This window comes from Haliotis asinina, chromosome 2 (assembly GCF_037392515.1).
Source record: "Haliotis asinina isolate JCU_RB_2024 chromosome 2, JCU_Hal_asi_v2, whole genome shotgun sequence".
In the NCBI taxonomy this organism is placed as follows: domain Eukaryota; kingdom Metazoa; phylum Mollusca; class Gastropoda; order Lepetellida; family Haliotidae; genus Haliotis; species Haliotis asinina.
Window position 1 is genome coordinate 26,607,218 of NC_090281.1, and position 144,179 is coordinate 26,751,396.

Sequence of the window (144,179 nt, forward strand, 5' to 3'; positions counted from 1 at the left end):
GCGGCAAGAACAAACTGGTTCTGTGTGAAGTGTACAAATACAACAAAAAACCAGCAGGTAAGGGAATATAATATTACTCCCATCATATGAAGCCAAATTTTGAGATACACTATCAAAGTCACTGATATTTTAGTGTGTATCAGTAAAGAAGATGCCTCACTGTTCTGTCGTCATTCATTTTGGATGAGAGAAATAAATTATAGGCGATGACATGGTAGTCTCATCGATCAGTGCTTATTTTAATTAAGCACAATATCAGAGATGTATGACCACATCTTGCATAGTATCCATTGGAGTAAAGCAGAGCAAATACAAAGTACTGAGTTGCCTCCCCTTGATGTTAGACGCAATTGTTTCAGAGACCTTTCTTTTCGTGTTTCACAACCGCAATATAGCTGGAATAGTGCTGAATGCGGCGTAAAATGAAACTCACTCAACCATTCAGTGTTGATTCAAGTACATGTATCGCCTTGTTTGTTTCAGAAACCAACCGCCGCATGACGTGCAATCAGGCCATGGAGAGGGCGCACCAGGAGCACCCCTGGTTCGGCATTGAGCAGGAGTACACTTTGCTGGACTATGATGGCCATCCATACGGTTGGCCTAAGAACGGTTTCCCTGGACCCCAAGGTCAGTCACTAGGCACTCATTATTTAAAATGTTTTATTCGTTATATTCATAGTACAAACTTTTAAGCATTCACAATATATCAATATTGTGTCTGCATTTTTGTATCAATGCATCAGTATGTGGGAGATACGTAGATACTATCCAAGAATGCCTCCCTTCCTGTACACCAGTAAACCGCAGTCTTGATTCCTCTACTAGGCTTATATTTGTTACCGCGCTTATGACAGCAGTTTCTTGCAAAAAACATACCGCAGTGTTATAAAGCGCATTTATTACACTCAAGCATGCATAACATGATGTACCAATGTCCCTGCATTTTATATCTTGGGCCTTTGACCTACAACTACAGAAATAAATCTGTCATGTCTACCTGTCCCGAGGGGAACAATTCCCCAGTGCTCCACGTCCGTCACGTTTGAAGAACAGTTACCCATGAGCCCATGCCTCCCTAAATTAGTACCCTACCCTTGTCTCCAAAATGAACAACAGGTCTTGAGGGGCATAGCTACCATCATGAAAAGGCCGGAGCTTACACACGATTGTTGCGAAAACGGTTGGAGAAACCCTCAATACTATATAAATGGAAAAAAATAACTTTGCAGCCTATCGGGCTTACACGAAAAACATTGACTTGCTGCGCGCCTGGCAACGAGTACCGAACTTTGGACACTCCTTCGGGAATACATATAAGCTTGTCCGTCTTTGGGCAACAGTTCCCCAGCGCCTGATGTTTGTCATCCTAAGGACATTCCTTGTATACCCAGGGGACAACGTTTCCCATTGTCACAAGTTTGCCATGAAGGTAATCAGCGTCGCAGTGAAAGAGGTGATTGCTTTTCCTGGTCCCGTCCCCACCCTCCCCACCTTAAAATAATTTCGGGAACGTAGGTCAAGTGTAGACTGCAGTTAGTCCAGTCTTTGTGAAAAGGGACCAGTTTCACAACCTGCATCATTGACTTACATAGTCGTAACTACGAGAGCTTTGTGAAACAAGGTACTTTTGTTACACGTTGTAGCCCTTGCCTCCAGCCCCCGGGGTGTACAATGTGTGAAACGTATTTACATGTATGTTGCTAAACGCGGAATAAGACATCGTTGACTCGCTCACTCTTGTTTCCAGGTCCCTACTACTGCGGTGTCGGAGCCAACAAGGTGTACGGCCGTGACGTAGTTGAGGCTCACTACCGGGCGTGTCTGTATGCAGGAGTTAAGATTGCTGGATGTAACGCGGAGGTTATGCCTGGACAGGTCAGTAAATATATAACATTCAACCCACCTCTTTCTACCCTCATGATTCCCAGAACGTTTCCCTAATGTATCACCTGTTTCGAAAAACCGACACGTTCACACATCTTGTTTTGCCTGTAACATTTGATATCAAAATCAAACAGAAGGACCCTGTAAGGCTGTCCAGTTCTTAAGTTTTACATTAGATTCTAATCACGGTGTTTTTTCGTTAGCATTGCCATGAGGTTATACAATTACGATCGCGTCTTACCTCTATACTTCACTTTCCAGTGGGAGTTCCAAGTTGGGCCCTGTGAGGGTATCTCCATGGGAGACCATCTCTGGGTAGGCAGATACCTCCTTCACAGAGTCGCAGAAGAGTTTGGGGTCGTTGTTACCCTTGACCCGAAACCCATGGAAGGCGACTGGAATGGCGCCGGCGCTCACACCAACTACAGCACCCTGTCCATGAGAAACGAAGGTGGCCTCAAGTATGTATGGCATATATTGGTATATGGTCTCTTACCATTGAAAGGATGATATTGTGGAAAAGAGACCCTTTTTGTATGTATGAGTGATTTTATGTTTCCTTGCATTGGCAATCAATGTGTGCAAATGCATATTTCAGTTTAGATTTCAATCGGAAATTTGACACCTCAGTTTAATTTCCTCATTTGAACCAGTCAGAGTCAAAAAGTATTTCCTTGTAGAATTCAGCGTGGTCTTTATGACACAAGGGCAATGAAGGTCACATTCGTCATGACTTTGCAAGATAAAATAAATTATAATTTGCTATCACAAAATCTGAAATTTCATTTCCTTGATTGAAACGGATTTGCTTACACCACATTATATTTTTGAGTTAAATGTATAACAATGACAGCTCTTTATACTTCACGTATAAAGGGATGGCTAGATACTTCCCATTTATTTCGGTTTTAAACTGTTCAACATAAAGGTTTTCATCTCTCTGCCGCAACTGCTATGTTTATGGCCTGTAGCTGTAGTTTTCCTTGAAAGCGCACGTCTCAGCTGCACGAATATCGTAAGAGATATTTTTTGTCGAATGTTTAGAGTTCTATTCCGCACAAGGGCACATTGCGTGAAACGTATCTTGCGTCCACCGCATTATTATTGCTGAAATATTGCTAAAACGATGTAAAAACCATACTGACACGTGCTTGGGATTTCCGTTAGAAAAAAATATCAAACTTTTTTGTATCCATGGAAACAGAAAGTACCAGTGAAAACAGATTTCATGCATTTACGTCATACGTTTAGGAATAGCACATAAAGCCACGTAGGATAGCCTATTGGTTAAGGTGTTCGCTCGTCACGCCCAAGACCCTGTTTCGACTTTGGGACGTAGTTGAAAAGTGTGTAGCCCATTTCTGGAGATCACCATCATGATTGGGTTGGTATATTGCTAAAAGCGGCTTAAAATCCTCATCACTAAATTCATGTAGGATTTCGCATGTTACTGGAAGGCTTTACAACCTAGGTCATAATTACCATGGTCTCTTTACAGGGTTATTGAAGAAGCCATCGAGAAACTATCCAAACACCACGTACGGCACATCAAAGCCTACGATCCACGTGAAGGCAAGGACAACGAGAGACGTCTCACGGGACACCACGAGACTTCATCCATTCACGATTTCTCGGCAGGTGTCGCTAACCGCGGAGCTAGTATCCGAATTCCCCGCCAGGTGGCTGAAGATGGCTACGGTTACCTCGAAGACAGACGCCCATCATCCAACTGTGACCCCTACTCCGTCACTGAGGTCATTGTGAGAACGACAATACTCAATGAATAAATACCGTAGGATATATTGGGCGGAAATCTCAACATGTGACGACCCATTGCTGGACATTATTTCTTCATTAACACCTTACATCACTGCATGGACTCATTTCGGCCTGGTTCCCCAACCCGGAAGTGAATGGACAGGGGAAACCTACATCGACTCCTCAACCAATGACCTTATTTAATGTTTCAACTGTGATATTACATTTGTAAAATAAGATGCTATGCATCTGTGAATGTGAAAGGAAAATGATTTTCTAATTTTGAAAGACATTCCTGACTTGTCGAAACGCAGCAATGTACAACTTGGATTTTTTTTTTTATTTAAGAAATGTTTTTTATTAACTCAAACGAATCTGCAATAAGGTTACTAACGTTCGCAGATAATCAGATACGACGGTAACATGTTACTTTGTATATAGTTCACAAAATATCTGCATTCGTTTCGACTGACTTTTGCCTCAGTTCTGAAACTTGTAGGTTTTGGCTTTCAAGAGCTCTCGAGGACGTAGTAGACAAGTCGGTAGTACGTGTATGTTGAACCGTGTATTGTACGATGTTTTGTTACAAAGCATCAATATTGTCAAATAAATGTATATATGTTACAGGTTTCATTCTCTAGTTCTTTATGGGTCAGGTAGCCAAGTGGTTTAACTTTGGCTCGTCCTGCCAAAGACCTGGGTTCGATTCTTCTCATGGGTATAATCTATGAAGACCGTTTCTTGTGTCTCATTGATGTTTCGGGAATAAATGCGTCGTGAGACCAAACTCACTCACTCTAGTTCTTTAAAAATCACATATATAGATTAGTAGACAAGGTCTGCCCTTAACAATGTTAAAGATGGAACTTGTTGTGTCTCTGCCTGACAGCACGGGGATTAGACAAGGATTGGTCATCTAGGAGTCTCTGTATCGTTCTTACACGATGTTAATGTTAAACTGAGGCATTATATCTGGCGGGGCTGAAAATATTAGCCGACGCTAATCAGGACAAGAAGGGGAAAAGAACACATGCGGCTACTCAGCGACGGAGTCGTAATTAGCAAAGCCATTGACAGGGGCGGTTGGGTTGTCCAGTGGTAAAAGTGTTCGATTGCACACACCGATGCGAGTGGAGCCCATTGTATTTATAGTGCTGTAATATTGCTTCAAGCGACTTAGACCCAACTCAATTAGTCATGAACGAACATTATTCAAGCTTTGGAATTGCCACTTCGCTCGTATTAATTCTACTAAAATAACGCCGTGCAAACTAATTCCAGATCTCGATCCAGTTTAGTGCACAATTGATTGTTGAACGTACAGTGCACGTTATTCAAGGTCAAGGGCGACTACATTACTCGAAGGTACAGTGGATGTCATAAAACGTAGGCTACATTAATGTATGGTACACAGTACACGTCACGCAAGGTCGACTACATTACTGCATGGTACAATACACGTCATGATACAAGGTAGGGTACATTACTGGAAGGTACAATACACACCATACAAGGTAGGGTACATTACCGGAAGGTACAATACACGTCATACAAGGTAGGGTACATTACCGGAAGGTACAATACACGTCATACAAGTTAGGGTACATTACTGGAAGGTTCAATACACGTCATACAAGGTAGGGTACATTACCGGCAGGTACAATACACGTCATACAAGGTAGGGTACATTACCGGCAGGTACAATACACGTCATACAAGGTCGGTTGCATTAATCGAAGATACAGAACACTCCAAACAAGGCCGGGTACATTGCTGGAAGGTACGGTACACGTACGATGACAAACCATTGGTGTCTTTATTGTATTCATCTTGTGATGTAAGATCGTTAGTCTTTTAAACACGAATTACCATATGCAATTTCAAAAGTGTAGTGGTTAGAGCGTCTGCGCGGGAGCGGAAGGTCGCGGGTTCAATCCCCGGCCGCGTCATGGTATCGTGATGGTACTTGTTGGTACCTGCTTGGCGCTCGGCATTTATGGGCAACAACAAGTATTCTATTTTATGGTGATAACACGCGAACCATCGACCAGTACACCACGGTTCGGATCAGTTGACAACGTGAAAAAAGAGAAAGACCCAAATAGGAGTAACATTGACTGAGTCAACTCAAGTCAAAACTAAAATCAAAAACGTAATATTATGTTGGTGAATTGCAGTGATTATGAATTCGTGCCTGTACTACGACTAGGTGTGTTTTGTTCTCCAGCAGTGTTGACAGCCACGTGCCGCTGTCAGGGTGATGACAAGTTATTCATATAACAATACCTCATGGCATCCGCGAGTACAGGTTGAGTACGTACAGGGACATAAGTGTAACACGCTTGGTTTGTGTGTGTGTGTACGTGCGTGTGTTCGGCGAACACTTTAAACACTAACCTACCCCACAGCCCTCTGAATCTGGCGCTGAAGGTCCGGATTCGATTTAGTCTGATAGCCTGATCCATTATCATAAGAAAGGCCAGTTTATCACCTGATGAGGGAACGGTTTAGTCTCCAATCGCCAACAACAACAAAGTTAACTAATAAAGATGAAAAAAATGCACCCCACGCTTATAATGAAACCGCCTGACCAGGTCTGCAGTGATCCTGATTGACTGTTGTTTGGTGGAGTAGGACGGTAAGTATATCCAATTTGAATTATTTTATGTATTTAGATGTAAAGCATTGGCGAATTTTTCTTTTAGCAGTGATCATTTGTATTAATAATCGGCCTAACATGTCAAAAGATAAACAATTTCTTTTTCAAACTTTTATTTCCAAGAATTATGAGTTAGGGAGTAATTTTACATGATTCGCAGTATTTTTTAATCTCACTTTTGATATGGTGAAAATTTGATTTAACTTCTTTTCTGCTCATAGTGTAAAGATTCCTCTTTACTATCAGGCAGGTGTTGTTTAGGGGGTTGTCATTTTCCCCCTTAAAACCAAATGATATACTTTCAAATGTTAATTCAATTTTTCCTTCGACCAATATTCCATGAGGACAATTCGGTCCACAGTCGCTTTTCAAAACTACACTCAAACAGTGCATATCATACAAACTTTCGAGCCTGTTTACAAAATAGGCATAATGGTGATTCTCTATTTCCAATCTTGTGTAAATACGTATTAGCTGTTAAAGAATTCTGAGTAATCTTGTATTAAAAATAATTAAAAATTACACTCTGTGTACATGTATTTGGGCATTAAATAAAATCATTTTATACCCCTGTATACCTCTTTTTCACCTTTCAGATAGAAGAGTCCAGTTTGAGATCATGGGTCGTTTATCACTGCGTAATCTGTGGTCAACAGACCATGAAATGCTGTTTTAAGAATGCAAGCGAATAGAGATGTAGACGAATAGAGAGCAAAACGAAGGAGCAAGCATATGCCCCGAAACATCGTGTTATTCACAATAGAGAAGTTGACATCCATAAATCTTAAGCTTTCCACTTCTAAATGCCCTTCCAAGATTTAAATGCCCTTCAAGGATCTTATCCATTATGATTAATATCAACTTGAGCTCAAAAACGTTAAAGCGTTTGCTCCTCATGCCAAAGCTTCGGGATTTATTCCTCAGATGGATACAGTGTGTGAAGCCCAATTTCTGGTGTCTCCCGCCGCGATACTGCTGGAACATTGCTAAAAGCAACATAAGTCCATAACCGGAGGGGCGGTGGGGTAGCCTAATGGTTAAAGCATTCGTTCCCCATGCCAAAAACGCAGGTTTGATTCCCGACATGGGTACAATGTGTGTGGTCCATTTCTGGGTCCCCTGCAGGATAATTGCTAAAAGTGGCGTGAAACTAAACTCATTCATTAGGTCATACTAGCTTCAGCGCATGCTTGGTGTTACCTACAAAATAAACATCGTTTATGTCTACACTGTTAATCCTATCTAGTTGGAATAATGTCACGGTTGCAGTTCAACACTCATGTATTTTACTATTGGCATTTCTTGCCATCGAGCCAAACAAACAGTCGTTAACCTATAAAGGTCGTGACCACGGTTGTGAATACGGGTAGGTTACCTGGCAAACAAAGGGCTATTGCCGGTTAAACTTTTCGCTGACGTAATCACGCAAGCGTTAAAAAAATGGTCACCCCCACGAAACACAAAATAGATGTTGACCAATCAGACACGAGTTTTGTGACACCCCTTATGGGCGTGATAAATTTCGACACTTCTGATTGGTTAATGCCAAGCTTGATCGATCTGACCTTTACAGCGTCGGGGGTGTCTCAGTTTAGACACAGGTACTGAAGTAGGGCTGGATTTTTTTCGAAAACATATTCTAAAGAAATTGATTTTGCTTCACGCAACACATACTATATTTATGATTACGCTTTCTCAGTAGTTAAACCACAGATTTAAGTACTTTGAATTTTACTTTGATTCGAATTTCGACCTACATTTCTGAATCTGTTTCAGATGAATCTGTTCTTTACTTGAAGACTATTTGAGGAAGTGTTACGTTACATTTGACCACTTTCTGAAAAGCATTGTGTTCAGCAATGCAACAGAGACACTTTTTACATTCGTCAGTGGGTACAGAAACTCGATGAGTCCGTGACAAAGTGGCTGAGTAAGTTCGTATTTACGCCGTCTTTAGAAATATTCAGCAAAATCACGGCTGGGGATACTAGAAGTGGGCGCCACACATTGCATTCATGTGGGGAATCGAACCCGGGTGTTCGGGGTGACGAGCGACCTTTAACCACTGAGCTACCCCTAGCTATTAGGTGCCATAGGTGTTGGTTATATCAGGTGATTGAATCAGTACATTGTTGAGAAAGTGGAATCTCAGTTAGATCGTGTGTTATATTCGGTCAGTTGCTGAAACTGAATATGTCTCCAGTAACCACTGCTTGTCCCTAGAATGAGTCAACGGATGTAGTTTTACGCCGTTTAAGTCGTCTCTAACCACAAAGAGAGTGTCTGGATGGCACTGTAGTTGCTCGTCAGGCTGAAGATCCGGGTTCGATTATCAATGCATAATGACCTCGAGCACCCTTAGCCACCCTTAGAAACGAAAATCGGTAATCGCATAGAATCTATTTCACCTCATTTCACACATTTCACATTTTGTCACAATTCTTGCCAATAATGGGGAACTATACAGGTACAAGTCTTTCATTTAGGTCACGGAAAGAGGCGAGTAGTTACGAATGAAAAAACGCCCTTGGTCATACAGTATTGTCACGTAAATGCCAAGCGTGACTCACGTTTAAGAGGTTACATTATTATCCGACGTGACCATTCATACAACAGTCATAATTTGACATGCATATCATGCACGATCCATACGGAATTTCTCTACGTTTCCAAAATACACCTGTAATGGCGGTATCCTTACAAACGAGAATCAGGACCTCCTTTCACAAAGCACTATGGCAAAGTTCTGACAACGTTAAAGCATGGGAGTTAAGGTTAACCGAAGCAAAAGTTACTTCATGGTAGGATCTGTTGACATAAATTTTAAGCATTGTTTAATTCTTTTTATCCAACAAGTTGTACTTCTCAGGAATGACAAATCGTTCGTGGCAATTTGCCATTCGTAAACCAGTGCTAGAGTATGGAGTTACGATAGATCGTAACGCTACAGACGCTCTGTTTATCAGGTATCACCTCTGAGTCACATACCCTTGTTACGGTTTCCAGCTAATTCTTGGTGTTCTTGGTGAATGCCTTTCGTCAGGTCAAGGTCGTGTGACCTTTTAAAGACCGCGAAGCGCGGTGGACTAGAAAAGCTGGATTAGCTACATAAGGTAGAAACTACATCAGTACGTCAAGACGAAGAGAAACGTTGCCAAGCAACCTGATGCTGGCTCCATTATAAATGTGAATACTATGACAGGTATCGTGTTACAAAAAGAATTCTTGGACCCAAAATCTTGCCAAAAACAATCCATTAAACGTGAACAACCTGTCTGTGGCCGACCAGCTTTAAAGAATTGGCTTTGTGCCTATGATTTATGGGAGAAGGGTTGTTTGATTGGCTTTGTGTCTATGATTTATGCGGGAAAGGTTGTTTGGTTGACTTTGTGCCTATGATTTATCTGAGAGAGGTTGTTTGATTGGCTTTGTGCCTATGATTTATCTGAGAAAGGTTGTTTGATTGGCTTTGTGCCTATGATTTACCTGAGAAAGGTTGTTTGATTGGCTTTGTGCCTATGATTTATCTGAGAAAGGTTGTTTGATGTCCAAGCAGACTTGATTTGAACTTGTAAGGCCGACTCCAAACTACGACCGAACATTTTGACGCATGCTTTGATCCATGCAATTTATATAAACACTATACGCGTGTTTCCACAGTTTATGAACTGCGTTTTCACTCACGATTTATGATGGAAGCAAACACGTTTGCTGCGGTCGTGGTACTGATAGATGAGGAAGAAGAACCAGAGGAAGAACGTCTGACAATTGTAATCTCTTTGCACCGCAATAGCGATGTTTCAGAGAAGGGATGGTGGTACATCCACTCAATGGACGAAGACACAAGGAGAGTTCTTATTATCGACTGAAAAAGAAACTGGAACTCTATCCTGGGAAATACTTTTCTTAGGAGCAGTTTCATGATGTTCTGTCTCAAACTGAAGACGTGATTAAACGAGAAAATACTGAGGACAGCAAGGGTTTTTTCTCAACCATGTCTATGGGAGGTTCAACATCTAATGTTGTCCGGCCTGATGTCATCACACTCATTATGTCTGAAAACATAGCACTATCATTTACTAGTATCTCAACAAGCGTCCAAAACAAACGCCCCCAAAATATGTTCTGGTCTAAAAGAAACAAATGCAAATTATGGTAACTTTAAATATTTTATCGTAAAAAGCCGTCATTAAGCAACAGTATTTAATGGATTACAAGAAGAGCAACGGCGTAGCTCATGATCTAATGTCACTTGAATGAGATTGCGTTCCTGGTCAGTGGCTGATTTTGGCGTTTCCGAATGACTCAGTTTGCTCCCAAGGTGCTCAGCTGGAGAAAGATCTTGAAGACCTGGACCCTGTGTTTGACACTAAAGAGCACTGTTCGTCAGTTTCCTTGTTGCAAGTGTGGCGCTAACCTGGTCCATCTCAGTCTAGCACGTCGGTTTGGCACGTCAGTGTCGTGCCTTTGAATGGTCGATAGGTACGGGGACAGTAATGGCGGAGTAGTCTGGTCATAGTCTGTCTGCAGACTTGATGTCCATGGATGTAGACGCTTGATGACGTACTAGTTCCTCAGGTTAAACAGCCGCAAATACCAGTCTTTTTGCTGGGTAGTGACCTTCCTTCCTCCATTTTTTGCCTGTCTGTAGTACTGCCAGTCTGTCGTAGACGTGTGACAAGTCTGGAGGTGGTGACTTGCAGCATCCCATGGTCCTTGCCACACGTTCTTGTGTTGCTCCCATCTGTGGCATACCGATTGGTCTCTCCCTCTGTTCTGCTGCTAAAGGTGGCGTGTTCCTGGATGTCAGTCGATTAACATAGTGAAAGAGAATAAACCTTGTCAGCTTTTATACCAGATTTGACAGGGTAAGTTTACACACAATTTTCATTTAAAATCGTTTTTCTTCCACAAAATAGGAAATGCAAGTGTTCACTTGGAAAAGACACGTTGTGTTCAAGAAATGTGTTTTTAGCTCTTTTCAAACAGACTGACAATTATTTATATTTTTTTGTGCATTTCGTTGAACGCCAAGATAGAGAATAGAGTAGTCATGAGGTGGGGAAACACCCTTGATCACATGTAAATATATCACGTCATTAAAGGAATTCTCATGCATTTTCCAATACGATGCGTCAAAAATACGTGCAGGTCCTATTTTCATCGCATCGCATCGCATCGCATCGCATTGCATCGCATTGCAAACGTATTCAGAATTCGGACGTACTGTGAATGGCATATGATAAAATAACTTAATTAAATTGACGCAACGCAAGGGAAATCAGATGTAGTGTGACGCACTATAAACAAGTGGAACTTTGGGGCTGGGATGTTAGGAATTTGTCAAAGTTTGGTAAACTTTACTCACTTTTGTATTTCGTATATCTGCTTGTTGTGTAACGACTCATTCAACAATATTACAGCTATAAGGTAGGGATCTGTAAATAAATGAACGTCCAGTGATCAACAGCATGAGTCGATCTACGCAATTACAGGGTTGTAAGAGGTAGAAAGGCATGGATAGTACAGATCAGGGTAGTGTGATGTAGAGGGGCAATGGTAGAAGATGCAGGGTTGTGAAGAGTAGAAGGGCATGGGTATTAAGTGTGGGGTAGTAAGAGGTAGAAATGAATGTGTAGTAGGATCAAGGTTGTAACAGGGAGAAATGCATTTGTAGTAGGTTCAGGGTAGTAAGAGGTAGAAAGCCATGGGTAGTAGATACAGGGTTGTAAGGGGTAGAGGGGCAATGGTAGTAGATACGGGGTAGTATGAGGTAGAAATACATTATTGTGTTATGTAGTAGGTACAGGATTGTAAGAGGTAGAAATGCATATGTACTAGGTACAGGGTAATAACATGTAGAGGGGCAATAGTAGTAAATTAAGGATTGCAAGAGGAAGGATGGATGATTAGTGCATGCAGGGTAAGTACGTAGGAGTGTAAGTGAGCGGCTAGTAAGTATTGGGTTATGAAAGTCAGTAGGTGCTGCACTGTGAGGTGTTGTAGAACGTGGATCGTATTTGTTTAATTCCTGCTCATTTAAGATAACCGGTGATATGACACGGCAACTTTAAAACAGTACAGTGACCTTCACTGTCTGCAAATAGGTCGCACCAGCTGCACACAGTGCAAGTGGCACACATATGACACAATACCAATGAAGTCTGCAGTCACACGAGTAACCACTGGCATTTGTACGGACTCGTCACGTACCCACCTGATGCAGGGCGTGATGACTGACACCGTTGCTGTATTACGTTGTATCACGTGATGAGCTCGGAAAAACCAAGTCATGCAGGTCCCAGACGCTTAGGTATGAGGATGAAAAACCAAGGAGGCTAATCAAGTAAAATCGGGATTCGAAGCTATGAATTTGGTGTTCTAGACTATATACAACACTGCATTCCCTCTCTCTGTTACCCATGTTGTTTATTTTTATTTATATTCTGTTTTGGGCTTGATTTTTGGCGTATTTTGTTTGCTCTTGTTTTGTTTTATGGGGGTGCTCGGTGGGGAGTGGGTATCAACTCACTCCGGTCCGGTATATGGGTTGGGGTGGTGGGGTGTGTGTAGCGTGGAGTTTTGGAGCACGTGATTTTCCTCTGGTATGAGAAGTAAATTGCTCTAGTTTTTCCATTGACTGCATACTGACCTTCGCCTATGTATATAGCCTTTAATACCTTGATGACGTCGCATCTCTTTATTTAAGACAGGACCTGTTTTGTCCAGAGAATCCTGTCAACAAGCATTCAGAGTTACAGGCCTTCTTCCCTTACACTCCTAAACTACCGCCTGCAGCCGTCCGAATCGGGGGTGACCTCGGCATCAGTTTGACCTTGAGAAGAGGGTCTCGTTACACCGTCACATACATACTTAAGAGCTGTGAATTACGCGTGACGCAAATACTGGCCGAGATGGCGACTGTTGACGCAATGGAGATCGGCTGATAATCTTACGTTTCCTGTTTCCCTGCTGAACAGAAGCATTCAGGATAGCTCAACCAAAATTTCATTATCACGCAACGAGCATATCACTTACAGGCATTTAGAACGCGGACAGGCAATAAAAGTCGGCCTTGCATTCGCGGCCTGTACCGCAGTCGGGATTTCACAACTAGGCTTACCTTGTGTACACTATGTTCTGCAAAGAAACAAGCAAATAACAAGCGTTTGAACAAATGCAAGCAGATGTCGAGAGGTAGCAGAATGCAAACAAATACGAAAGAAGGACAAATGGACAAAATTTATCGTGACAACCAACTGCTTTTCTTCGGGCTTGTACTGGGGGATGGGAGTTGGGGGAGGGGGGAGAAAGGAAGGTTGTAACAACAAAGAAACACAAGGTCTTCGGGTTTTTCAGAAAATTCAATTTTTGTCCGTAAATGGTCATGCCCCCACGGCATTTCACAGTCAGAATTAATCTCCTGATGAGTCTTATCCTTTCCTCTTGCAGCGCCTTGCCGAGTTCCGTATCGGATGGTCATTGACATGCATGTTCTTCAGGAGGAAGGTGGGGACTGCCATGTGGTGATTGCTGATGCAGTTGGTCGTGCACGGGGGTGGTGGGTAGGGAGTGTGGGGATTGAGGATGGTGGTGATGGTGGTGATGGTGGTGGTGCACGAGTATTATCCTCAAATGGCACAACTACTGGCGCCAATATGTTGTCTTGGTAGTGACTTCCATGAACATTATGTAGTGACGTTCTGGCAAATTCATGACTGACCAATCCACAAATCTGCCATATATCTATACGTCGATGCCAGGTGCATCTTTGCTGTTATAGCAAAAAGTCCGTTCTTCCACGTGGTTGTTGTAAAAAGATTGGGCAGTCCCTCATTACTATCTACATATACAACTTTGCAACCTATAGGACTTATACAAAAAGAATGGCTTTCTACGCTGCAGGATGCTCGCAAGCTATTACATTGTAGTTCGGGCGGTTCGAGCTCGAGGCAAGAGCACGCCTGTCCAGAAAGTCCAACACTAGTTTGCAGGTTGAAAATACGATCCGAGCATTTCAACATAGAGACAGAGATTGCTAACAATGTCAATCAGAACTCAAATACCAGACAGAAGTGCGGTTATGGTGCACATCTCCATGCAGGAAGGGGCAGCGCGGTAGCCTTGTAGTAAAAGCGTTTGCTAAGCATTGTTGCTAAGGGCGGCGTAAAATTTCACTCCCACATTTCCGGTGGACTAGTCCACCATCAGTCCTTCACCATCAGTCGAGAACTCTTCTATAATATACAATCAACATACAATTTATCGCTGTACGGTCAATTACACATGTGTTAATATTTGCCTAGTCCCACGAAGTCATAGACTGATGTTTAGTCTCTGAATATATATAATTCTGATAGTAACAATCTAACCCATATAAATTGAAAAGGATCCCAAGGGCGACCAGAGATTCAGAACTTGAGGAAATCTGGACTTAGTTGTTTCATTTAAGGCTTTAGCGCTGCAGAGAAGGCTTAATTTAGTAGTGGAGCAAATAATGTGGTTCGGAGTGAGTGAGTAATATTCTAGCTAGATGAAGCCGGTCTGTAAATAATCGAGTCTGGACCACACAATCCAGTGATCAACAGCATCGATCTGCGCGAACGGGAGCCGATGATATGAGTCAGTCAGCGAGCCTGACCACCCGATCCCGTTAGTCGCCTCTTACACGCAGAGTCGCCTTTTATGGTAAGCATGGGTTGCTTAAGGCCTATTCTACCCCGGATCTTGACGGGTCTAATGTGGTTCGGGGACTGTGAGACACTCGAAAGAGGTCAGTACACCAGGTTAAGAAGAATTTGACCGCCGAATATGCTAACCAGAAAAAGGACACCAGAAATGAGCTTCACACATTGCTCCCATGTGGGGAATCAAACCCGGGTCTTCGAGTGAACGCTAAGATCACTAGGCTACTCCATCCGCGCGCGTTATTATCAAATTCTTTTAATATTTGCATTATTATCATTACACTAACACACGTTTTTAGCTCTTCTGGACTGAGACCCGTGAAGGTACCGGGGTAGAATAGGCCTTCAGCAACCATAAAAGGCGACTATGCTTGTCGTAAGAGGCGACTAACGGGATCGGGTGGTCAGGCTAGCTGACTTGGTTGACACATGTCATCGGTTCCAAGTTGCGCAGATCGATGCTCATGTTGTTGATCACTGGATTGTCTGGTCCAGACTCGATTATTTACAGATCGCCGCCATGTAAGTGTAATATTGCTGAGTGCGACGTAAAACTAAACTCACTCACTCACTCTTCTGGATTGATACTTAATTCGACGTCGTGAAGGGTCCAATTGCAACATGCGTGGATCATTCTCTAGCCACGAGACTATTCATACAGTGAAGATGGAAAAAATGACCCAGTCAAATAAACTGAAATCTTCCATGTGACCTCATTTACACAATTGTTAACCGTTGGATTTATTTCCACACAAGGTCAGGGTGACCCAGGGACAGTGTCAAAAGCGATTCAAACGATATTTCAAACGTTGACATATACCTGGTATTACAAAACAGGACCTTTCTGGATATCATTAGGCTGTTGCCGAGAGGCATAATATATTAATGAAGGTTTATACACATCAGACGTTTTAGTTAATTTGCCCGGTATTACATTGTGTACATAAATAAGAACGAATTTGCTTTCTTCGTTAAGACTGAGTAAAATAGAGTCCATGGCACGTGACTGATCTGGATATACCGACGTTGGGAGCACATACATCCCTACAATAATATATCGATTGCTAGCCCTCACATATTCTCTCCCCTTCTTAAGTAAAACAATAACCTTCTGATTATCAATATGTAAACAATATGTAATGCTATATGTGGACGGTTGTAACTGTAGCATGTGGGTCAGTGTCCTTTCGTACAATGGACAATTGAAATAACAGTTTGTTACCCCTATACCTGGTTGTATATGGGTTCAAGGAAGTCCAAAGTCTATATCTGTATACACAGTCACAATCCACAATACGCATTGTTTCTGTGGAGATGCGTTGTCAATATTTGCTATTCAATAAACAGTCCAGTGTTCAATTTTCCCATCAAAATAGTCTCATCACTGAAATTTCACATTTATCGTTTTGAGAGAACCCTGAATTTCGACTTTAGACTGTGAACTTTGGACATAGTCCCTGTTTTAATGTTCACATCGCAGTGTTGAGCTCATTGGGGATTTGAGACCCGATGCTAACACCTTATGTTGAGTTATATCAGAGTCTTTAATACACGCCATATGTTTATGCGAACAATACATTGCGAGATTACAAGGGTGCAATGATTGCTTGGCATGAGAATGTTCAAAGTAGATTTAGAAGGATATTTGTGGGCATACGTTTTCGGAACTGCTTATAAGAGGGGCATAGGGGCGATACTCGTCTTCTACGTATTTCTGGCGACACACGCGGTGTTTATTTAGTACAAAGCATGCTTCGGGCCAATAAACACATGGAAGAACGGGTGTTGTAGGCAGACTGTTGCTTACTTAATACCTATACCCCGTTTCAGTCGAGAACCTTTGTTGGGACTAAACAAATAGTCGTATATTTGAAATTCAAGATTACGTCGAGTTCCCCTTATGTTGTTTCTAAGGTCAGAGGTGTTCTTACGTCACAGTAATGTAAGTTAACATCCGGGTATGTAAACTCTACCAAATTCATGTCGTTCGTGACTCAGAGGTGTCATATTGGACTCTATCTACCGGTTATGAGTGATTGAATATGATTTTTTCGCCGTTTAGTGTCCGGCAACGATGGGAAATTGAACTGGCTGCTCTCGTTGTTAGAGTTCGAATCCGCATGTTAAACCAGCGCTCATTCTAGTTCACCTCACCGCCCCTCATCTACATGAAGCGCTTGAGCGCCAACCATAGTTCGTGATCGTTGTGTGACCTCAAGCTTGTCCGTCCCGTACGTCCCAACATGTGAAAACAAGTTGTTGGAAGAGTTTGGGAGTAATTATGGTTTTACGCCGCTTTTAGCAATATTCAAGCTATATCACGTCTTATAGCACCAGAAATGGGATTCCCACGTTCTACTCAGGTGGGGAATCGAACCTGGTTCTTCGGCTTGACGAGCGAACGCTTTAACCACTGTGCTACCCTACCACCCTTGGCAGTGGTCACTGGTAATTCGTTGGTTGTTAACTGTGCAGGTGCGTGAGTGGGACTGGTGTTTTGTCTTGTCAGCTTGTGTAACGTCAATATTCCGGGTTCATGGTAGCAGTCTTTAAATAATCGAGTCTGGACCAGACAGTCCAGAGATTGACATCACGAGCATTGATCCACAGAACTGGGGTACAATCAGCCAAGTCAGCGCGCCTGACCAACCGACTCAGTGTGATGTGCAAAATAAACCTTCTGTCGCAAAATCTTTTATTAACATAATTATAATAAAATCAAATATTATAATCAAAATATAATCAAATATTATAATCAAAATATAATCAAATGCAAAAAGACCCATAGCTATAGCCACCAACAAGAGTTCGATTCTGACGCTCAAACCCACCTCTTGCCAAGGTTGCATCGAAACAGTAAAATGTAAGAGTAAAAGTAAAACCACATACATGCATGATATGAAACCACATCACAGAACAGAGCATGAAACCACTTGACGATGTCGAGGTTAACTTCAGCAAAGCGACAGAGGGCCAAAGGAATACTGCAGATGGGCGCTACAACGGGACACGTTGCAAGAACCTTCAATTGCTCCGTCGTGACCGTTAGGAACCTTCGTCAGCGTTACCAACAGACTGATCAGGCCTCAGACAGACTCCAGACAGGCAGGTGACAACTGCGCAGGAGGACCTCCACCTGAGGACATTACACCTTAGAAACCTCTTCCTGTCGACAACATCATCAGCGTTAACAGCACTTGGTCACCCAGTGAGACGAAGGACATTGACAAGGAGACTACGGGCCTAAGGCTGCTGAGGGATACACATCGTCGCCTGCATGTACCTCCGGTGGGCGCCAAGAGTCACACGTTGGCAGCTCCATGACTGGCGTCGAATGCTGTTTTCCAACGAAAGCAGATTCTGTATATCAACGGGCGATGGACAAGCTAGAGTTTACAAGAGGATAGGCGAAAGGACAGCTCATCCTGCGTCCAGGAATCGGAGCAGTATGGTGGAAACAGTGTCATGGTATGGTTCTGCATATGTGGTGACCAAAGGACAGTACTGGTTGTTATCAACGGTAATCTGACGGCCCAACATTATACTAACCAGGTACTTCGACCGAAAGTTATCCTACATATTCAGCAAAAGTGACAGGGGATATTGTTCCAGGAGGACAATGCACGCCCATATGTCGCTCGAATCGTCCAGAACTTCTTTCACGACAACAACTTCAACGTCCTGCCATGGCCTCGCGCTTTCCTGACATGTCGCCAGTCGAGCACTTATGGACCACCTTGACAGAGGTATTCGACGGAGACAGATCCCCCAGTTACACTACAGCAGATGACTGAAGCCGAGGAGGCGAATCCCAACTGACGCCATCAGCCGCATAGCAGTTTAAATCAGAAGACAGGTGTTTGTATGTATTCTAGCCAGGAGTGACTTCTGTTCACGCTTCGCTGTTTCCCGAATGGACCCACTCACAGCGAGTTCTCAAGTTTGACCACATATCACCTATCACATGTTAAGTAAGTTATCAGCCCTGTTAAAAATCGAACGTTTGTACATAGCACGTGTCATTCCCTAACAAATTATAACTTGCAAGCTTCGATTTCTTGTTGGTGTTTTAGTGAAATTCAACTGAACGAGGAGAAAGTTTCCTTTGACCGTCAGTATTTAAAGATTCTTTATTTCCCATGTACATAACGAGAACTGAGGTAGCCCAATCGTTACTGCGTTCGTTTGTCACGCGCGGATTCGAGTCAGCACGAGATACAACCTGATATCCAACACATCTCATATACATCTCCTGTGTTATAATTATATGGGATTAATTTGCCATGATGGCTGGGGTCCTTCGCTCTGTTTTTATCAATTCATTGTATGCAGATTGCATGAGATATCCTTGGTCTGGGGCCGGTGTAGTTGGATTTGAACTGCTTCTGTCAGATTTCTTTTGATGAAATCCTGGGCCCCTAGCCCTAGGATATCCTAAGTTTGATGCTAGGTCTAGTTTCCTACTTCTATTTTCGAAAAGTACCCAAGCCGTAGGATATCCTAAATTAGGACAAACACTAGGATGGGTTCTGAGTTGCCCCAAGTCTACTTAAGTGGAAATTGGCATGGCGTGGTACTTGTTTGTTTACCAGTTTTGACGCTGTCAAGCAAAATAACTCGGCTAAATTACATTCGAATTTACAACAGTTTGTTGATTATGTATTATCAATTTATTAGGAATGATAGACATATAACAATGCTTAGATGTCTTTAAATATTTTGAATCTGGATACAAGATATGATTCTAGATTATAACTTTAATTAATTATAACTTCTTGTAGGTTAAGCAAGTCCACCGACTGTGATTTCTTGTCTTTCCATATATTTCGTCAAGGAGGTTGCACTTGCATGTACAAGTGAAAATGAAGTGTACACCCCACCCCCTTTCTCCGACAGCTGTATCCGCCTCTGGGACTACTGTATCGCCCCTGGGACTACTGTATCCGCCTCTGGGACAGCTATATCCGCCCCTGGGACAGCTGTATCCGCCTCTGGGATAGCTGTATCCGCCTCTGGGACTACTGTATCCGCCTCTGGGACCACTGTATCCGCCCCTGGGATAGCTGTATCCGCCCCTGGGATAGCTGTATCCGCCTCTGGGACAGGGAAGGGATCGTTTCGAGAATGGGCGCTATCTTAACGGTAGGATGCCCTAAGTAGTTAGGATCTGTTTCAGCCGGGGCACTTTCCAAAATAGGCTCCTCGGAGGTTTTTAGATACATTTCTACATTGTTCTAAACAAGAACAGTTGATGACGTGGTCTGAGATGGCTGATCTTTGGTCTGATTTCGTGGCGAGATGTTAAGCATTCTTTGATTCTAATGCTATTGGGACGGGAAGTTTCACTTACATAGACCTCGCCAAAAACTGAGAACGCTGATGTCTTTGTATTCAGATTGGGGTATCAGAAATATGGGGTGATACTTTTTAAGGAGTGAGACGACCTTGACCATCTTGAAAAACACTGGTCATTGGCATTGAAATAGAGAGCAAAAACGTTGTGTCACTCGGATATTGGTGTTGATATCCAATTCGATGTACGATCACTCAAAGTTAGGTAACTCTGAATTATACATGTATATATGTAGGTGTGTGTGTGTGTGTGTGTGTGCGTGTGTGTGTGTGTGTGTGGTCATGCCTAGTTACAAATACGTATATCTACGTATGACTTGGTGAAACGTTCTTTACTTCACTTGACTTATTCTCATACTGATTCATAACACCAAGGACTATCGAGTTGTATTCTGATAAGTGATGTTATGTGTAATATAACGTAAAGTGACTTCAAGTTGTGTTATTCCGACAAATCACCTGATGCATTATGCAAAGTAAACAGACTTCAGTTGTATTAATCTGATAAATGGCTTGATATGTAATCAAACGCAAATGTATATCGTTACGATATACTGAAAACGAATACCTTTTTTTATTTAATACCGCAAGATGTGTACCAGCATCTAGGGTCCCATTTTTGCCACGGAAATATCTGGTCCTAATGTACATAAATTTAACATGTTAATGACAGATGTAAATCCAGAAACGTTAAAAAATCTAGCATTTGGTCTAAGGGCCTCTGTATAGAGCGCAGGTCACAAATCAAGCAAAGCTAAGCTAACGTTGAAGGGACAGTCCATGGATGGTTGATTGTGTTTGGCAGTTTGGCTTCTGAGAGTTTCTAGGACTTCGTTTCTGTCCTTGAACGAAGCAAATGACATATATGGTCTCATCTTAGGCAAGTGAGTTTGTTCAACACTGTCTCTGTTCACCCACCAGAAAGTGGGTACCCGGTGGGATAAGTCACCCGACGTGACTATAACCTTGTAGCGCTTCACGGGCTTCTTGAGTTATCCGGGTAATAATGCCGTAGCGCTTTGAGCTATTATATAATGCTCAGACAGGTATTTGTACATATTGTAAGATAACCGAACCTTATGTTATTGTTTATATTATATATACTCTCTCATTGTTGGTTGTAAATGTAGAATGGGCCGGTGGTCTTCACTACAAGAAATAAAAAATGACAGAATAACGTAAACGACATCAAGTTGTGTTTTTCTGTTGATTGACTTGATATGCAATTCAGGGTACACTGACTTGATAGATGATTCAAAGTACAACCAATCTCTTCGTTTTATCCGACTCTGAAATATGTCTTGAGATTTAATTCAAAGTAAAATCAAGTATTAAGGAAACACTAATGTTGAAACGGGTAACATTTTGATCAGAATGGTTAGTTGTATTTTAGCTGACACCACTTAGTATCCCATTTACCTATGAGGGTCGAGTGTGTTCTCAAACCATGATCGACTTGACAGGAGACACCTGTACACTCATGGGCAAGCGGGTTCTGACCTTCTCACTCTACTACCCCTCAACTACCCTCATCTTAACCCTAGGGGGAACGTGTCATAATCTAAAAGCAAAATAAAAACGAAAACAACCCCCCCCCAAAAAAAAAAAAATATATATATATATATATAAATAAAAAAAACCCAAGAAACAAAACAAAAAACCAAACGCATTCACTCCTGTGTGAAAATCACTGAAAGGAAAAGAATACACAAATATTAGATCGCAGTTCACTCATGGGTATGTAGATACATTAGGAGACTTCAACTTGAAGCAGCTCGCATAGTCTTCCAAGAAAAGTATATTCGCGTTCGTTATATAATGAAACGGGATAGAGTGTACTTTCTGAAAGAACGAGAAGACGCAAATTAACATTATTTTATAAAATTCAAAAAGGTGTGGCACCAGGATTTGTCCAGGCAACCATACAAGTTATGAATGAAACTCCGATGGTTTTAGCCAACTATGTACAAGACTGAGGTACTCAAAATCATCTTAAATTCCATCAACAGTTAAAGTGTGGGATATTCCCTTACCTATTAGAAATTTCGACTCTGATGCATCGTTTAAATCTTATATCAACGGGAAAGAAAAATGCGCACCTATATAATATTCATATGCAATAAGAAGGTTTAGCGTTGTGCACACTGGATTAAGATATATGGCGGGTAGACTCAATTATGACTTATATGTATTTAGAATGAAAGTGAAAAACGAGGTATCATGTTAAAGTTGCCATAGATGAAAGGATGTTTTCCATTACTTTCTTGAATGTCCATTGTTTATTATTAAAAAAACATTAACCGTTCAAATCTTTAGAAAATATTATCAAAAATGGAATACAGATTGGTATTAATTTTATCATGCATGGCAATGCATGTCCCACATTGAAAACCAGAATGTTTTAAAACTTACATATCTACATACCTTTAAACAAAACGTTTTCTCAGATAACATCTGCTGTGCATATCCTATCTCCTTTCACTTGTGTGCATTGATGTTAGGTGAATTGTGTAATTATCGGGAGAGGGTTTTCTAAGTTGAAGAACCTGTGCCCCAACCTTTTCTTGAATGAATAAAACATGTTAAAACAACACACCTCAGGAATTGGAATAGTTACTATGTAAATTGTGGGACGGTCCCTGAGTGGTGATGCGAACACATGATATACTGATCGTTTGCTGACATCGTTGGTGATGTCACTCTTTGTGTCGGTCAAGGTCAAGGGCATTCATCTCATTCGCAGATCAGTAGTTGATGACGTAGATGTCCCCGTCTTGACATTCGGCATACCGAAGCAGTATATTTCCAGTGTTAACTGCAGTTATTGACCCATATAGCTAAACAAACAAATGTGAGAGTATGCATATCATCTTGGAGTCTACAGCGGGTTGTATCGTTTACATACTACATGAGAAGGAGAAATCTTACTTCCACTGAAGACTAAAATACTTTCATTGTTAAAACGTCATCAGAGTTGTTCAGTGCACATACGTAACGATTTGATTACATTTACAGTTAGGATGGTAACTGATGTTTGATGTAGTCTGGACTACATTGTATGTGTGTAGGTCTATGATGTTCTCATAGTAATTATCATGAATCATATACAGAATAAATGATTGTGTGGTGAAAAATGTTGCCGTCAGTATGGTACAGATTCCGGCAGATGGCACATACACGACAATTCAACAGTCGTGACAGGATCTGCTAAACGTGGGCTCGCCGATACAGTAGTTTCCACATCAAGCGATATGACATACAGGGAGGTGATGACGTCGGGAACCTATACACACACTGAAGTAAGGACATCAGGTGCCAGTACATACATTGAAGTAAGGACATCAGGTGCCTTACATTGAAGTAAGGACATCAGGTGCCAGTACATGCATTGAAGTGGTGACATCAGGTGCCAGTACATGCACTGAAGTGGTGACATCAGGTGCCAGTACATGCATTGACGTAAGCACATCAGGTGCCAGTACACACATTGAAGTAGGGACATCAGGCAGTCTAAGTAAACTTATCCTCAGTACTTTTCGTTACACTCCACCACTGAGTCTAACAAAACCTTATGAGAGGTCGCGTCAGGTAACCTTTGAGATTGACCAATCAGAACACAGCTTACCAAATCGCGAAAGTGCACATTCGCACATACCTTTTGAACTTTTTATCTCGAAAAGGTTCGTACCCGAACGATTCCGAATGCTATTTAGCGTACGATCGCTTCCGGGTGATGCACACGGTGTACGTACAACCATGACAACGGTGAGTAAACAGTCGTTGAAAATAGTGTTCTTGACAATATTCAAGGAAGTTATCTTGCGGAAATATTAGCTAATGGTAACCATGTCAACAGAAACCCCAAAGTGTATATACTGCAGGTCAAATAACTGTGTTATATGCACATTTTTGTTTGTGGAGAGATCTGTGTCGGTGACCTGAATATTTTTAAAGTCCCTCCGATCCCTAAATAGTAGCCGTTGTCTGATTGGTTAAATCTATTTAGCCGTCTCACATGTGATTGGATTGTCATTGATTGCTCAAAGGTTACCTGACGCGACCTTCTAATAGGTTTTGTTAGACTCAGTGGTGGAGTGTAACGAAATGCACTGAAACGAAGTTTACTTAGACTGGGACATCAGGTGCCAGTACATACATTGAATTAAGGACATCAGGTGCCAGTACATGCATTGAAGTAAGGACATCAGGTGCCAGTACATGCATTGAAGTAAGGACATCAGGTGCCAGTACATGCACTGAAGTGGTGACATCAGGTGCCAGTACATGCATTGAAGTGGTGACATCAGGAGCCAGTACATGCATTGAAGTGGTGACATCAGATGCCAGTACATACATTGAAGTAAGGACATCAGGTGCCAGTACATGCATTGAAGTAAGGACATCAGGTGCCAGTACATACATTGAAGTAAGGACATCAGGTGCCAGTACATGCATTGAAGTGGTGACATCAGGTGCCAGTACATGCACTGGAGTGGTGACATCAGGTGCCAGTACATACATTGAAGCAAGGACATCAGGTACCAGTATATACATTGAAGTAAGGACACTCAGGTGCCAGTACATACTTTGACGTAAGGACATCAGGTGCCAGTACATGCATTGAAGTGGTGACATCAGGTGCCAGTACATACATTGAAGTAAGGACATCAGGTGCCAGTACATACATTGAAGTAAAGACATCAGGTGCCAGTACATACATTGAAGTAAAGACATCAGCTACCGGTCCATGCAGGAAAGTGATAACCTCAGGAGTCCGCACATGCATCAAATGACGATATTGCAGGGCAATACATGCAGAAAAGTGATGTGGAGCCACGGTCACAATTTACAGCTGGAGAGGTTTCTGTGAGGTAACGGGCAAAGAATCGGGGATTCTGAATGCACTGAAAGATAAGTAGAAACAATTTGCGTCGGCAATTGTCATGTTTGTTTATATGTGGCTTTGTCACGGTCCATATGAACGGGACCCCGTTCCACAAGTCGACGTGTGGCGTTACGAGCATCGAAAGCCTATGTTTCAGTAAGGGAGTTACGATCACCTTTCCACCACAGTCGCGTTATGGAACGGAGACTTGGATTTCAGATTGAACTATAATGTCCTTATCACTGTTCAGCTAGCCGCTGAAAGTCGAAAAGTCGACCCTCTGGACGAGGTCATGTGGATTTTAAACTACTGATTACTTCTTGAATATCAGTTTTATTATAGTACAGTTTGTGCGTGTAACTCGAGGCATTAGTTTGGGAAATGTGTTTGGTTTGGGTTAACGACGCTTTGAACAGCAGATTGAAGTGCCACAAGTTGTAGACAGGAACTGACAGGCACATTTATAACTGTCGAGCACGAGTATGACAACGGCTGAGCACAGGTGTGATAACTGTAGAGCACGAGTATGACTACTGTCGAGCACACTTGTAAATTCTGTCGAGCACGGGTATGACAACTGTCGAGCATAGGTACGAATACTGTCGAACGCGAGTATGCCCACTGTCGAACATAGGTGTGAATACTGTCGAGCACGGGTATGGCAGATGTCAAGCACAGTGTGAGTACTGTCAAGCACAAGTATGACAACTGTCGAGCACAGGTGTGAATATTGTCGAGCACAAGTATGACAACTGCCGACCATAGGTGTGAATACTGTCGAGTACGGGAGTGATAACCGTCGAGTCTGGGTAAGATAACTGACGACTGGTGGCGGTAGCAGCAGCAGTAGCAGCAACAACAGCAGAAGCAGTACTAGCCGTAAGGATCGGCCAGTCCTCCTTTAATCCTTTAGCGCCCAACAATAGCTAGTACAACATGTTGACATATTGTATGCGGGAATCGATCCATCTAGCTTCGTGCTGTTGATCACTGGATTGTCTGGTCCAGACCCTACAGACCGACGCCATATACATGTAGCTGGAATATTACTGAGTGCGGCGTTAAACAACAAACTAACCAATCTTTCCTCTAGATATAGAGGCGGTCAATAGTACTAGTACTAGTAACAGTAATAGCAGCATCAGTAGTTAGTGAGTTTAGTTTTACGCCGCCATTAGCAATATTTCAGCAATATCACAGTGGGAGCTCCAGAAATGGGTTACACACATTGTACCCATTTGAGTAGAGTAATGCTTAGTATCACATACATACATACATACATACATACATACATACATACATACATACATACATACATACATACATATATTGATAGTAACAAACTAACCTACATACATTGTAAATTAAAACGGAGCCCAGTGGGACCAAAGATTCAGAACTTATCTAGACTTGTTTCATTTGTGGCTTTAGAATTGCAGTGAGCGAAAATAATGTTGTTCGGGGACTGTGAGACAGACTACCATTAAGGAATAGCACCCTGGTCTTCGTTGTGACGAAAGAGCGCTTTAACTACAAGGCTACCCCACCGTCTCTGGCAGTAGTAGCAGCAGAGAAGGCGGTAGTGTGAACATACACAGGCTACATTTCTTGCTGGCAATAACGAAAGAGGTTGGACCATAGAAAACTGTTAAATAGCTTGTCTGTGTCATTCGTGACCAACTCGTGTTATTCCGTGACAAGCTAGATATCTTCTTGGAGGTTACGAAAAGGGCGAGTGGTGACGAGTTGTTACCGTCCTTCAGTCGTTGACGAGCTGAAATGATGGCCGATAGTCAAAGGGGAGTAACTCTGTGGTATCGAAATGGAAAGTCACTGTTTCTTGGAGGAGACGGTTATTTGTTATACCTGTTTGGTTGCAACGAGCTGTAGGCCACGATATCTTGCTTAGACTAACATTCAGACGCCTAGCAACAGGAGATTGGTGACAATACAAACTGTCCATGGCGATGATCCGTGTCGCAGAGTCAAGACGTGGCATAGTGATTTGGCCTTGAAACTCCTTCAAAACGAATGCCAATTTCTGAAAGTAATCTGGAATTTTATTGCCAGTCAGTGAATGCTCCTTGCTGCACAAATTCAACTTGAAGGTGATTTCTGTAGCGTTGTGGCAATGCCTTTATAATCCTTGTAAACAAATCCCGTCAAAATCAACATTTTAATTTAATTCATTTTAAAAATGCAAATCGCCCATGCGTTTCTATTTTGGGATAGTATATACATATAATGTTGGCCTGTGTCTTTCTCCGTGATACGAGGCGATGGGGCAGTCTAGTGGTTAAGGCGTTCACTCGTTCGCCGCCGACCCCGTGTTTGATTTCCTGCAATGTGTGAAGTCCATTTCTGGTGTATCAGTGAAAGCTGTCTGGGACCAAAATAGAATGCCGGTTTAGACAGGGTGCCGGATTAGACACTGACAATCATTTTCCATCGTATCTTCGATTTAACTTGTCGTGAGCTTGTCATTCGTGACCAGCTTGTGTTACTGCGGGACAACCCTGAATACCAGGGTTCGATTCACCACGTGGTTACAATATGTGAAGCCCATTTCTGGTGTATCAGTGAAAGCTGTCTAAATAGTGAAAGCTGTCTAAACCGGCAAAAATAGGGACCAAAATAGAATGCCGGTTTAGACAGGGTGCCGGATTAGCTGTTATATGTAATTCTTATATTCAGATCGGAGTCCAGGGCCTCGGTTTACCGAGACCTGAGAATCACATCAAAAGGCAGTGGGTTGATTTTATTGCTGGCACATGAGAATAAATCTATAACACGAAGGTGTTGGATTCGCTTAATACAGACTATATTCGTGAAGGAGTTTAACGTGGGCTTTTTAAAGATATAACACGGTAACATTTTGAAGTATTGGCGTAGGTATATTTGCGAAAGTTCACAACCAGATAGCTACGTTCTACATATGTCAGTTGTTATCTAACGTGCGGACGTTAGCCCTTTGACACAGTCAGAGTACACGGTTACACAGGCCAGGGTACGGCTGATTGTAGTGAGTGGTATGGTTTTATGCCGCCATAAGCGATATTCCAGCAATATAACGGCATGGAACACCAGAAATGTGTCTAATCGAACCCGACGATGAGCGGTTTAACCACTGGGCTACCCTAATCACCCAGCTCATGGAAGTCTTATGGTTCGTGGATAAGCGTTTGTCCACCATATTTGTAGATAAAAATATTTTAAAAATTTGTGCTGGGACATTATGAGAGGCGGGAGTAGGGGTGGGGGTGGGGGTGGGGGCAGGGGTCATCTTATACATGACATGCAGTGGGTTCACTTACTTTGTACATAAGTTTTAGGGGGTGAGGGCATTCATATAATATGTTTCTCAATAGAAATCAACACACACACAACAACAAAATCAGCAACAACAACACCCAATACACACACACACACACACACACACACACAAAAACAAAACAAAAAAAACACACACGCACACACACACACACAAAACACACACCACACACATCCATAGTGAAGACAGAAAGAGTCTTTATGCTATTTTCCATCAAGTTTACTTAAATCTGTTCATTATGAAAGTATGCTGATGTCATATATTAGATGTTAGTCTATATCCCTGTCAAACTGACGAATAAACGAAAGTATACATTTGAGAACTGGATCTAGCTAAATTATTGTCAAGGTTAATCAAACCGATGGAGACTTTTCCTCCAAAACGTAAGCGTGATGCCCGGATTCAATCGTCTGGATGGATTAATCATTTCCTGTTTTTCATTCCTTACAACACAATACCTGATCGATTTATATCAGGCCTGACCGTCTACAACTGTGAGTGAGTATGGTTTTAAGCCACGTTTAGCAATATTCCAGCAATATCACGGAGGGGGACACCAGACATAGGCTTCACACATATTACGAATCATGGGGAATCGAGTCAGTAATTGACGACGATACGACATCCGTCCAGATCCGGGATGGAACTGGTCTTCAGCAATCCATGCTTGTCGACTTATGGGTGGTCAAATTCGATGACATGACTCACGCATGTCATCTTACACGATACTCATGATGTCAACCATTGGATTGTCTGGTTAAGACTCAGTTATTTACAGGCAGCCATCCTACATTGTAATGTTGCAGAGTGTGTGGGGAAACAAACAAACAGACTTGGACTTCAGTGGGATATAGCTACGTGATAAGTTCGTATTCGTTTTCTATTGTCCCCGGACATTCAAGGTTAATCAAATCGAGGAATGACATATTTAACTGTTGTGAAGAAAACCTGAGCAAAACACATGGTAGGAAAGTTTAACATGACTTCAGTCGAGTAAACCATAATTTACACTGTTCGATAATTAGTTTTCTGGTTCTGGAGATTCGTATAAACAGCACGGAGAACGACTCTAGAGTATTACATAACCGACACTATTGATAATCTCCAGTTTGAAGCAGGTCATTCAAATAGCTCGGTGTATGACCCCAAAGTATTATATGACATTTACTATCCCTAATAAGGTTTGTCTGGTATGGCTCGGTTTCAAAAACACTGTGTCATAAGTTCACAGACTTATGCCAGTTTTGTCTGAGAACCGAGCAATTGGGCGGACAGCCGAGGCGTCTCTCAAACACGCGGAAAGCCCTGCTCCGATTCCCAGGAACTGAAAGATTGCCCGTTGCCAGTCAGTCTAAAATTCGAAGTACTAATTACAGGTGGTTAGTAACATGCAATAGGTCCTGGAATACTGTTGTTTTTAATTACCTAGATAAGCCGACCTCATAGATAAGTCGAGGTTCGAACTTTACCTGTAAAATTTGTTTCAAAATGATATGTTCCGTACATAATATTGCCACTCTATGCTTACCAGTCTATGATTTGAATGCCATTCCTGATGAAGAGTATAACCTGAACGTTAACTTTAGATCATGCTAAAGTTACAACATATGTCATATTTGGGATTTCACTTTCTTCGTAAAGTACAAATTCTACTGCGTTTTGGGTTGAGGCCCATCCGGGATTCGAACCCGCACCCTCAGAGTGGTGCACCCTCATTCTGATTGGTTACACAGGCTTTGAAATGTCACAGGTCAAGAAAATTCCAATATGCCAGTAAGTTACGGGCATCAAGACTGTTAAAATGATATTCTAAATCTGTGGAACTGGAAGTTAATTGATGAACAGATGTCAGCTAGCATCAAAGTTCAGGGCGGTGTTGGTAGCCTATTTAATTACAGCGTACGCTCATCGCGCGAAAGACCCGTATTGGTGTCCTCCAATTTGCGAGAACTCACACATTATTTAATGGCTCACTCCACATAGGCGGTTCTTCCCCATCCCTACAATGAAAACCATTGGCTTCCATCCTTATCCCCAGTCATGTACATCGTCCTTACCCCCTACCTGTGTTATGTAAACATATCCCATCATCTGTAATGTATTACCATTGGCTTCTATCATTGTTATCATAACTGTCGGGTTCCAATCAGCGCTTGTTTATACTGGCTTCCAGCTTTCGTTAATTCATTCCACTTGTTAATTTGTTATTGTTTTACCTGTACATATAAATATAGCTCTGTACCCCATTCTCAATCACCTGATGAAGGAGTAAGCATTAACTCCGAAACGTTGTGTTCTCATATAAAGAAGTTGATATCCATAAAATCTTCATTCTTATGCATTTCACTTCTAAATGCCCTTCAAAGACAAGAATTATGTGAATGAATGAACGAAATAAAAAAATAAAAGAAAGAAGTACACATGTGAATGATTGAAAGAATAAATGATACACCCAAAACATGTAAAGAACGCAAAAGTATCGCGAGAACACGTGTTAACATCAGCTGTCCTTTTAAAAAATCTACTTTGAAACAGTTTTGTTTACATTAATAATTAATTCAGATATCTTATTGCATGTGGGGAATGGAATGGACACTAACAAAATGTTAACTGACACTGTCACACTGCCCTAACAAATATAGTGTAAAACTCTCACAAAGCGTTCTAAAACACCTTTCCAGTTTTGTCAAATAAAAAGATCCACAAGAAAGAAAGAAGTTATGGAACTATAACCCTCAAGCATCAATGGCGAATCAGATCAATTCGGCAATATGTCATATTTTTCAAACACCTCAACACCTCAAATACACCCTAACATTTTGTTTTAGATTATGGAACTATCACTATTACTTGCAAACACATTTCACCTGATAGTATACGCCCTTCCTAAGAATTAAAGGTGTATGTGAAAGATGTTTTTGACGTAATAACTGGAAACACTCAAACAACGGCATATAGTATTTCAATGGCGGATCAGAGCAGGTCGGCGATATGTCACATTTTTCACACTCCTCAAATACACCCTAACATTCTTTTTTAGATTATGAAACTATCACTATTACTTGCAAACACATTTCACCTGAGAGTATATTCCCCTCATATGAATTAAAGGTGTATGAGAAAGATGTTTTTGAGGAAGTAACTAGGAATACTCAAACAACGGCGTATAGCATTTCAATGGCGAAATGTCATATTTTTCACACACCTCAATTACACCCTAACAATTTTTAAGCCATACAACTGTCACTATTACTTGCAAATACCTTTCAACTAAAGGTATGTTCTCCTTCTAAAAATTAAACGAATGTGTGAAAGAAGTTTTTATCGGCACAATTTAGTCTATCTTCGCGGTGAATCGAGAATAGAAGCCAGTGAGCTATAACTTACCGACTTGAAACTTTACTACAAATCTACTGTCATAATACGGACACTAATACCAATTATTTGACTTAAACTGAAGTGACAAAATAGTTAACCTATCTTCTACATATAGGATTTCAGTTGTTACAACACTCAGGGAACTTAATCAGCTTTTGAAAATAAACCGAGCTCAATCTTAAATGCTACGCTGCCACCATATTGGCTATACTGGTTACATAACGGCCCGAGACATACGTTCACGGGGTTTTCGAGGAGTTTCTTCTCCCCCTCTATATAGGCTCCCTGTTACTATAGACTCTGGTTAACTAAATGTAGAACCACGGGTTGCTCACTGAAACGGGACGTTTCAGGGCCCATTTACACAAAACGATTTTAGCGCCTATATTGGAGAATTGGGGTTACAGTCTTTGTGGCGCTAAGATCGCTTTGTGGAAGAGGTCCCATACGTTGTTATGGAATTGAAAGATGCAACAGATATACATCATCTGTCTGTGATGCGCTCCACATTATATTGAACTGCCCCGATCGCGATACCATGAGGTCGTCATATTACTGAGGAAAGTGCTGAAAGCGGCTTGAAGCTTCAGTAGTCTAGATATCGTGATATACTATGTAGTGAGCTAAATTCTGACTGGGATTTGTTTTCGTTTTCTGTTCGCTTTGGTTTTATGTTTCGTTCTGTTTCCGTTTTGTTTTCTTGTTCTTTATCATCTGGAGGATGGTGGATTAGGAGAGGGGAGGTGGGTATCTTTTATTTATTTATTTATTTATTTATTTATTTATTTATTTATTTATTTATTTATTTATTTATTTATTTATTTATTTATTTATTTATTTAGGGTGGTTGGTATTGCTCTATTCCCTTTTATTTTTCGTTTTGGTTATTTTTATCTAGGCGATACTAATCAGATCCGTCAACAGCAGGAACCAGAATAGTCATTACTTGTTATTTATAACTGACCGTCCATTGACACGAGCATGTTCTCATTGTATTTGGCGGCGGTTTGTAAGTAATCGCGACTGGACCACACAATCCAGTGATCAACAGCATGAGCATCGATCTGCGGAACTGAGAACCGATGACATGCCAACCACCCTTTAGTCGCTTCTTACGACAATCATTGGTTACTGAAAGCCAATATTCTAAACCGAACCTTCACGGGTTTGATGACAAGGTAGGTGGAAAGGGGTTTTCGCGTCCACTAGACCGCAAAAATGGTGGCACGCTTTGTGAAATGATTGCCAAAATCGTACTTTGCGGCGATTATGAGTCATATATTAAAGTTCATGAATTACGGTTGTTAGACCTACGTCATGGTCGCGGTTCGGACATAAGTTCGTTCTTATTTTAAGTTGCGGCGTTTCTGATAACTCGGGCAAATGCTCACGTCTTGCTTTTGTAAAATGTTACCCATATCTTGCAGGGCAGACAGAGATGTCGGGGATTTAAGTACAAATTAACGGCGAAAGCAATCAAATTCTTGACTGTTTATAGATATTTTACGAACGCTGCTGTCAACACAGACGGCGTCAGCGGATCGATTCTAATCTTTGCCTTATTTGCTTGTTATTTAAAGTCGTACTCAGCAATATTCCAGCTACACAGCGGCAGTTCGTAAATAAATGAATCTGGACCAGATAGTCAGGTGATCAACATCATGAGCATCTACGCAACTGGAATATGATGACATCTGTCAATCAAGTCAGCGAGTCTGACCATCCGATCCTGTTAGACGCCTCTTACGACAAGAATGAGTTACTGAAAACCATTTCTAACCCAGATCCTTACGTGTCTGGTAACAAGAACAAGAACAAGATTCATAGCGAATTGTGTCGCACTGCAAGTGATCCATTCCATTCTTTTCAAAGAAAGAATGGGCCAGCGATAGCCTGGAAATAATAACAGTGATGAACAAAGAATAATATATACTGGGTACGATGTCGAATGCGAACCCATGAAACTGGGATCGATTTCCCACATAGCTACAATTTGTGAAGCCCATTTCTGTACCCCGCTGCAGTATTGGTAAAAGCTGGGTAAACCATACTCTCACGCACTCGCTCACTCACTCACTCACTCACTCGAGCGTGGGTTCGATACGATACCCACAAAAGATTGTTCACATAAAGCTTTGTGATGTCATAATCCCGAAGTGTTGAGAACACTATACGACATGATGTCATTAAGGGGTTCCACAACGTGACATCATCAAACTTTCAACCTCAGAAAAGTTATTCACTCAGGAAATCGCCTCCCAGAAAACCAAAGAATTCAAGCAAGAGCAGCTCAGCGGTGCATTTCGTAACCTGACTACGTGAGTATTATTACAGTAAAATGCTTACCAACAATGATTTTGAAAGACGTAGATACAACTGTTCTCTATCTGTGTGTTGTGAAGCCTCTGATTGGTCTATTAGAATCGAGTACATATTTATTTACTTCGTTATTCGTTTCCTTCTTTCCCTAATCATCATGCTTGGGCTGATGTGATATATATAACAATCGTTTTTGTTGTTTTTTCACGTGTTGTCGTTGTTGTTGTTTCATATCGTTACGCTTAAATTAACAACGATGTAAGCTTTGTATATCTCTAAACTGTAGTTGCTTGTTGTTACATATCGTTACATTTGATTTTGATATATGCGCTGTGTTTATATCATTACACTTGAATTGGGAGAAGTGTTCGCTTTCTGTCCTTGATCATTCATATTTTATTGTTTTTCAAAACAAAACCGATTTAATCAGCCTAATTATCTGCATGAGCTTAAAATTATTAAAAATGCATCAGTTTGACGTTAACTTTCAAGTACACAAATTCAGTTCATTCAATACAGTAGCAATAAGATCTATATTACCAAGAACGACTGCCTTTCCTCGCCTCGATCCCCCGACCTTCCTCTCCCAACAGGTAATCCCGCTCAACGCGCTGACGTCTGCCGCATTTGACCCAGATACAGACTCTCTGCAGACAGGCTGGGCCATGTCTGCTAAAAATAGCCTCCAATTTGCCTTCACGCAGACATTGCAGGACGCCATTTTGTGTCGGCCGATTAATCTGTAAATAACAACGTACTGTTTAATACCTTCCAAAGCAACACTGTCGTCAGTGTGGGTGGGATACATGGACAACGGCGTCTGTGTTGATAGGTATGGCAACCGCAATGGATATTGACAGAGAAGAACGCGAGACCAATATGAAGCTGATCCGTCTGATATCAGCACAGCCTGCTCTGTGGGACGCAAGGAGTCAGCACTATCGTGACAGGGCTTTCAAAAGCGAGGTGATCAGAGAAATTGGCCAGCAAATGAACTGGACAGGTGCGTGTTTTTATAACGTTTGTTCAAATGGATTAATGCTAAATGATTGAGACACTGACCAAGAATATAAAAAAACGATCCTGTACAAATATGTGGAGAAATCTTATAAATAAGTCATTTTATCTGTTTTGTTGTTGTTTATACATTCTCAAACATGCACTACTGGGGGTGGATACAGCTTTTTGAGAAATGGGGCGTGGGGTGTGTGTGCAGGCGCTTTTGACCTAAAATTTTGTCAAATGACCCATCAAACTCAGGTGAAAAAAGTGTGCACCCCCTCTTTTCTTGATAGTGACACCCCCACTCCAACCCCACTATTCTCAAAAAGCTGTATCCACCCCTGTGAATAAATGTAGAGTTCTGGATGATGATGGGGCTTATGAAACAAATGTGGTCTGTGTGCTATGGGCTGAATATCTTAAGTAGTGGGGCAGTTGGGTAGCCTTGTTGTTACAGTGTTCACCCATCACACCAAGTCCGGGTTCGATTTCCCACATGGATACAATGTGTGGAGCCCATTTCTGGTGTACCCTGCTGAGATGTTCCTGGAATATTGATGAAAGTGGCAAAAACCCAACTCACTCACTCATTGATAGTATAGTCCCCATGGAGTTGAGACTGAAAATTGAGAGCACATTGATCTGGTGATGGGAGTATCACTAGCACCTTGAGAATGGAAGTTTCCTTAGGCTGCATAAAAAAAATAAATGTTCCTTGGGCACATTTTGTATTCAAAAGCTACGAGGGTGGTAGGACTTTCTTTTTTATTTTTTGATAGCCAAAAAATGACAAGGGTTGAACACATTTTTATTTTTTTCTCTCAGATATACAGCATAGGAAGTTTAGCATGTGTTCATCAGTTGTAGATTCAGTAACACTCATTCTACAGACACTCATTCTTATAGTGGACAAACGGATGATCGGGATGTGGCCAAGTCAAAATTATTTTTTAAATGGCAATTAAAATTGTCACATGCACAAATAAAAGTGACACACCAATGCCCGAGAAACATTTCACTTTTTTTATTTAGCCTCACGTGAGTACCCTGTGATTGCTATCTATCTACAAACTAGTGCTACGAAAGTATCAGTTGCAGACCATACTGACTGACTGGTCATACTCGATGAGCTGAAATGTTACTGAGTTATATATTAAACAAACAAGACCATCGCTGTGTAACACTTGTTCTTTGATTGAACCCATATTAGCTGACTGAATTCACAGCTGTAAAAACATTTTCAACTGAAGACATGGCGCTGAATGTTCTAGTTTACATACTGTATATTAAATAATAGTATTAATACACCACATCTCATCATATGTCCTTAGCCACACAGGGGTCCATGTAAGGTTGCAGAATGTTCATCACTGCCCACCATGGAAATAATTAGGGGACTATATAGGGTTGCATAACTAGCAATGGAGGAGATGACCAAGCCAAGACAGACACAAGTGATTTTGTGCAGTTATTACTCCATATCTTTCCATGTTCTCCATACATCTCCATGTATAAGAGTTGTTTTACTGTAAGGCATCTAATCAGCTGCCATGTTATGGCAAGTCTTCACTTTATTCCATGATGGCAAATGCTTTGGTAAACATTCGGTTTGTTCCAAATGGTAGACGTTTAGTGTATCAGGCCTGATTAGTTACACTAACAAACCCACATTGAGCAGCAGGTGCAACCACTTTTTGTTTTGTGCAACCACTTTTTGTCTTGCGCAACAAAATCGTTACCTAAAGTTGCATAGGGTGCATTTTGGTTACATTTCCTTAAATCTGATGAGGACCAAAATATGTAGTTTAGTCACAGGCATTTTCCTTTGCAAATCTTCTGTAGCAATATGCTACTGAAGATTTGCGAAGGTTTGAAAATTTGGATTCATGAATTATAAAAATATTCCATAGTTTCAACATTTTATCAAGGTATAATTATGATTGTCTCCAGATCATGCAGTTGTCAAGAAGTTTGCCAACTTGCGGACGTACTACACGAAGGAACTAAACAAGGAACTTGTGAGTCAGGTCCACAACCGAATGAAGGGCGATGGGGAAGATACCTACAAGTCCAAATGGCCATACTATGACATGTTGGATAACTTTCTCCGTACACAAGTTCGCACATTAAAGAAAATTCATTCGAAAATGGTGAGGGTCAATATCAACCAATTACATGAGATAAAGCTGTTCAATAGGTCATCTGTTGGAGGGATGCATATCAGAATATCTTAGTGCTGTAATATTGTATCCCAAAATGTACTCACAAACCAGAGGCTAAAGTTCAGCATCAAGTAACTGGTGATCGAGTCACTGTTTATGGCCATTCTTAACACTACATTGAAATACTGTTATGTCAAAGTTGAAGGGCACTATGTTAACATATTTATCGGATGTTTGAGATAACCGCAAAATATGATTAAATAAGGGATACTGTGCCCAAGGTTTTACTTCCACACAAACTATATCATGATGCTGATATGCCACGAATCATACCCTGGACAGTTTTTTTTTTTATTTCTACCTGTGTACATCTGTAAGAATGGATGCCAGACCAAGATGATGAAGAACAGTATTTGTACAAATTGTTGTTATCTGCAATCTGCTTTCAGGCAAGCATCAATACTGATCATTGTTTTCAACATCTGCTTTCAGATGAGCACCAATACTGATTGTTATTTTTGACGCCAGCTTTCTGTCTGTTATTGTTTTTTACGTCTGCTTTCAGGAGAGCATCAATACTGACTCTCCCAGTGTGATGAGAGTAAACCTTGACAGTGACAGCATCGAGCATATATTTGAAGATGCAGATGACCAATCAGAGGGAAGTAAACTGGACAGCCCCGATGCTAATCAGGACAATCACCAAGGCAACCATTACTTTGTGGATTGGGATGATGAGGCAGTTCCGCGGAAACTTATCAAACGTGAACCTGACATGTACGTGTACGATGCAGAACAACCGTCAGACTCAGAACCATCAAATTCTCGTCAGGTGCTGCCATCTATACCAGCAACTCCTAATGTTCCCCATCCAGTCCCGCAGCGTCCTGTCAGTCACCACACAACACCCACTCTGTCTCATACCACACCCACTTCGTCCTTTCCTAGTCCAACTGTACTTTTTCAAACCGACATGTCTCATACTGATGCAGAAGATGACATCTTTGCGAAATTAATCTGTTATCAGTTGAGACGTCTGAAGGATGGAAAGAGAAAAGAACTTTTAAAAATTAAAATCCAACAAATGATTGTTGACACATTATTTGAAGATGATTAGAGATTCGTTCTACTTAAACTCATCTCATTTGTATTCCCTTAAAGATGTGACCTTCACAGTAGCATACTGCAACCCCAAATCCCTGGAGGGAGACAAAAATGGGTTGTACCTAATTTACCCAGGAATCCTTTTGGGAAGATATCTGAAGTCAACCTACTGCACCCGAGAATCCTCACAGGGAGACAAAACTGGATAGTAGAGACCTATTCTACAATAGAATCCCTAAGGAAGACATTTTTTTGTAGTTAGGGCCTATTGCAGCCTAGAACCCTAATGAGAAGATATAAATACATAGTAAGGACCTATTCTAAGCAGTAATCCTTATGGGGAGACAAATGTAGGCAGTAGGGACCTCTTCTACGATGGAATCTTTGTGGGAAGACAAGACATTGGTACATGTAATTGGGACCTACAGCACCGCAGAATGTTTATGACCAGTGGTAGTGGGGAGCTATTCTACCCTGAAATACCAAGGGGAGACGATCACTGGCAATAGGGACCTATTCTACCCTGAAATACCATGGTGAGACGATCACTGGCAATGGGGACCTATTCTGCCCTGAAATACCATGGTGAGACGATCACTGGCAATGGGGACCTATTCTACCCTGAAATACCATGGGAAGACAAACACTGGCAATGGGGACCAATTCTACACTGAAATACCATGGGGCGATGATCACTGTTAGTATAGATCTTATCTACCCAGAAATACCATGGGGAGACAATCACTGGTAGTGGGGATTATCTACCCAGAAATACCATGGGGAAACGATCACTGGTAGTGGGGATTATCTACCCTGAAATACCATGGGGAGATGAACACAGGTACAAGGATTACCCTGATGTGTAGAAAATCCTCAGTGACAAACACAATTATGTTCATTCCATTTATTCCTACATTGTAACAATAAACGGTTGTGAAGCAAATGTTTGTCGTTATCCACCACCTATAAACAACAACTGTGTATGTTATGACATTTATTCCCGACTGTACCCATTCAAAACACGTTACAATATGCTGGACAGTCACACACTGTGAAGTACAGTTTAACAATTCTCCCATAACACAGCACTGGGCCCCTTTTAGCAAGGTGATTGTAACTCCCATACATAAGACATACGACAGTCATATCGTTAAGATCGCTGGGTGAAACGTGCCCCTGGATGACCTTCAACTTACCTTTTTGTAGTCACACTCCAACACATTTATGTTAATATTTTTTTCCCACCATTTTTAATATTCTTCTTATTGTGGCGGATGCACATTTATAAACCTGAGTTTTATAGAGCAAATAAAGTTACTCAATTCAGGATTTCATTACCACTGGTTTGATTAAGAACTAAAAATATTGTCAAGCGTTTTCTAAATACAGAAAATAGTTTCTGAGTTATCGAAACAATTTATACAAATGCAAATACTATTACAACATGTATGACAATGCTTACTATAGGTGTTTGTAAGTCAAAGTACTGATATGAATAAAAAAAACCACAATTCGAGAAACTTTCGACTTGTCAACACAAAAATATAGAATGAGTTTTTTTTACATATATTCTTCAAACATGAACATGTTCAAAATAATGTCCTGATTCATTTATGATGTATTTTCAACAAAATGCAAGCCATTTCTTTATTTTGCAAGTAACACCTTGTAAGTATAGACTTTCAAACATTTGTAAACCTTGTAAATTGGGTAAGTAATCACTACTCTTAACACATGATCAAATTAATTAGTTTATCCTGAAAGGGGTAATGAAATTTCAACAATGGCAAAATAACTGAACAATTTTACCCTGTGATATGTACAGAAAGGACAAGACAGGTCTTTTTCATTTCAGCTCAGTTCATATTTGTTATTTACACATGACTGCACTGTGTGCCATAATACAGCAATAACAAGCCAAGCGAATCATGTTACCACGTTTCGCAACGTATAGTCCATTTGGCTCAAAAGTGGACGGATGAATTGCAATGTAACTTGAAAACTAATAAACATAACATACTCAGTGAAAGGCTGATCACAATAAAAATATCATACAAACTCTGAGAGGTTCTTGCAGAATAGTTTTCCTTAAAATAAAAAAAGTTGTTTAAGAAACAATTAAAATATTGAGAGTTACGAAGGAGGAGCGCAGACAAAGGGACAGCCAGGTCTGTGAGAAAGCATCGACACGGCACAGCACAGGTTAATGAATAAATAACTTTCTCAGCACTTGTGCATGTGCTTCTCGAACACCTGGCTGTGCGTTTCCCTGCACTTCTCCCTCGTAATAAACAGTGAACTGTGTCAACAATTTAATAATAGTTTGTTTGACAAAAATTCTGCAAAATCCTCACAGAGCTGGTATGATGTTCTCATTATGATCAGTGTGTCATTGAGTATGTTATGCTTACTAGTTTCCGAGTTACACTGCAATTCATCGGTCCGCTTTTGAGCCAAACTGACTACAGTAATAACAACATTGAGCTGTACAAAGGGAGATAACTTCAACATTCTTAGCTATAGCCACGGTCAGTCTATTGGAGTGTGGGAAGGCTTTATGCTGCTTTAAGCATAACATTAGCTGTACAAAGGGAGATATTTCAACATTCTTAACAGTCATCATTTTAGTGTATGCGAGCTTTTATGCTACTTCCATAAATGTTCCAGCAGTATCATGGGGGCGGACACCAGAAATGTGCTTCACACATTGTACCCATTCGGGGAGTCATACTCGGGTCCCTGGCGTGATAACCAAATGCTGAACTACTGGACTCCACTCTACCTGTTAGGCTGTGTATTCAGAAGTGTTGAAGGTCAGATTGTCTCAGCGACAAACAGTACTCCTTCAATAATGGAGATTTATAAGTCGGTGAATGGAGCTCACACCTGATACCTGGGTGGAAGTCGGCCCCATCTACACAGTGACAAGTTAACACTGTCCTCTACACCCTGGACACATCACTGTGTGTATAAGCTGGCAGCGAACACAATGTCTCTCTTGATCATCGCGGAAGCTTCCTCCATCTTCTGGAAGAGCACAGGGTCTCCGATGATCCTGGCTGCGTTCCGCACATCATGTAGCGTTTCGTGGAGTCTCTGGATGCAGCGGACAATGATTCCTTCCTGGACATCGGTCAGGTCAGTGATCTCGGCAAATGGCTGAAATTCCGACAAATATACACTGTAGTAATGTGTGGGTGGATTGAGTCACTTAAGGGACAATTCATAATTTTTGGCTGTTGGGGGGTGATGATAGCAACGAAATGTTGCCTATACAGTAAAGGTGCATGCACCTGTTGATGGGGTAAGGAATAGCCCACAAATGTGTATACAATAAAGAAGAAGTTACCATCTATAATATTTTTGTCCAATACTACAAACCTATTGTCCCACATTCACTACCTGAGATCACTTGGTTAGACTGGTTCACTGTATATTTGAGTAATGGCTGCAGGTTCTAGGTTCTCCATAGAGATGAACATGGGGTAATAGGGGTCTGTCACAGGTTGAGAAGAACTGGTACAGGCAGTGGAAACAGTAAAGACTACTAACCATGCCTCTTGCCCACTCGAACACAACTTCCATGATTCCGATCTTGTAGTCCTCTGCTGGGACTTGCATTCCATGATCCTTCTGCATACGATCAATGCGGTCTGCGATCTCCAAGATCCGTTCATGGCCCTAAATATACACATATCACAAAGTTTACAAAAACAGCTGAACCCCAGCAATCGATCAATACAGCCTGCAATTTCCAAGTTCTGTTCATAGCAGTAAACATACACATGTGCAAACGCTTTATTAATACAGCTGAACAGAGAGGCTGTGGAAAGTCAGGGCGTAAGTGATGACAAAACATGGATCTTAATCAGGAATTTTTGGATTAAAAGCAAAGCATGCTGGTACATCAAAGGGAGGCAACTTCAAACCCCCTCACCCAAATAATGCCCTGGCCCTACCCTTCCTGTGATTGGACCCCTAAATAGTGTTAAATTTATAAAATGTTTATCTTAAAATAGAACTGCATCATTTTCAGTCTTGGTCTCTCCCACATAGTTGTGATAACAAAATTGATGCCCCCTACCTGTTCCACTTGTCATTTTATCAAGACTTCCTCCTAATATCACAGTCTCCCTTCCTCTATAACTATAAGTGACCATTTCTTAATGATGTTAATGTTTTCATACACTGTGAAAGGTCCAATCTCACCTTCTTGAGGGTATCTGTGAGGTTAGGTTCGCTGGATTTTTTCTGTTCAAACACCATGCAGGAGAGGAGAGCGGCAATGTCAGTTGGGTGAAGGTCAGTGAGAGCATTCTCAAACACCAGTTCCGTGATCATTAGCTCATGGGTGCTGATCTCACAAGCCACGCGACCTTTCAACTGGACTGCATTGTTGGCATCGATGTAGTTCAGATCTTGCAAAACCTAAACCAAATTTCTACCATAAAATAAGATGCTGGTGCTCACCTGGGGTGGGAATGTTTGCATAAAAGGGTCAGTGATGAAGGAAAAAACTTGAACATTTCATCTATATAAAACACAGAAAAAGAACATCTCTAAGTTCACCTGAATTATCTGAATTCATTTGATCAACAATAAAAAGTATATGTGCATTAAAGTGCATTACATATCACATGATAAAATACTTGATTGATAGCTTGTCATTTAATGGAGTAATTTTTCCCAGTTATATAGCACCGTTTCGTAAATACATTTTAATCAAGCCATGACCAGACAATCCTGTGATTGACATCATGAGCATCAATTCCATGAAAAGTGTGAAAAGAATCAAGCTCCACCAAAGGCTCTCAATGCATTTAACCATTTACCCCTCACTGGAACAACAGGTGCAGGCACAGTGAGGTGTCCCTACAGGAACTACAATAATCTTCAGTTTACAATATAAATTCATTTGAGACAGAAAATAATAATTTATCATAGTGTATGAAAAGAAGGGCAGATAACTCTGACCTTTATTCTCTGCTCATATTCTGGTAGAAGCATGAGACTCTGGTCTGACAGCAGAAACTTGAGTCTCTGGTACTCCTCCTGTATAGACATGTTCCTCTGTACATGGCGGAACTGGAGGCAAAACAGAAATAGTGACTGTGGATGTTTGCTGAGCATACTGACTGACTGAATGGTGTTACACAAACGTAAGGAGGTATGCATGCAGTAATCCCACATAACCAATATTTGTGCACCTAACATGTTTCGCCATGGTATGCCGAATTAACAAGGCACATTAAATCAACAAGTATACAAACCTTCATCAAAATGAAAAGTTTATGAAAAGTTTATATTTTTTTTTAAAAAATGTAAGTTTCAGTGATATTCAACGTCACTTTGGAGATTTTTACTAAATAAACACAAGTATATTTTCGTAATTCATTAATTTATACTTTTCGATTTGATCATTATAGTTGCTTTTAAGCAGTAACAGATCATGAAAATGTGTTTTAATGTTATAAGGATTGTGTCCTTAAATGGGATTCCATCGTAATTTTTCCAGGACAATACCCACCTTCTGGGGTCATGACCCGTTATCATTACCCATTACCAATGCAGATGACTGGCAGATTGGTGCTGTCTTGAATAAAAACTACTTTTCAGGGTTCATTTTTGTATAGTTTTTGCATTAGTGCAGAGGCTACAAAATATGTTTGCTGGAAAACTTTGGATAAAATCTCCTTTGAAGCTTGTGATTTTCAAATGATCACAACAGGAAAATGAAGACAACTTATTGTTTACGAACACAAAATCTGATGTGTAAAGCCGGAAATGATAGGCATGTGAAAATAGATGTTCACAAATTTATATTACGCCAAGATACTGCAGACATGTTCTGACCGTGCATCCACAAAGGGAGACAATTATGAGTTACTCTGGAATCTCTGAAGAGAGTGAGTGAGTTTAGTTTCACACCAGCAATATTTCAGCTACAAGGCAGTGGTCTGTAAATAATCGAATCTTGACCAGGAAATCCAGTGATTAACGACATGAATGGGCATTGATCAATGCAACGGGGACAATGATGTGTCAACCATGTCAGCAAGTCCTCTAAAGAGAGCCAACCTCTGGAACTTTGACATGGACCCTTTCAATTTTATTAAAATCTAAATATTTTAGATATTTACATACTTACCTTACCATAGGACTTATGCACATTACCTCAAGCATCGCTTAGAAGAGATAAGACAGTCGTTGATATGCCATTCTAATGAATGGCTACCTCATGTATCGACGAGTGTATAGGAACAGACAAAACTTCACTTTTATTGAATACGAAATGAGTCCGAAGAAGTCCAGAGTGGGGAGGAAAAAATATCCATCGTTGGGTCGGCGTAACCTCCCTATGGTAAAGTAAGTATGTAAATATCTAAAATAGTTAGATTTTAATAAATTTTTAACTTACCTTACCATAAGGCTTATGCATGAGAATTCAACAGATGATGAATCGATCTTGTCGGAGTAAAGGCAAACCGAGGAGGCTAGCTAACAACTGGAAGAAGAGACAGATAGTAAATCCTCAGTAAAAAACAACTCCAAACACACAACCATGAAATAACATGTCACCAAAACATACGCTTCCGTAAGAAATTCACAAGTACCTAGTGGGTGGTAGGTCGGGTGAGTTGCTGCGCTACCACCACAGGACCAAAGGACTGGAACCCCTCCACGTCTTCGACCGCAACATGACGAAGGTAATGGCTTGCAAAGACTGTGGAAGATCGCCAGAAGCATCCTTCCAAAATTGCCGGAACAGAACAATTCCTGTGTAAGGCCATGGTGGACGCCAAAGCTCGAATTTTATGAGGATTGCTGGCCGACGGATGTGGTAGGTGTTGAGCATCATAAGCAGCCAGAATAGTGGTTTGTAACCAGAGCGCTATTGTGTTCCTGGAAACCTCTGCTTTTACGGACGCAGCAAACGGAATAAACAGTCTCTTCCGAGTCCGTCTTCGAGTGGCTGACTTGGAGATATAAAGCTTCAATGCCCGAACCGGGTACAAAAGTAGTTCGTCCGAGTCCTGAGAGCCTAGAATGGTCGACAACGGAGGGATGGAGAACAATCTGTCCGGTTGTCCAGGCAGCTGATTCTTTGTGATTAAGTCCAATAAAAGTCCTAAGTGAGCTCGACCATGCGGGGACTGCTCAAACTTGACACGGGTGACATCAAAAGCGTGAATTTCACTGACCCTAGCCGCAGTGGCTAGCGCCAGTAGAAAAACTGTCTTCTTTGAAAGATTTTCAAAAGAAGCCTGCTCCAAGGGTTCATAAGGAGGGCCGCGGAGATGGTCTAGAACGATGTTCAAGTCCCAGGCAGGTGGACGAAATTTCACCTTCTGATCCTCCAACTTGAACACTTTTAACATGGCGAGGAGTTCTGGCACCTTAGAAACTCGCTGGTCGCACCTGACTGCTAGGACGGAGTTCAGCGCTGAAAGATATGTCGCAATGGTGCTACCTCGCAAGTGTTTAGATCTTCTCAGGTATAGAAAAAATTCTGCCAGAAACTGAGGAGAAGCTGATAACAGATTCCGCTTCCTGAGTGTACAAAATTTCTCAAAAGACGTCCACTTGTTGTCATAAAGAGATGTCGTAGATACCCGGTGCGCACGCGCAATGACCTTTGCCACCCGAGTAAAATAGCCCTTAGCCCTTAGAGCTTTCTGTAAATGGTCCAGACGTGAGGACAAAACCTCGCTGGATCGGGATGGTGAAGACGACTGTGTGGATGGCGGAGTAACTGCGGCCAATCCGGCAGCGGTAGGGGGTCCCCGTCGGCGAGACGACGCAAGTTGGGGAACCATGTTCTGGCTGGCCACCAGGGCGCGACCAAAAGCAGATGAATCCACCGGGTCTGATTGATCTTGGCCACCACCGCTGGTAGAAGCACTGATGGAGGGAACGCATATGCATCCAGCCCCTCCCATGACAGGGACATGGCGTCTGTCGCCCAAGCCTGCGGATCTGGAATGGCAGACACGTACAATGGAAGTTGATTGTTGAGTCGTGTCGCGAACAGGTCGATGAGCTGCCGACCGTGTTGTTGACACAACAGACGAAATGCCTCCGGGTGCAGCATCCACTCTGTTGGCGATGGTCTGCCTGGTCTGGAGAGGGCGTCTGCTAGTACGTTTCTGCAACTCGGGATGTGACGAACCTGAACTCGAACATTGCCATCGTCGAGAATGTTGGCCAACTGAAACAACTGCTCCAACAAAAAACGAGATCTCGTGGTGCCCTGATTCCGTATCACCCAAACGACCGTGGAATTGTCAGAAGCTATCAGTAGGCATGTGTTCTGCAAAACAGACATCCAATGCTGAACTGCAAGAATGACCGCTTGAAACTCTAGGCTGTTGATGCGCCACCCGTGCTCAACGTCGGACCACAGCCCCGAGACGGTCTGACCGCTGAGGTGAGCGCCCCAACCTAGAAGGGAAGCGTCGACAAAAAGTTCATGGTCGGGTGTCAAGTCTGTCAAGGAGACGCCGATGCAAATGTTCGACTCTAGAGTCCACCATCGCAGATACCGGTGAAGATGATCTGGTAGAGGGAACTTGATACGAAGGTCATCTGCTTGTATGTACGGCAGGAGAAAACGCAGTAACGGCCGAAGCATTAGACAACCCCGTAGGGTCAAATCTTGAGCCGACGTGAGAAGGCCTAGCAGGGACTACCACTCCCTGAGAGACATCAGCTGAGTGAGTCCGCGATCGGCGAAGGCTGCTATCTTGACCCAACGCGCCGGTGGGATTCTGACAAGGTTGGAATGAGTCAGAAACAAACCCCCGATGAACGTCAACTCCTGGGATGGCTCCATATGGGACTTCACTCTGTTGACGATCCACCCCAGTTGTTCGAGGAGGCGCGTGGCAAACCTCAGCTGTCTGCGTAGCCACTGAGGATCGGTATGATTGAGGAGACAGTCGTCTATGTAAGGATCGAAGTCGATGTTCCGGAGATGGAGGAAACGGGTGATCGGTACAGTGATACAAGTGAAAAACCACGGGGCCGTGGAAATGCCAAACACAAACCGCAGGAACTTCCTGTGTGGCGATAAATCGGGACATGGAGATAGGCATCCTGCAGGTCGAGGCTGGCTAGCCATGACCTGGGTCTGAGTTTGGTCCGCAGTTGTCCCAGAGAGATCATGCGGAAGTGAGGTGGGTCTTGAAGATACAGCACTGTCTCTACGGCGTTCTTGTCTAGTAACGCTTGAATGCTCTCGGTTAACAAAACACATTGGGTTGGAGAATACTGGCGTGCCTGGGGCGTTGATATCAGAGGCGGCAACACGGTAAAGGGGAGTCCATGTTGCATGTTGTTTGTAGACATCCGGAATCATATCGTCGAACAAGTATTGTGACCAAAAAGGAGCTGCTTTTAGATGTGCCAGCAAATCATATAGAACTTTGCCCTGCCACTGAAATAGCATCGACAGGTGATCCACACGAGAGGCATTATCTTCCGTGAGATCCCAGGCGGCTGCCAATGTCGCAGATGCCAAGGCTGAAATAGGTTTCAGCATACTCTTTAACGCTGTGTCGATATCTAACAGCCTTGAATCTTGCACTCTATAAGAATTCTGAGGCAAACTCGTCAACTTTTTCCAGTGATTCGTCGTGAGCCGCTCCACTGTCAGCAAAGTCTAGACTGTGAATCCTGTAAGCCCCTTCTTTAGATTTAGGTGCCTTGATCGTAGATGACAGGGACAGCTTAGCAAAATCCACATCCAGAGAGGCAATCGAGTCCGCCACCATCGGATGTTGGGGAACAAGAAGCTCCGGCGAGGACCGTATCGACTTGTGATCATCTGTACCAGGAGACGGGGAAGGACACTCGGGAAGCCTGTCGGCGATCCAGTCATAGACCACAGACGGAGGTAAATAAGTACCGCCATGATCAGAGTCAGGAGCGTTGTCAATGTAGTCCGGAGAGAAAAATCTCTCTTCCATATCATCCCAGGAAACCGAATGACTGAGGCGCCGGTGACCAGGTATAGACGTGGATGACCAAGCTTCCGTATCCACACGTAGGCGAGTGTCAGGGGAACACGATTTGAGGCACCTCGGTGAACAGTGAGACAGTGGTGTCCTAGAGCGCGAATAGCGTTGGCGTCTAGAATAAGTCGGCGATCTAGAGCGTCGATCCCTATCAGGCAGACGACGAGGGGAGAGAGACCGAGAATGAGAGCGATGCCAGCGACCACGATGGATGAGGACTTCTAGAGCGACGACAGGATCTGGGAGTATTAGAACGAGAGCGTCTTTCATCTCTAGAATGTTCTGCTTCCACACGTCGAGCACGCTTCTCCATAAGCTGCTGATGGAGCAACTCTTCTCAAGAGATAGTGGCAGTAGACATGCGCTTAGGTATAGTGTAGGCTGACAAGGGCGTCGGAGCTGGCATAGACGCTGGCAGGGAAATGGCAGACGAAAACGATGGCGTCGGATTTGGCGTCGGCGTTGCTGCTGTGGACAACATATCCGTCAAAGGCGCAGCAACAGGCATCGGCGTCGGCATCGTGAGCGCCGGAGATAATGTAGAAATCAAAGTCGACAATGGTGCTGGGTCAGCGCTCGAGCATAGTAAGGTTCTCAGTAACTTCTGCACCTCTGGGTGAGTGAGGGTGTCCGGATGAGAGAGATCAACAAAGGTGTCCGGAGAGCGCTGCAATTCAGGCGTCGGATCTGAAGGAGGCAAAGGAAGCGTCGAAGGAGGCGCGACACCGCTGATGGAGATGGTTGATCCTCTGGCGTCCTTGCAAGCAAAGGTCGTGATCCCAAAGAAGAAGCTGTTTCCTTTGCGTAAAACGTGTCTTCTTAGCCGACAAGTACGCCTTGAATTCCTGTACAGTAAGAGACGAGCAATGATGACAGCGATCATCAAAACCACAAATAACAACTGCACAGTCGGGACACCAGGGGCGGGGATCTTTTGCCGACTTCTGCACCTTACAGAGTGTGCAAAATTGTCGGGTCATAATAAGGCTGCAACAAGCAGAAAAACAAGCAACATTGAGAACCACACCATAAAGAAACGGTTAACAAGAAAAACCCCTATAGTAGAAAAAATGGAGCAACACCCCTGTAGAACAAATGAGCACGCCCTAGCGACGAGACAACAGAGAGAAACCAGCGTGGCTGCCCCCATTGAAACATGCACGGCGTCAGAATAAAAAACAACGATAAAATGGATAATAACAACAATATCTACACATGGCAAAGCACATAGGCAAAGGGAACAGCTTGGGAACCAAACTTTACCCACATGTGCGAAGAAAAAGGACAAACAACATGGAAAACTAAGGATAACAATGTGAGTCGAAAACACGAGGTAGCCAGGTAAGTGAAGTAAAACTACTGCAAACTTCACCACTCATAAGGGAAAAAACGGTAGAAAACCATACCTACCATTACAAAAAGCATTTTAATATCAAACACAGTAGCACACAGTGTAACAAATGAAAAAACACGTCTGACGTGTGAGACGCTTTGAGTAAAAGTGAAGTTTTGTATTGCTCGCGCATGCGCGATTAGTGAGATCGCGTCACTTCCGTTCCTATACACTCATCAATACATCAGGTAGCCATTCGGCAGAATGGCGTATCAACAATTGTCTGATCTCTTCTAAGCGATGCTTGAGGTAATATGCATAAGCCCTATGGTAAGGTAAGTTAAAAATTTACTTTAACTACCAGGTTAATTTTTCAACACTGCTGTGTCAGCGGTTCAGGAAATGAAAACAGTACTACACAGGTACTGCTGTATAGTGAGTCAGCAACATAAACTATGCGCACAATGACTGACTGATGAAGCCATATTAATGTGTAATGACAGTACTCACATGGTCTTCAAACTTGGGACAGTTAATACACTGATAATTTCTGAGATTGTCTTCAAGAAACTGCAGGGACCGGAACTGCTCCACAAGACTGATGTCACGAATGTTAAGGTCTTTCACAGGGTCAAGGCCACTCATACCAGACAGGTTAGCTTCTGTCAGTCGCAGCAATTCCTGAGTCGTCATGGAAACGGACTGGCCAGGAGGATCATCTCTGTGAATGAGGGAGTGATAGTAAACTAGGAACAGCATTTTAGTATAGTACAAGTTCTACCAAGAGAAATGGCATATGGTGACATGTATCAACCAAGTCAGCAATCTGACCACCAGATCTCTTAAGTTGCCTCTTCCATCAAACATGAATTACTGAACACCAATACTAACCTGGATCTTCACAGGTTGATCTCTTTTGTGAATCAGTATGTAAGGATAGGATATGATATTTATATAGTGCACATATCCATGAAACTAGTGCTTGTTTATTATTTGTATATGTTACAACCCAACTGTGTTCGGTGTAGGACTTACTTAAATCTTAGTAGTTGTCGTTTCTGTACATCATTAATTATCTTGGTTGGATCAACCTTCAGTGTCTTTGTTGTAACAACACTTATTTCCTCGCCTTTCACCTTCACAACGTCATGCCAACATGGTCCCTCAGGTTGGAACAGTTGCCGAGACAGGATTGGCGATAACTCACAACTGTCTTTATCATTTTGAGCAGCATCACTGTCATTTTTTTCACAAATAACAAGCACTGTAAATAGTCTGTCGTTATTCTGTCCCATACTTGAATTTAGCACCACACCCAGGGTGTTCCTGTGACTGGACTTGTCGATGACCACCACACGACCTGCGGATAACGCCTTTATGGCTGCTGGATGGGACAGGACGACGGTCTGCAAACACAGAATGCAGCGATATGGGGTGTTGTCATAACAGTTATCCACTCTGATAAACTTGAAAAATTATTGTTGTAGAGTCAAATAGCTGACCAGCACTGCACAGTATTACTGGTATAATGCTACTCTTCAAAACATTTTTCCAGTGGTATGTATTGTAAAATTTTCTTCTAAGAACCAGTATACTGGGTAAAGAACATTTGTGATTAACCTTATGGTTTAAATTAAAATCTGCACAAACGTTTATTCACAACCAATGTTTTCCTTCAATAACAAAAAAGCAAATAGTAATACTAATACGATAAATGGCATAAAAAAGACACTAGAATCCCTGACTATACAACCTAATTTCGAGTTTAATGATATCAGAACCATGACATACATTTTTAGGGACTTAACAAGTAGAAAATAGGACTGACATGTATAATTAGTGTTACTTACTGTCAAACACTTACGTTCCCACTATATCACAATGCATATTGCAGTGCAGATTGCAACATATTGCAATACAATATATTTGTCAATACACAGCCCTATCACTGACTGTAAGAATGAGCAATGATATCTCTCTACTGATTAAGTCAAGCATGGTTCGGGGGACCCTCAACCCTAGTGTTCAAGATGGATGTTACCTGAACCCTAGTGTTCAAGATGGATGTTACTGGTCCTGATGGCTAATCCTTCTAAACCACATACCTGCAGCTGTTTCCGAAGTTCATGATATTCTGACCAAGACTTGTAGTAGTTCTCAAGATCAATAGAACACATGAAGCACTCTATCTCCTGAATGTCCTTGACCTTTTTGGCAAGCTGCTGAATGGCATCTCTGTGTTTTGTTGCATCCTTCTGAGCATGGAACTCAGAGAAACTCCTCTTCATCATGTCCTCCACTCTAAGCTGTTCGACTCGCAGCAGGTTCAGAATCATTGTGTATGTCAGGCGGAACTGAGACTCTAACTTTGTTGGTTTGCCCTGAAAGTAGAATTAAGCGTTAGAGTTCTGCCCATAACTCCTGCTTGAAATGTATTTATCAGGATTATTTCAAGGGTTTATGGTTAGGTTAAAGGTTAGGGTTTTAGATTTTGGTTTAGGTTTAGGGTTTAGGTTTAGGGTGTTTAAAAACAAAACATATATTTCTAGGCACAGAATTATTAAAAACATATAAGATGGATACAGGCGGAAATCATTCTGAATTAAGCTTGTGTACTTTATGTCCCCTGCAATGATTTTGCTTGATGTAAGAGATGAGCCATATCTGATGCTTGTTTTGAGAGACAGGCCATCTCTGTTGCTTGTTGTAAGGGACAGGCCATATCTGGGTCTTGTTGTGAGGGACAGGCCATCTCTGTTGCTTATTGTAAGAGACAGGCTATATCTGGGTCTTGTTGTAAGGGACAGGACATCTCTGTTGCTTGTTGTAAGGAATGAGACATTTCTGTTGTTTTTTGTATGGGACAAAAGTGTAGCATGAGTTGGCACTGAAGTTCAGTCTCTGGCACCTAGAATTCAGTTGATGACAGTAAACAGTCTGGTGATCCTGTTTACATGAGATTGGACCTACACATAAGCAGGGTGCCTTTGATTACCCAGTGTTTAAACTTTTAATTTGGAAACCATTGTTACATTATTTCTCATTTTGACAGGACTTGTAGATCTGCATAATTATATTTACTCGGTAGGCCTATGTCAGCTTAAGATCTAAAACCACGTATCCCTTTCCAATATGTAGACCTATGCAACCTCTTGATCTAAATTTAATGTTGACTTACATAACCAGTCTACATACTCTATGTTTATGTAACAAAAGATCTAAGTGTGATCTAGACCCACTCACCTGCATCATTTGGTGCAGATCGGACACCTCGGGGACGTCTCCCTTACAGAGTATAATGACTGTTCCTGTTGTGTCCAGACCACGTCTACCTGCCCGTCCAGCCATCTGGATGTACTCTCCTGGCAGTAAATCACGGAATTTGGTTCCATCGTGTTTACGTATGGAGTCAAACACCACAGTTCTAGCTGGCATGTTCACGCCCATGGCAAAGGTCTCGGTTGCAAATAGGATCTAAAATATCACGAAGGAAGTACAAAAGATAAATTAGCCCACTATAGTACCAGTCAGCTTTTATCACTATCCTTGTTCTCACAAATACAAGTTCAGCATACACCTACATGTAGAGCATTGTGCAATGAGCACTTGACATATTTAACGGAATCTGTACACAATTATCTACTGGGCTTTCAGCTTGAAAACATGTTTTCTTCATCGCTAAATGTTGATTATTGAGTGACTGAGTTTAATTTTACACCACACTCAGTGGTATTCCAGTTGTATGGCTGTGGTCTGTAAAAAATTGAGTCTGGATGAGACAGTCTAGTGATCAACAGCTTGATCATCATTCTACCCAGCAAGCCTGATCATCCCATCCCATTAGTCGCTTCTCATGACAAGCATGGGTTACTTAAGATCAGTGCAAACTCAGATCTTAATAAGTAAAAAGTTTGATTAGCATTTAATTGGAATGCAGTAACCAAGCCGTTTTTTCCATGTGAGCCTGATAGGTTGACAGCTTTATAATTCTATATTATAGAGGGCTTGCCCAACTACAATAGTAAACATCATGTGTAAGCCCTGACTTCTTTTGTCATGGTAGCTATGCCTCTGTCAAGTACTGCTGCGGATTATGTTGTATATTTCAATAAAGCCATTACAGTACAATTTGTGAAATTTATTTCAAGCATCATGCAAAGTGGACTTAGATGTACCATAACACAATGAAATTAGGATGAAGCTCCTTCAAGTTATCTATCATAGCACAATGAAAAATAAAAGGGGAAACAGTTTCAAGCTATCCATCATTGTAAGTTGTTGTGCCGAACAAGTTCAATTAATTTATCATAACACCACTGGGATATGACACTGGATTCATGACAATTGACCACCATGGTTTCAGATAATGTTTTCACCTTGACAAGACCTTTCTGGAATAGCATCTCCACAACCTCCTTAAGGATGGGCAGGATCCCACTGTGGTGGATGCCAAGTCCCCTCTTCAAGATATCTTCCATGTTCCTGATTTGTGGCAAGTTCCGGTCAGGGGGCTTCAACTTGTTCACACATCGGTGAAAGAAGATATGGATCTCGCTCTTCTCGCTCTGTGTTGTCAGGTCAACACTGCCCAGCTTGTCTGCGTTCTCCTCGATCTTCTTCCGAGAGAAGGTGAAGGCCACCATGGGGAGCTTATCCTTCTTCTTCACCATGTCAATCAGTGACAGCCACACATTCTTATCCTGATCATGAAGAGTGGCAGTTATTAATTTAGGTGGAACCTGTCCAGACTCTTCTGCGGCAGCAGAGTTAGCCCAGTTTAGACATCCAGCATACCTAAGTTAAATTTGGACAATATGAATTTATGAAATCCAGAATGAGGTAATTTTTAGATTACATCTAGGACTATAAATATTGTCTGGTATGCCAAGATTTTAGTGTCTTGTTTTGACAAATTCCAGTGTACATATTTCAAACATATAGCTGACAAAATATTTCCTAAATATATACTCTTAAAAAAAAGGAGGGGAACTGTACTTTCAATGTACAATTGTCAAAATACGGAGATATATGGGATTGAATCAACGTTGATACAATAACAATGGATGTCATTTTTGGATTTCGTTCAAAGCAAAGCTGTTCGTTCAGTTATCTCCCTTGTTATGTGACTGGAATATGACGTAAAAATTTATACAAACCTGTAGAGGTTATGAATTCTTTGAAGAAAGTCCTCCTTGGGGTACATATAAGCATTTTTATGTCCATCAAAAATCCCTACGACAGTTGTAACTATTTTTGATAATAAAATATTTACAAAACAAAAAACTCGTTTTTTGTCTTGTGAGACCACCCTTACAGGGCCCCCCAGGCCCCCCACAGCCAAGAGCAGGTAACTCTGGCCATCTACCTCGCACCTCACTTTTCATGCTGAACGTATCAGACAGAATGTGGGGCCGTACCCCAAGGAGGACTTTCTTCAAAGAATTCATAACCTCTACAGGTTTGTATAATTCTTTTTCAGAAGAAGTCCTCCTTGGGGTACATATAAGCATTAAACAGACTCCCAAAGATAACCAATAGGGAGTGGTATTCTGTCTGACAGCACGGTCCATTTGATCGAAGTGCGAATCTACAACCACACGGAAGTAGAAAAGTCACCGACCTGGTCACCTGACCCTTGATGTCAAGGTGACAAAGATGAGGACCCGCTTGTCAAAGCTTACATGCCCATTGGCTAGAATTTGGGAAATCCCAAATGACACAAACTCCGCCCACCCAAATCAAAGTTTGGAGACCTGGACGTACGGGACACTCGCCAAACTGAACCCTGTCCATACCGCACTAGCAAGCTAAGCGGGGAAATGGAAAGGAAAGTAAGGCACCCAGCCAAAGGGGGGGCGGGACTAACATCGCCGATTAAATGGGAATGGATAGCCACCAACCACCGTGTGCAAACAGATATAGTCACCTGACAAAGCTTAATCAGCTTGAGCGGAGCTATTCTGTTTACTGCAGAGAACTGACTGACCGAACCGAGCACGCTCTCATGAGTGTCTGTTCAGTTGGTAATGACAGATGATCGTGCTCGGACGACTCCAAATAGCCGCTGAGCAGATCCCCACAATGGGCAGAGCCTACGATTTTGACATGGCCACTGCTCTCACTGAGTGAGCTTTCAATCCCTCTTGGGTAGAGAAGCCTTTATGGAAATAGACCTTGTAGTCTGTCGATCTTACAATCCATCGGGATACCGTCTGTGTGCTAGCCGGATAGCCAGCTTTGCCACCACCATAACAGAAAATAGCTGTTTCTCCTTACGGAGTAAGGCTATTCTCTTAAAACAACCTTAAGAGGTTTCATAATGTCTAATACATGAGCCTTACGGTATGTATTATCAGACGACGCAGGCAGCATAAACACAGGTAGATCGATAGGCGCAGTAATACGAAGCTAATAATCGATCTTTGGGCGGTATGAATCCGGTAAGCGTATGCTAACCAATCCTTATGGAACACAGTTCCGGGTCTGAAAATATGACCTGTGAATCGCTAACACGTCCACCAGACGCAACCGCCACTAAAAAAGCCGTTTTCCAACTTAACAGTTGTAACAAACGACAGGTTGGCCAAGTTATGAACAAGAGGAGTGGGCACCCAACACTCTGGACAAATTTCACGACCAGACGCAGTCTGTCCACGCCTGCAAGAAACGCTATACCCAGGGGTATTGTGCCAACAAGGCACCCTCAACGGGTAGGTGGAAGGCTGAAATAGCCGTGGAGTAGCCTCGAATCGTAGAAGCGGCTAAGCCAGATTCTAAACGAGACTGTAAGAACTCCAATACTTCAACTATAGTCGAAGAAAAAGGGATCGAAAATCCCACTGTTTCCACACCAGCGCGCATAACAGGCCCATCTATCCTCATACTGTACATACGTGGAATCCCTCCACGAAGCCAGAATTGTGTCTGCTACTGATGCAGGAACTCCGCTCTTTTGGAGACGATTCTGGACAGTGGCCAGGCCACCCACTGAATCCTGGGATTGGGGTGAGGCTGGCCGTCCTGGGATAGTAGGTTCGGTAGCCGCGGTAATAGTACAGGTGGCTGCATTAGCGACCTGAGTATTACCGGAAACCAGGGTTGAGATGGCCACCTAGGTGCGAGAAACACTAGTGGCCGCGCTGGTTGGGTGGCAAGCTGAGACAGAACTTTGGAAATCAGGGGAATTGGAGGAAACGCCCCCAAAACCCTGTCCGTCCAGTCCAGCTGGAAGGCGTCGGCGGCAATCGCTCTCAGATCTGGAATCCGAGGACAGAAAACCGAAATCTGGTTCGCCAGTCCAGAGGCAAACAGATCCACCTAGAACGACCCGAACAACTGGGAGATAATCCCGAATATCTCTCAATCGAGCAACCACTCGTGGGGAGCTAGAACACGTCGTGAGAGCGCATCTGCACGCACGTTGTCGACCCCTGGGAGATAGACTGGCATAACCCGTATGCTGAACTTATCGCACCATAGTAGAAACTGCCACACCTCCTGAAGGAGCGACGGAAACACAGTGCCGCCTTGCTTCAGAATGTAGGACGTCGCCGTCTGGATGTCCATCTCTAGACGAACCACTCGGCTTCGAACGTGATCCATACGCGAAGCGTTCGAACACCAACCTTGCAGCTCTCAACTCTAGAACATTGATGTGTAAGGTCGCCTCGTGGTCGGACCATAGTCCCGACACTGTGAGGTCGTCCAGGATGCCCCACACCCTGTGAGGGAGGCATCCGTCTGAACTGTGAGCGACGGTACCGGAGTCATCAGAGGTAAACCTTTGAATAGATTCCCGGTATCTGTCCACCACCGCAAGTGAGGTATCAACAACTGGGGAATAGCCAGATTGTTCTCGTATCTCTCCGAGTGGGACCACTGTTGTGCTAACGCCTGCTGAATGGGACGCATTCTCCGACGTGCACGCCAAACTATGTCCACCGTCACCGCCATGTTGCCTAGCAACTGAAGCCACGTTCGTGCCGTGGCCATACGGGACTGTAGGAACCTTAACACTATGCCCTGTACCTTGATAATGCGCTCTTGGGACAGAGAATCCCTCGGGTTGTCTCGATCCTCGCCCCCAAGAAAACCAGATCCTGTCGGCACAAGTTCTGATTTTTTTTTTTTTTTTAAGATTGATAACCCAACCTAGCCTGGTGAGAATATCCATCACCTACTGTGTGGATTCTCGACCTAGGCGTTGGGAGAGCGCTTTGAGGATCCAGTCGTCCAGGTACGGGAAACAAAAGTTGCCCTGCGCTATGGCGACCTGAGCTGGCACTAGCACGAGTTTGGTGAACACCCTTGGTGCCGTGGAGATGCCGAAGGGGAGCACACGAAACTGATAACAAACCCCGTCGAAGGAAAACCGAAGGTATTTCCTGAACTCGGGATGCATTGGTACATGGAGGTATGCCGTCTATGAGGTCGATTGATGTAAACCAATCCCCTGCCTCTACAGACGAGATCACTAACCTCAGTGTCTCCATCTTGAAAGACTGCACCTCTATCAAGTTGTTCAAACCCTTGAGATTTAGAATGGGTCTGAACCCTCCGTTCTTTTCGGTCACCAGGAAATATGTGGAGTAAAAACCCCGTATTCTCCTGTCCTGATGGAACCATCTCTATGGCTGCCTTGTCCAGTAAAGACTGAATTTCGGCACAGAGGATTGCCACCTTTTCCAGCAACTTCGGCACCGGAGTGCAGTGAATCCCGGCAAAAGGAGGAGGCTCTCGCTTCCACTGTGGCATGTGGCCATCCCTGAGTGTGGACAGAACTCAGGGATTGGACGTGACTCTCACCCATTCCCGGAGTAATAACGGGAGGCGACCACCCACGTGAAATTTGGTAGAAGGCAAAGTGTCCTAGCCGACGGCAGAGAGATTGCCGCTTGCAACGGGACAACTCAGGGCTCCGGAGGTACCTGAGTCCCAAAGGCTGCGCGCGAGAGGTGGAGGGTTGTTCAAGCAAGGGCTTAGAGTCCTTGAATTGACTAACGGCCTCCGCGGCCTCCCTAACTACCGCAACAGCAGTGCCTGCTGTGTAGCCAGTAAATACCTGGCGACCGACAGCCCTAACCCACGAAGGCCCATCACAGCACACATCATCCGACTCGTGCAAGAGCTCATTGAGTCGCGCGAAGGGACGACCCCCTGCGGCATTTCTTTATAACAACTTCGCTAAAGAGCGAAGGTAATCTGAGCAGCTGGATCTTGACTACCCTGCACGGAGTAAACGCTTCCCAGGAAGACGAAACTCTGTGGAACCGGGTGCGTCCGATGGGATGACCACTGGCATCAGTGCTACCACGATCCATTCGCGTACATGCCCCGGGGACGATCCGAGCGAAAAGCTCCGAATCGGCCTCCGTTGGTTCGCCGAAGAAAGAGGGCGTCGAGACCCAGTGGGATCGGCTGTCGAAGCAGGGACCCCCGATGCACTGAGTGGAACCGAGGCAGGGGGCAAAACTGGTGCTCGAGAACCATCAGTTCGGTTGCCGGTAACCCCGACGCACAAGGGACACGGGAACAAGGACAACAGACCCAGAGGAGCCGAGTTGTCCAAATCGGCCAACCCCTGACTCAACGCAAAAACAGGGTGCCGAGACCCCATGGGATCGGCTGTCGAAGCAGGGACCTCTGATGCACTGAGCGGAACCGAGGCAGGTGGCAAAGCCGGTGCTCGAGAACCCCCAGTTGGGTTGCCAGTGACCAACGGTACGAGACCCGATGGACCGGCGCCAGCAAGCGGAACTGCACCCGAGCCGGTGCTCGGTGCAGAACCCTTAGGGCCAGCGGGGAAAACGACACCAGAGCCGTAGCTTGGATCTGACATTCCCACAGGGACAGCACCCGTGCCTGAGCCTAAACCCAAGGCTTGGGTGCACCCTATTCTCTCTCAAACGACTCCCCACCGCCAAGATCAGAGGAATGGATGCCGAACTCCTGTTTCTTATAGAGATCGGACATCCCGTGATCAGGAACCAGACTGACGTTTGCTGCTGCAAATGCTGGTGCGGGGTAGGGGGTATGAGAAAAAGAGGGAAGAGGGAAAGAGGAGGGTATATCCTCCAACTTAGCCCGCGTGTCCGCAGAGGTGAAACTGTAACAATCAGAACCAAACTAATGGTAACTGAAGTACATAAGTACAAAACATACGCAATCGAACACACAATATGCAAAATATAAACGCACGGGCGATAATAAATTGCCAAATTACATTGAACCCACCTAAACAACAAAGTATAAGCGGATAAATGCAAGAAACAAGTGTGCACACATAATTTTGTAATGCTATGAAAAAGACTAACAGTCTTAAAACCAACTTACCCATTTTGACTGAAACAAGAACAAATGGGTTAAGACATCTTAGCATGTAAAACATACGTGGAAACACGTAGGAAAACACATATAAGAAACACGTAGGAATAAGTGAGACGCAAGCGAAACACTTCCCGCACTAAAAAGAAGCCATAAAGGCCGCCATCTTGCCTGCCACATGACAGGAAGATAAGACCCGACCAGCAAAGTTACAACAATTTATGAATGAAAATTTCAGCCCAGAAATTCCAACTAACGCCCGTGCGAAAGAAAAGGAACCATACATACAGTAGCTGACTCTTTCTCACTCATAATTCCGTAGGTAGATGGCACAAACTATCTAAATAGTTTCTAGTCGAATGACAGCGTGAAAAGTGAGGTGCGAGGTAGACGGCCAGAGTTACCTGCTCTTGGCTGTGGGGGGCCTGGGGGGCTCTGTAAGGGTGGTCTCACAAGACAAATATTTTATTATCAAAAATAGTTACAACTGTCGTAGGGATTTTTGATGGACATAAAAATGCTTATATGTACCCCAAGGAGGATTTCTTCTGAAAAAGAATTCAGGTTTACAATTTTTTCAGTCAGTAGTGTGTGATTTGACCCTGAAAACCCTGACCATACACATACGCACGAAAATTATCAAAAAAAAATGGTCTACTGTGATTTATCGACCTGCCTCAAAAACGTCAAGATTCATAATGACACATCATGCACGAGTAGGAGGCTCCCACATTGTGCATGTGCTTCCCATGCATTGTGTTTGCATGTGGTGATAATGCGAAATGATACTGCATATACAAGATGAATGTCATTGTAATGTTCCTCAATGGGTTTTCTTTCTGCCAGACGTCAAAGTTCAGATTCCCCTACTTTTTTTTTTAAGGGTATAGTATAAAGAAACTCTGATAATGTTCAAAGACACTATCTGAGTTCCCTGTAGTGGTGAACCTAGTACCTCCCATCAGTTAGTGTGTGCTAGGTGGTGCAGTGCTACGTCATCACTGTGCTGGAGTGTGGCTCCAGGCTGGTACACCAGCAAGTCACGCATGAGCATGTACATACCTGTGCAGGGTTGCCTCCCCTTGTCCCCTTCGGTCCAAAGCTTTGAGAAGATTTGCTGGCACGTTCCTTCTTGGCCTCTACTGACTTGTTGTATCTGAGATGCGGAACAAAACCATTCACCATGAAAAAACATCATCTCAAACACATTTTTCCATAATTCAGGGTGCCATAATTCTGAGGCTGAATGCACAAGAACTTATAGTTACTTTAACAAAATTTGCACAATGTTGACATCTCGCTGTCTTGATGGTGGGTGTCCATTGAGTCTGTATGAAGATATTCAAAAAAGTGATGAGACAAAATCCTAGGCCTCCTTTCACAAAGCACTAAGGTTATCGTAAGTCAAGGTAGCTTTATTGCACTGTTAAAGAGTAGGAGTTAAGATTAACATTAATAAATGAGCCCAAGGTCTGTCAATCATGGGATCTGCACCTAACAATCCAATTATTGATATTATGACCACAGCTACACACCAGCATGTTATGATCACATCATCAGCCATGTCACCGAGTCTTATAACTTCATCCCGTGTGCTACCTTTTACACAAACCGAGAGACACAGTTTTGCATTCACCATTATCATGGGTAACCATACTCAAATTTGACCTAATAAAGGCGTGACTATATATGATTCCTCTTACCCCTGAGTGACAAACTGTCCCTTTGAGTCGACTATAAGGAAGAGTTCATTGCTGGTCTTATTGCTGTTGCCCGTGTACAGATAGTGCTCCAGGGGCACAGGTCGCTTCAGCGTGCTGATCACATAGATCTTCTTCCTCTTGATACGTCTAAAGTGCAGGTGGACAGGTGAGGGAGTGGAAAATATAACTGTTATGAGCCACAAAATCATATATATGTTCCTATTTCCACTGATGAATATTGTGGGTCCATCTCACACATGAAGTATCAGGCTCCAGATCCCTAGGTTTTGTGGCTTTTATCTGATCCTTTCAGGACTGTCAGATGCTATTGTAATGCAATCCTTTCAGAGCTGTGATATATCAAGCTGAATCAATCCCCACAGAACTGTGAGATATCAAGCTTAACCAATCCCGACAGAACAGTGAGATATCACTCTTACCAAATCCCTACAGAACTGTGACATATTACTCTTACTTTATCCATACAGAACTGTGAGATATCATTAATTCCCACAAAACAGTGAAACCACTCTTACCCAATCCAGTCAGCGAATTCCATGGTGTTTGGGACTGTTGCTGACAGTAAGATGATGTTAACGTGTTGTGGCAGCATGATCAACACCTCCTCCCACACAACACCCCGCTGGAACAACAACATCCTCATGTATAGTCTGCCAGTAACAACACTGGTGGCACATCAACACAGTCAGACTGTAACTCACACTTATACCCTAATTTCACTTTGGAATCTGGAATTGTACTGAGTGTTGGGAATCAAACCTAAATCTTGGATAACAAGAAAAAGTTAACCACGCCCCCTTAGTCCATGGGCTGATATAGGTGACCCTCCCCTTCCTCCTCCACCTCTCTCTCTTCCCCCCCCAACTGGTGAATTTTGAAGAAAATATTTTTCTGAAAGCTTATCATATGTACATTCAAATTCAAGGTGTTTGCCGCCTGGTTGCATGGGATGTTTTCCTTTTGGGGGTCAGGGGGGAGAAAATTACCAAAATGAGTTTTTTCTTTTTTCACAAAATACATTCTAATAATTGCTTTCTATCAGGAACAATGAAAATATATAAGGCTAATTAATTAGTTGGGGCACAGGAAGACTTTAACTTTGAAAAATGCATTGTGTTTAAGGGAAAAACCAAAGTTTAAAGATGTTTTTGTTTTTCTACACTTTCTAGCTGGCAATTGTTTGCTAGTAGGTATACCTGTTTAACCTTGCAGAAACTTTCCTACATCAAGCATGCACATCCTTATTCTTGGCTAAGACCTGACCACGTTTCGTTAACACTTCTTTGAAGAGAGTTACTGTTACACACCATCACCAATATAGTGGTTAGTCAAGTGTCTGTAACCTCACCTCTGAGTCGTTGATGTAGTGGACCTCGTCAAAGATAACCCATTCCAGGTCACGGATCACGTCTGACCCATTGTACAACATTGACCTGTAATTAGACAAAATATGTCTGACACACTCTGTCATCCTCACATTTTTATCATCATCATCATCATCATCATCATCATCACCACCACCACCACCACCACCACCACCATCATCATCATCATCATCATCACTTACCGGAGAATCTCAGTTGTCATGATAAGACATGCCGCTGTCTGATTCAACTGTACATCTCCCGTCACAAGTCCGACATCACCGAACGTGCTCTTGAAGTCTCGAAACTTCTGATTAGACAAAGCCTTGATAGGGGATGTATAAATTGTTCTGTAGAACAGAAAATATTGGCTTCACACTATATACTGTTCAAACCTGATTCAAATCAAAACCTCAACCAATAGGCTATCCCACAGTCTCAACTCAGAAATGAATCTTTACCTAGTCATGTGCTTGAGCGAGAGAGCGATGGCATACTCTGCCACTACAGTCTTTCCAGCAGAGGTGTGGGCGGCAACAAACACACTTTCATGTTTCTCAAGATGGAGGATGGCTTGCTTCTGGAAGATATCTGGCTCAAATGGCCACTGTCAACAGAAACATGGATATGGTGAATACTACTGACAGCATTGGTGTTATTACAGATATTTCCTTTAGGTATTCAGATTGAGTCAGGAACAAGATTTGTCAGGTATGTTCACAAAGAAGTCATGGAAATATCACAGTTAAAAAATACCTTAAAAGCCAGTTCTGACATTCCTGCATAGAAGTTATTCACAAATCAGTTGTAAAATACCTTTATACGATTGTCCGGTATAGTCATCTCGAAGTCATTCACAAGGCAGCTGTACAATACCTGATAAGTTTGTCAAGTATTGTCATCTAGAAGTCATTCACAAGGCAATATCTTATAAGTTTGTCAAGTATTGTCATCTAGAAGTCATTCACAAGGCAATTGTACAATACATTATAAGTTTGCCCTGTACTGTCATCTAGAGGTCATTCACAAGGCAGTTGTACAATACCTTATAAGTTTGTCAAGTACTGTCATCTAGAAGTCATTCACAAGGCAGTTGTACAAAACCTTATAAGTTTGTCCTGTATTGTCATCTGGAAGTCATTCACAAGGCAGTTGTACTATACCTTGTATGCCATATCTGGTATTCTCTTGTAGAAGTCATCAACTGGTTGGTTGACATCCACTTTGACTGCCCACTGCTCCTTCACCTCAACTGGACGTGGAGGGGGAAGAACAGGTGCCCCTGATTTCTCCACCTGAACACAGCATTGTGCATGAGTGTCATGTCCCTGAAAACCTTATTGCATCCTCAGAACAAAGTTCTCAAGCTTTTTCAGCACTGCTTTCTCCATTGACCTTGAGTGACTGAGTGGCTATGTTGACTTTTCAACATGCTTTGAACAGTTTTGTAATCGTATATATTTTCATGGGTTGCAATTTCCGCCAAAAGTTCACAAAGACCTGTTAGCATAGATGGTTTTTCATGCATTTCATACACCTGAGCAATGGTATCCATATTATTCATGTTTATGAAAACAATTAGAGTGTGTGGTGGGAGTATACTCCTGTAAACATGACAACACTTGCCCCATATGTGCGGTCAACTGACAATGAATTAAGGTAGAGTGTTGCATAAAAACTAACGACCTATATGTATATTACTGAACTCAGTGGACGTATCATTAGGTTCCAGCCTATGGTGTTGAATGGGTTAATTATCCATTCCCTACCGTTAATTCTTTTGCTGTCTGATATATCATAGCATCTCACCTGGGTTGAGGTTATAATGTATCACCCAATGACAATAATTGCTCAGGGCTGTTACTAAAATTAGACATGGAATTCCATATGCCTACTGCATATGATGGTGATCGAATTTACAGGGCAGTTTCCTTAAATCCTATAAGTCGCTATTTGGAGTAAATGATTTAAACAGGTGAATTTATTGCCGTTCCCCAGGACTTGTTGGTCATAACTATACCAGTCCTTTTTACATTATAACCTGTGAAATACTGGCATATGCCAGTAAACAGGAACACTGTTAAATTTGTCATGACTTAACCATGAATATTTCGCTTGATATGATTACTGGTGCACAATCTTTTTGCACTAAAAGCACAGAAATTAATCCCACACGAAAATAACTCCAATTAGAGTATTCCAGTAATATTCCAGCTACATGGCCGTGGTCTGCAAATAATTGAGTCTGGACCAGACAATCCCTTGATCAACAGCATGAGCATCAATCGAGTCTGGAGCAGATAATCCAGTGATCAACAGCACAAGCATCAATCTGCACAATTGAAAACCAATGACATGTGCCAACCACGTCAGCTAGCCTAACCACCTGATCCCGTTACTCGCCTCTTACAACAAGCATTGTCGCCTTTTGTGGCAAGCATGGGTTGCTGAAAACCTATTCTATACTTGGATCTTCATTGGTCTTCAAAGTACTGATTGACTGAACATTGTTTGACTGGATCAGGGCAGTCACCCAGCTGACTTCTCCAGCATTCCATGACATGTGATACAGTCACTGTTTGTTTATATTACTGTATTCTGATACAATTATATGATGAAATACATTCAAGTTACCTGCACTAGGTTCTCCAAGCTTTCACTCCTGGTCAGGGAATCAGCAGGGGCTTTGTCAACAGATTCCTGTTATACAACATCATGAAACAGTAAAACACACTAGTCCCATGTGAGTTGGTGGATGGCAGGGTGAAGTGTCTGTACTGACATGTATACTGATACTCCAGTTATTGTACCCAACTATGAAATCAAACCTAGATCTCTGTTATCATGAGTGATACCTGAATCTTTTCTATCCAACAGTCAGTATGAGAATACAAACTACACTACATGTCAGACAACAAGTTGTGGTTGTTTACCAGTGTTGTTCTGATTATTTGAAATAACTGAAGATAGGTCACAGTGACAACATGGCCAAGCAACTGATCATGATTTATTACAATCGAACACAAACAATTTTGTAACTACCGTTTAAGAGTTTGAAACACTTGCCGATGGAACATATCTTAGAAATTGTCAGGGCCTGAAAACATGTTTAAATCTAAGAAAAATCACTTCACTTACTGGAAAGTCAAGACAGAATATTTCTTGGAGACTTTGGGAAGTTTATGCTCATGATGTGTTAGTCATCACATTAAAGAAGCAAGCTGCATCATTTTACATTGGATGTGAAATCTGCACAGTTTCTAATATGAAACAAAACAATAACAGAAACCAAGATATTTTTTCTTTATGCTTATTTGCATTAACAACATGGACTGAAAAATCTGAAAAATGACACTAAACAATTTTTTCAATGATTGCTCATTGTAACATACCAATCATCAGTTGTGAAATTGCAACCAATTCCCAACACTAATGATTACATTCCTCATTACTGGTCTGATGGAACAAGGCAACACTATTTATTAGTTGTTCTGAAGGAGAGCATGTCAAAGAATCACACCTGTTCTTTTCCCTGTGGTTCTGTTTCTTCATCGCTGTCACCAAGGTCAAGGTCAGCGCCGTCAGCCAATATGTCCGCAAGACTGATGACGTTTGTATTATGACTAGTTTTTTCAGATGTCTCAAATGTCATTCCAGCCTTTAATCCGGGAGGAACTGTGAGCAAGTCTAGAAACACAAGTGACAATAGACTGCATGAGTGAATGCTGTTTAATAAACGTCGACAATGTTTAAGCTATTTACCATGTCAGCCTGCTAATAATTACACAAACATGATAGATAACATGGCGTTTATGATGATTCTTATGTCATTGGTCGATATTATTCTTCATATGTAACAAAATCCAAGCATACAAGGGACATGAAGCATAGAGGGACATCAGGCAGAGCACAACATACATGATGGGCTCTAGATATACTGTAAATAATGAAATGAATTTGGGAAAAATCAATAGCAATGTTGGTACATTTTCATTCATTGCACAAACTTTTATTAAAACACTGTTAGAACTGTCACATGACATTTTCAGTTGCAGAAAATGCACATATGTACTCCAAGGAAGATTTCTATGAAAAAGAATCATAAGATTGGTGAATGTGTTAAATCAGTAAACAAGACATTGTTGTCAAATAAATCTCAAATACCTTTCTCAAACTCTACACCAGCAGAGTCCACTCCTTCAACCTCAGCCTCCAGCTCCGGTTCATCCAAGCCACCTGCAACAATCACAGATCAAAACTGTCCTGTGATTCCTTCATAAATCTCTCTAGGAACAACCACAAACAAACATCCCTTGTGACAATATTGTACATAACTTTCTTCTCTGACATGTAAAAATCCTTCCTGTTACAATCACACATAAATCCTTGGCCATCATTTGTCATTTGCTTTCAGTGATGGTTTTCTGTCAGTGTCACCACTCTCCATAATACATCTGGCTCTGTATCATGCATCCTCGATATCTCCAGGGCATATGTTCCGATAAATTTCCATCATACCCTGGATGCATCTACAGCTCGGCCCAATGAATTTATTACCTGGCTGGATTTTTATCCAATCTGGTGTTTACGCTGGGAAGTTGAACAAACCAACCACAACTCACTTGCACCATTGCTTTTCAAATTATCTGACCCGATTAAACTTGCTAACACAAATCAAGCACAATAACTCTGGAAGAGGTAGAAGTTCTTGCATATAATTTATTAAATGTTGCCTCTGTCAATTCGTCTGCATGATTTCCCAAAAATGTGAGTTGCACTGTGAACAAACCTTCGCAGTTGCAACTGCTATCTTTGTGGACACTGGCAAGCTTGGTTGCAATGGCGGCTTAGCTGACTGACTACTGTGAGAATGTGGAGCCAGTGAAGGGAGGTAATGAAATTATACCTGAGCCATAGATGCATCCAGGGTATAGTGGAGATTTATTGGACACTGCACCAAACAATGGCCTTAGCATGAACCCAAACACGATCCAAACATCAACATGGGCATAGGCCTAAACATTTACCAAAACGCTGACCTGTACACCAGACCATAAACTGTCCCAAACACTGACCTAAACATTGGCCCAAACACTGACCTAAACAGCAGCCTAAACACAACCCCCAACACAGACCCAAAGACTAGTCCATACACTGTCCAAAACACTGAACTAAACATTGGCCCGAACAGAGACTTGAGCACAGGTCTAAACATCAACCGAATAATTGGCGTAAACACTGGCCCAGGGAAGGTCTCACCTGGCCAGAAGGGATAGTTCCCCGTGTTGCCCTTCACATCCTGACTAGCAGGTCCTGGGGGCCGTCTCAACGACAAAGAGTTGTTAGCAGTTTTGCCAGTGTCTGGAATATATTCCTGAAACAAGATCAATACTTATATAAAAATGGCATTTAACCGTCAACCTCCGTGATAGAGTTGTTATTTTATGTATAGACACTGCCATGTAACATGTCTCAACTAAGAAATTCATGTGGTCCAACAGCAACGGACAACAGGGAGATAACCCTGCTGCCCTACTGTGGTCATCCTCTACTTGTATGGTGGTCTGTAGTGGACATATTCCAACTAACCTCCTTGTAACCCAAAAGTTGTCCTGTTGTGGTATTCCTTTCTACTTGTATGGTAGTTTGTACCGGACAAACGTCTACTGACAACAAACGCTCAGGTTTTCTTTCTCTGGGCCAGAATCTGAAATCATATATATCCTTGTTCAATTTCAATTTCCATAAAATCATTCCTGTTCCTCACACTTTCAACAATGGCGTATAATATATTTCCAGCTGTTTTCAAGCAGACTCTTTGTGAAATTGAAATTCTAAGTCTGTTTTAAGGGTTATATCTAAGAAACCTAGCTCCCATAATCTGGCCCCTAAACTTAAGTTTTCACTCAAATTTCAAACTGAGCTTGACAATTTGAAACAGCTAAATTTTTAACTCAACTGCATTTTTTTAAATGAAAAAAGTCCAAACAATTAAAGAAATCTGTCCACCAAACTCAGATTGTCTACTAAATTTGAGTTTGATACTGATTTCAGTTCATTCCGGAAAATGCCTGTTCCTGCGTTTTCTCAAATTTGAGGAAAAAATTTAACTTAAGTCAAAATTCAGACTTAAGTTTGTTTTGAGAAATCGGGACCGGGTCAGCTATGTTTTAAACACTTATATCTTTTTCCAGTTGCCATGCTATGACCCATGGGTGAGTGAGTTAACTACCAAGGGGTAGTGTTACACATTGTGCGTCAGTGTTTGCACTGTTATTCATATTATGAAGACATTTCCTCTTCTCGCAGTACTTACTTATAGGCTGAAAAATAACACAAATGATTCTTATCGCATGAATGCTTTTTGTTTTTAACTGAAGGGGTTTCTCTACATCTGCTCCTATCAGCTGTTAAATCCATCAGTTGAATTACCCAGTGAACTTGTACTCCCAGTGATAAACAATGGATCCACCATTGACGAAATGAAGCATCTCCCTCTATCACAGTATAACAAGGAAGTAACGTTATGGAGCATATATGCAGGAGTGCATTTCTGCAGCAGAAAAGTAATGATATGTTCAAGCTGGTATAAGCTCGCCAATATTCGTGACATTGCAAGATTTTGATCAACCGCAGATTTGGGCCACTTCACAGTTACCGGTGGCCATGGATAACAACCACTCGGTGCCACACATCACCAACATCGGTAGGAAACATGTTTACTGCAAGTATGGGCAACCAGCGGGAATAGGAGGCAGAGCTATATCTGTAGACTCAGCAGAGGGGTGTGATGTATTATATTCAGATGACAGAGTCCTAGAGCTTCCACCATGTCCTTTTAATTATACTTACTGTTGAGATCGGAGGACATCATGAACTGGCAGTTGTTCAGGACAAGTGAGGTAGTGCTCCAGGTCCTCCTGCAGGGTCGGCAGTACAGGGGGCAGCCCATTAGGCAGCTGGAATGAGCAGGTGAGCGACTGGTTGAGTATGGGTGGGTGGATGTGGGTGGATTTGTTTTGGAGAGAGAATGGGTAAAGACTCAGGTCCATATATTTAACCATGTGAGTCAATCTTCACAGACATACAAAACATTTCTATTGAGAAAAGTTGTGTAAACTCCTATTTTATATATTTGTCATGTATGTCACACACTTTAAAATTTTAACACTCTTCACACACATATCCTCTCTCTTCAACAACTTTTTCCAGTCTAGACCTAGATATTGTGTTAAATACCCTGAATGAAAACTGAGACATTCTTGATTTGTTCAAGCAAATGATAAGCAGAGTAATTCTTTTTGCTTGACTATTGAACCCAAGATACTTCAGATAAAAGATGTTTGGATGATGGAGATTCCTTTCAAAATATTTTTGGCAATGGCTTACAGTCTTTCGAGGCAAAACACACTGATGATCCGTGGTTTCCACAGGAACCACTTCCACACCTCCATGACAACCAGTAAGGACCAAATCAAATTTTGTTTCAGGCGTCTGCATCTCAAGTTTTCAGGACCTCCTGGGCTCTTCTGTAAAATCATATTTACATGTTATTAGTATACACTGAGATGTTAAATTCATGAAATGTATGAGTACCTGGAGAATGAATTTCACATTATTACCTGATCTTGAAGAATTGTGACCTGACAGACTCAAGAATAAGTGTCAAGCACCAACCTGACAATTTTATGAGTGATGTCCACTGGCACTTGTCATTGTGAGCTAAGGGGCCCCAGGTTGTCCGTGATGTAGTGTAGTGTGTGATGAGTTAAGTGTGACATTCTTATCAGAATGACATGTGCAGTTATGCATGGAATAAATTTCATCACCATAAACTGCATATGCACTGCATCTGCTCTCCCTTTCACAAACCAAATAGGTTTTTCATTGCCATGCACTGCCTTCTTCTCATGCCGGTCCGACTTTTCCTTGTTTGCCAGTAATGTAAGTAGTGTTTGTAAGCAGCACAACCATGTTTCTCTATACAGTATTATACATTCATCTATGTGCATGAGATGTGCATATATATTCACACAGTCAATAAAGTACATAAACCTGTAAAGATCCGGGTTAGAATTGGTCTTCAGCAACTCAGTTGTGTACCTCACTGCAAAGATAGTTGTTTATGCTTTTCATCATCTGATTGTCTGGTCTAGATTGATTGTCTACAAAATGTCTGCTACAGCTTGAATATTGTTAAGTGTGGCAGTAAACAACACACAAACAAAAAATCTATAATACTCCGTCAGTGGTATTGTGGAGATTGGTGACAATGACATAAAGCCATTCAAACAAACAAAATGACAAAGAACATAAATTTTCAAGAAATAGGGAACTATTTTGATCAGTTGATTGGTAACTATTAGTGTTATTATGGGAAACCACAAAAAAAATTTTAAGCCAGCACTTTGGACAAACCAACATACACAGACATGGTGCTGACAAACTTGTAAACATAATAAGGGTGAAACAGATTTCAAATTTGCCATCACTGAATTCTTCTACATTTGATGGGCGCACTTCTGCACAGCACATTTCTGCACACTAGGCAACTTACCATGTTAGTTGGGCCTGTTGACAACGAACTGTAAAACACGCTGACGGTGGTGTTTCTGTTTCAGTTTTTGAAAGTTATGCTAAACGTAATACCGATCACGTTATCGATCGATTTTTTTCATGATTTCTTCAAACAGCACTTCTTACGCAAAAAATATAATCACATAAAAATGTATTTGGTGAATTATAGTTCATTCAGTTCCCATAAGTATAGGATACAGGAACGTACGCCTGTGGGACAACATGATGTACCCACGAAAACAGGTGACACTGTAACCATAAGAGACAGAAAGTAGCTGACTTGACAAATTGAAGTTGTGATCATTTGACGAGTGCTTTATGTCAAGTGTCACGTAAATGGAGAATTTTGTCCTAACTGCAACTAGTGTCTCTCGGGATATTTGCAAGTGACCTACCAAAATAAAGAACCAACACCGTAGAACATATCGTGCAGACACACGATATTATGTTCTCATGGGCGCAGACATCTTGAATCGTGGGTTTGCCAAAAATAGGACAGGTTGTTGTAAAACAGTTGGTACGTGTGTTTCTATGACAAATGTTGTGAATGTGCCACATTTTACCATGTTGTTGTTGTTGTTGTTGTCGTAATAAGATGTTTATGTCAAATCATTTACGTACTTGAACAATAGAAGTAGATTTTACGACATGGACTGGAGTGAGTGAGTGAGTGAGTGAGTGAGTGGCATTTGGCTGGACCACTATCAATATATAATGATATATCATTCACTTTGGGAACAATCTTTTGCAAATGTAAACCATCTGTGGCTACAGCATATACTGCTAAGAGGAGAGTACCAGTAATCACTCAACTTAATGTCTTCATGTGTGCATTTGTATGCTTGTGTGGGAATGAGGGTGCGTGTGTCTGTTTAACTATGCACAAGAGTCCCTACCCCACCCCAAGCACCTGAAACTTATTTTCTGCACATTTAAACATAGTTGATATATGTCCCTTATATCCAACACAAACTAGAGAAAAGCCAGCCTAAGTAAACTTCAAATCAGTAGTGGAGTGTAACGAAAGGTACTGAGACTAAGTTTACTTAGACTGGAGAAAACATGACATAGAAAAAACAACAAATTGAAAGAAATTATATTGGAATTGTAGTTCTTGTCGTTTGCTATATTTATATCATGCGTGGTCTGTTGTGAATTGGACCTGTGATATTGGCGTGTTTCAATATACAAAAACATGTATTACATGTCTATATGAGTTTGATTAGATATTGCCGGTGAGAAGCTAATTTGTAGCTGGCTTGACAGTTAAAGCTATTGGCATCTAAATATAACTGCTGTAAGCAATTGGCATCTAAAAATAACTGCTGTAAGTATATTTTGGGTTTGAAACACAAATCAGTATACTTTGGGTTTAACATTCAAATACGTGCCGACTGGAATTGTGCAGGTGCATGTCAGTCTAGCAAGGTCACTGATGGTTCAAATTCTGTTTTCATCAATGATATGAAATAGTTGGGTAGGGATATCGGTAACATATTTTATGTGACAGTCACAGCTAATCGTTTAATTAATACTTGTATCCGTGAAGACCCGGGTTAGAATTGGTTTTCAGGAACCCGTGCTCTCGTTAGAGTGAGTTTAGTTTTACGTCGCACTCAGCAATATTCCAGCTATATGGCAGCGGTCTGTAAATAGTCGAATCCGGACCAGACAATTCAGTGATCAACAGAATGGACATCGATCTGCGCGATTGGGAACCGAAGACATGTGCCAACCAAGTCAGTGACCCGATCCCGCTTGTCGCCTCTTACGACAAGCTGAGTCGCCTTTTACAGCAGGCACGGTTATCTGAAGACCTATTCTACCCCGGGCCTTCACGGGCAAGAGACGACTAGCCTGATCGGGTGGTTGACACGTCGCAATGTTGTTGATCACAGGAATGTCTGGTCCAGATTCGAATATTCACAGACTCCAGCCATAGAGCGGGAATATCGCCGAGTACGGCGTAAAACAACAAAGCAAACCACAATTAACCCTTGGTTGGCTTTTTAGTGATATAGGCCGATTTCTGTTGCCTCGAAATGGTTGTCTCGACTTGACCGTCGGTAATGGTTTAAATGAATAACTGATGGCGACACAGCATCTGATTGCTGTACTGGCCGTTATGATTTTGCATGGCAATTAGTTGATTGGTATATAGCTAGAGTGATGACTATGATGATGCCCCTGGCCATTTTCATACGCCAATAACTATGACTGGTTATGTTATAGCACCCTCTTTAGCACACCTCCCTTAAAAAGTGAGTGAGTAAATTGTTGCTTTAAGCTGCATCAGCAGTTTTATTGCTATTCGCGGCTACAAAGCATAGTGCCCTGATGAAAGGGCAAGAAGCAGCCATCACTACTAACATTATCAGCTATGGTATGATTCTTGGCCACATACCGATTGTTGGCGCTTCCTGCTAACTTTGTATTCACCATAATCATAGCTATTTAAAACAGGAAAGACTGGGATGTAGCTTATATTGTAAAGTTACTATTACAAAAAAAAAAAAAAAAAAAAAAAAAAAACAGACCCAAAAAGGGTGGACCAGCTGTCAGTACTATCTAAATATATAGCTTTGGAACCGATCAGGCTTACAGAAAAAAATGGCTTGCTATGCACCTGAAAGAACAGCCGTAATTAAAAATGGTAGTATCTATTGATGACATCATTTTGACATTTCAAATAATAATAATGCACAACAAAATTCATGTTGTGCATTAAACATGATTATTCTGGAGATTTGTCTTAAGATCAAATAACATGAAGGCACTACTTTACCACAAGTCTGATCTTTGTGGAGACATTATCATAATGAGCTACTTTTAATTAAAAAGTGTGTAAATGTGCCCGTTTCTGGTCAAATTATAGGTGTTTGCAGGTATTCATGTGGCCACCATCTGTCAACGGATCTGTGAGTTCTTTTAAGTTCAAAGGGTTGTGTACTGTACATTAGGGGTTGTGACAACAGTGAAAGAGTCTGCACACAAAGTTGACTCCAAGGTTTTTTTTACATCTGGTCACATGTGGGCTCAATCCTGGCACCTCCAAAGCTTGCTGGATTAGTAGCCTGGCACCTTAGACAGCTCTCCCACTGCGCCCCCAGTGATGTCAAAGTCGGTAATAAGAGTAAAACAATGTGTTGGAATATATTCTTACTGCTTCATTATATCCAACATTTCGAGGCAAACGTTTTATGCTTCTGTGTCAATGTCAATGTCGGGATCTGGAGTCAGGATCGCTGACTTGGGATCATTTCCCGGCTGCATAGATTAATACTCATATTGTTGATCAGTGGATTGTCTGACCCAGACTTGAAATTTTCAGACCACTACCACATAGCTGAAATATTGCTGGGTGCAACATAGGGACAACTCAAAGATGTTATGTCTTTATGTCTTTGTATGGTTAGGACAAATTCATCTGAAATGGCTGTAATAGAATAATGAACGAAACACAAGGAAACTTTTCTGCCTTACTTTTAATATTGTAAGAGACTTGCATGAAATGCATCAACAACAATCCACACACTGGAACACCACAGAGTGCATCATAAGCAAATACCTAAATTGACGATAGTACTATGTACATGAGTTGCATTAGCAACACATCTTTCTAAAAATGTTATCTTTGCTGTAAAATAAAAAATATAGCATTAGCAATAAACAAAATCTGCATATTCTTCAGTGATGTAAACATTCTCTTATCACAAGAATTCCAAGTTTATCAGCTGAACACGCATCTTCTGTTAGTCTGAGGGATTCAGGTCTCAGTCCTGAAAGCATTCTGATGTTTCTTTCCTGAATGATGTTGCTTTTCCTCTTTTCTTGCAGGTGGGGGTAAGAATCATTCATGTCTCTGGGGCCAACAGAAGTTCATCGCTGATTTAGCTTGCAAGATTACCACTACAAGTGTAACATCACAAAATCAGTTGACAGCTCTCTTGTCTTTCTTGGTGAAACTATTCATATCTTTGTCACTGTGTTATCGCACTGTGCACGTTGAGAACACATATTTACTGCCACTGAAACTTTCAGTAATCCATTCAAATATAACAACGTGTTTGGCATGCCCATGAGATAAGTTACTCAGATCACAGCTTTTTGACATCAGTGCCACAAACATCAGTTACCACGTATTCCATCACATCAACATTGGAAATGAATAGGAAGTCTGGACGGCTGTGGTAGAGGTTTAGGATCGAATCCAATCCTCGAATGAACCATGTTAATATTTGTCCTGCCTTCTAAAGAATCGGGGGTGGGACTCTCTAATGGAAACGATTTGGGTTCTTTCTTCTGTTCCAGCTCTTTCTTCATATTTTCATATTCCTCGAGATCATTTATTTTTAGCTCAATTCGTGTTGGGTTGCGCCTTAGCATTTTGTCACAGCTGTGGAAAATATTTAATCCTTCAAGTTGATTCAGGAGCCCTTATCTGTAGTACGAAGTCCTCTTGGTTTGTTTTCAAACTTTGGCAGACCTGACCGAACTGTTATTAGCTTCAGTGTGGTGGTGTTACCCTGTCAAACTATTCGAATGGTAACAGAAAATACGAACAACTAGCGTAGAGGTGATGATAGTTTTAGTAATATACACATAATATGATTAAAAACAATTGTTCATTAAATCTTATATTGAACTCCACTGAATGTAACACAGCTGGTTAGTATACTGAGTTACCGACTGAGTTATTGTAAGAAGTCGTCCTACTAATGTACGTTCTAGTTACCGCGAGAAGAGTCGAGATTTCAGAACAAAGATGTCTGCGCCCATCAAAACGACACATGAACGCGACCCTGATCAGGATTTAATGTGATAATATTGAAGCATTAATGCGGACGAGGACCATTTGATATGAAACGGGCACTCATTAGGGGGAAAAAATAAACACGATTATAATCTGTATCTTCTGAATCCGTAAAGACGTAAGTAAACATTGCAATAGTTATGTTTGTTGTTTTTCCTCTAAGTCTAACCCCAGTTTGGGCATTTCACAATGTGGATTATGTATGATGCATGTTTACATCGGGTGTTGTGTCAGAACAACGGCGATACAACCAAACAGGTGCTTGTATAGTTCAATGAATATATTTCATTTTTGAGATAAAATTATTGTACTTGATTCAAGATGTCATTCTATGGCGTGATCTTTCTATGTGAACAACTTACAAATGTGTCTGATGCACATTTTCTGTGGCTCAGGTGAGCTGACTTTTATAGTAAAAATATTATCCTGCATCTTTCTTGATAAATGCTCAGATTATATTTCAAGAATTGTCACTGTCAGCATCGCCATACTGGTAATACCTGCATCAATTTTCTTCAACGTTAAACTGACACACCATAATATACTGGGACTCTCAAGTTTAAGCATAGAAATATTAAAGTATTGATCATTTCATTAACTTCTGGAATATTCTGAAACTATTTTGAACCCCTACTGCCATTACATCTAGCATGAATCAAAACTTGCTTCATCAAGAGAAATCCTGCAACAACTAGGAGATTATTTGCATTTTTTCCATGCTAAAAATATAACAGGATATGACAACTTCACTCTGCACATGGCAGCAAATTGGATTGTACGTTGTAAGGTGGCAAAACAATATGTTTTTTCTTATCCTGAGTCATGCTTATAATGCTTGTCTCCTCAGCAATATGTCTGATGACGAAGTAGATCTTCCGGTGCCAAAGAGGTCGAAAGTGTTGCATTATGGGAGTTTGGAAGACCAGGAAAGACGTCGCCTCAATAATGATGACACTTCAGGTTCAATGGCTAATGATGCTATCGAGGCAGGCATTGAAGCTGGAAATATCAACATCACTGAAGGTAACACATGGCTAGAGGAACCTCTAGCAATAAACACAATAAACAGTGTTCATCTTGCTTCCTGTTTTCTGAATTATGCCCAAAAATCACACTTGACTTAAATTTGATACTTTTATAACTGATAGTTGACGAAATCCCATTGAAATCCTATTGCAATAATGCAGTCAAAGCCAACTCACCCACTCACTATTATCACCTAAGCTGTGTGTGTTACCTGAATGTTCTTTTTATTGGTGGAACAAATGGTACCAGGGAATCCACTGTTGAATTATTGCCAGTGATAGCATGCATGATGTTTTTCACCAATAGTTGAATTGACTGCTGCCATTTAGTAGTATGATTTACAAAGTGACAATTACTACAACACCATACTTACAACCACTCACATTACTTTCATAATATGTTACTTCACAAGATATCACAGCATGTGTTTACTCTTCTGTACAGGAGGACACTTTGACATAGACGAGGCAGAAGCCGAGAGTCAGGCAGAGGTGCTAGCACAGTTTGAAAAGAGGAAACGGGTAGGTATCACAGCCATGTTTTGTTTGATAATTTTGGAACTTTGTGGTAAGACTTTTGCAGATGTGACACTAATGTCTGCTCATTTAATTTCTGCAGTAAAATTTGATAACTGGTGTTTGCTTGGATTTGCCCAGCATTTTCAAGTACAGATTATGTTTTAAGCATTTCTGTCATCCTAAAAAGTATGGTCATCCAGACACTGAAAGTTGAGTGATGCTGTAAAGTTTGCTACAGAATATCAGGTGATACCAAGGTGTTAAAGAATACCATCTTCTGAAGCCCTGGACAAGCCTTTTTCTCTTTCAGGCAATCAGATAATGGTATCTTAGTTGTCTATGGGCTACTAGATAATTTATACTTATGGTTTCAAACTGCAGTAGACTTGGGTTTCAACTGAAATCTGCACGAAATGTAGCTAATAAATTTCGCAATAATGATATTAAAGTACAGTTATCTTTCTTTGCTTTTGATCACTGTTGATTATGTCATAAAATCAGGGCAAGTGGAAAATTAGTCAGGACGAGTTACTTTCTTAAAGTTTGAACCCCTGATATCAGTGTAGGATAGTAGAGTCCTTCTACAGATGACATCCTTACAGTGTCAGCTTGCTCATGGGATTAATGCCTTTATACATGTACACAAAGTAGTTGACCTTTGAACTGAAGGTATATGGTTTCGATTCCCATCCCAGGACTCATTTTTATGGCTGCTACGCTTGCAAAATGTTGAAAAAAGCCCTGTGTGTTTTATTTCATTCTTTCCCATTTCAGGCTCGTCAGATTCAGGTGTCGACAGATGACTCGGAGGTGAAGGCCAACCTGCGACAGTTGGGAGAACCGATATGTGAGTACATGTATGACTGATAAGCCATTCCTAATCATCCCAGCCTTTGTTCCCGATTCCCTCATTCATTCAGTAATTCTGGCACCTTGCCCTCCTCACTCCACCTCACTTTTCTAGACGAGCTTACTCATTTCAATAAGCCTTCCTCATTCTCTCACTCAACCATTCCATTTACTAACCTTCACTGCTCTCATTCATGTCTGATTCTACTCTCTCTCACACTCAGTGTCTCATTCCAGGTTTATTCGGTGAGGGTCCAGCAGAGAGGCGAGAGAGATTGCGCCAGTTATTGGCCCGACTTGGAGAAGATGCTGTGAAGAAGAAGAAGGAGGAGAAGTTGCAGGAACAGAGGAAGAAGGAAGAGGTTGGGAATAATGCTCAAGTTTTGATAGGGATGCGAGTATGCCAGCATAGGCAATCAGTTTCTGTTCAAATTTCTTGCCATGAATCTTTACAGCTTTGAATATGGAAACTCACTGAACTGGCGGTGAAATACAACTACTTCATTTGTTATGCCCCTGGTAGGTAATGCAGGGGGATATAGTTGACACCTCGTCTGTCTGTCCATCCATCCGTCTGTCCTTAATCATTTTGTTTCTGGAGCATAACTCAGAAACTGTTCAATATCTTTAGACCAAACTTGATAGATATAATAATCTTAACCTATGGTTGTGCCTTTTGCTATTTACAGATTTTTGGCATTTTTATTTTTTTGTTTTTCAATGGAACATTTTGGTGTTAAGTCTAATGGTGGGGTGGACTTTGTTTCCGGAACTCAAAAACCATTCAGTGTTTTTCTGCAGAACTTGTTAGATACATCAGTCAGAACCTAAAGTGGTGCCTTTTGCTATTTAGAGGGTTTTTCTTATTTATAATTTTCTGGGTTTCTATGGAAATGTTTTGGACTTAGTCTCAAAATGGCGGGACGGGCTTCGTTTCTGGAGCACAACTATTTAGAGGGTTTTCTTATTTATAATTTTCTGGGTTTCTATGGAAATGTTTCAGACTTAGTCTCAAAATGGCGGGATAGGCTTTGTTTCTGGAGCACAACTATTTAGAGGGTTTTTATTATTTATAATTTTCTGGGTTTCTATGGAAATGTTTTGGACTTAGTCTCAAAATGGCGGGATGGGCTTCGTTTCTGGAGCACAACTAGAAAACTGTTTAATATCTTACAGCAAACACTTGGCAGATACTTGAGGCAGACCACAAAGTGGTGCCTTTTGCTATTTACAATGTCTTGGCATTTTTATTTTTCTCGTTTTCCATTGAAACAATTCTGACTTAGTCTCAAAATGAAGGGATAGGCTTCGTTTCCAGAGGACAACTCAAAAACCATTTCATATCTTTAAGCAGATCTTGGCAGATATAAGAGACAGATCTTGAAGTGGTGCCTTTTGCTTTTCACAGATATATGGCATTTATATTTTTCATGACTTCCATTGAAACGATTCAAACTTAATCTAAGAAAACATCAAGTAACTGTCAGTTGATTTGTCCTTTCAGATTTGTGGGGGCTGGGGGATATATCATCTTCTGATGACTCTTGTTTCTTTTAGTTTGGATATGCATTGTTCTATGACTATTTGCACAAACAATTCGATGCATTTAAGAAACCTCTTGGGTAAGCTCAAGGCCTTTGAAGATGGTGAATGATGAAAGGTCAATCATAAATCTCCTTTGTGTGACATGATGGCAAGATCTGAATCCCATATTTTCAACTAAAAACAATCGAGCATTTGATTGACTTAAATTGCAGGACAAGGTCCTTAATGCAGAAGTGCATATAATTTTCTTACACAATAATCAAGAGCAGTGGGACTTTCAGTTTTCTGAATTTTTTGTTAATTTTTCTATGAATATGTTTTTATGTTTTTTGACATGACACCAGTATAAGCTGTTTTCAGGAGAATATCACATGGTATCATGAAGGAACAGAGAGCTTGAAGGATGCACGATACTGGTTGGCTGACTACTCCATTCCAAGGTAAGCCCATCACAGAATAGGAAACAGATGGGGTCAGTCCGAATATGTTTGTTGTTTTTTTCTGTTTGTTAGTTGTTTTATGCTGATGTTCCAGCATTACTGTCAAATGTAATATATAGGAATGTTCATCATTACACTGCTTAGCTTCTGTTTTTCCATACATTCTTTTGATAAATAACATCCAAATTCAAGTAAAAACAATCTGTTTTAGAAATTCTTGAATAATTTAGTCTGGTGATTATGCTTAATAAATTGAATTCATAAAGGGATACAGTTCAGTTCACTGAATAAACAAATGAATCATAACAACACTATTGTCATGTATCAGAGCGAAGGAGAGGGTTAGCAAAGAACGAGAAAGTAAACTGACTCCCATGGCACAGAAGAATGCTCAGATACAGGAGCTACAGAAGAGAATAAGGGTAAGTCTGTGTTTCAGGGGAATGTCTTTGTCTTTCTGATATGTTTTCTTCATGACATAAATTGTTTTTAGGAATCATTCAGCTGCTGTCTCACCAGCATGTTTCACTACAGATCTTCCTTAACCTACTTCAGAAGATCCTTATGTCTGTTGCCCAGGAAGTCTGGGTTATAATTGATCTTCAGCAACTCATGCAGAATTTCCCACTGGACCACAGGAACAGTGAATGGACAATAATTAGTGGTCCTCTCTGTACTTCACTGGTCCAAAATAACATTCATAGATTAACTATCAATATATAATTCACTGGCCATCAGGATCACTGTGAAGACATCATTTAGTTGTCCTGATTAAATTTTACCAGCCAGTTACCACAGGACCAACATAAAATTTGCACACTGTGGGTGTCACATGTCATTGTGACAGTGCATTGAAGTCTACACCTACTGTGTACCATGTACTACGGTACTGACCTGAGGCATGTGACAATGTATTGAAGTCTACATCCACTGTGTACTATGTACTAAGGTACTGATCTGAGGCATGTGACAATACATTGAAGTCTGCAGCTACTGTGTACTATGTACCAAGTACTGACCTGAGGCATTAGACAATGCATTGAAGTCTGCAGCTACTGTGTACTATGTACCAAGTACTGACCTGAGGCATGTGACAATGCATTGAAGTCTGCAGCTACTGTGTACTATGTACCAAGTACTGATCTAAGGCATTAGACAATGCATTGAAGTCTGCAGCTACTGTGTACCATGTACTAAGGTACTGATCTAAGGCATGTGACAATACATTGAAGTCTGCAGCTACTGTGTACTATGTACCAAGTACTGATCTAAGGCATGTGACAATGCATTGAAGTCTGCAGCTACTGTGTACTATGTACCAAGTACTGATCTAAGGCATGTGACAATACATTGAAGTCTGCAGCTACTGTGTACTATGTACCAAGTACTGATCTAAGGCATGTGACAATACATTGAAGTCTGCAGCTACTGTGTACTATGTACCAAGTACTGATCTAAGGCATGTGACAATACATTGAAGTCTGCAGCTACTGTGTACTATGTACCAAGTACTGACCTGAGGCATGTGACAATACATTGAAGTCTGCAGCTACTGTGTACTATGTACCAAGTACTGATCTAAGGCATGTGACAATACATTGAAGTCTGCAGCTACTGTGTACTATGTACCAAGTACTGATCTAAGGCATGTGACAATGCATTGAAGTCTGCAGCTACTGTGTACTATGTACCAAGTACTGATCTAAGGCATGTGACAATGCAATTCATAAATGGTCATTATTCACATCTACAATATGAGGGACAAAATGTTTTGGAGTATAATCTTACTCCCCATCAGGGGATGAAAGCTAGCATACAAAAAGCAATATGCATTGGACCCGTGAAGGTCCCGGGATGGAATAGGCCTTCAGCAACCCATGCTCGTCATAAGAGGCGACTAAAGTGAATCCAGGTGTAAACAGCACTTACTGGTCTGGGGTGTAAGAGCATTGACTTGTGATAATGATGATATGGACGCCAGCTGAATGGATGTGATGTGCAATTAAGTATCAATAAGTGGTACAGATAAATAAATCAATACTGCAATATAAATGCAAATCAATTGATTCTGGACCCTGATATGGGCCTGTGACCCCAGACCCACAGCTGAAAATCAGCTGAAGTCACTGTCACCTGTTGCCATCCCAAAAATTAATAAGTGGTTCAGGTAAATAAATCAACAAGTGGCTTAGATAAATGAACCAGTAAGGGTTACAGATAAATAAATCAATAAGTATCTCATGTAAATAAATCAATAAAAGTTAAAGATAAAATTTAATAAATCAATAAGCTGCCCAGATAATTAAGTCAGTAAGTGGGACAGATAAATAAATCAATACCGCGATTGATATGGCATGGATGTCTCATGCACTGTCATGTATGTTCACTGGTCATAGTTCAATGCTGGTTGGACATTGTTCATGTTATTTTAGACAAGTATAACTTACAGTTTAATGTATCCATGTTGGGATACACTGGTTTTAAATTGTTGTATTGTATTGTGATACATGCTGTATTTCATTTATTTATTTGTTTTAACCATTGAAGTGTCATCCTGCTTTCAGTCTGTAACAAATGACTGCAGTCAGATTGGAGATGACCGACCTCTGTCCCACTGTCAGTTCAGCCCAGACTCCCAGATGCTTGCAGTCGCCTCATGGTAGCATTCTACAACTTGCACATTTGGGTTTAGATAACTTTTAAACTCTCAGTGAGACCTGACAGTGATTTATCTTACACAACGTTATGACAACGAAGCAGATAGAAGGAATCATTGGTGTTGTGACATATTCATGCAGTATACTTTCAGATTTGCTATACTTTCTTTTTTGCCTGAAGTTCAACAATTTTAAACTTTCGTATGGGTCATGGTACACTTGAGAGGTTATGAGCTAGTTGCCCAAACATGGATCATCTCCCGACGTGGGCACAGCAAACTCCCCCAAGGCATCCCCATCTGTGAAATAACTGGAACTGTACTTGTGGAGACAGACACCAAATAGTCCCCACTGATCTTTGTTGGGACACTTGCGGCCCAGTAGTGTGAGGCACTGTAATTAACAGTGCAGAGTTATGTCCCTTGTGCAGGTTGTGAGCCAGGTAACACAATTTACAAGGTCATGACTGACAAATATGATTTCATTACGAGAACAAACATCAAACTGATGGTTGGTCTGAGATATATTTTATATGAGGTAGGGAAGAGCACCTGTCTAGGATGATGATGAAATATGTTGGATATGTTCCAGGTCTGGGTTGTGTAAACTATGGTCCATTCCAGACTGCCAATTGATCCGACAGTTGCGAGGTACGGCCATAACTAATTATGTATCTACATGTGCATATAGTAGAGATTTTATTAAATATTATATTAAAATACAAGCTGAATGTTCAAGTGTTGCTTATTTACTGTTAAAACCTGTTGTGTTGATGTCTAGACGACCAGAGAAATAGTTTGACTAACCAGGGTTTGGCACATCAGCGAAATTTTGAATTGTGACAAATTTCTGGAATCGACTAAGCTAGGAAAGTCATGCTTGGGAATCATATTTATTTGATAATGGCATGGGATGGACTATGAATTTGATAGTCCTGTATGGAGGACAGGCAGCGTGATGGTCAGTGGGTGGGAGGGAGCATGGAGGGGAGAACAGCAACAGCCACAACAATGGGGATCACATGTACAGCAGTGGTGATTATGTTGTTGAGGGCTAGACAATCGGACTGAGTGTGTGGTCGTATTCACAGGAGTCATTTCATTACATTCAGATTTTTGTTTGATCCTCCAGAGAAAAGATAGCATTTAAAAATGAAAGAATGAAGCAAATAGTATGAACACTCACCAAGTGGAAAATTTAAATCATAAACCCAGAACAATCACTAATGCACAAAACACTGAAACTAAAAGTCACAACGTCAGTGACACAAGTGGAAGCCAGCTGGACTATTGTATTAGTCCTTTGTTCCTGTATATTTCTCCAGATACAGGATATGGATGTAGAGTCTGTACAGTGGCAAATTGTTACACATTTGACACACATGATAGTCAGCTGTTCTTCTGGACTAACTCTTAGTCTGGTGTTGGTAGTACTAGTTGGATGACTTCCATGGCGATGTGGACTCAAGATGGATGTATTTCAACATGCATTTATTATTACCCCCCACCGCTCGTTTAGCACGAAGCATGAGATATAGTAATAGGCTCCATATCTTAAGAACCGTTGACTAGATTATTCTCATATTTGGTATTTAGGTTTATCATAGTAAAGGAAAGGTCTCCATCAGGTTTGGTGACCTTGACCTTCATCTGAAGGTCACAAGGGGCTTTCGCGTTTTACCTTGTCAGCCTGTCCCTGGATTTTCTTAATATTCAATGTCAAAATTTTTCTAGGGAAGGTGCAGGGCCCAGTCGATTTTGTGACCTTCAGTAAATGTTCAAGGTGATGGCGACTGTGTTTTGTAGGAGTTTCATACACTGGTCAAGGTCTAAGTGACGCTTCAAAATATTTTTGTGTTTGAGCAACTACAGTGCAAGATATCAAGAGAGTTTGAGAGTATTGTTTTTGTTGACATTTTACTTCATCTTAAACTTCGACCTTCACTTTTGGTTCTTTTTAAGTTTGATTTGATATTTAGTGACAATGCATTTTTGAACATGTCATTGTTTGACCTTGCAGTCAGAAAGCAAATACACAGCATCCTTCATGCTAGCAAAAAGAGAAAGGTTGTAAATTTGCAATAGAAACATTTGACTTATTCATCTACATGAGACTGCCAGGACACATCCAGTTTGACGAGTTTGACGTAACTGGACCATCAGAGTTTGATATAAACGGCTTTGCTGTGTGGAAAGCAGTTTTGTATAAACCATGAATTTCTGAGGTGTTACATTAGAAACAAAAGCTATATCACATGGGGTTTTTTTATACATATGTGCCCAACTGGCAGGGAGTGCTCTAAACATTTTCCTGATTTGACTGGCTTATCAGTGTTTGACTGACACAGCTCCTGTCTTCCTCTCAGAACTGATACAACCTTATTGTCCATCTAGATCACTTTGATCAGAAAACCAAAACCTCTTGACAGTACGCAATGTCAGGCTCATACAATTAGGACAACACTCCTTCCCATGCTCTGATGATGAAGAGTGACGTGATCTCCTGCTCTATTTATCCCTGATTCAGAAGTCCCCTAAATACTCATCTCTTCCAAGAAGCTCTCTGTTGACGCTGTTGTCATTTTGTTCATCTTTCGTAATTTCGTCTCGTATTATGTGACATCTACTGTGTAATAAGTGTAATAACATGGTTATTTGATAAACAATGAAATTGGTCTATGGTTTTCAGGCCACAATTGCCATGTTGGTGCTATTGTGTTCCACCCCGATGCTACAATCGGTCTAGACAACAGTGTATGCTGTATGGCATCATGTGGACAGGATGGTTCCGTCAAGCTCTGGAATCTAGTCAGGTTTGTTCCGTATATCTTTTAACCTTCCTTAACATGCATGCTTAAACTCCCTAGTTCACATGACACATGGCAATAGAGGCTGCCATGATGTATTATTATTATACATGAACTTATAATTAAAAAGTGTGAATGGTAAAAGGAGTGCAATAACTAAAGCGGACCAATTTAACTCCTAGGTTGCTTATTTGGTAACATTCATGTGTTTCAGTGATGAACCTATTGCAGATATTGAAGGTCATGCACCATTCCGTGTGTCCAAACTGGCCTATCACCCTTCAGGGCGATTTCTTGGGACATGCTGGTAAGGACAATATTTTTCAAGAATGAACACTCACTTCGCACATTTTGGAAAGTATATTTATATATTTGATTTATTTTTCCTTATCCTGACTCATGCTTAATTGCTTATCTCCTCTTCCTGGTGAAGGTAGTGGAACACCAGAAATCCCTTGAAGTTCTCTTCTAAAAGAAGCGGACGTAAAATTCACACTCACCCATGGGTTACCTCCCCTCCCGTGCAAATGTTCAGCTGATCGCCATGATACTCATTCACTCCCTATCGCCCAACGAGGGCAGCTAGAGGCACCCGGGGTCCCGTATACAGCGATAAGTCTTTCATTCTCTTGGTTTTTCTAACTAAATTTGTGTTGTATGCGGTTTTTGGCTTGTATATATATATTATTATTATACAAATTTGTGATTATTGTGCCTTTTTCTAACACGAAGTTCATCAACTGAGACTGTGAATCATGTTTTCAGTGCAGCTTACGCCGGTCGGCAGTTGACCCACATTTACTTTGCCTGGCGTGTAAACTTTTATGTTCTGCTCACACTCCTAAATTTTGTATTAATTTGTCGGAAGCAGAATTCTTATTATATTTACGGTCTTTTCACAGACATGCTAGAGATGAGCAAAGTCTAAATCTGGTGAAATAAATCGGGTAACCGTTTAATTATTGATGCTGAGATTCATTCCAGTGAGATGCCAGCCGTATCTCTGAGGTTGTGTCCAGGGTTGGGCGAGTCCCCTCCCAAGACTCAGAAGAGACCGTCTGTTGAGGCAGGGCCGTCACAGTCCAAGAAATTGAAGTCATAGAAGTCGAAGTCTTTGTCTGTAAGATCATCGCAGAATCATCCTTCTTTGATGTAGAAATCATTTGGGGAAGAGATCATCCCCTTAGAAGAATGTCAATTTTTTTATGTTTCACTGTTGATGATATTGAGTGAAGACATCAGCCAACGGACATTGGCAACTAGATCGACACCGACGGCATCATCAACGCCTCAGAACCCTTTTCATCTGCAACAGACATCGCAGATGTCGACTGCAACCTCGGACATCGTAGACAACTCTTCAACACAGTCGTCAATGCACACACCACATGCATTTGACGCAGGTGCCTTCATGCAACAATTCTCAACGCAGATGATGAATCTTATGGAGCGACGGTTGGAAGAGGAAAGAAGACTGCACTCATCAACGATGTCGACTGTGAATTAGCGAGAGCATTAATCTAGACCAACACTCACATCTGATGATGAAGAAGAGGTGCATGCATGCACGCACTCCAGAAGATCCAGGTCCCAGTCATCAGGTCGCAGTACAGAGAAGGATACACCCATGCCGAGTGAGTACACTCACACGAGTAGCTACACAATCATGATTTGTCACCGGAGGAAGCTCTATTTTCGGACTCAGAAGTCACATCATGTTTCTTCAGCGTGTCTCCGGTGTTTTATACTCAACGCAACCACTCGACGCAGACGCCTTCATGCAATGTGAGCATGGTAAGGTCATGTTGAAGAAGAACGAAGACTATAATCTTCAACTACGTCGAGTGCTGCTCCGGATGAGCACTCAACTGGATCTACACTCACTCCAGAGGATGTTTAGGAAGCACATATATGCACCTGTTCAGGAAGATCGTCACCGTCATCCTTATCATCCCATTGCTGTTCGAAGAGAGATCCTCCTACATTGAGTGAGTGCAATCGTACGGGCAAGTGCACTCATGTGGGTGACTACGCTTGCATGAGTGAGGAAGATCTCGTGGGTGAGTGCACTCGCAGGTCTACTTGTCAAGGGAGAAGATCTTCAGCAGTCTGCTTAAGTCGTTGAAGGCGTCGTCAGCATGGATGAGTGCACTCACATGGGTGACTACGCTCATGTGAGTGAGGAAGCTCACGTGGGTGAGTGCAGTCACAGGTCTACTCGTCAATGGAGAAGATCTTCTGCAGTCTCCCCAGCTTGTCGAAAGTGCCATCAGTTCTTGTGGTCCCTTTTAGACTTGGGCTCACATAAGAAGGATCATCGGTATCCATCAAATGCATCGCACGAGATCATCTTCTCCGAAGGAAGTTCTCATCTCTGTTTCGGAAGTCACATTGTGAATTAGGAATAGTCTGGACTTAGTCTCACATCCAAGGACACCAACAAACCCAATTTTATAGAAGAGGTCATTTGATTCGTCAGGCAGCATAGAAGAAAGAAGGAAGATGTGTTGATGTTTCTGCTGATAGTTCCGATATCTATGATTTCTGAGAAGTTGTTTATGGCATTCAAGTCAGCAACCAAGTTTCAAGAACAACCTGTGCCACCTGTGCCACCTTTCAACGCTCGTCACTTCCATCTTCATCATATGGAGCCCTCCATCAGAGAGACACCTGCGAATGAGGTCTTCTAACGGCAGATTCAACGTTGCCTATCACGAGGATTGCCGCAGTGAATGACAGCTGCATAAAGGTCTTCAAACAGCAGACTCAATGTTGCCTATCACGAGGATTGCAGCAGTGAATGACAGCTCCTGATCGGACAGGCAGCCAGCTATAAATGGACTTCCTGCAAATGTCAACACGCTCATAATGAATAGTATTGACGATCTGGAAACGAAGAATGACGCATCTTTACAGCATACAAGTTCTCCTTGAGAGAAGTCAACTCAGTCTACAGTTGGACTTCACTATCAGGCTACTAACTCAGCTTGAATGTGAATCTAAATTCCTCGGGAATTGATTCATCACTACATGGAAATACCCGCTGTCCCAGAGAATCAGTGGGTCAAAGTTCAAGTTGATGTTAGAACAAGTTCTACTCTCTCCGCTACCATTATGACAATGTCTACTTGGTCTGCTCACATCTTCTCAGGATACGACCAGAAGAAGACACCTACAACTACGTCTTGACTGGTTTACGATGCTGGACAACTTGAAACTACACCCGCTATGGGGAACTCACCAGTCAAATGTCTGCGCAAGAACTTATATGTTACAGTCGGCATTCAACAACCGTCTTTATGTAGACACGTCTCTCCAAGGATGGGGTGCATAGGGTTTCCCCCTCCAGTGCTGCTACCAAAAGTCATCGAGAAAATGTAATAGATCAAGAGGCTACAACTGACTTTGGTCGCGCCTTACTGGCTAATGAGACATTGGTTTCCAACACTCATAGAGGAGTTAGGACAACCAACACTACAACTACCAGTTTGGGAAACTCTCGTCCATCCCCACGTGAAACAGGCATACAGCAACCCATCTGCGTTCTGACTTCACATGTGGAAGGTATCAAAATCTGTTTAAAACACAGAGGATACTCTACGAGAGCAGCGAAAGCAGTTACCTTAGCCTTACAGAAATCCACTCGCACCCTTTATGATGACAAGTGGAAGCGGTTTCAGACATACGCCAAGAAGAAAGGCTTGACGGCAATGAAGGCTACATATCCGCAGATAGCAGAATATTTATGTCACATACGACATTCCAGAGGTCTGAAAGGCTCTACATTATCTATAATACTTGACAGCTCTCAACTCAGTTGTCACCATGGAAACGGGGACCAAGCTGACTAAAGTACCTGAGTTACTTGCCTTGCTACCCTCCTTCAAGTCAGGAGATCAACAATGTAGATTTAGAGCTCCCACATGGATCTAAACATCGTACTCCAACATCTCACAAGTGATTCGTAAGAGCCGCTTGATCGGACCTCATTTGAACTGCTAACTCAGAAGACCTTGTCAGCTGAACGAATTGCAGAAATTCATGCTCTAGTCTTCAACCACACGAGCTTTGATGCAAGTCATCAGCAGACAGCTCATCTGGGTCTATGATGGGATTTTATTGCAAAATATCAACTGCCAGGTCAACCGGTCAACAATTCCACATACCAGCACTATCTTCAATCCCTAGACCCCATGATACTCAAGATTTATCATTATGTCCAGTCAGAGCATTGAAGTTATACATCGCAAGTACCAAGTCTAGAAGGCAAAGTTTCAAGTGCCTGTTTATCCCTATATCTACTGAGACACTTACGGAAGTATCGCGCAACACTATCTCATTGTGGATCAGAACTGTTATATTGAGAGCCTTTTAAAGCAGCAGGATTAGAACCTCCGCAAGCCTCCAACCCAAAGTCCTAACCCAAACACGTCTTAAACACTCTAGCATGAGTGATTATGACCCTGTACTCATAACGAAGATACTTGTACACGAAGAGGATCGCAACTATTCTCGATTGCTATATCTTGACATTTAGTTGCATCAGAAACTGGCAGGACACTAGTTACTTTTGATGTCATCATGTGCCAATCAACGAAGTTGTCTACGGAAGACAAGTTCGACTGGACCTCAGAATTTACAATGAATATTAGAAAGGAGAGGACCGAATTATCGCTGTTACAAGTTCCTGTTAAGGGGGAAAATTAATGGACGTAATTTTGAACAGCCATCAGAATCCAGCATGGTCTGACCCACTGCCGTTTAGGGCGGATTCTGTATGCAATTAAGCATGAGTCAGGATGAGGTAAAATATGTAAATTTCTGAATAAAATTGATAATTTCTACTTATCCTGACTCATGATGAAAAGCCTCACAGACACGTTGAATTCACATATTCTCGTGTCGGATGATTATAGGAGAGAGTGAGTATCATGGCGATCAGCTGAGCATGTGCGTGGGAGGGGAGGTAACTCAAGAGTGTGAATTTTACGTGCGCTTCTTTTAGAAGGGAACTTCAAGGGATTTCAGGTGTTCCACTATCTTCGCCAGGAAGAGGAGATAAGCAATTAAGCATGAGTCAGGATAAGTACAAAATATCAATTTTATTCAGAAAATTATATTATCATTTCAAAGTTGATGTTCATATAGAGTTAGGAAAAGACAATTGCGGGAAGTAAACCTGGGAAGAGGTCTTACTAACATAAAGTGAAACCTTGGAAGAGGTCTTTCTAAGAGATAAAACCTGTGCCTGCAAAACAAAAACCTCAAATGTGGTTATTCTGAGGACACAAGAGATGACCAAATATACAGTGAGAAGCACACTTCAGGTTTACATATACTCATGGAAACAAATAAGGGAACATGTGAAAGTACAGGTGTTCCTTTATTCTCTTCAAGGTTTCTTCACAAGGGGTGTATTGCACTGTGGGTGAAACTTTGGAAATAAATAAAGATACACTTGTACTTTCATGTGTTCCCTTATTTGTTTCCATGAGTATAGTTCCAAGAAATATGTTCTGTTTTGAGGTACCTGAGAACATAGTAATGTTTACTTGCTTTTCTCAGTCTGTTAACCCTAGGCTAAACCTACGTGTGGGTTTCAGTTTCGACAACTCGTGGCGGCTGTGGGACTTGCAAGCCCAGGAGGAGATCCTGCATCAGGAGGGACACAGTAAACCAGTGTACTCCATCGCCTTCCAGAATGATGGAGCGCTTGCCGTCACAGGGTAGGTTTGGGTTTGGTTGTTGTTTAACGTTGAACTTAGCAATATTTCCAGCTACAATGTAAATAACTGAGTCTGTGATAATCCAGTCATCAACAGCTTGGATTCGATGGCACGTTGTCAGTTAGCCTGACCACCAAATCCTGTTAGTGTGATCTCTGTATTTGTTGTTGCCAGAGGGCTGGATGCGTATGGCAGAGTGTGGGACCTGCGAACAGGCCGCTGCGTGATGTTCATGGAGGGACACCTCAAATCCATCCTCACCGTCGACTTCAGTCCTGATGGGTAAGTTACTTCTCAACATGTACTGTCATGAGCATTGGCAGAGAATGTCTTAGGGTAGCTAAAACTGGTTGCTATGTTTTCAACAAGAGCTAGCTGGGCTCCAGTTGGACTTCATGGTTCCCAGTGTTCCCATACAACCCGTGCTTGCATTAAGACACTTATAGATCAAGTTGTCAGCCTCACGGACATGTTTGATAGTGTATTCACGATATCAATCACTGGTTTCTTTTGAACTGTGACAGGTAAGTATATTTTGTGGTGCAACTATCTTTTAGTTTTGTTACTGTCCAACAGGAATTGCGATATCATAGGTGTAGTGAAAACGTTTTTTAAAACATTACACATTGGATGGATTATATCTTCTGTGTTCAAGGATATTGGGGCAAAGAAGTATGCAAACATTTTTTTGACTTGTACATGAATTTTCATTCAGGTTATTATCCATCCATGACCACAAAATGGCAGAGACTAATCCGGCTTAGTGCTATTTACTTAAGGATATAGGAAATAGTATCTGCACATAATATCAGTGTCTATTATCCGTCCGATGCATGTCAGGTTTGCCTAGCAACCATTGTTTCTGTATTTTTGCCCTCTGCGACATCATGAAACAATTGAACATGACATCAGTGAAGAGGGCCATCACACTTGCTTACATCGTTTAACAGCACAGATATACATAATAAGTCATCTTCTGTAGTGCACAGCCTCTCCAAACACCAAGCAGTTTGCTCATGGTGCTTAATCAGAATCTGATAAAACATGAATAGAGTGGATAATAAAGCAGTTGTTACACTCGATAAAGTGTGTCACACGACTTTTACACTTATTTCATATTAGTAATATGACACGCTTGTGTAATTATCTCTATAAATCACTTTAGCTTCCAATGCATTGCAGTACATAAAGCAGTGCAAAAATCTGTACCAAATGTTTGCTACTACCCAGCCCTAGTATACCTCTATATGACCAGTCCGTTTTTACTGTATTTAATATTGTATTGTTTGCAAGGTTCCATGTGGCTTCTGGAAGTGAGGACAACACAGCCAAAGTGTGGGACCTGCGGCACCGCAAGTGTAACTACACCATTCCCGCCCACACCAACCTCATCTCCACTGTCAGGTTCCAGCGTGAGTCTAACAACCATTCTTTGTGTTAAACTACTGGGGTTATAGAGCATATTTCTGTGTCCCTTGCTGTTCTGTTCATGGGATAGTGTTACAGCACAGGTCTCCTGTTGCGTTTTTCCAGGGGACTCTGAGTTGGAACAGGTCTTGACATGCCCTTTTCCTGGTTGATTTTTAAAAAGAATAAGGCCCTATTTCACAAAGCTCTTGAAAGCCTAAGATCTCGTAACTTGATTTGTAGTCATACCTCCTGTACTGTAACATAGAATTATGACAGTCTTAGTGCTGCGATAGCGTTGTGAAATGGGGCTCTGTTCTTTTGTTTCCCTTTTCTATGGATTTCTGGAACAGAACAGATATTCTGCTTCATTTCTCCATGGAATTATGGAACAGAACAGGTCTCCTGTTGCCTTTTCCATGGAAGTATGAAACAGAACAGATATGCTGTTCCGTTTTCTCATGGGGACTGCGAGATAGAATATGCCCATTTACATCTCCATTTGGTGATTCAAGGGAAGAACGTGTCTCTTATCTCAACTTGCCCAGACCGATGAAGATTTGGGATAGAACTTATCTTCAGTAACCCATGTTTATCTTAAAAGGTGACTGACTGGCGATCGGATGGTCAGACTTGCTGACTTAGTTGCCACATGCCGTCATATTCAAATTATGTAGATCAATGCTCATGCTGTTTATCACTGGATTGTCTGGTCCAGACTCAATTGTTTACAGACCGCCATCATACAGCTGGAAAATTGTTGAAAATGGAGTCAATCTAAACTCAACTTGCCCATTCTAAACAAGGGAAGCATAAGAAAGTCTCAACACTTTGCTGAAGTGATTCCGAGACAGCATCAATCCCCCGAGGCTTGTCCTAGAGATTATGTGTGAACCACTTGAACAGTGTGTTAAAATGGATTGGGGGATGAGCAAGATACCTGCTGGATACACATTAATGTTGTTTTGTAATGTTGGCCTTTTCTTCACAGCTGAACATGGGAACTACCTCCTTACAGCTTCCTATGACAACACTGCCAAGGTACAGTAGCCAGGAGGGGGGTGCTTCCAGAGAAATGGTCAAATTTGGAATTTTGTTATGAAAACATATTTTGGGGTACCATGAATATGACGAAAAAGTATTACATAAAAACGGTGATGGCATAAAATGCAGCTGTTAGACCAGTAACATACACACCTTCCTTAGGTACTGAGTTTGAATCCAGGTTTGCCAGAACATAGTTCTTGTTTTGTTGACTGTATACACATGTTATACATTTACAGTGCTATAGGCATTACTTGGACTCTGCTCCCTAGTTTAGCTATGGTGTCAATAAGTAACATTGAAAGTAGTGTCACCAAGAGGACCCTGTGACATACTGTACAGCAAAAGAAATGCATGTTTCAAAAAATGAAATTTCAAACTTTGCCACTTTACTTGGTGTGTTTGCAACGACGACAGATTTTGCATATAACCTTGTCATGGTACTATTGTGATAAACATACTCTGCATCAATATAGGGCTGGGTTACCTGTAGATCTAACCATGTTAAATTTAACATTTGAAACCTCAAGCTGCTTGACCCACATTTGATTAACCTTGATTGTGGGTGTCTCTGTTCCAGATATGGGCCAGCCCCAACTGGGCCCCTCTGAAGACAATGGCTGGTCATGAGGGCAAGGTGATGGGGCTCGATGTCTCCCTCAACCTCAAATATATCGCAACTTGTTCCTATGATCGGACATTCAAGCTGTGGGTGTCGGAGATGCAGGGTGGTTTGTGAGAACACTTTCTGGGTAAAGTTAGAGTTCAGCTGGAGGAACGGTTGTGGTCTGGAGGAAACAATAACTTGAAGTTGTTAATGCAGCTGCAGCTTTGCTTAATGGCTGTGGGTTGCAGCAACCATAACCTTCTGAAGGAGAAAACACTTTGAAAACTTCTTTTAGCTAAAACTAACAGAATGTTACCTCATAACAAGATGTACAAACCTGTTGGTCCTTGCCTTAAGAGCTGTATGACATGTATGAGAGCAGTTGGACCATAGGTGAAGTCTAATCGGGTTGCTCATACCACAATAGTAGGTTGCTGGGGACCTATGTTCTTACCTGGAATCTCCATGAGTTGATTATGAATCTTAATTGTATTCATTAGTCGTGATATGAAAACTAATCATAGCTTACAGAACGGCTTCTGTAGTGAATATGTGTAGCTTCTCCTTCATGTGGAGGAGCCATTGCTCGTATCCAACAAATCTCAGTTCATTTCAGACCAGTTAGGCAGTGGGGTAGTCCAGTGGTTAAAGTGTTTGCTTGTCACGCCAAAGACGAGTTCAGTTCCCCACATGGGTTACAATGCGTGAAGCCCATTTGTGGTATCCCCTGCCGTGATGTTGTTGGGATATTGCTAAAAGTGACATAAAACCATACCATTTGGAAATAAAAACCTGGTCCTTCTAGATTGTTACTTGTACACTTCTGGACGACTGGCTGTGCCTATCTCTGCCTTCAAGGAAGAAGTGACCTGTTTGAGGTCATCACGAACATCTTGTACAAGCATCACTTTAATGAATATATTGTGCTCATCCTCATTGTACTCTTCTCTCATGTCATGTGCAAAATAAATATTTTATTTTGTTGGAAAAGAGTTTTCATGCTTCTTGTCTCAATGCAATTGTTGCTGTGGAATGTTCTGTTGAAATCAAAGCCTGTAACATCGTAGTGATTAACACCAGTTAGGTATATCCATGGATTTTCAATTTGCCCTGTAGCTTATTACTAATCTGATAAACTTACAATGTTAGGTTATGACAACTTCTTTATTCTATTATGAAGATGGACAATGGAGGAGGTTCAGCAGCAAAATGTCAGCAAGTTTTGAACCAAGCAATTTCTTGCCTTTATTGGTTCTTTCAAATTTATGAAAATTAGACAAATGACCAGAATTTGCATATTTGGGAACGCCCCACAGGACGATCCACTTGAAACAAGAGGGAGACAGGTTGTCTGATAAATATCGAGAAGTTCATTTTCCCGTGCGTTTCACGCACGAATTGTTATAGCACACTCGATTTGGGAACAGGTACAATCCCAACGAATTGAATCAACACAATATACTGAGCAAATATGTTTAGGACCACCGATCCTTTTCACGAAGCAAATGACATTTTCCTGGGTTTTTGTAAACAAAATTGTTGAATATCTAAAATGCTTGTCAATGCCCCAATCATCTTTGCCTTCGTCTTAACTAAAGGTTAGAGTGGAATATCAGTATCTTACACCTGAAATTGCAGTCTTATCATTCGAAGGAATATGCGGTGTTGATTTCATATCACGGTTAGCATGTATTGCACGTGCATAATCGTCAAACTACCTGTAGCAGCCAAGTGTACTCGCCCAATTCGTTGTACCGCCTCTCTTGTCAAAAATGCGTTTAGTGCGCAGGGTTATCTAATATGTGTCTAGCAGTAACTGTTGAATAGTGCGACACCATTAAAAGTATTCTGATTACGTGAGTAAAGCGATGGAGATTCTCTGAACACCAGTGATTTAAGCCTAATTTCGATTTAAACCTTTAATAGCATTCCAGTAAAGCTTTCATAGAAGCTTTTAGTGGCCTTGAATGTTGTGACCGTGATCGAACAACCACTGTAGAGAATTGCATGACACTCAAGACATTCGACTGATCGAGTTTGATTTAACGCCGCACTCAGCAATATTACAGCTATATGGCGACAGTCTGTATATTATCGTGTCTGGATCAGGTAATCCAGTGATCGACAGCATGAACATCCATCTTCGTAATGTGGGTACGAAGACGTGTCAACCAAGTCAGCGAGCCTGACCACCCGACCCCTTTAGTCACATCTTACGACAAGCATGGGTTTCTGAATACCATTTCTAACCCGGATCCTACCAGGTCTAAAATATTCAATGGCTTCATCAATATCGTTACATTTGTCTAACAGGACGGTTTAATCAGTTTACAGAATGTTTAGTTTATGTTTAATAATGCTGAATTTGTTAAATCCACCTCATCTGAGCGTACATATCTCTAGAAAATTATAATATCTCTTATAAATGTCAGTTCATGTATTCATACGCGCCCATGTGTTCACGAATCTAATTTTTAGCAACCAAATAGCCCCTAACGCCACAGTTATTAGAATTAGGAGCCATTGCTTTAGATATCCATGTAGGTTATTTACAGAATTTTGTAGAAAAAAATTCTTAACGCATTATGAACATCTCTGACAGTCACTTAATTAGAGTTCCGGGGCGGCGGTGTGGCCTAGTGGCCAGTGCGTTCTCACGTTACACCAGTCACCCGTATTTTATTCCCCACATGGGTACAATGAGGGCACCCCATTCCCGGTTTGCCCCACAGTGATATTGCTGGAATATTGCTGAAAGTTGTGTTAAACCATATTCACTCACTTATTGCTGGGTCTGTTGAGACATAGCCTCTACTTCTCTCCGTTATATGCATGCATTTACCATGACAAAATATATCCCCAAGAAATAGTTAACCATCAAATGACTCATTTAAAACCTTTTAAAATATCATACATTATAAGGTCAACTGTATAATGCAACAAAGTACTCAGTCAATCAATCAACCAATCAACGAGTCAATTTTATATCGCTTAGATTAGCGTTGACACAAAGTTTTCAGTTGTATGACATTTCGAAGAAGTGAGTTTTCAAAAAGTCGTTCAGTGTTTGAATATTCCCGAGTTTGTACTTGTTGAGAAATTGTCTGTCCATTAAAAGTGGGCTGTAAAGGGGGCTCTTGACCTCTAAGTCCTCTAGACCACCATACAGTATCGCTATATTTTATCACAAATAAAACAAATATATTAATGTAGCATATTGTCTAATTGCCGAAATTCGAAGTACTATCAGCCATCCATTTAGAGTCTACCTGCACTGTATATTGGTAATCTGATATTAGTTCCCCAAAACCAAACTAATCGCTGTTTGAGCGTTCGTTCCATGAGTTGCAAACTCAGCTATTTAATGACTGTGATCGATAATAAGATGGGTTCGTATGATCCAGGTTTAGTTACATGTACATGTAGATCCTTCCGCACTGCTGCAAACACACAAGTTAATGAGATTGGTCGATAACCAAATGTCTGAAAGGTATAAAATGTTCTTATTTCGTCAGATATTTCTGTTGTTTAACACCGCACTCAACAATATCCCATTTGTATGACAGCGGTTTCATCGATTAACCAAGTCTGAAACTTAAACATTGAGCAAAGCCAATCGAGCGAATATTATCCAAAAATACTGCAACAGAAAATACTTCAGATTAATAACTTCTATCCTTTGTGACTGAGTCCAGTTCAGTTTTGTATCATTCACCTTTGTGTAGGACAGCGGCAACACACAGGGTTGGATTCAGATTCTCATAGAGGTCAGTTAGGTACTGTTGTACTGACTACTCAGAGAATCTCTCATATCAATATTTGATTCTGTTGTTGCTCTATCCAGCCCATGAAGATACTGGTCCTGGTCTTCAATTAGTCTTCAGCAACCCATATGTATTAAAAGCTCGTATTTAAAGAGGCCAGGATGAGGAAGAGGATAGGATGGTCAAGCTCATGGACTTGGTTGAAACGTGACATCGTATCCCACTTGCGTAGATCGATGTTTATGTTGTTGATCAATGGACTGTCTGTTCCACACTAGATTACCTAAAGACCACCGCCTTATAGCTGGAATATTGTCAAATCACATACAAACAAACAAACATATTATTATATCCACATTCTGACCACCAAATGTAATGATCAACACAAGGACGCGTATTCTGGATGTAAATCTGGATCCTTCAGGTTTGTCCCGATCGATAGCATAAAATACGTTTTCAATGTAATTTATGAACAATGAAAAAAAAGTGACTGGGTTTTACACCGCTTTTAACAATATTCCAGCAATATCACGGCGGCTGGCACCAGGCATGAGCTTTACGCAATGTATCCATGTGGGGAATCGAACCCGGGTCTTCGGTGTGATGAGCGAACGCTTTAACCACTAGTCTGCCATACCTCCCAACCAATGCAAATAATATCACAGTACATGCTCATAAATCGTTCTAATCTAGACCTTGCTAAATCGCAGTAATTTTACAACGGCTATAAAGAACTGATGCATTGGTCTTCATTTAGTAAACAAAAACGACATCGTTCAGTTCATTAAATGTTTCACGTCTTTTATTCACACTGGACGGCTTATAAAATACATGTAGTTTAGTAAATAGAATGTGAACAGATCACACGTTGACAAACACTGATGGTGTGTTTCTGGTTAAAGTATTGACACAAGCGATTCGATATCACTTATTGATGATACGAGTGTGAAATGTCGAATGTAGATATTGATGAGCGCTGACAACCATTAACACTGACATCTGTGGGATACACATGGTGACATGAGCCACATGTGTAACTAATTTATAATTCGTCTTTCCCGTCAATTACTTTGAATAGGAACCTTTGAATAAACGGGTCAGAATTGGTCTTCAAGAACCCATGCTTGTCCTTAGAGGCGACTAACGATCGAGTGGTCATTTGACACATATCATTATAACCCAACCGCGTAGATCGACGCTCATGATGTTGAATATTGGAATGTCTGATGATTCGATTATTTACAGACTGATATCATATGGCTAGAATATTGCTGAGTCAGCGTTAAACAACACCAAACAGACTTTACAGAGGAGACCTCTGCAGGCGAACTCAGTTATTTTTCAGGCAGTTTCTGGTGTGTCTTGTACCAAACAACCTCTACCGCCAGGATCATGAAGCCGGAGGCCACTCCGCCTCCAACGGCCAAGAAAATACTCTGGATCTTGGCTAGAGACACAGCTTTGGGGAAGTCGTCTTTAGAACATCCGTCTGAAGTGGGTGGGAACCATTCTTGAAAGGCTTTATGCAGCAAACCACTATCGCTGATATAGGACATGCTGTGGAGTACAAGATTAAGCAAATTAAAGATGAGGATATATATTATACTGACACATGTAACTGTGATTCACATAAAGTCGCGCAAATGATATTTGAAATAACATTATAATGGTCATTCGCCTGATCAATGTGTTACGGTTTACTGAAATGACTACGATAACAGGCTTGTGAGTCCACTTTAACCTAGCAAAATTATAACACAAACGAATGTATTATATTCAGTTACATACTGAATAAAAGATAAACAAGGTAACAATGAAAGGCATTACAGATTTCTAAAGCAATACGATTCGATCACAAATCTACAATATTAACTAAATGTCTATAGTCTTGATTCGTGCAGATGTACTGACTGAACTTTGTGTGAAGTTTGTTGACAGCAACTGAAAGTTCAATGTAGATGAGGCCTCTTGAGTGGCCGGTTTTGAGCGTAAATTCAGAGTCACCCCGTCATATATTTTAGCAAGCATTTCTTATATACCTATTCCAGTTTCAGCGAATGCCGTGCTTACCACCACCACTATAAAATTATTGGAAACCCGACGTCTTCCACCGATGACCGGAAGCAAAACCAACAAAGGGAGGCAAATCCTAAACTTACTCTTAACAGGTGAAATCAAATAACCTGCTTTGCGAGTTTACACATTTGTGACCCATGACAACTAAAGGTTCAATAATGTGACATTATTATTAACAAAAAGCACATCTTCATAACAAATGTCTTCTCATAACACTCATTGACACAACCCTTAGACAATAACATGAATGACGTGCTCTAAAGTGAAACAACTTAGTTAACAAGTTACTATCGGACATGACCACCCTATCCGATATTTGAAACGGATGTTAAAGATTGGCACAAACCAGTCGTTTGCACCATTCATCTCAACCTAGCCATGTTCTGTATTGGAGATCTGGAGAAAAGAGGCCTTCAATGGAGTAACCGTCAAAGGTTACATCTCAACCTCGCCATGTTCTCGATTGGAGGTCTGTGGAAGCAGCCAACAATAGCAACAGCACCAATATGACAGGATAGTACAGGTGCAAATTATGAATTACGGTAACAAGATCAAGAAGATGTACCATTTTAAAAAGTTTTTAGTAATTACTTGTCTGCTGAAAATAGCAATTCACCCAATACGCGCAGTGGCTCCGAAAAGAATATTGATATTAGCAGTGCGATATCTCCAGTATCACGTCCCTATTGCACTATTTCCAGATAAATACATAAAAACGCGTACCTGTTTCGGAAATCATGTTTAAAAGGTGACCACTTCGGAACATGAAAAGCGATCAAAGCCCTTCCACTTTTGGTGTTAATGACTTTAAGTTTGCAGCTTGCATTATTTAAGCCTGTAAGTAACAAATCTGTCATATAAGCATAGTGTCCGTCCCAGACTCTCTGCAGGTGCTTGGTGCCGTTGCTGCTATACACATCCGGATCTCTTGTAGACAAGTCTTGAACCCTTCTTTTGATTGTCCTGACATCTGATTTCTTTGAATTCTGAAATTCATGATAAAGAAGATACGCTTAGATCACATGCTTTACTATGCGTCAGCAAGAATACACTTCAGTCGTTGACCGTATTTTTATTGTAGTTCGGCGGTTGGGTAGCCTAGTAGTTAAAGCGCTGGCTTGTAACGTCGAACACCCAGTTTCGATTCCCTACATGGGTACAATGTGTGAAGCCCTTTCCTGGTTTTCTCCTGCCGTGATAGAGTATTGCTGGAATATTGCTAAAGGGAGCGTAAAGCAATACTTACTCGCCCATTCACTATGGATGACACCTTCCTCATTCTGGCAATGATTAAAGGCAAGAAGCCATAATATAAAGTATTTGTCCAATATTTTGTCTGAATCAGTATCCAGAAACCACGTCGATTCCTCACACGGGTACAGTGTGTTTCACACCGGGGTACAAACCTAGAAAATCCATGGGTTTCCAGTTAGCCTCTCCCACTGGTTACTCCAACGACCCTTTCACTACATATTTTGAAGACTAAAGAGATTAATTTGATTAGCATAGATGAAATTTCAAATTTTACTTAATTTCTGAGAACAAAATCTCCAGCATGGTGATGTCAGCGTCAAATAAGTGTACAAGCCTATCCCTACACGGCATGGGGTCAGGTGAGTGGGGAGGGGGTCATTTTCAGAGTCTCCCTGAAATACAGTGGAAGCTGTCAAAACCAGCACCTGTCCGATCCGGGCAGTTGTTAACACTGGCATAAAATCTCAGTCCCATCCGTGGCTTGCACATTTATCATGAGCTCTGCAATCCGGCACATTGTCTAAACCAGAATATTTCTCCTGTCCCAGTGAGTGCCGGTTGAGACAGCTTCCACTGTATAAAATTAAACCCTGAATGAAACGCACCTGCCATGCTCAGCTCACAAATACAGTGGGAAATTCAAATCTGGATTTGAAAAAGAGAAATATATTTTCAAAATGTATGTTTTTGTTGTCTGTCTGCATATTCTTTTTACAGTTAGTCTTCATCGCATACTTCTTTACACAACTGGTAAGTCATTCTTTTTGTATTTCATGGAACGAATTTAAATACTGCATTCCTTTGCATAGAAACACAAGGCAAGGAGGCCACACCCCTATCTATGTATAGGTTTGAAGTCCGGCATTTAACCTTATTTCTAATGTCCCCGACCGTGATATTTCAGGAATATTGCTGCACCATAAAACAGAATTCACACATTCATTTCATTGTAATAAGACTTACCTGAAGAATGTTTTCAGTGATGCTTGATGAATCATAGCCGATCTTGTAGTCGTCTTTGGCTGCCAACTCAGCAACGTTAGAAAACGGCGGAGTTTCTAGTTTTATAGCAAATACAGTCATGATGGCCCCACAGTAGACAGCAGAGGTAACTGTTGTGAATAGCCACCATCCCGCGACCAGGATCCGGTCTGAGTTATATGAAGACTTGCCTCTTGACCCTGTAAGACAAACACTGTGCCACAGTGTGTCTTATCATATCTTACTACCCAGAAGACTACTGTTGGTGATATTTATTACAAATGTACTATATTTTTCACTCTTCAGGACCCGAGAAGGTTTCCGTGGTAGAACTAGTCTTGAGCACCCCATCGTTCTCGATTATTTACAGATCGCCGCATTTAGCTGGAATACCGCACTAAACAACAAACAAACCAAACAGCTTTACTCATCATCTTTCAGTTTTGCATACATGTGTTTTTTCATAATATTTTAGCCTTTCATGGGGACGACCTTTAGCCAGGTAAAAAAAAGCATAAACACAAGCTGATCACAATTTAGTGAAAAAGGTCATTAAAATTCTCACGAATTAGGCACACAGCGCGTCATAGAAAAAACCCAACCCACCCAACTCAAAACAATATGGTTATTTGCAACCAAAGTTTTGTTTGTCAATTTCGAATTTTACTCACCTTGCTTCAAAGTTGCCCCAAGAATTTCAAACGTTGCTTGTGTAATTGTCTGTACTTTCGAGGCGCCTGGTTGACATTTTCTGGATTCGAACTCGTTGTTTTGGATTAAAATACAAGAGGACAAGAATATGATGCATGCCATGAGACACGCACCAAACACAATGTAGACATAAAGACTGAAAGGTCGGAGTAGAATGATGTCCTGGTCATCCTCATCCTCTTGCTTGTACATGATCACTTGTCTGGTTTCACAGATCGGAGGCAGGATGTAATCTGTTACTGATGTACGGTCACTGTGGATAGTTAGGATGTCCGCCGCCAGGTCAGCCTCCTAAAACAATCAAATATAAATCGTCAGGCAGGTTAAATCTATACGTTAGTTATATTACAGTTATATCGTTAGTTATATCGCCTGCAATTACTGTCTGTACTTACAGCTTCCCAGGTCATCGTAGTAAATTGACACAAAATCGACACATTGACGTTGATATCAAGTCATCCTCCTTTGTCTGAAAAGAAGACCTGGTCCATATCTGAAGTCAGACAGTCGGTGTCATGCCTTACCCTCCTCTGCAGCATTCCTATCAGTCCCGTCCACGAACCATTAACGTTCTTGCCCCATTCATCTTCTCTCGGTGGTATAATTCTGAAACTTTGAAACAGACGCATTGTGTGCTTTGTGATAATGTGTCCCTGTCATCCTATTTAACAATACCTTTATCGAGTTATCTAAAGGTGCTGTCAAAATTACCTGAAGTAACAGTCAAGACTTACCGAAGGAACAGACACGATTCACAAAAAAATACACCAAAGGAATAGTCAAGATTAACCAAAGGGCGAATCAACAGACACCAAAGGTACAGTCAAGATTAACCGAAGAGGCAGTCAAAATTAACCGGAGAAACAGTCAAGATTCACCAAAGGAACAGTCGAGAACCACCTAAGGAACAGTCAAGACTAACTGAAGGAACAGTAAAGATTAACCGAAGGAGCAGTCAAGATTAACTGAAGGAGCAGTCAAGATTAACTGAAGGAGCAGTCACGATTAACCGAAGGAGCAGTCAAGACTAACTGAAGGAGCAGTCAAGATTCATTGAAATAACTGTCCAGATACGATGACCGAGCATGTATTTAGGAATCACTATGCAAATGTGATGATGATTGGTGTTTACGAAGAGATGAGCGTATCCTGCCCCACCGGTGGCACCCGCCTTGAACACGCAAAGTCCGATAATATCTAGTCAATCTTACGATAAGATGATAGAGCATGTGTTGGTGGATGACGAATGAAATAGGGGTGATACCAAGTGTTCGAAAAGGCCTTGCATTAGTTTGGTCTACTTTTCTCAGAACAACTCAATGATACGTTGTTGTAAAACTGAAATTCAAACAAGTGTTTAAAGTAGGAAAACGTCAGATTAATAAATTGAACAGACAAGGGGTTACCGTTCATCTTTGAAGATTCTATTTCCAGGTCACCGAGTTCATCTTCTGAAACTATCTACACTATCACGTATGCTGAAAATAGTGATTCATTTCAGTGCTAGTCGCCTTTCAAACAGTTTCATGGACAGAGATTCATTGCATTGAATGGATCACTACGGCAAATACAATCAAGCTCAAAATATCTTAGACTTTTTCGCTGGGCACATATGATGAACACTGATTTTCCTCTATAAAAGAAGGATTACACAACCAGAAAGGAAAACTCAGATGTACTTTGAACGTTATTTGATAAGTAAATCAATCGTCAACTCACCTGACGTTCATGGCGTCTGCCAGCAGGTTCAGTACCTTATATGGAAATCCAAATAACTTTCGCATATTCACCTCTATGTCGCCATAGCCAAAACTGTTGTCCTGCAGTTACAAAACAGCTATATTAATCATAATAAATACATTAGTCCATTTATATTGCGCATTTGTCCATGCCTCATTGCATGTGCAAAGCGCTGACATATTCTTGTCATGAATGAAATCTAAATTGTAAACTGAAAGGTGCAGACAATGCACCGGTGCTTTTAGTTTGAGTCTTGTTTGCCACCTCAGTGTTCAAGTTGTATAATGGTGGCCTATGAATAATGGAGTCTGGACTAGACAATCCAGTGATCAACAGCATGAGCATCGATCTATGTAGTCTATTAAGTCAGCGAGTCTGACCACCCGATCCTGTAACTCGCCTCTTAAGACAGGCATAGGTCGCACAAGACAAATTCTAATCCAGATCTTCACGTGTGCCGAGTGATCAAGAGTGGTTGTTGGAGTGGGGAGATTGTTGAGTGTTTCAGCACTGCTTTTCCCACCCCATGAAGGAATGTCCATCTTTGATTGATCCACGTGACCTTGTACAAATTACCCAGTGTGCCCTGTGCACGGTCGTACACCGCTCACATGGGGTTTAAATCTTTGCAATGGAGAAAAAAGTATTTATACCCTGTCCAATGGGAAAAAGCATGCATCCACGACAGTCAGTGAACCGTGAATATTAGCCAGTACCACGTTTGTAGAATACATGATGTGATTTCAGTTTGTTTGAATGTTATATTTACATAATAACGTAAACATGTAGCCCAAACATTGTCATGAAGAGTACACAAGGAGTTATGCGTACTCCGAACTTGGTGGATAAAGCCTAATATGGGACGCTGTAAAATAAAACCCCATAAAACCCTGTACATCCCTCATCACAAAGCTACAACATATATTGCATAAGGAGGCCAAGGGTTTATGCATTATAAGTGTTATTTGTGAGGGAATGTTTTACTGCTTTGAGAATTACTTCCTGTATTTAGCAAATAACGGACAGGACTGGAACCAAACAGGAAACATTGTTCTATAACAGCTAGTAAATACTACTGAAACTATATTTAGAACCATTTACTTATAAAATAATATTTGTAACTAGCTACCTTCATGACGGCAGTAAGTTGGCGTCCATTGTAACCATATTTCAAGTTGGGGAACACATCTGTAGGATCTCTTACTGCCCCATTAAAGAGAGCCACATCCGTGAAAGCGCGTCCATCAGGGTGGAAGATCAGTGTCCACATCCTTGATTTTGTAGAATTTCCCTGGTATCAAAAATATATGCATAAGTTTAAATATTGACTAAATCAAAATATTTGAGATTCCAAAACATGTCCCTTTAAAGGTAACATAAGTTAACAAAAGTAACGTGAGTTTAACACTGACTAAAGATGAGAAATGTTTGAGATTTTGAAATAACCACAATTAAAAGTAACTGATGGGAATGTAGAGTGGATGAAGGTCGGAGAGATTATTAGTGGTTTTGTGTCTAGGTCTAACTTTGTTAAATAATCAGAGGGCGTTGGGGTAGCCTTGTAGTTAAAGCGTTTCCTCGTACCAAACACCAGTGTCATAATTCCACATCTTGAGGTTCAACCAATGAAACTATAGCTCACCCAACTTGAGGATACTGTACTGCCATATTCTCCATATACTGCCATATTCTCCACCTGGAGGTTGCTGTCCAGAAGTACAGGTAAGTCATCCGATGTCCCGACAACCAGCACCTGGGACACGTGACACAAGTCGACCGAGGAGTTGGATCTTGTTCCACAGACTCTGGACTGGTGAAGAAAATAGTTTATGACGTGCATTTGGAATGGTTAAAAGCTTTTATTAGAGGTGTCTGCAAATTAAAACATTTGACAAACTGTAATACTTCTTTCATAACGTTTGAGAGGTTCATAATATAACGTTAGAATAGTAACGAATATTCCATATTTAATTTCTTGACAGGTTACAGTGATTCATAAGTGAGAATTTGATCTACTTGGAGAAGGCCATTGTGGTGGAATCCACACCTGTCAGTTCTTCCCGTGGTCTGATCGATCCGAGCCTGGGGTCAGCTATTTGTCTATTTGCCTTTTAAACAATAGCGTATGCGATCACTATTGTAAACGCTAATGGTGACATGCATGGTGTGCTGACAATGTGTTTTAAATCTTGCATATAAACGCCAATGTGGCTCATATTAAAAGCATATACCGTATACAAGGTCAAAAAGTAAAACAACAAGTGCAAAATCTGGTGTTAGTAAACAAAACTAAACTGTTATACTATTACTCTACAGCAGGTCAGTTTCGTTTGGGAAGAACGCTAAAACGGATACTTCTCAAAATGTTTGGACCTGAAAAATGACAGATGCACACTAAAACAGAAGCAACGGATTTTTGGGACATTCTGAACTCCACATACCTGTGTTGTCAAACACCAGTCTCCGACCTATTCATTTTTTTGCATATCTTGATGGAAATTTATTTTCTTAGCAAATAGTATCCATGTATATCTCTTGACTTACCAACTGATGTAAAACTGAAACAGCGGAAGTGACGTCACAGACGATAAGCACATTGAGACGAGGATCCAGCATCGTCTCCACATCTAGCAGGATTGTCCGCAGGTTCTCTTCCGTAAAGGAGTCGATGTTGTAGTCCACGATTAAAATACCTGATGCTTCCAACGAGCGGCCGAAGTGGACATCTGAAATGTGTTACACAGGCTAAGTGTGTAGTGTAAGCACGATGTTACAATCAATCCACACATGGACTGGAGAGGGGATCTAGAGAGGGGGCTAGAGAGAACACCAGGGCTTAGATTTGTGAAGCACTGTTACTCTTAGAAAGTCGTAAGTTAATGTTTACCTGTGGCACTTACGACTGTCTTAAAACTAAGGGAGCTTCGAAATTCTAAGCCCTGGAATTCTCTCTAGAGACAGAAATCCCAGAAATCCAGAGAGAGAAAGAGAATTCCAAGGCTTAGATTTGTGATGTCCTCTTAGCGCTCAGATAGTCGCAAGTTAATGTTTACCTGTGGCGCTCACGACTGTCTTAAAGCTAAGGGAGCTTCGAAATCCTAAGCCCTGGAATTCTCTCTAGAGACAGAAATCCCAGAAATCCACAGGAAGAGAGAATTCCAAGGCTTAGATTTGTGATGTTCTCTTAGCGCTCAGATAGTCGCAAGTTAATGTTTACCCGTGGCACTTACGACTATCGTAACGCTAAGGGAGCTTCGGCAATCTAGGCCCAGAGAGAATAATCATACAAACTGACACAACGTATGGGGTCATTGTTGTGTGGATTCTATGCATTAGTAATACAGTACACTGCTGAATCTCACATGGTTATACATGTAAAACTATCGTGATCACGGTGGTGACGTTGCATGTATGACACATCAGATATAACTTGACATCAGGTTCAACTCAAAATGTACAGTAACTCTTTATATGCATTAACATTTGTTGAACTGTATATGAAATGACGTATTTTACACTCACCCAGCTCCTGGTGATGCAAGACAAGCACTGACTGCCAGTTCAGGGACATCAGAAGCTGCACCAGCATAGCGGTGTGCTGTTACTGTCTCCGGCGATGGTCAGCTTCTGGGTAGATTTATCATCGAGTAAAGATGGCCACTACGACAAACACCACACATACGAATAATCGATTTGATCGCTCAACAGAGAATGTGCAAGGCAATGCAAAACAATCAAGATTAAATTATTGACAAAGAACTATGACCATATTGATTTGAAAAACACGGCCAATGATTATGTTGTACAAGAAATTACAAGAAAACGGCAATAACAAAAAACGTGTAATGATTCTTAGATGAAACAAATTGCCTCGCTTCCAAGATCTCTATGTAAATACTACGGTTTGGGCAGATCGATAATGATTGTGCCAGTAAAGTCTATATAATGTGGTTTAAAGATATTATCATTATCTGTGTATGAAAACTGTTTTAGCGAACGTTAACTGGTTGATCCACCGATTATGCGCTTTGGGTAGGAGTGAGTGGACCTAAAAATTTTACAACATTATTTATGCCATGTACAAATTTGGCGCAGTGGTATGTTTCATAACATTAAAAGGATATTATCAATTCATGTCCAATACACAGCACTATTACGAAATCGCTTATAACGAACTGACGGATTTGAAGGACTGTTTGCTTGTCCCCGACTTCTTGCGTGTATTTAGTCGAAATGCTTAAAAAGAGCTAAGGTTACTTTGAGTTCGCTATAACCGTGTTTTAATGCTAAGGTTAAAGTGTTACGACATTCAAAGTGTATGTAAATGGTAGACGTGTGAGTGAAAATGTCCAAAGTTGATGCATCAGTGACAACAATATACGATGTCAGACAGACAGACAGACAGACACGTACGTTCAGTAATAGGCCACAGACCCATCATGCAGTCATTTGCATATAGTATTCATATCTTAGTGCACATGTTGTTTAATGCCCTGAAGTAAACAATAACAAGCATACTAACATCTTTTATGATACAGTCATCACTTGTTTTCATAATGTTAGTAACATTGGCATTTGGCTCAAAATCAGTCAAATTATGCGTAAATTGATTGTGTTTTATTCTAACAATAGCCTTGGATGCCAACGCAACAATATTTTCAGGCGAGATGGTACCATATGTATTTTAAAAACGTATAAGAATCTCAGGCAAAGCGTTCAAGTAGTGTCGATGACCGGGACGTCATGATGTCACACGGCAACGACTCCGCCTACAGTTATGTTGTTTGCTTTACTGTCACTATATACCGCATTCATCGGCGTTTCTTCCTGAGATAAGGAGCAGCAACCTTAATTGGGGTTTCGGCGATATTTAGACTCTATCCTTTTGTAATTCGACCCAGACAATCATTCATGACAACGTCTGATTGCATGATAAGACACGTTATACAGATATGCGTCAGTCTCCATTGTTTCTTAATTTCCAACTCGTCTTATACCTCGAAATATTAAGTACATTCTGGGTGTACATGCATATACACGCGAAGTTTGACGTTGGAACAGTACCGAATCTGGGTAATGCGAAGCCTAGTTTGGGCGTGACGGAGCCCAGTCGGATTCATGGTCGGCGAGTTATATTCATGAATACCACACTTAGTTTATTTGTTTTTAAACTCTGTTCTCGGCAATATTCCAACTAAACTAGTGCACAAAAGAAACTATACATTTCAAAACATTACACAAAAATTCACAAAATAGAAATCAAGTGATAAAACCATACTGAGCCATGTCACACGCGTACAGACCCACCCCTTCTTGGAACAACCGTTGGAACACAAGTTAACGAATCGCAAAAAGTCCAAAACGACAAGGTGACACGTGAGCAACGCAGCACTAAAAACATCGCAAATCGAAAGAGAGCGAGAGGCTGTCAGAATGACGTAACAAGGAGCTAACCATATCGTCATTACCAGAATCTTCGGAAAGGCAATGCATCAGAAAGGCGTGTTTGAGCGTCTGTTGAAGCCAGTGGTGGCCGCACTGTCTACTGACTCAGCATTTGATGAACTTTTGTGGAAAAAACGCCTTGTTGATTTATGTAAAAGTTCAGACTATAATACCAATGTCTTTCAGTGTCAGCCAAACGGTGCTTTCGACTTCGTATGAAATGGAATTGAAAACATTGTTGTAGAATTCAATACTCCATTCAAATTAAAAATCTTCATCTTCTTTTCAAATATAGTGAAACACACTGTGTAGTTTCTTTTGAGCACTAGTTCATATATGACAGCAATCTGTCAGTAGTCGAGTTTGGGCTAAGCATCATGAACATCGATCTGCGAAAATGTGGTAGGATGTGTCAACCAAATCAGAGAGTCTGACCATCCGACCCCGTTAGCCGCTTCCATACTAAAGTAGATATGAATATACCCAGCAACACCGTACAAAAATGTAATGAAGTATAACCATTGTCAACGTATACAAAGAATAAAACAACATGAAATTAAACCATGCAGTGTTTATTAAACATGTTTACGCCCATAATCTGTTCACACACCATATTTCGTAAATGCTTCTAGACTTGCATGATCACGTTAGTTGATCAATATTGGTAAACCACTTTATGTTACTCCCATTATAGGGAATAAGCGGACATGAACAAGTCATGTCACGTCGCAGTTGTTCTGGGATGTCATTAGACGTGACAGCACCCATTCTATGACCATTTAATCATTTGCTAAAAGCGGAAGTCACCTCACGATTCCATCTATATATGTCGCTAACAACAGGCTGGGATACCAGGGTGAAGATGTGTTAATCGATCTGTTATGAATCCGACCGGGGGTGAGTGGGGGTGTTATGTGAGCCAGTGGGGTAGCCTAGTGGCACAATGTGTGTAGCCCGTGTGAAGCGAATCCTGGTTTTCCTGTTGCTGGGATATTGCTAAAAGCGGCGCAAAACTAAACCCACTCACTCACAAGTTTCAGAAAAGGTCTTAGCGCTATCGTAACAGCGTTCGTGTTAAAGATCGAAATTGTCAACGGATATGAAAAATCAGACTCGTGTCCACGGATATCTGATCCATAAAGATCCGGGTTACAATCTTCGAACTGCTCGTCAGTAAACCATGCTTGTCGTAAGAGACAAGGAATGGGATCGGGTGGTCAGGCTCTCTGACTTGTTTGGTGCATATCGATGGATCCTAATTGCTGTGATCATTATGTCAGTCACTGGATGTTCTTGGGCAGAATCGATTATTTACAGGCCGGTGTCCAAAGCTTGCAAATAATTTTAGTCAAACACCCCCTACATTACAACCGCCATGGATATTCTTTTTCAGAATAGGTGGCAGTAGGGTAACCTTGTGGTTAAAGTGTCCGCGCGGTACGCCGAAGACACATGCTCGAATCAGCACAAGAGTACAATGTGTGAAGCCCATTTCTCGTGCCCCCTGCATTGACACTGCTGTAACATTGATAAAAGCCACAACTGAACCCATCCATTCACTAATTAAAGGAAACGAACATTAGGATAACTGCATTTGAGTTGATGATGTTGAGATGCAGGGTATATTGAGTTTGATAGTGCAACGAGAGAATACTGTAGCCATGTTTAATGATAGTACTGACACGAGATTTCATTAAAATACCCATGGATTTATCAGCTAACGTCTTTGAGTGGGATATTTATCAGTCTCATTTACTAGCATGTACCCAGCTGATTCTTATTTATGTTTGAAGAAGATGACCAAAACTGATTTTGGAGTCACCTCTGGAGTGCGAATGATTTCTATTTCCAACAAACCCAATCTTCTCCTTTTTGATAAAGAGAATGAATTTATTTATATCATTGATTTTTTGGGTCTCTTTTGAAAGGGTTTCCTTTCAGCTGGACAAGTCACTTCCACTCGCAATAGCCACAATATGATGATTGTGCTTTGAATTTACAGAGATTGTCCAACACCTTGTCAGTGGATGCCCTTCCTTTGCATAAGCAGCATATTTAAGTGACACGATGACGACTCGTTGCATTTACTACCGTCTTCGCCATGGAGGTGTCTTTGACTCCGAGGTCCATTCATGGTGCGACCCTGAACATGCCCAGGGCGTCATGGAAAATGTTGCTTTCAAACCTCTGTGGAACAGGCCAATGTACAGCCTCAGAGAAATTCATGCCAACAAACCTGATATTGTCCTATTTGATAAAGCTAATGAATTTATTTATATCATTGAATTTTCTATTCCTTTTGACAACAACGTCATTGGCAGGATTCAGGAAAAGCATACTAAGTATGCGGACCTCCCCTTTCAAATGTCTCCCAAATACACTGTCGCCAGTTCTCGGTGCTCGTGGTTTGGTACCCCCTGATCCCCGGGCGCAGATCAGAGGAGTGCTCGGGTTCTCCAGCGGAAGCACAACCGTTCTGACACACTGGGTAATCCAGAGGGCTGCACTGTTGGGGAGTCTACATATTCTCCGGGGTGTTCTTGGAGGATTCGACTAGACAGCGTTTCTTAGGAGAACTCCCATTCGCTATCTTGTCTGTGTGTAGAACGGGCAAGGGCCCTGAGCTGATGATGAGCCTTACCAGCCTGACCGTGTCAGGATCACCCGAACCCTCTCTGCTGCATACTGTCTTTAATCTTTGAAAAAATAAAGAGGGAAGGAAAATAAGGATAAAAGGAAAAGATAAACATCAAATGGGTTACAAACCCGTCATCAAAACTGCATAAGCAGTAAAGAATAAACAACATGAAAAGCATTTGACTGCAGTCGGCCAACAAATCAGATATCAGCTCACATGTTCCCCTGCTTCACCATGACTGATTGATATCGATTCACCATAAAAGGCAACTTAAGAGGCGTCTTTGAAAAAATCTTTCAATATGCTGTAGCTGGAAATATTCTTCGTAAATATTGATGATCTCCAAGTGTCTGAGACTGTTGACTTTTCTACCGGTTTTCTTCAGCTCTGCTTCATTTTTTAATGTGTCACTGTGACATACTACATGTTCATTTACGATTTGTTTGAGTGGTATTATAGAAGTTGGTGGTATACAGATGACAAAACGGTATGGATGACCATAGGAGCTCATCCTTGAAAACGGTATAAGAAGCTATTGTGCTGAACGTCGCTATTGTGAAAATATAGAAGCTGATTGTACATAATGTTTTGTCATCTCTAAGTCCATTTGTCTTCTCTCATTTACTTCCCATCTGTCTCCTCTCATTTACTTTCCATCTGTCTTCTCTCACTTAATTTTCACTTATCTTCTCTCATTTACTTCCCATCTGTCTTCTCTCATTTACTTTCCATCTATCCCCTCTCAATTTACTTCGAATCTGTCTTCTCTCATTTACTTCCCATCTACCTCCTCTCATTTAATTTCCATCTATCCCCTCTCAATTTACTTCGAATCTGTCTTCTCTCATTTACTTCCCATCTGTCTCCTCTCATTTACTTTCCATCTATCCCCTCTCAATTTACTTCGAATCTGACTCCTCTCATTTACTTCCCATCTGTCTCCTCTCATTTAATTTCCATCTGTCTCCTTATCTTATCTCATGTGATTTTTACGTATCTTCTCTCATTTAATTTCCATGTGTCTTCTCTCATTTACTTTCCATCTGTCTTCCCTCATTTAATTTCCATGTCTTCTCTCCTTTACTTTCCATCTGTCTTCTCTCATTTAATTTCCATGTGTCTTCTCTCATTTACTTTCCATCTGTCTTCTCTCATTTAATTTTCACTTATCTTCTCTCATTTACTTTCCATCTGTCTTCTCTCATTTACTTTCCATCTGTTTTCGTTTACTTGTTTGACCTCTCTCGTTTACTGACCATTTTCGACCCGTGAAGATCCGGTTAGAATTGATCTCCATCAAACGTTTTAAAACATTCGAGAGATTCAATAGTATCTTCACATTTGTGAAACAGGTCGGATTATTCGGGTGATAGAATACTGTTGAACTTGTTTCATGCTCCAACCCCATAACATCACGTATCTCTCATACAATGATAATCTCCGATAAATGTAATTATACTAATCTATACGCTACCCGATGGATAGATGTAGCATGTTGTTTAATTACACAAGCACTAGTCGTTCGACTCGTGATGGATGGTGTCAAAAGTACTTCGATTTTCTTTCACGGAAACCTCCAGTGAATATACTGTGATACTGGTTCGCAAATACCAGACTTATCGCTGTTTGAGCGTTCCTTCTATTTGCTTGCAAACCAAGCTCGTTAATGAGTAAGGTCGATAACAGATGGGTCCGTATGCTCTCTCCGGATTTAGTTACAGGAATAAGAAGTTAACGAGATAGGTCGATAACCAAATGTGTAAATGATTACGAGTCATAAGAAGCTCACATTTCGTCAGTTATTTCTGAAAGTATTGCAAGACAGGATTCATGAAAATGGACCAGACAACAGTGTGATGGACGTCAAGAACATCCATCTCATCGACATCGATCAACCATGAATGGTCATGCTCGCTGACTTGGTTGACACGTGGCGAGTTCTCATATGTGTATAAGGATGCTCATGCTGTCGGTCACATGATTGTCCGGATCACTTGATTGTCCGGTGGAATGTTGCCGTGGGAAATGTCAAACTACAAGCAAATATAAATCATTGCATCCACATACTGATAACCCATCCACTGACATGATCAACGTAATGACGTGTAATCTGTCACACTCGTTTGGACTATTGACTAATTATTGATCCTCCACATTGTCCCGATGGATAATATAACACACAGACACAGACAGTCACAGGCACAGACAGACACACAGACACACACAAACAAACACACACACACACACACACAGACACAGAGCGGTACATTGGTCTTCATTTAGTAAACAAAAATGACCTAGGTATTCATTAAATGTTTCACGTCTTTATTCACGCTTACAAAACACAACATGTACTTCTTTACATAGAATATAAACAAACCTCACATTGACAAACATTGATCATGAACCTATAAAGGAATCGTCATCGTCATCAAAGTGTCGAATGTAGATATTGATGAGCGCTGACAACCATTAACACTGACATTTGTGGGATCCACGAGGTGACATGAGCAACATGTGTAACTAATTCACAGCTTTTGCCTTTCTCTTCAGCTGCGTGGATCAGGAACCTTTGATGATCCGGGTTGGCAATGGTCTTGTCGTAAGAGGCGACTAAAGGAATCGGGTGGTCAGGCTTAGTTGACACGTCATCATAACCGAACTGCGTAGATCGATGTTCATGATGTTGAATACTGATTTGTCTGTTGATTATTTACAGCAGTCGGAATATTGCTGCGTCAGCGTTAAACAACACAAAACAAGCAAACACATTTAAATAGGAAACTACTGCAGGCGAACTCAGTTATGTTTCATTAGACAATAGTCAATGCTTAAATGAATATATTCCTTTTCAAATATTGATCCTCAGGAACAAACCAATACAGAATTCAATCCATGGCAAAAGGTATCACGACAGTCGTCACACTAAAATGCGGTTGGATATATAAACATTTACTAATTTGCACCTTTCCTATTTACGTTTTTGCTTTATGTTATACCAAACAACCTCTGCCACCAGGATCATGAAACCACAGACCACTCCGCTTCCAATGGCCAAGAAGATACTCTGGATCTTGGCTAGAGACACAGCTTTGGGGAAGTCGTCAGTAGAACATCCGTCTGAAGTGGGTGGGAACCATTCTTGAAAGGCTTTATGCAGCAAACCACTATCGCTGAGATAAGACATGCTGTTGAGGACAATATTAAAATAATTACTGCAAGATAAGGACACTATGTACGAAAAAATGTAACTCACGCAAAGTCGTGCAAATATCATGGTAATCGCAATAACATCGTAACTATTCATTCTCCGGATCAATGATTTTTCATAACATTCATTGACACATCCCCTAAACATTAACCTGAAACGTCTCTGCAAAACTTTATTAACATATGTGACCACCCTTTCCGATGTTTGAAACGATACGGGGATGTCAAAGATTGCCCCAAATGGGAAAACGTTGCCGCTTGGTTCTGGTCCTGTCGTTGGCACGTACCTTTTGAACCTAACCTATTCTATAGTGGAGGTTTGGGAAATCAGAGGCCTTTTTTCTTTTTCTTTTTCCCCCATTTCAGTTCTCACATCCACGAGGTTTATGGAAATACAGGTATGTAGAAACATGGAATATCGTGACAGTTTCTATGGCGGGTATATAATTACAGAAACAAGGCTAGCTAAAGTCAACACATTGGGAAGAGATTGGAAATATCCCTTCACGTCATTACAGCGCTTCTGTGAAAATCAGGTAAATGTTTCCACTTCCTTATGAAGGGATCTAAATTATTGTTTTTCCTGGCTTTATACGTTTCGGTTGTACATATATCTTTTAGTAGTCTCTCAAATTTCAATGATGACAATTGCAAAGCATTGATGAAACATTTCATGTCAACCATTCTGAGGCCTGCATCGTCGTTGGGTCTAGTGATATTTGACCTTTACTCTTATCATTTATTGTTCCAAATAAATCCATAGATTATTTTATTGAATTAATCGGTGAATGTTTTCGGTGGGTTAGGGAGTGCACAGACAATATGTACTAGATTGGCGATTGCTAGAGTTTTGGTCACGGTTACTTTCAAGATTAAAGTCAACTTTCTTCTTCGCCAACTACCCAGTAATCTATCATTATGGTCTGGGCGTTTTCTTGTATTAATTACCCAAAGGTCTTTAAGACTGTTTGTTCAGTCTTCCATTACGTCACATATCTCTAATAAACTATAATATACTCTTAAAAAGTAAGGGAACCTGCACTTTGACATATGGTAGAAAGAAAACCCATTGAGGAACGTTACAATGACATTCATCTTGTGTATGCAGAATCATTTCACGTTATCACCACACGCAAACACAATGCATGGGATTCACGTGCACAACGTGGGAGCCTTCAACACGTGCATGGGGTGTCATTATGAATCTTGACGTTTTTCAGACAGGTCGATAAATCACTGTAGACCATTTTCTTCCGAAACTTTTCTTGAAATTTTCATGTCATGCTCCAGTCACCCAACAAGGGGGATAACTGAACGAACATGCTTTGCTATTTAGTCATGTGATAGTCAAGAGATTATATATTAGATATGTATATATTGGCCATACTGTCCATATTGTCTTTGATGTTGTTAAATGTGATATTCTTTCTTATGAGTGGGTGCCTGCTCCTTACTGAGAGACTTTCTCTTTATACAGGTCCAGGTCCACACACATATCATCACCACTGAATAAATATTTTGAATTGTTGGCCAGACTGGTAAATATTTTCACGGCGTCGTCCAGTGACCCGATTCACCCTGGACCACAGTCTCACTTTGAATGAAATTTATGTGGTGATACATTCTCAAAACATCCATTATTATTGTATCAACATTGATTCAATCCCATATATCTCCCAGTTTCGACACCCGCGAAGGCCCCGGGGTAGAGTAGGCCTTGAGCAACCCATGATTGCCATAAAAGGCGACTGTGCTTGTCGTAAGAGGCGACTAACCGGATCGGGTGGTCAGGCTCACTGACTTGATTGACACATGTCATCGGTTCCCAATTGCGCAGATCGATGCTCATGCTGTTGATCATCGGATTGTATGGTCCAGACTCGATTATATACAGACCTCCGCCATATAACTGGAATATTGGTGAGTGCGGCGTAAAACTAAACTCACTCACTCACTCACCCAGTTTCGACAATAGTACATTGAAAGTACAGTTCCCCTACTTTGTTTAAGAGTATATCTCTGATAAATGTCATTTCACTTATTTATATGTGCCACTTTGACAGATCAAACTATAACAATAGACGGGAAGTTAGCTAGAATTAGTGAGGATTTAGAAACCAATGTCGGTTCATTTATAAAACTGGTTCGGACCCCTTTGTACCAATGGCATGTAAACCCCGCTATGTTCTATATTGGAGATTTGGGAAAACAGCTAGCAGCTGAACCAACATGACATGATAATGCACGTGAATTATGAATTAAGATCTTCAGGTAAAGGAGATGTTCAACTGTCAAGACTTTTAAATTTCAAAGTTCACAATCACATTTCAGCTCAAAGTAGCTCTTTACCAAAACGTTGGTCGGCTGGTTCATTAACGACGCACTGAGCAATATTTCAGCCTGTAAATAATCGAATCATGAGCATCGATCTGGGCGATTGGGATACGATGACATGTGTCAACCAAATCAGAAAGGCTGTCAACTCGATCCCTTAGTCGCCTTTTAAGACAAGAACCACGGGTGCTAACAAGAGTACTCCCATAGTTTGACACTACACGTGCATATTTTGAATTACGACCTCAAGGTCAAGGAGCCATGTATCAGTTTTATTACTTTGTTTTCGTATTTCTAAATTTCAAACTTTTAAGCAATCGCCTTTTTGCTCAAAGTTGGAATAGATTATTAATGTATGCAAAAAACTGACTCTTTTAATAACAAGTTTCGGATTCAAGTCACATGTTATTCCAAGAATACAACCTTTTACCTTCAGGCCGGTTTTACTAAATGCCCCGTTCTAAAACTAAAAGAGTTCAAAATTATTTTATTCCATCAAGTATCCGCCTTTTAAATGACTGTTGACTGTCAATCTTTGTTGTCGTTTTACGTATCTTAATCTGTGTGTAGTTATTTATGTTTTAACAATCTCATATGTGTTCACTTTCAAATGTAAAAAGAATTCCCCTCGGGGTAATAAAGTATTGTTATTGTCATTGTCAACATTGCATTATTTCTCGATACATACCTGTTTTGGAAATCTTTTCTGAAAGGTGACCACCTTGGAACATGAAAAGCGAGGAATGCCCTTCCACTTCCGGTGTTAATGAATTTAAGTTTACAGCTTGCATTGTTTAAGCCTGTAAGTAACAAATCTGTCATATAAGCATATTTTCCCTCCCAGACTCTCTGCAGGTGCTTGGTGCCGTTGGTGCCGTGTACATCCGGGTCACTTATAGACAACTCTTGAACTCTTTGTTTGATTATCTTGATATCTGGATTCCTTGAATTCTGAAATTCATGATAAAGAACATATGCCTCCATTATATGTTTTACTGTATGTCAGAATCATTTTGTGACAATTTCTGAAATACTTTCATTGCAGTTCGACCTGTGAACATACGGATTAGAATTGATCTTCAGTTCACACAAATGCGTAGATCGATGCTCATGATGTTGAAAACTGAATTGTCTGGTCCAAGCTCTATTATTTACCGACCGCCGCCATGTAGTTGGACTTTTGCTGAGTGCGGCGTTAAACAACAAACAAATAATAAGGCTTACCTGAAGAATGTTTTCAGTGATGCTTGATGAATCATAGCCGATCTTGTAGTCGTCTTTGGCTGCCAACTCAGCCACGTTTGCAAATGGCGGAGTTTCTAGTTTTATAGCAAACACAGTCATGATGGCCCCACAGTAGATAGCAGAAGTAACTGTTGTGAATAGCCACCATCCTGCGACCAGGATCCGGTCTGAAGTATATGAAGTCTTGACTCTTGACCCTGTAAGACAAACACTGTGTCACACACGTTTCTTATCATACGATGATGTACGACTATCCGAAAGAATGCTTTTGGTTATATTTAATACAAATGTGTTATATTGTTTAAATACTCCTAAGGACAAGAGAAGATCTGGGTTAGGAATGATCTTCAGCGCCCATGCTTGTCGTAGTAGGTAACTGACTCGTCTGACGGGATCGGATGGTCAGGCAAGCTGACTTGGTTGACACATGTCATTGTATCCCAACTGCGTAGATCAATGCTCATGATATTGATCACTATTTTTTTTCGTCACAGACCCAGTCAATTCAACCAACCACCCAAACAACTTTACAGTTCAGTTTTCTTTTAGGAGATAAACATCATGTGTTGGCCAATTTCCGGGTGTTATTGAGTATTTGAAGCACGGGAATGCATTTGGAACCGACGGCGTTGTTTATCGACATTGTAAACACAAAAGTATACCAAAGGGGTTTTAATGTCTGCACTCGTTTACATCGAGTATGAGTACAGCAGTAAAGTGTCATCAGCTGGCCATTTCAGCTGGTTCCCATGGTAGCATCTGGAGTTGCTCATTTGTGACGTCATTCTAACTTTACGTCACAATATGATTTGAATGACGTCACCACTGTTGATGACACAACAAAACAATTGTTTACGTGTAAATACGCAGTGAATAGTCTTGCAGTTTCCGGGAATCTAATACCATTTGATCATGTTTTTCAACCAATCAGATTACAGAACACAGTGACTTTTGGTTTACAATCTTGTATACATGTGTTTGCCCAGATTCTTCCACGCCCTTTCACGGGGATTCGCTTCGGCTGAGTAAAAACAAAAATGAATACAAGCCACGCAGAATTTATTCAAAATGGTCATCATGATCTGACCAATTCCTCACACATCATGAACACTTTTAACAAGACAAAAACACAAACAAAACAAACAAAACAAAACAACAGAACAATATAATTGTTAGCAATTATTATCACAATTTGGTTTGTCAATTTCGCATTTTACTCACCTTGCTTCAAAGTAGCCCCAAGAATTTCAAACGTTGCTTGTGTAAAGGTCTGTACTTTCGAGGCACCTGGTGGACATTTCCTGGACTTGAATTCACTGTTCTGGACTGAAATAAAGAAGGACACCAAGATGATGCATGCGAAGAGACACGCACCAAACACAATGTAGACATAAAGACTGAAAGGTCGGAGAAGAATGATGTCCTGGTCATCCTCATCCTCTTGCTTGTACATGATCACTTGTCTGGTTTCACAGATCGGAGGCAGGATGTAATCTGTTACTGAAGTCCGGACACTGTGGATAGTTAGGATGTCCGACGCTAGGTCAGCTTCCTGCAACAATCAAATTCTAAAGGTTGGTGTAAAATAATATCTAGTCCTGACTAGCGAGTGGTTGAGTTTAGTTTTACGTCGCACTCAGAAATATTCCAGCTACATGGCGGTCTGTAAATAATAGAGCTTGGACCAGACAATCCAGTGATCAACAGCACGAGCACCAATCTACGCAAATGGGGTGCAATTATGTGTGTCATCCAAGTCAAAGAGCCTTGAGCAACCCACTTCCCGTTAATAGCCTCTTACGACAAACATGGATAACTGAAGACCAATTGTAACCCGGATTTTGTCGGGTTTGCACATTTTGAATAACCTTGGTGATAACGTTAAGAATTAATTCAGTCAGTTTATCATCAAATTGTTTAGCTAAAGAATAAAACTTCACTTGACCGCATCATTCACCATCTCGTGATAATCATTCTCATTTAGGGGAAATATGTCAAAAATATCATACCTGCAAGACTGTCAATGTCACGGTAGAACAAATGTCAAAATAAAGCAAAATCAACAAGCCACCTATTTATGTCAAATTGTCCTCATTCGTCTGAAAAGGGGAATCTGTGCTGTCCATATCTGGAGTCAGGCAGTCTGTGTCACTCCTTAGCATAGCTACCATTATATAAATTGGTTGCTAAAAAGGTCGGCAAGCCTCAGTGCCATTTGAATATAAATCTTTGCAATCTACTGGGCTGACACGAAGACACTAGCTTGCTACGCATCTGCTTACCCTTCTCTGAAGCATTCCTATGAGACCCGACCACGAATCATTAATGTTCTTGCCCCATTCATCTTCTCTCGGTGGTATAACCCTGAAACTTGAAACAGAGGCATCATATGAATAGCACAAAACACATTCCGCTTCCATAAGAAATCTCTGCCATGAGCAGAGTCGACTGGACAATAGTGACCATACCATGAGTGTGAACATTTAATAGTGATGATACTGGGTCTCCTGCTATTTTCTCTTGCATTTATTCCAGTACACGTAAACAACAAATAATATGTTGCTGAAAAACTTACATTTTCAGGTTTGAAACTAGGAATATGCAAGATTAAATTAAGCAGACAACGTGTTCCATTTTACTTTGTGGTGAACGAGTTCATCTTCCGAAAAAATGTTAACACTGTCATGCCTGGTGAAAATTGTAATTCAATCGCCAAACTTGCTGGTCCATTTTAAAACAGTCGGAATATTTCATTTACAGTTTCTTTGGTGTTCAATGGATCACCCCTGCAAATACAACCAAAGGTCAAATATCAGACGCTGCCAACCAGAACGCCTCGTTCGCCACATAAGACGAACACTGATTTTCCTCTATGAGAGAGACTACACACCCACAAATGAAAGTGGTCATGACACCGCAGTACTTTGGAGACTGATTTATTTCAATCGTGACACTGATTGTAAATCAATAGGTAAATCAGTCATAAACTCACCTGACGTTCATGGCGTCTGCCAGCAGGTTCAATACCTTATACGGAAATCCGAATAACTTTCGCTTGTTCACCTCTACATCGCCATAACCAAAACTGTTGTCCTGCAGTTACAAAACAGGTATATTAATCATAATAATTACAGTAGTCCATTTATATTGCGCATTTTTAACATAGCACATTGCACGTGCAAAACGCTGACATCATGAATGACATCTAAATTGTAAGAGCTGAGAGTTTTTCGTTTGACAACGCAATGTTCCAGCTATGTGAGGGTGGCCTGTAAATTATCGACTAGACAATCAAGTGATCAACAGCATGAGCATTGATCTATGCAGTCGGGACACGATGACATGTGTCACACAAGTCAGCAAGCCCCACCACCCGATGCCATTAGTTGCCTCTTAAGACAAGAATAGGTGGCCGAAGACCAATTAAAAAGGGAAAATTGGTTGTTTTAGGACCGTCTGTGTAAAGATGCAAAGGATTTATAGATAAGTGTTGTATACGCGATTGAGAACATTACGTTTAAAAGTGGTTGAACTTTATCACTGACTTAATTCGAAAGATGTTTGAACAGTGATAACAGACAACGTAAATTGCTTTCAAAATTACTTCCGTTCATTCTGCACAGGTCACGACTGCAACCAAAACTGTTTTTCGCGGGTCCATAAAACCAGGTATATTCATCACCTGCCTGTGATTGTACAATTTTACCTGTTTTATCTGCTAAATGAACGGAAGTAATTTTGAAAGCGATTTTACGTTGATTTTAACCCAATTCACCATATATATATATAATGTAATTACCGAAAAGGTATTTCTTAAAACCAACACATGTCTATCTAGTCCAGAAAAGTAATTTTGTATAACAATACTGTGACATGTAAACAATAGAATGACATCATAGGTTATAGCCCCTCTATAAACATTCACGCAGCAATATCCGGTACTGCAGCAGTTAAAACAAAGTGGAGTTTATGTTTGAAGCCGAACGGGAATGCCGTCAAGCAAAGCAATCTCATTGGTTGGATCATATAGAAGTCCTCATCCGGGTCTCTCAAAATCTATTCTTAGTAGCTAAAAGCAATATGAGGTTTGGTCGGGCCAGGAAGGGCATCAGTATGCTTTTCTGTCGACGGTCACGTTACAAGCATTACGTCAGTCAGGTAGTCGGACAAATATGCCTATATAATAATGCAACATATGTCATATTTGGGATTTCACTTTGTCAGTAAGGTACAAATTCTAGTACTTTTTTGGTTGAGTCCCATCCGGGATTCGAACCCGCACCCTCAGAGTCAGGCACCTAATCGCCAGCACACAAAGTCAGCCGCCTAGCCCGCTCAGCCACCGCGACTTCCACAGAAATGAAAGTCGGAGAACTGGTAGTCTAGGCTGCTTACTTTGTGTGCCCCTCTGATAAGTGTAAGCGACTGACTTTGTGTGCTGACGATTAGGTGCCTGACTCGAATGCGGGGTGCGGGTTCGAATCCCGGATGGAACTAAACCAAAAAAGTACTAGAATTGGTACTTTACCGAGAACGTGAAATCCCAAATATGACATATGTTGCATTTGACCACTTTCTAAATGGCATCGTGTAACTATTTAATAATGTTCTATAACAGCTAGTGAATACTACTGAAACTACATTTATATCCATTTACATAGAAAATAACCTTTGTAACTAGCTACCTTCATGACGGCAGTAAGTTGGCGTCCATTGTAACCATATTTCAAGTTGGGGAACACATCTGTAGGATTTCTTACAGCCCCATTGAAGAGAGCCACATCCGTGAAAGCGCGTCCACCAGGGTGGAAGATCAGTGTCCACATCCTTGATTTTGTAGAGTTTCCCTGGTATAAAAATATATATACATAAGTTTAGATATTGACTGAATCAGAATATTCGAGATTCCAGAAGCTGCCTCTTTATAAGTAACATTAGTTAATAAAAGTAACGTGAGTTTAACACACTGACTCAAGATGAGAAACGTTTGAGATTCCAGAAGAGCCCTTTTTAAAAGCAACAATAATTATTTTGAGTCAACAGAACTTCGAGTGGATAATTCATGATATCAACCAGTGATTTTTTCTGGTTTTGTGTCTAGGCCTGACTTTGATTATGATTAGACAGTGCCATTTAGAAAGTGGTCATATTTGGGAGTTCACTTTCTTGGTAAAGTACAAATTCTAAGTATAAACTCCGCGACTGGAAGTGGAAGTCGCTGTGGCTGAGCGGGCTAGGCGGCTGACTTTGTGTGTTGGCGATTAGGTGCCTGACTCTGAGGGTGCGGGTTCAAATCCCGGATGGGATTTCAACCAAAAAAAGTACTAGTATTTGTACTTTACCAAGAAAGTGAAATCCCAAATATGACACATGTAGGCCTAACTTTGTTAAATATTTGGGACCCGGCATCACTAGTGAGGCACCAGTTATTTGAAGCCAGATGGCATGAGCTTATGCACCTTGCGCAATGTTATATCCAATACCCACTTGCCATATTTTTTGTTGCTTAACGCTAGCAATATTCCAGCTATATGGCGGCTGTCTGTTAATAATCAAATCATGACTAGACAACCCAGTGATCAGCAACATGGCATTGATCAGTGCAGTTCGTATACAGTAACATATGTCTAACAACCTGATCCCTTTAGTTGCCTTATTCGACAAGCATGGTTTACTGAAGATCAGTTCTAACCCGGATCTTCACAGGTTACTCCTTTGCACTCAACAACCATGGGATATTGGGGAAGTGTCCCCAGGATTCCCAGTGTCAAGTGAGTGGGTGAGTTTAAGTTTCACGCCGCATTTAGCAATATTCCAGCAATATCGCAGCAGGGAACAGCAGAAATGGTCTTCCCACATTGTCGGTGTACAGTGAGATCTATAATGGCTCATCAGCTCTGATGTCATGTATTATGGTCATAATTCCACATCACGAGGTCATGACCTTTGAACCTGTTGAAATAATAGGTCACCTGTTTTGAGGGCAGTTCCAGCACCGCCACATTCTCCACCTGGATGTTGCTGTCCAGAAGTACAGGTAAGTCATCCGATGTCCCGACAACCAAAACCCGGGACACGTGTGTAGAGCCCTTAAACCCCGACAGGTCTTAAGTCCCGACTGAACATGAATAATCATTAGTGGGCGGAGCTTATGTGACCAGGTCGTACGTCTTTCTTACGCACAACTTCTCAGTTGAACAGCATTCGGTTTACTTCTGCTCAGTCGTGTTAAGTTGATAAGCGTGCAATGAGAGTGTATTTCAACCTAACTACCATTTCAATACTACGGAAAATAAAGACATGTCCCAATGTTTGTTAAGAAATCGATCGTAATTATGTAAGGTACCGTTGATAATTTACCGCTGGGGCGGGGTGATGATGTTCTTTATGACACCAAAGTAAGTCTACCAAGTGACCCCCAGGCTTGGCATGGACAAAATCAATGAAAGCACTCCTTGTACATGTTTACCACTGTACATTCATGAAACTGTATCAGTTATGTATCGTTGTATGAAAGTTTGACATGGAAATTGAGTGTTGTTGTTGTCAAGTCATAATTACAGTTTATATAATCAGTCAGTGATTCCAGGAAATTCATAAAACCAAAGAATATATAAAGTATATACATTTTCCTCAGCACTGAGCCTGTTTTGTTTCCACTAAGCAGTATGGGTGAGCATGTACCTGAAGAAAATTTGAGAGCATGAATTCTACTCCTTTAGCATGGGTGGTTATAAAGTGTTTGATCAACATGAGACCCAAGTCCAGTGTCCCCCATCGTGATATTGCTGGAATATTGCTAAATGTGAAGTAAAACCATACACACACTTTCAGCAGTGTGGTGGGTTGTTTGCAGACTTTCCCAGTGTTGGAGCTGAATTTGGTGTTTGGTGATCAATGCTTGGGTTATGTGTCATGTTCTTTAATAATAAACTTGAAATACAGGTGTGCTTATACATCATGAGAAGCACGTTTTTAAGGACACCTTTAGTACATTTTACAAGAGGTACCACATGCACATGTGACTCTTAAGACATCAGAAGTTTACATGTTTGGGACAGCTTTTGAAAATGTGAATAAAGTGTAAAATGAGAGGTAGTTGTTTATGATGCCTCATATCATACCAGTCACATCACAATCCAGGATATCAACTGTAAATATTTGCATTGAGGTAATATCTGTGGCATCCTATAAATGCAGCTGAACACTGACAGCTGAATCATGTTCTTGGTGAACATGTCACAGTGGACATTTTCTGTCCAAATCATGGTGTTACTTGTCTGTGTATTCAGAAATGTTGTAGAGCGTCAGCTGGCCAGGTAAAACATAACCATTGTCACATTTTCCCATAAAATGACAAAAGAAATCAATTTTGTTGAAGGTGTTTTATTACAAAACAAAACAGTGCTGCATATCTTCCCAAGTAGTAGACTTGAAGAATACCATGTTAAACATAATGATATGTAGTACTAAAGTCATTAAGTTGGTATAGACACATACCTGTCGAAAAGAATCCAACAAACAAGTAATGCCATTGGCTAACCAACAATGAATGTGTCAGTATATGGTATTTACAATTCTATGACACTGAACATTATACCCTTTGTATTTGCAAGAGCTTAGCTACCACTATAAAACAAGCCCCAGGGCTAAAAAATAATCTGGTATTTTGTTATGAACTCATGATAGGAAGCCACCTGTCACAAAAAGGCCAACAGAAACAAAATATGGAGCACATTCTAATCCTGCTGATTTGATGACTGATTGTCAATATGAGGAGAAAACTGACAGAGGATGTCTGTACAAGGGGTGTTTACATTAGGTACTGATGTGGTAGCCACTGGTGGTTCATACAACTTCAACAATCAGTACCTAAGAACTGTGACAGTGATACTGCATGTCATGGTGACATAAATAATCTGGTGAAATAAATAATACAAGTAACTGGAATTACTTGTAGTTTCTGGGATACCCATCCTTAATGATGCTGTACCTTTCTTTATGATTGACTCTACATTATACATGAATCATTAGTCCCATGCACTTGGAATAAAGCATGCAAACCCTACAGTTTATGGAGTTTCAATATTTCCTTTGTACAGATGATAGTAAATTACATTCCAAACTTGTGGTCAATTTCTGAATGTACTGGGTCAAAAGTTCTTACTTTCCGAGGTTTTTAACTATTTCTATTTGTCATACACCCTTGACCAGAAATGGAACATTGCCCTTAACACCTACAGTTTATGGAATTTTGAAGATGTTCTCTAAGCTTATTACAGTAAAGAGCATTTCATACTTGTTAAGAAGTTGTGATTCTACCTAGTCAATAGTTCAAATTTTGAGAGATTATGAACAATCTTATTTGTCACATCACCTTAACAATATATTGAAATAACGCCTTTAAAATCTACAGTTTAGGGAATTTGGACATGTTCTCTGGGCTGATGATACCAAATTGCATTTCAAACTTGTCATTAACATCCCAGTGTACTTGCTCAAGACTTCTATTTTTGACAGATTTTTAACTTTTCTATTCGTCACATGACTGAGACCAAAAATGGATTAATGCCTTTAAAATCTACATTTTAGGGAATTTGGACATGTTCTCTGGGCTGATGATACCAAATTGCATTTCAAACTTGTCATTAACATCCCAGTGTACTTGCTCAAGACTTCTATTTTTGACAGATTTTTAACTTTTTTATTCGCCACATGACTGTCATCAAAAATGGATTAATGCCTTTAAAATCTACATTTTAGGGAATTTGGACATGTTCTCTAGGCTGATGATACCAAATTGCACTTCAAACTTGTCATTAACTTTTCAATGTACTTGCTCAAGACTTCTATTTTTGACAGATTTTTAACTTTTTTATTCGTCACATGACTGTCATCAAAAATGGATTAATGCCTTTAAAATCTAAAATTTAGGTTATTTGGACATGTTCTCTGGGCTGATGATACCAAATTGCATTTCAAACTTGTCATTAACATCCCAGTGTACTTGCTCAAGACTTCTATTTTTGACAGATTTTTAACTTTTTTATTCGTCACATGACTGTCATCAAAAATGGATTAATGCCTTTAAAATCTACATTTTAGGGAATTTGGACATGTTCTCTAGGCTGATGATACCAAATTGCATTTCAAACTTGTCATTAAGTTTTCAATGTACTTGCTCAAGACTTCTATTTTTGACAGATTTTTAACTTTTTTATTCGTCACATGACTGTCACCAAAAATGGAATAATGCCTTTAAAATCTACATTTTAGGGAATTTGGACATGTTCTCTGGGCTGATGATACCAAATTGCACTTCAAACTTGTCATTAACTTTTCAATGTACTTGCTCAAGACTTCTATTTTTGACAGATTTTTAACTTTTTTATTCGTCACATGACTGTCATCAAAAATGGATTAATGCCTTTAAAATCTACATTTTAGGGAATTTGGACATGTTCTCTAGGCTGATGATACCAAATTGCACTTCAAACTTGTCATTAACTTTTCAATGTACTTGCTCAAGACTTCTATTTTTGACAGATTTTTAACTTTTTTATTCGTCACATGACTGTCATCAAAAATGGATTAATGCCTTTAAAATCTAAAATTTAGGTTATTTGGACATGTTCTCTGGGCTGATGATACCAAATTGCATTTCAAACTTGTCATTAACATCCCAGTGTACTTGCTCAAGACTTCTATTTTTGACAGATTTTTAACTTTTTTATTCGTCACATGACTGTCATCAAAAATGGATTAATGCCTTTAAAATCTACATTTTAGGGAATTTGGACATGTTCTCTAGGCTGATGATACCAAATTGCATTTCAAACTTGTCATTAAGTTTTCAATGTACTTGCTCAAGACTTCTATTTTTGACAGATTTTTAACTTTTTTATTCGTCACATGACTGTCACCAAAAATGGAATAATGCCTTTAAAATCTACATTTTAGGGAATTTGGATATGTTCTCTGGGCTGATGATACCAAATTGCATTTCAAACTTGTCATTAACATCCCAGTGTACTTGCTCAAGACTTCTATTTTTGACAGATTTTTAACTTTTTTATTCGTCACATGACTGTCATCAAAAATGGATTAATGCCTTTAAAATCTACATTTTAGGGAATTTGGACATGTTCTCTAGGCTGATGATACCAAATTGCACTTCAAACTTGTCATTAACTTTTCAATGTACTTGCTCAAGACTTCTATTTTTGACAGATTTTTAACTTTTTTATTTGTCACATGACTGTCATCAAAAATGGATTAATGCCTTTAAAATCTAAAATTTAGGTTATTTGGACATGTTCTCTGGGCTGATGATACCAAATTGCATTTCAAACTTGTCATTAACATCCCAGTGTACTTGCTCAAGACTTCTATTTTTGACAGATTTTTAACTTTTTTATTCGTCACATGACTGTCATCAAAAATGGATTAATGCCTTTAAAATCTACATTTTAGGGAATTTGGACATGTTCTCTGGGCTGATGATACCAAATTGCATTTCAAACTTGTCATTAACATCCCAGTGTACTTGCTCAAGACTTCTATTTTTGACAGATTTTTAACTTTTTTATTCGTCACATGACTGTCATCAAAAATGGATTAATGCCTTTAAAATCTACATTTTAGGGAATTTGGACATGTTCTCTAGGTTGATGATACCAAATTGCATTTCAAACTTGTCATTAACATCCCAGTGTACTTGCTCAAGACTTCTATTTTTGACAGATTTTTAACTTTTTTATTCGTCACATGACTGTCATCAAAAATGGATTAATGCCTTTAAAATCTACATTTTAGGGAATTTGGACATGTTCTCTAGGCTGATGATACCAAATTGCATTTCAAACTTGTCATTAACTTTTCAATGTACTTGCTCAAGACTTCTATTTTTGACAGATTTTTAACTTTTTTATTCGTCACATGACTGTCACCAAAAATGGAATAATGCCTTTAAAATCTACATTTTAGGGAATTTGGATATGTTCTCTGGGCTGATGATACCAAATTGCATTTCAAACTTGTCATTAACTTTTCAATGTACTTGCTCAAGACTTCTATTTTTGACAGATTTTTAACTTTTTTATTCGTCACATGACTGTCATCAAAAATGGATTAATGCCTTTAAAATCTAAAATTTAGGTTATTTGGACATGTTCTCTGGGCTGATGATACCAAATTGCACTTCAAACTTGTCATTAACATCCCAGTGTACTTGCTCAAGACTTCTATTTTTGACAGATTTTTAACTTTTTTATTCGTCACATGACTGTCATCAAAAATGGATTAATGCCTTTAAAATCTACACTTTAGGGAATTTGGACATGTTCTCTAGGCTGATGATACCAAATTGCATTTCAAACTTGTCATTAACTTTTCAATGTACTTGCTCAAGACTTCTATTTTTGACAGATTTTTAACTTTTTTATTCGTCACATGACTGAGACCAAAAATGGATTAATGCCTTTAAAATCTACATTTTAGGGAATTTGGACATGTTCTCTGGGCTGATGATACCAAATTGCATTTCAAACTTGTCATTAACATCCCAGTGTACTTGCTCAAGACTTCTATTTTTGACAGATTTTTAACTTTTTTATTCGTCACATGACTGTCATCAAAAATGGATTAATGCCTTTAAAATCTACATTTTAGGGAATTTGGACATGTTCTCTAGGCTGATGATACCAAATTGCACTTCAAACTTGTCATTAACTTTTCAATGTACTTGCTCAAGACTTCTATTTTTGACAGATTTTTAACTTTTTTATTCGTCACATGACTGTCATCAAAAATGGATTAATGCCTTTAAAATCTAAAATTTAGGTTATTTGGACATGTTCTCTAGGCTGATGATACCAAATTGCATTTCAAACTTGTCATTAACATCCCAGTGTACTTGCTCAAGACTTCTATTTTTGACAGATTTTTAACTTTTTTATTCGTCACATGACTGTCATCAAAAATGGATTAATGCCTTTAAAATCTACATTTTAGGGAATTTGGACATGTTCTCTAGGCTGATGATACCAAATTGCATTTCAAACTTGTCATTAACTTTTCAATGTACTTGCTCAAGACTTCTATTTTTGACAGATTTTTAACTTTTTTATTCGTCACATGACTGTCACCAAAAATGGAATAATGCCTTTAAAATCTACATTTTAGGGAATTTGGATATGTTCTCTGGGCTGATGATACCAAATTGCATTTCAAACTTGTCATTAACTTTTCAATGTACTTGCTCAAACTTCTATTTTTGACAGATTTTTAACTTTTTTATTCGTCACATGACTGTCATCAAAAATGGATTAATGCCTTTAAAATCTAAAATTTAGGTTATTTGGACATGTTCTCTGGGCTGATGATACCAAATTGCATTTCAAACTTGTCATTAACATCCCAGTGTACTTGCTCAAGACTTCTATTTTTGACAGATTTTTAACTTTTTTATTCGTCACATGACTGTCATCAAAAATGGATTAATGCCTTTAAAATCTACATTTTAGGGAATTTGGACATGTTCTCTAGGCTGATGATACCAAATTGCATTTCAAACTTGTCATTAACATCCCAGTGTACTTGCTCAAGACTTCTATTTTTGACAGATTTTTAACTTTTTTATTCGTCACATGACTGTCACCAAAAATGGAATAATGCCTTTAAAATCTACATCTTAGGGAATTTGGACATGTTCTCTAGGCTGATGATACCAAATTGCACTTCAAACTTGTCATTAACTTTTCAATGTACTTGCTCAAGACTTCTATTTTTGACAGATTTTTAACTTTTTTATTCGTCACATGACTGTCACCAAAAATGGAATAATGCCTTTAAAATCTACATTTTAGGGAATTTGGACATGTTCTCTGGGCTGATGATACCAAATTGCACTTCAAACTTGTCATTAACTTTTCAATGTACTTGCTCAAGACTTCTATTTTTGACAGATTTTTAACTTTTTTATTCGTCACATGACTGTCATCAAAAATGGATTAATGCCTTTAAAATCTAAAATTTAGGTTATTTGGACATGTTCTCTGGGCTGATGATACCAAATTGCATTTCAAACTTGTCATTAACATCCCAGTGTACTTGCTCAAGACTTCTATTTTTGATAGATTTTTAACTTTTTTATTCGTCACATGACTGTCATCAAAAATGGATTAATGCCTTTAAAATCTACATTTTAGGGAATTTGGACATGTTCTCTAGGCTGATGATACCAAATTGCATTTCAAACTTGTCATTAACTTTTCAATGTACTTGCTCAAGACTTCTATTTTTGACAGATTTTTAACTTTTTTATTCGTCACATGACTGTCACCAAAAATGGAATAATGCCTTTAAAATCTACATTTTAGGGAATTTGGACATGTTCTCTGGGCTGATGATACCAAATTGCACTTCAAACTTGTCATTAACTTTTCAATGTACTTGCTCAAGACTTCTATTTTTGACAAATTTTTAACTTTTTTATTCGTCACATGACTGTCATCAAAAATGGATTAATGCCTTTAAAATCTAAAATTTAGGTTATTTGGACATGTTCTCTGGGCTGATGATACCAAATTGCATTTCAAACTTGTCATTAACATCCCAGTGTACTTGCTCAAGACTTCTATTTTTGACAGATTTTTAACTTTTTTATTCGTCACATGACTGTCACCAAAAATGGAATAATGCCTTTAAAATCTACATTTTAGGGAATTTGGACATGTTCTCTAGGCTGATGATACCAAATTGCACTTCAAACTTGTCATTAACTTTTCAATGTACTTGCTCAAGACTTCTATTTTTGACAGATTTTTAACTTTTTTATTCGTGACATGACTGTCATCAAAAATGGAATAATGCCTTTAAAATCTACAGTTTAGGGAATTTGGACATGTTCTCTGGGCTGATGATACCAAATTGCATTTCAAACTTGTCATTAACATCCCAGTGTACTTGCTCAAGACTTCTATTTTTGACAGATTTTTAACTTTTTTATTCGTCACATGACTGTCATCAAAAATGGATTAATGCCTTTAAAATCTACATTTTAGGGAATTTGGACATGTTCTCTGGGCTGATGATACCAAATTGCATTTCAAACTTGTCATTAACATCCCAGTGTACTTGCTCAAGACTTCTATTTTTGACAGATTTTTAACTTTTTTATTCGTCACATGACTGTCATCAAAAATGGATTAATGCCTTTAAAATCTACATTTTAGGGAATTTGGACATGTTCTCTAGGTTGATGATACCAAATTGCATTTCAAACTTGTCATTAACATCCCAGTGTACTTGCTCAAGACTTCTATTTTTGACAGATTTTTAACTTTTTTATTCGTCACATGACTGAGACCAAAAATGGATTAATGCCTTTAAAATCTACATTTTAGGGAATTTGGACATGTTCTCTGGGCTGATGATACCAAATTGCATTTCAAACTTGTCATTAACATCCCAGTGTACTTGCTCAAGACTTCTATTTTTGACAGATTTTTAACTTTTTTATTCGTCACATGACTGTCACCAAAAATGGAATAATGCCTTTAAAATCTACATTTTAGGGAATTTGGATATGTTCTCTGGGCTGATGATACCAAATTGCATTTCAAACTTGTCATTAACATCCCAGTGTACTTGCTCAAGACTTCTATTTTTGACAGATTTTTAACTTTTTTATTCGTGACATGACTGTCATCAAAAATGGATTAATGCCTTTAAAATCTAAAATTTAGGTTATTTGGACATGTTCTCTGGGCTGATGATACCAAATTGCATTTCAAACTTGTCATTAACTTTTCAATGTACTTGCTCAAGACTTCTATTTTTGACAGATTTTTAACTTTTTTATTCGTCACATGACTGTCATCAAAAATGGATTAATGCCTTTAAAATCTAAAATTTAGGTTATTTGGACATGTTCTCTGGGCTGATGATACCAAATTGCACTTCAAACTTGTCATTAACTTTTCAATGTACTTGCTCAAGACTTCTATTTTTGACAGATTTTTAACTTTTTTATTCGTCACATGACTGTCACCAAAAATGGAATAATGCCTTTAAAATCTACATTTTAGGGAATTTGGACATGTTCTCTGGGCTGATGATACCAAATTGCACTTCAAACTTGTCATTAACTTTTCAATGTACTTGCTCAAGACTTCTATTTTTGACAGATTTTTAACTTTTTTATTCGTCACATGACTGTCATCAAAAATGGATTAATGCCTTTAAAATCTAAAATTTAGGTTATTTGGACATGTTCTCTGGGCTGATGATACCAAATTGCATTTCAAACTTGTCATTAACATCCCAGTGTACTTGCTCAAGACTTCTATTTTTGACAGATTTTTAACTTTTTTATTCGTCACATGACTGTCATCAAAAATGGATTAATGCCTTTAAAATCTACATTTTAGGGAATTTGGACATGTTCTCTAGGCTGATGATACCAAATTGCATTTCAAACTTGTCATTAAGTTTTCAATGTACTTGCTCAAGACTTCTATTTTTGACAGATTTTTAACTTTTTTATTCGTCACATGACTGTCACCAAAAATGGAATAATGCCTTTAAAATCTACATTTTAGGGAATTTGGATATGTTCTCTGGGCTGATGATACCAAATTGCATTTCAAACTTGTCATTAACTTTTCAATGTACTTGCTCAAGACTTCTATTTTTGACAGATTTTTAACTTTTTTATTCGTCACATGACTGTCATCAAAAATGGATTAATGCCTTTAAAATCTAAAATTTAGGTTATTTGGACATGTTCTCTGGGCTGATGATACCAAATTGCATTTCAAACTTGTCATTAACATCCCAGTGTACTTGCTCAAGACTTCTATTTTTGACAGATTTTTAACTTTTTTATTCGTCACATGACTGTCATCAAAAATGGATTAATGCCTTTAAAATCTACATTTTAGGGAATTTGGACATGTTCTCTAGGCTGATGATACCAAATTGCACTTCAAACTTGTCATTAACTTTTCAATGTACTTGCTCAAGACTTCTATTTTTGACAGATTTTTAACTTTTTTATTCGTCACATGACTGTCATCAAAAATGGATTAATGCCTTTAAAATCTACAGTTTAGGGAATTTGGACATGTTCTCTGGGCTGATGATACCAAATTGCATTTCAAACTTGTCATTAACATCCCAGTGTACTTGCTCAAGACTTCTATTTTTGACAGATTTTTAACTTTTTTATTCGTCACATGACTGAGACCAGAAATGGAATAATGCCTTTAAAATCTACATTTTAGGGAATTTGGACATGTTCTCTAGGCTGATGATACCAAATTGCACTTCAAACTTGTCATTAACTTTTCAATGTACTTGCTCAAGACTTCTATTTTTGACAGATTTTTAACTTTTTTATTCGTCACATGACTGTCATCAAAAATGGATTAATGCCTTTAAAATCTACAGTTTAGGGAATTTGGACATGTTCTCTAGGCTGATGATACCAAATTGCATTTCAAACTTGTCATTAACATCCCAGTGTACTTGCTCAAGACTTCTATTTTTTACAGATTTTTAACTTTTTTATTCGTCACATGACTGTCATCAAAAATGGATTAATGCCTTTAAAATCTAAAATTTAGGTTATTTGGACATGTTCTCTGGGCTGATGATACCAAATTGCATTTCAAACTTGTCATTAACATCCCAGTGTACTTGCTCAAGACTTCTATTTTTTACAGATTTTTAACTTTTTTATTCGTCACATGACTGAGACCAGAAATGGAATAATGCCTTTAAAATCTACATTTTAGGGAATTTGGACATGTTCTCTAGGCTGATGATACCAAATTGCACTTCAAACTTGTCATTAACTTTTCAATGTACTTGCTCAAGACTTCTATTTTTGACAGATTTTTAACTTTTTTATTCGTCACATGCTTTTAAAATCAATGGCAAGTGGGTGCATGAATTACCCTAACTTAATGCTAAATCTATAAATTCAACAGTGCCGCTGCACTCAGTTCACAATGCTTCACTTGAGAGGAAGAGTAGACATCAACTGAATTCCAAGCTGTCTGCAAATTGTTGATCTGGACTAGGCGATCAACCCAACATGGAATGAATGGTGAACAACCTGTGAACATATGAAGTTAATCATTAATAGAAACATTTGGTTTTAATGTCATGATAACCTGAAGGGAGGAAAATATGAGAAAAATATAATGAATTTAACATCAAACATAAAAATGTTTTATTGGACAATTACGGCTAAAATCTGTCAGAAGCCTTTGAACTGTCAAATACATTTATTCTCTGAATGGAAAAATGACAAATATGTCATTAGCCATGCCACTACAGAGCCGAGGGAATTGTCTGATTGTTACTATGGCATATAGTATTGGTACTAAGGGTTCACAGAAAGCTGAGCATATACAGTGTTTCCAGAAATTATTGAGAAAATCTTTGTTTTTTTTCTAATGATGCTAAGATTGGAAAAAGGGCTTTCACTATGCACTAAACATACTAAATAAGGGAGACAACTCTTGAAGGCTTAGAAGGCAGCTCATTACGTCAAGAGTTATCTCCCTTGTCTGAGCAGACGGCTTCCTGTGTTGACATGGCAGAATTTACAGCAAGAGAGAAAAGAAAGCTCATTCTAGATGATTTTGAAAGTGGTGAGGCTGATGCTAAAGTGTTAGCTTGTAGACATGGTATTCCTCTGTCTACAGTATACAGAACTTTGAAGAATATTCAAACAGGAACCGGGATAGAGCACAAAGCAGGGGCAGGTCGGCCTAGGAAATTCAGTGTTGTGGATTGCCGAAGACTTGGGCAGATTGAGAGTAGGGGCAAATTGAAAAGTGTTGAGAACATCAGAAATTAAATGATTAGCAGAGGAAGTCCTCAGGTATGCAATGAAACAGTTAGGCAGGAATTACAGAGACTTAATTGGGTGAAAAAACGTGGAATTCCCTCGCCGTTGATGAAAGATGCACAAAAGGAAAAACGTTTAAACTGGTGTCGGGCTCATGAAAATCAAGATTGGGATAATGTTTTCTTTTCGGATGAAAGTTCTGTTTGGCTTTTCCCTAACTGTGTGAAAATTTGGACCAAAGATACTGTCAAACCTATCTACCAGCGACCAAAACATAGCCCGAAGTTTCACATGTGGGGTGGCATATCGGCTCGCGGAGTGACGCCATTGTGTGTTTTTACGGGAAACTTGACAAAAGAAAGATACGTTGACATTCTAAATGGTCACCTTCTTCAGACAGCACAAACATTGTATGAAGATGATTGGATTTTCCAGCATGATAATGACCCAAAGCACACTTCGCGCTACACAAAACAGTGGTTGTCGGGCGAAAATGTTCAGGTTTTAGACTTGCCCAGTTACAGCCCAGACCTAAACCCAATTGAGAATGTGTGGGGAGTCATGAAGGACAGAATAAACCAAAAGGGACTGAGAAATATTGAAGATATGAAGGCCGAGGTGGTCCAATATTGGGATACCATGTCACACGATTACCTACAAACTTTGATGGGTAGTGTGCCTAGGCGTATTCAGGCATGCATTGCTGAGCGAGGAGGTCTAACAAAGCACTAAAACAAGACTGAGACTGTAAAAGGATGATGTTTTAACATGTTTATGTAAGTAAAACACCAGAAGTTAATAAACGTAATGAGTTACATGACGCAACATGATTCTCAATAATTTCTGGGAATACTATACTGCCTCACCAGTGGAAACGTGCAAGTCAAATACATCTTTTCTGTGTATCTGTCTCAGTAATAATTACATCAACAATAATTTCCTTTATATCAGGCATCAGGAAGATGCTTCTGCATCTGTGACTAAAACTTTAGATATGACCATAAAAATCACATTTGATATCTCATATCAGATCACACATATTTTATTTGATATTTGTCAACTACCTTTCCCTGAGATAGGGAATATTGAGTTTGACTTATTGTTCCCATATCAAGGCATAACTGATTGTGATTACACTGCCATTTAGGAAGTGATCAGATGTAATGTATGTCATATTTGGGATTACACTTTCTTAGTAAAGTACAAATTCTACTACTTTTTTGGTTGAGTCCCACCTGGGACTTGAACCTGCACCCTAATCGCCAGCACACAAAGTCAGCTGTCTAGACGGATCAGCCACTGCGACTTCCTTACTTTTCTTTCTTGCAGGTTGTGCCTGAAATGTATCAATATCAATCATTAGGATCAATTGTATTTCACATGTTTTTGTTTATTTTTTGTTGTTGTTATCAAATGCCACACTCAACAATATCTAAGCTATATGGAGAGGTATAGTAATACATAATGTCATGTTTACCATTCTTTTTTTTATCTCACATTATGTGATTAATGTTAATAATGTTATAAAATTTACTGAAAATGAACAAGAGTAGAGAAACACATTCAGTGCAAAAGCCACAGATACTAATCCATATTTATTGACATGTTCATGTACCATGACTGGCTTAGCTATGGATGTGAAAAAATACATTTTAGGTACAAGGACATACTATTCAAAAACTGACACTTCCTTAAATGTATATTGTTCATTATATACAACAACAACAACAAAAAAAAAAGAAAGTGGGAACATCACAGAATTTGATAGTCATATATATACATAAACTGAATCATGGTGAAGTCATTTATACTCTTAGATAAATGTAAGTTTTTGTGCGCTTAATGGTCACTTTAAATATAATTCAATATTCGTTGAGTTTGAGTGAAAAGAAACATTGTCAAAAACAGCAAAAAACAAGGGTGTTGAAACACACCAGCACCAAGTTTGATTCAAACTCCCAAACACAACAGCCTAGTGCATGAAGAAGACAGACTTCCTTACAATGCACAGGTATTGGCAACAGGGCACTGGCAGTATATTTAGTGATAACATTTTTCTATCTCAACCTATATAATGTGTTGACTAAAGAAGAATGACTATTAATCATACATGTCCATGATAGTCCTGGCTGAAAAATGTGTTCCAAATAAAGCATGATTTGTACATTCCAAACCTTAGTACAAAAATACATGAGCATGATGATTACTGTTGACTTCTGCACTCCAAATAAGTTTAGCAAGCCTTAACTTACATAGCATGTGCATGTTGATGCTGCTGCACAACTTACAGTGTTGGACACTGACCAAAATGTGTCTATGATCCAATGCACCAGCCTACAGAAAAAGTCCGTTTGTCCTGCTGGATTGCTGAATTCAAATATCATTGCTTCCAAAAAGGAGGACTCTAAAAATACTTTACATCTAACCTATACACTTGTTGTTCTTCCAAATTATTGATGTTTTATATCTTGGAAAAGTGGTAATCAGCATCATGTCACAACTACAATGAAACAAGGGTCATCAGAAGCTGACATATTCCCCTGGCCCCCAAATATTTAAAAGAATAGTTACAGGGGGTATGGTAGGTGAGCTGGCTAAGGTGCCAGGCTAGTGACCCAGCGAGGTTGAGGTGTCAGGATCGAGCCCAACTGTGATCGGGTGTAAAGAACCTTGAAGTCAACTTTGTGTGCAGACTATTTGTGTTGCAGACCTCTAATGTACAGTGCACAACCCACAAATCCGTTGGCATATGACCAGATGGTGGCCAAATGGATACTGGCAAACTCCAGTACAGCAACATGCAGTGAACTTGGACTAAGTACTGTGACTATGTGTCCCAGTGTGCTGTTCAGATTGACATCCAGTGATCGAGGGAAACAATACCAGTGCCTTGGGCATGTACTAATGTGTGGATATGTGTGCTATATAAATATCCTATATCATGTCATGTCATGTCATATATCATATCATATCATATATCATATCATATATCATATCGTATCGTATCGTATCGCATCATATCATATCGCATCATACCGTATCGTATCATATCATATCATATCATATCATATCATATCATATCATATCTCACTTAAGGTTAAAAGTATAAATTATATCTGTAATCAGCAAAGTCACCATTTCAAGATCTGTATCATATATGTGTCAAGATCTGTTGAAAGATATGAAATGGTTTTTGAGTTGTGCTACCATGGTTTACTGACAGATATTTAGAAGTTTTTTGAGTTCTGCTCCGGAAACGAAACACACCTATAACTTTTGAGAAACATTTTGTCCTAAATGTTTCCACGGAAACCGAGATAATAATAAATCACAAGAGTCATAAGAAGATGACATATCCCCCCAGCCCCCACATATTTGAAAGGACAAATCATCTGACAGTTACTTAATGACTTTTTAGACTACGTTTGAATTGTTTCCATGGAAATCAAGAAAAATATAAACGCCATATATCTGTAAACAGAGAGGCACCACTTCAAGGTCCTCCATTTGATAACTCACACAAACCTGTAAACAGCAAAAGGCACCGCTTTACATTCTGACTGTCAAAAAAAAAATTTTGCAGAAAAATACTCAACGGTTTTTGAGTTCTGCTCCAGGAATGAACCCACTGCACCATTTGACTAAGACCAAAACGTTTCATAGAAAACCAAAAAAAATGCCAAAAATCTGTCACTAGCAACAGGCACAACCATAGGTTGAGATTACTGTATCTATCAATTTTGGTCTAAAATTATGAAACGTTTTTTGATTTATGCTCCGGAAACGAACTCCACCCTTCCCTTTTGAGACAAAGTCTGAATTGTATCCAGGAAAAAAAATGACAAAAATCTGTAAATAGCTAAAGGCACCACCAAAATGTATTTTTGGTATATCTACCACTTTTACTGTATAATATTGAACAGTTTTTGAGTTATGCTCTGGGAAGAAAATCATTATGGACAACCAGACGGACAGACAGATGAGGCAACTGAATGATACTTCAATACTTTCTCCTGTCCAACATATCCATAAAGAGGAGATTTGTTGCACTGAAATAGCTGTTAGAGACAAATTAGGTCTATTATAACCCTCAGGTAACATTATTTCAAAAATGCTTTGCAAAATGTATTTCTGCATTAATGAAGAATCTTTTATAATCAAACAGATACCATGGGATTTCACTCATTTGTCACAAAAGAAGGGGGGCATGTGATAGTTCCAAGCAAAGGCATATTTCGAATATCGAATAATGTTTAAACCTAAAAACTGGTAAGTACACAACTTCCTGTTCAGTAATGGTCAGTTGTTTGCCTTCCTATACTGACACATCAGAGTCTACTACATTAAAGGAATATGATTTTGATACTCATGACCTCATGTGATTGAGATTTAAAATTGCTTCAACAAACCCACATTTCACACATTCGTCAGTTTTTAAAAAAAATGAAGAAAACTTAAGGAGTTTATTGGTTACTCTTCTCAAAGTGAAAAAAAAAAAAACCCTCAGAAATACAAATCTAATGAATAAGGGTAAGTGAGTCATTAAATTTGATATTGAGACACAGCCTGGACCAGAAGACTTACTAAACATGGTATGTACCTACATGTCCAGTTGTGACAGCATCTAAAAGGTGGTAGAGGATATCAGTGCAAAATGAGGGTGCTTGATTACATACTGTCAACATTAGCCTAACTTGGATGTGAAGGCTTCTGATTATGCTGATTGTGCAAAGATACACCTCCCCTGTCACAACAAGTCTTTCTACAAGTTGAAAATGGTGTCAATATCATGTTAAATGTCAAATAGGAAATTAACAGCCATGAGACTACATACTTGTTTGAAAGTCAAAAATGAAAAAAGTGTTTTTCAAAAAGAAAACCATGTCTATTCATATGCCAAAAGGGTCAAACAGAATGAATGAATCATATGCAACATTGTTTAGTTCAATCAAAAGGGTTTGTGGCATGTTGTGCCAACAACAGTGAACACATTTCATACTCACAATACTCACATCTTGTGACTTTACACTGATAAGATTAACTCAGACACCCAAATAGTGGCAGAGGTGACTTTATCCTAATTTGTTGTCAAATTTATCGGTTCTATGAATTTAGAAACCAGGTAACAATGACTCGACAATGTGGGCTCTTGTCACTGATAGACCACAAAACAAAGCTGTGTTCAAATCTGGGCCACAAAACAATCCATTCCATTTAAAGTAACTATAGCTTCACGCCCAGTACTATGAAATCTGTCACTATTTGCCAAATGGTATCCATGGTAAAATATCAACAGGAAAGCATAAAAGTATGAATTATTAAAGTGTGTACTTGCCTTTACAGGTTGCTTAAAACTGAAGTGTTTTCCCACTAACTTCCACAGCAACATTATGTTTCATTGAAAAATATCCTTTCTTAACAGGCTGTTAACATGTTGCTGAAAAGTTATCACCATATTTTAGCAGTATTTACGAAAATATTCCGTGCAATAAGATTTAGTCATGGTACTTACTGAGCTATTCACCAATATGGCCTGTCAGTTCACTGCTGCTGATCATGTTTTTATATAAGATGGCAGAAGAGAATCATGGCAGTACAAATAGGTGTTTCCTCACAATT

General features: G+C 40.4%; 6 protein-coding genes across 6 annotated transcripts in view; 3 read left to right on the plus strand and 3 right to left on the minus strand.

The window, feature by feature from the left end:
• Window positions 1–4,269, plus strand: part of LOC137273504 (glutamine synthetase-like) — an 8,771-nt gene extending 4,502 nt beyond the window's left edge. Inside the window, exons 3-7 of the mRNA XM_067806222.1 lie at window positions 1–57; window positions 484–630; window positions 1,751–1,878; window positions 2,149–2,348; window positions 3,386–4,269. The exon at window positions 1–57 is cut by the window's left edge and continues 105 nt beyond it. Coding sequence (XP_067662323.1) covers window positions 1–57; window positions 484–630; window positions 1,751–1,878; window positions 2,149–2,348; window positions 3,386–3,674 — 821 coding nt within the window. The 3' untranslated portion in view covers window positions 3,675–4,269. The remainder of the gene's footprint in view (window positions 58–483; window positions 631–1,750; window positions 1,879–2,148; window positions 2,349–3,385) is intronic.
• A 30,600-nt stretch (window positions 4,270–34,869) lies between these two features.
• Window positions 34,870–39,467, plus strand: LOC137273492 (uncharacterized). The gene is made up of 3 exons (XM_067806205.1): window positions 34,870–35,259; window positions 37,209–37,408; window positions 37,986–39,467. Exons 1-3 carry the CDS (start codon window positions 35,091–35,093, stop codon window positions 38,535–38,537), a joined length of 921 nt encoding a protein of 306 aa, XP_067662306.1. The 5' UTR covers window positions 34,870–35,090; the 3' UTR covers window positions 38,538–39,467.
• LOC137273490 (superkiller complex protein 2-like) lies at window positions 39,004–72,336 on the minus strand. The gene is made up of 24 exons (XM_067806204.1): window positions 72,257–72,336; window positions 70,674–70,813; window positions 70,137–70,243; window positions 68,874–68,991; window positions 68,544–68,658; window positions 67,449–67,520; window positions 66,805–66,971; window positions 65,919–65,984; window positions 64,448–64,579; window positions 63,746–63,891; window positions 63,488–63,634; window positions 63,269–63,353; window positions 62,436–62,542; window positions 61,900–62,046; window positions 61,259–61,352; window positions 54,250–54,573; window positions 53,117–53,347; window positions 51,979–52,254; window positions 50,909–51,279; window positions 50,384–50,594; window positions 43,499–43,609; window positions 42,734–42,952; window positions 42,077–42,205; window positions 39,004–41,683 (listed from the first exon to the last, which is right to left on the minus strand). Exons 2-24 carry the CDS (start codon window positions 70,782–70,784, stop codon window positions 41,483–41,485), a joined length of 3,687 nt encoding a protein of 1,228 aa, XP_067662305.1. The 5' UTR covers window positions 70,785–70,813; window positions 72,257–72,336; the 3' UTR covers window positions 39,004–41,482.
• Window positions 72,337–76,570: 4,234 nt separating this feature from the next.
• Window positions 76,571–96,289, plus strand: LOC137273493 (U4/U6 small nuclear ribonucleoprotein Prp4-like). Its single transcript, XM_067806206.1, has 16 exons — window positions 76,571–76,792; window positions 77,522–77,697; window positions 78,145–78,221; window positions 78,993–79,065; window positions 79,305–79,429; window positions 80,973–81,052; window positions 81,381–81,474; window positions 83,617–83,711; window positions 84,301–84,359; window positions 86,398–86,521; window positions 86,730–86,822; window positions 92,119–92,241; window positions 92,416–92,523; window positions 93,535–93,653; window positions 94,640–94,689; window positions 95,273–96,289. The coding sequence occupies exons 2-16, from the start codon at window positions 77,526–77,528 to the stop codon at window positions 95,429–95,431; spliced, it is 1,551 nt and encodes a 516-aa protein (XP_067662307.1). The 5' UTR covers window positions 76,571–76,792; window positions 77,522–77,525; the 3' UTR covers window positions 95,432–96,289.
• Window positions 96,290–100,397: 4,108 nt separating this feature from the next.
• On the minus strand, window positions 100,398–109,414 carry LOC137271680 (probable glutamate receptor). Its single transcript, XM_067804105.1, has 10 exons — window positions 109,348–109,414; window positions 108,370–108,551; window positions 107,485–107,635; window positions 106,955–107,124; window positions 105,805–105,905; window positions 104,610–104,697; window positions 104,046–104,376; window positions 103,357–103,574; window positions 101,863–102,125; window positions 100,398–100,620 (listed from the first exon to the last, which is right to left on the minus strand). The coding sequence occupies exons 1-10, from the start codon at window positions 109,412–109,414 to the stop codon at window positions 100,398–100,400; spliced, it is 1,794 nt and encodes a 597-aa protein (XP_067660206.1).
• Window positions 109,415–120,058: 10,644 nt separating this feature from the next.
• Window positions 120,059–144,179, minus strand: part of LOC137271681 (probable glutamate receptor) — a 44,345-nt gene continuing 20,224 nt past the window's right edge. The window contains exons 4-10 of the mRNA XM_067804106.1: window positions 126,672–126,786; window positions 125,383–125,549; window positions 123,690–123,790; window positions 122,980–123,067; window positions 121,919–122,249; window positions 120,677–120,894; window positions 120,059–120,403 (exon numbers count right to left, since the gene is read on the minus strand). Of these exons, the coding sequence (XP_067660207.1) occupies window positions 120,059–120,403; window positions 120,677–120,894; window positions 121,919–122,249; window positions 122,980–123,067; window positions 123,690–123,790; window positions 125,383–125,549; window positions 126,672–126,786 (1,365 nt within the window). The remainder of the gene's footprint in view (window positions 120,404–120,676; window positions 120,895–121,918; window positions 122,250–122,979; window positions 123,068–123,689; window positions 123,791–125,382; window positions 125,550–126,671; window positions 126,787–144,179) is intronic.

Coding starts and splice junctions, on each gene's coding strand:
- LOC137273492 (XM_067806205.1), top strand. CDS start 35,091: ATGGCAACCGCAATGGATATTGACAGAGAAGAACGCGAGACCAATATG. Junction 35,260..37,208: donor CCAGCAAATGAACTGGACAG/GTGCGTGTTTTT, acceptor GATTGTCTCCAG/ATCATGCAGTTGTCAAGAAG. Junction 37,409..37,985: donor AGAAAATTCATTCGAAAATG/GTGAGGGTCAAT, acceptor GTCTGCTTTCAG/GAGAGCATCAATACTGACTC.
- LOC137273490 (XM_067806204.1), bottom strand. CDS start 70,784: ATGCAGACGCCTGAAACAAAATTTGATTTGGTCCTTACTGGTTGTCAT. Junction 68,992..70,136: donor GATGTCCTCCGATCTCAACA/GTAAGTATAATT, acceptor ATATGATTTCAG/ATTCTGGCCCAGAGAAAGAA. Junction 53,348..54,249: donor TCCAGAAAGGTCTTGTCAAG/GTGAAAACATTA, acceptor GTGATATTTTAG/ATCCTATTTGCAACCGAGAC.
- LOC137273493 (XM_067806206.1), top strand. CDS start 77,526: ATGTCTGATGACGAAGTAGATCTTCCGGTGCCAAAGAGGTCGAAAGTG. Junction 81,053..81,380: donor GCTGACTACTCCATTCCAAG/GTAAGCCCATCA, acceptor GTCATGTATCAG/AGCGAAGGAGAGGGTTAGCA. Junction 92,524..93,534: donor GTCGACTTCAGTCCTGATGG/GTAAGTTACTTC, acceptor ATTGTTTGCAAG/GTTCCATGTGGCTTCTGGAA.
- LOC137271680 (XM_067804105.1), bottom strand. CDS start 109,414: ATGCTGGTGCAGCTTCTGATGTCCCTGAACTGGCAGTCAGTGCTTGTC. Junction 107,125..107,484: donor ATATGGAGAATATGGCAGTA/CAGTATCCTCAA, acceptor GCATATATTTTT/GATACCAGGGAAATTCTACA. Junction 100,621..101,862: donor AAACATGATTTCCGAAACAG/GTACGCGTTTTT, acceptor TGTACTCCACAG/CATGTCCTATATCAGCGATA.